General features: G+C 31.8%; 1 protein-coding gene and 6 long non-coding RNA genes across 13 annotated transcripts in view; 2 read left to right on the top strand and 5 right to left on the bottom strand.

Annotated features, from left to right (window-relative positions):
• Positions 1–6,308: 6,308 nt before the first annotated feature.
• Positions 6,309–52,617, bottom strand: LOC143067520 (uncharacterized). Of its 2 annotated transcripts, none has more exons than XR_012975967.1 (3): positions 52,597–52,617; positions 7,831–8,066; positions 6,309–6,418 (listed from the first exon to the last, which is right to left on the bottom strand). It is a non-coding gene; the product is annotated as an uncharacterized LOC143067520 (long non-coding RNA). The 2 variants fall into 2 exon arrangements; XR_012975968.1 differs by lacking the exon at positions 52,597–52,617 and adding an exon at positions 8,725–8,895.
• LOC143066371 (uncharacterized) lies at positions 37,950–39,821 on the top strand. The gene is made up of 3 exons (XR_012975580.1): positions 37,950–38,157; positions 39,077–39,168; positions 39,637–39,821. It is a non-coding gene; the product is annotated as an uncharacterized LOC143066371 (long non-coding RNA).
• Positions 52,618–56,821: 4,204 nt separating the features above from the next.
• Positions 56,822–62,258, top strand: LOC143067515 (uncharacterized). Its single transcript, XR_012975961.1, has 3 exons — positions 56,822–57,092; positions 58,713–59,095; positions 60,009–62,258. It is a non-coding gene; the product is annotated as an uncharacterized LOC143067515 (long non-coding RNA).
• LOC143067516 (uncharacterized) lies at positions 62,170–64,688 on the bottom strand. Its single transcript, XR_012975962.1, has 3 exons — positions 64,598–64,688; positions 63,088–63,329; positions 62,170–62,315 (listed from the first exon to the last, which is right to left on the bottom strand). It is a non-coding gene; the product is annotated as an uncharacterized LOC143067516 (long non-coding RNA).
• A 12,741-nt stretch (positions 64,689–77,429) lies between these two features.
• LOC143067518 (uncharacterized) lies at positions 77,430–81,502 on the bottom strand. 3 transcript variants are annotated; one of them, XR_012975965.1, is made up of 3 exons: positions 81,483–81,502; positions 78,049–78,325; positions 77,430–77,613 (listed from the first exon to the last, which is right to left on the bottom strand). It is a non-coding gene; the product is annotated as an uncharacterized LOC143067518 (long non-coding RNA). The 3 variants fall into 3 exon arrangements; XR_012975963.1 differs by having other exon boundaries at positions 81,417–81,495; XR_012975964.1 differs by lacking the exon at positions 81,483–81,502 and adding an exon at positions 80,445–80,465.
• An 11,247-nt stretch (positions 81,503–92,749) lies between these two features.
• LOC143067519 (uncharacterized) lies at positions 92,750–95,633 on the bottom strand. The gene is made up of 3 exons (XR_012975966.1): positions 95,528–95,633; positions 94,913–95,237; positions 92,750–93,401 (listed from the first exon to the last, which is right to left on the bottom strand). It is a non-coding gene; the product is annotated as an uncharacterized LOC143067519 (long non-coding RNA).
• Positions 95,634–106,529: 10,896 nt separating this feature from the next.
• Positions 106,530–144,179, bottom strand: part of LOC143067521 (uncharacterized) — a 39,889-nt gene continuing 2,239 nt past the window's right edge. For 2 of the 4 annotated variants that reach the window (XM_076240838.1, XM_076240837.1), the window contains exons 2-4: positions 135,822–137,719; positions 110,588–114,040; positions 106,530–107,809 (exon numbers count right to left, since the gene is read on the bottom strand). In XM_076240838.1, coding sequence (XP_076096953.1) covers positions 107,448–107,809; positions 110,588–114,023 — 3,798 coding nt within the window. In that variant the 5' untranslated portion in view covers positions 114,024–114,040; positions 135,822–137,719 and the 3' untranslated portion in view covers positions 106,530–107,447. Of the gene's footprint in view, positions 107,810–110,587; positions 114,041–117,352; positions 117,453–117,481; positions 117,735–135,821; positions 137,720–144,179 lie in introns of those variants that run through there. The other 2 variants (XM_076240840.1, XM_076240839.1) reach the window with 2 other exon arrangements.

Consider the following 144,179-nt stretch of genomic DNA (forward strand, 5'->3'; position numbering starts at 1 on the left):
CATCTTATTCCAACCTTATAACAACCAACGACAATAACTATTATACACCATACATAAAGCTGTCCACACCACATCTTATTCCAACCTTATAACAACCAACGACAATAACTATTATACACCATACATAAAGCTGTCCACACAACATCTTATTCCAACCTTATAACAACCAACAGCAATAACTATTATACACCATACATAAAGCTGTCCACACCACATCTTATTCCAACCTTATAACAACCAACGACAATAACTATTATGCACCATACATAAAGCTGTCCACACCACATCTTATTCCAACCTTATAATAAGACTACCAACGACAATAACTATTATACACCATACATAAAGCTGTCCACACCACATCTTATTCCAACCTGATAACAACCAACGACAAAAACTATTATACACCATACATAAAGCTGTCCACACCACATCTTATTCCAACCTTATAACAACCAACGACAATAACTATTATACACCATACATAAAGCTGTCCACACCACATCTTATTCCAACCTTATAATAAGACAACCAACAACAATAACTATTATACACCATACATAAAGCTGTCCACACCACATCTTATTCCAACCTTATAATAAAACAACCAACGACAATAACTATTATACATCATACATAAAGCTGTCCACACCACATCTTATTCCAACCTTATAACAACCAACGACAATAACTATTATACACCATACATAAAGCTGTCCACACCACATCTTATTCCAACCTTATAATAAGACAACCAACGACAATAACTATTATACACCATACATAAAGCTGTCCACACCACATCTTATTCCAACCTTATAACAACCAACGACAATAACTATTATACACCATACATAAAGCTGTCCACACCACATCTTATTCCAACCTTATAACAACCAACGGCAATAACTATTATACACCATACATAAAGCTGTTCACACCACATCTTATTCCAACCTTATAATAAAACAACCAACGACAATAACTATTATACACCATACATAAAGCTGTCCACACCACATCTTATTCCAACCTTATAACAACCAACGACAATAACTATTATACACCATACATAAAGCTGTCCACACCACATCTTATTCCAACCTTATAACAACCAACGACAATAACTATTATACACCATACATAAAGCTGTCCACACCACATCTTATTCCAACCTGATAACAACCAACGACAATAACTATTATATACCATACATAAGACTGTCCACACCACATCTTATTCCAACCTTATAACAACCAACGACAATAACTATTATACACCATACATAAAGCTGTCCACACCACATCTTATTCCAACCTTATAATAAGACAACCAACGACAATAACTATTATACACCATACATAAAGCTGTCCACACCACATCTTATTCCAACCTTATAATAAGACAACCAACGATAATAACTATTATACACCATACATAAAGCTGTTCACACCACATCTTATTCCAACCTTATAATAAGACAACCAACGACAATAACTATTATACACTATACATAAAGCTGTCCACACCACATCTTATTCCAACCTTATAACAACCAACGGCAATAACTATTATACACCATACATAAAGCTGTCCACACCACATCTTATTCCAACCTTATAACAACCAACGGCAATAACTATTATACACCATACATAAAGCTGTCCACACCACATCTTATTCCAACCTTATAATAAGACAACCAACGACAATAACTATTATACACCATACATAAAGCTGTCCACACCACATCTTATTCCAACCTTATAATAAGACAACCAACGACAATAACTATTATACACCATACATAAAGCTGTCCACACCACATCTTATTCCAACCTTATAATAAGACAACCAACGACAATAACTATTATACACCATACATAAAGCTGTCCACACCACATCTTATTCCAACCTTATGATAAGACAACCAACGACAATAACTATTATACACCATACATAAAGCTGTCCACACCACATCTTATTCCAACCTTATAACAACCAACGACAATAACTATTATACACCATACATAAAGCTGTCCACACCACATCTTATTCCAACCTTATAACAACCAACGACAATAACTATTATACACCATACATAAAGCTGTCCACACCACATCTTATTCCAACCTTATAACAACCAACGACAATAACTATTATACACCATACATAAAGCTGTCCACACCACATCTTATTCCAACCTTATAACAACCAACGACAATAACTATTATACACCATACATAAAGCTGTCCACACCACATCTTATTCCAACCTGATAACAACCAACGACAATAACTATTATATACCATACATAAGACTGTCCACACCACATCTTATTCCAACCTTATAACAACCAACGACAATAACTATTATCGCCATACATAAAGCTGTCCATACCACATCTTATTCCAACCTTATAATAAGACAACCAACGACAATAACTATTATACACCATACATAAAGCTGTCCACACCACATCTTATTCCAACCTTATAATAAGACAACCAACGATAATAACTATTATACATAAAATTGAGAATGGAAATGGGGAATGTGTCAAAGAGACAACAACCCGACCAAATAAAAAACAACAGCAGAGGGTCACCAACAGGTCTTCAATGTAGCGAGAAACTCCCGCACCCGGAGGCGTCCCTCAGCTGGCCCCTAAACAAATATATACTAGTCCAGTGATAATGAACGCCATACTAATTTCCAAATTGTACACAAGAAACTAAAATTAAAATAATACAAGACTAACAAAGGCCAGAGGCTCCTGACTTGGGACAGGCGCAAAAATGCGGCGGGGTTAAACATGTTTGTGAGATCTCAACCCTCCCCCTATACCTCTAACCAATGTAGTAAAGTAAACGCATAACAATACGCCATACATAAAGCTGTCCACACCACATCTTATTCCAACCTTATAATAAGACAACCAACGACAATAACTATTATACACCATACATAAAGCTGTCCACACCACATCTTATTCCAACCTTATAACAACCAACGACAATAACTATTATACACCATACATAAAGCTGTCCACACCACATCTTATTCCAACCTTATAACAACCAACGGCAATAACTATTATACACCATACATAAAGCTGTCCACACCACATCTTATTCCAACCTTATAATAAGACAACCAACGACAATAACTGGGATCATTCCATATTTGTGTCATTTTAGTAGAGTTGTCTATATAAATTGGATTTTGAATTAAACAGCATATTCACTAGAAGAAAAATGATTAAACTAACCTACTCATAACCTTCCAATTGTAAAACAAGACATATGATAAACTAACCTACTCATAACCTTCCAATTGTAAAACAAACATATGATAAAACTAACCCACTCATAACCTTAGAATTGTAATACAAGACAAAGAGTATTTATCAAAAACAGTGTAAACAGCTAGAGCTTTTAACAATACAATTGTTTTTACTGTGTCACTACGTATTAACATGTTGCATGATCCAGGAATATGGTACACAAATGACAATATACTAACTAGTATTCTGGGAGAAGGTGATCGTTGTTATTGTCTTTGAAGTAGCTTTTCGCAAGGTCATGTTTTCCCTGACTGTTTATGACGGTCTTTACACTAAATCCATAGGATGTTGTCTGATTGATTTTTTAAGTCTTGGTGGATAGTTTTGTTTATTAGTTATTTTTGTCATTGAAGCGCACTTACTCTAAGATCTGTACAGTGTGTTATTGCAGTTGGGATGTATAAGTACTCTGCCACGTCCACTCTGTGTTTTTGTTAGATGGATTTCTGCTTTGTACAAATTTGATGAGTTAACCTCTTTTCAACTAATTTTTATAGTGTGTTCTTATGTTGTACGGTTACACCACTGTGCCAGGTTATGGAAGAAATGGAAGAGTTGACATAAATCCGTAACTTAATTTTCCTGTAATAACGTTGTTCTGGGTTTTGTCTGAATGGTTGAGTGTCTTGGTTTCTTTTATTTCCTTGGTCTGTATTTATGCAAAATGTTTGTATATGTTGTTAACTTTTTAGTTTCATCTTCCGTCCAGTGATTAAGTGCTTATATGCAAAACGTAAGTTTGGATATAAATGCGAATTTTATAACTGGAAGGACAATCGGAATGGTTTTTGTTTTTGCCAAACTAACCCCCTTTCTAAATCCAAACTGTGTTGATAAGGAATTATATTATATACCTGTATTTTAATGGATGAATATGTGGGGAACACATCAGAGACCGCAAGCCAACCCAATTTTTAGATAAATAACTAAAAGACATCTAGACTGAATTCTAGCTTCGATGCACATAGTCACACTCATTAATGTAATCACGTTTTCGTAGAGGCGACACAGACTAACATATATTATGCTAATTTACATCACGTTATTAAGCTGGGTGTTATCCAGTTTCGATAACCTGCAGTCGGGCCTGTTTGTCGTTAACTACAGTATTACAATGTTTAAAATGGCATATATATATATATATAATTCTAATATGACGTGCGTCTTTCGCTTTGTACACAACACCGTGTGAAAATTCTCGATATATCAACACTTAGCGCAGACTCCGAAATATACATAATCATTGATGTTACAATATACCTCCCACGTAAATCCAAATGTATTTGAACCTATTTGCAAACGCTTTGCCGATTTCATTGTATTAGAAATTGTAATAAAACAAAAGACAAAAGAACTTTCATTCTTATTCGGATGTATTATTAAAAGAATTAATATACTGCAACTAATTTTATTATACTTCATGTCAAAATGCCAGATTTTGATTGACTAATACGAGGGTGTCAATTTACTCTATTACCCTTCATGGAGACGCTTGATCAAGTGTGCGCTTTATTAAATACGACTCTGTCCTATGACAAATACTCTATCACCCTTCACAGAGACGCTTCATCAAGTGTGCGCTTTATTTAATACGACTCTATCCTATGGCAAATACTCTATTACCCTTCACGGAGACGTTTGATCAAGTGTGTCGCCTCAGTTGACAATGTTTTCTCGCGGTAACAATCTGCTCTATCACCCTCTCAGCTATGTGTTATTTATACCTGTAGTGTTTATTTCCTAAATATAGTAACACAGCTATATTTTGTTTAATGTCAGTTTCATCATGGAACACATCTCCACAATCAGGGGTTCATTATGGATGAAAATAAGCTTGATATCTATGTACGATTTTTTACGAGAAAACATGTAAATTAAAAATCGCAAATGGGTTTTAGAATTAAACACATTTTTTCTAGCGGTTATTAACGAAATAATCAATGCAAGCTAAAGATTTATGAGAATATTTGAGCTTTATTTAATTAAAAGGAAAAAAAGAACAGCTACACACACGGCATACCCACCCTCGCTTCAGTGTTTGAATGAACTTATTTGTCCTATTAGAATCGAAATAGTTTATGGAAGCCATAGATTTGTTGTAAATTTACACATGGCCTGGGCCGTGATATTCGTTAAATTTATCCCTCGCTAACGCTCAAGATAAAATTAGAATATCACAGCCCAGGCCATGTGTAAATTTCCAACAAATCTATGGCTTTCCTTAATTTAAAATCGAAACTTCTTCCAATCTTCGATTTTGGGGGCCGCGAATTGTTACATTTCGATCGATCATTTTTGTTTTGTGTTTTTTATCAATTGCATCAATTATTAAATATATATAACCTGACTCTAATCAAATCCCATCTTATAAATCTGAGAAATGTCAATTGCATATTTTCATTTCACTACGATGAAAGAAAAGTAACTCAATAATTAATGGAAGTAAATGTTCATAAATAGTGCAGTTTACGGTCAAATGAAACATGCATTCGACGAGGCCTAGTGATTATAAAGAAGAGGGAGATCAAAGACATATACGTTAATGAGAGAGCAACTAAATTAATAATACTAATGGACCAAACGTTAAGTCATATGGTCTAGATAGTTGGAGGCAGATGTTTGTGTGTCGTTAAAAGTGGATTAACCCAAGACATTGTGTACCTGTACAATTATACAATAAAAGTTCCGGAAAACCTACAATGTTTCATTTAATTATGACACAAAATTGAGAAAAGAAATTCGTCAGAGACAGAAACCCGACAAAAAAAGCAGACACCAGCCGAATGCCACAATGGGTCTAGAGCAGTACTGAACCATTTGATACAGTCGTACTTATCCGCAGTGAGTTCAGTAAAATGTGAGATTATTAATCGCTGTAATAAGATATGCCGTACAAGTTTATTCCAATTATGCAGGTTTCAGGGCCAAATAGATTTAAAACAGGATTAACATAAGTATCAAATCAATGTTTGAAATTTTTAATTCACTGAAATCTGAACACATTCTATGAAATATCTCAAAAGTTCCACCGTCTTACAGTCTTCATGGCAAATCGTTGATTACATGATGTTTCTGAAATGATAAAATTGCATGCTACACAAGAACCAGTGACACTTTTCAGATACATACGGACTTCGTGTTGAAATATTTTTGACATGGCCTTTAATTTATACACAACAGATTAAATAATACTGTTGAAACTCACAGTCCATTCTGTGTAGTACTAGTATTTGTATCCATCTGATGAGTTAAGCCTTTTTCAACTGATTTTGATAGTACGTTCTTATTTTGTACTGTTACACCACTGTCCAAGGTTAGGGGAGGGTTGGGATTCCGCGAACATGTTTAACCCCGCCACATTCTGTATATATTACCTGTTCCAAGTCAGGAGTCTGTAATTCAGTGGTTGTCGTTTGTTTACGTGTTACATTTTTTTTCGTTCATTTTTTGTATACAAGTTAGGCCGTTAGATTTCTCGTTAGAATTGTTTACATTGTCATTTCGGGGCCTGTTATAGCTGACTATGCGGTATGGGCTTTGTTCATTGTTGAAGACTATACTGTGACCAATAGTTTTTACTTTCTGTGTCATTTGGTCTCTTGTGGAGAGTTGTCTCATTGGAAATCATACCACATCTTATATGTACCACCAAATTTCTCTGAATATATGTGTTTAATCTGTTAATCCTACCACAGAATTTTATGAGTAATAGGCTCAATTGTTTTGGTTCGTTTTCAGTAACCTGTAGAACAGTGTGGGGTTTTGTAAAAAAAAACAAAAAAAACCCACACACGATATAATGGTTTCCTTCTTCGTTCCTTTTACTCTTTTTACTTTTAGAATATTACATAGGTACTTACTTTATGCATCAGTTAATGAGCTATAGCAAGAGTATGTCTAAATAAGATTAAGTTCTCAAAAGAGGATTCAAACTATAAATATGACTTGGATCTGTACGGTTTCTAAGTCTTATATATGTATCGTATTCCGTCGTATATTAATAATTCAATATATGAAAAAAATCATAGTTATTCGGGTTTTTTTCCCGTTTTCTAGTCGCATTTATACACCATACCTAATGTATAAAATGTAAAAATGTTCGACTTCTTCAGCAGAAACTCTGGTCTTGGTTAGAAAGAGAAAATTTCTACAGAGTTCGGTTGATTTCAGCGACTGTTTTGATAGTCAAATTTAAAAGAAGAAAAAGAAAAAGAAAAGAGTTGATTTAATTTGTAATGGTTTTCTGTTTGTCCTCTTAGCTTGTAACCCATACATACTTTATGTTTTCTGTTCGTTTTTTTTTTTTTTACCATTGTTAGTTTTATCTGCATGTATAGTTCGTATATTGAAAGTTATTTTGTTTTTTATTTTAATATTTTTACTGTATCTCTGTACCAATTATTATACAGAATGAAGATATAAATATCTATTAGATTTGGACCCTGGAGGAGTTTTGTTTATATATATATATATAAGTTACATACTTTTAAATTTCATCCGTAGAAATTCCCTCTGTGCATTGGAGGTGGACCAGAAAGAAAATTAGGATAGTAAAAAGTAGCAGGTTGCTGAAAACCTCCTCCGCCTCCGCCTAAGAAGTTACCACCACCTAGTACCCGACTTAAAAGTAATGCACCTAAGAGTTGTGCATCAATAACCTGTGCACAGAACAATGCTAAAACCAACGCAGTGCATACTAACTTCATCATCTTGTAATTGTCTGTAAAAGAAAGAAAAATGAAAAAGCAATCCAGCGGAATCAGACAGGTTTAGATTTCAAATCTTTAATTGTCACATCTTTTTTTTTGTTTCACTTTTACCACAAAATAGTTATTAAATCTGAAACATCAATGGCCACAGCCACACTGTTTTGAATTTCATTCTATTACGGTAGTACGTATTTATGGATTATAAAAGGTAAAGTATGGGCGGTAAATATTACGGTAGTACGTATTTATGGATTATAAAAGGTAAAGTATGGGTGGTAAATATTACGGTAGTACGTATTTATGGATTATAAAAGGTAAAGTATGGGTGGTAAATATTACGGTAGTACGTATTTATGGATTATAAAAGGTAAAGTATGGGCGGTAAATATTACGGTAGTACGTATTTATGGATTATAAAAGGTAAAGTATGGGTGGTAAATATAACGGTAGTACGTATTTATGGATTATAAAAGGTAAAGTATGGGTGGTAAATATTACGGTAGTACGTATTTATGGATTATAAAAGGTAAAGTATGGGTGGTAAATATTACGGTAGTACGTATTTATAATTATAAGCATGAATTATGAAGACATATGAATTATTTGAAGTCAGTTTTTTTGGTATATATATATATATATATATATATATATATATATATATATATATACATGTAGGACTCCGAGGTGCGATGGGGACGCTGAAGTTTGATGTTCTACGCCAAATTGCTATGGTCCGTACGCTGATGTGCGATGGTCTATGTGACGCATGCTCGCTAGAACAAAATTTACAGACGTGCAATTATCATGAGAAGTATATTTTTAATCATTTATATAAAAATAATATGAAATAACATTCATTATTGTGTATGATTGTCCCTCATTAGAGTGCCATACTAAATGAGGGATCGTCCTCTTTGATCTCTACATGCGGACATACATTTTCTTTTTGTAATTCTGCATCAGCATTTCATCTTTACTTTCTTTCTCTCATTCATTCCTCGTTTATCGTAATATCATTATGAAGAGAGTCTGTCTGCTGACCTGTATGTTTTTAGCGAATGTTACGCTCCATCGAACGTAAAACAAAAACTTTTGCCTGAGATAAGTTTCGAAAAATAAATCCCTGCAGAAGGTCAATTTTCTCCTATCCACCAATTCTCCCCGTTTCCTCTAGTATCAAAATATAATAAAATTGAGAGTGGAAATTTGGAATATGTCGAAGAGACAACAACTCGACCAAAGAGCAAACTACAGCCGAAGGCCACCAGTGGATCTTTTAAGCCCCTAATCAACTTTAAAATATTAAAAACTTCTTTAGCATACACATACGTCGTGTATTTAATTCGAATTATTTTCCAATCGAATGTGAATCGAATTCGCTAATCGCGTTCACAAACCCTTTTTTTTTTAATTCGAATCAAGCTAATCGAATTGATTCGAATTGGCTATTCGAATTATCCAATTCGCATTAGAAATACGCTTTTGTTAATACGAATAAAAAATTAACGTCGTTTTGGGCAGTTTCACTACATGCTTAAACGACTGTGGGTAACTTACCCACAGCCAGTTACCCACAGCCCAAGTTGGAGCCGCCTTGCGTCGGTTAGATACTTTTCTTCTATAGAATAACAATACCATGAATGCATCAATTAAACAACTGAATTTAAAAGTTGTATTAATCGTTTAGGGAAACCCCTAAACTGGACAGGTGGTTAAATTCTACCAAATAAACGATCACAGCACGATTTTAAAAAACACTTAGGCTGTCCGTAACTTCAAAAGAACTTGTCCGTAACTTTTTATCATACCAATAGAGATGTCCGTAACTTTCAAAGAATCGACATACGTGGATGTAATGTTTAAACTGATGAGAGATTGTATCGAATACATATTCACAAAACGAAGTAGATGTCTAGTATAATATAATTACTTGTATCGATGGAAGACAAAATTGGGAAAAATATGAAAAAAATCAAGATAAATCCCCAAAACTCGGGTCTCATTTTGTATAAGTTAAACGTCGGGGTACCCGAATCGCCTAGTTCGGAGGGTGGTTTCCGATCATAGCAGATAAACTGTTGAAACATCATTGTTCGTTTTTATTTTTGAACAAGTAGACTACACAAGCATTTTTTTCACATACATGTAGCGTGTATACACTTACTGATTTTCTGCCAGCAACGACAAGGGTAGCGTGAATCCGGGATTTTGGAGGGGAACCCAAATTACCCAGGCATGCAGTGGATAGACTATACGAGACTTAAGTGCACAAACTTCTTTTCGTCTTTTTGAAAAAGCCAAACAAACTTTTCTCTCATCCCAAAAAAAAAATCCCATCAGCATTGACAGTAAAAGAAAAGGGATGTAAATCTGGGCACACTGGGACGTTGCGCACGATGATATTGCGACACGCTGGCCAAGATTTGCAGTAAATGGGAAAACTTGAAGAAAGGACATTTTGTATAAATGAATAAACCTAGCTTTACAGCTAGCTGCATATTTCATTTGTATGCAAGTTGCATTAAATCTCATTAGACTGAATAAAGCTAAAAGACACAATAGGTAAAAGTCAGTGACAAATAAAAGGAATAGAGAAGTCAACATGGTGTAACAATTAGACATAGTATATAAAAATATAAATAACTACGTAGGACAACAGAGTAATTTAATAGTCTAACAACCCCTGATAACATACAAAGAGAGAATAAAAAAACATACTAGGAAACATATTCAAAAAATCATAACACTATAACTAACTGGTGGGATGTATAAATACCGAGCCGCGTCAAATAGTGTTCATCAAAATACACATAAAAAGAAACAGAGGTGAAGGTAAACCGCAAACAGATAATTAAACTCAAAACATTAAAAGAGTATGAAAAAGCCTTGGTCTGAAGCGAAAAACGTCGATAAGAAACACGTTAGTTAATAAAAGTTCAAACAATAACCAGGATTGAGTACCACAAACCTCACATAAAACTTCCGTTTTGTAAGTATGATGCGTTAATAAAATCCCATTTGGTGGTGAATGAGCAGTATAAACGGCCGTGTAGGTTACAAATAAGGGGTTTTATGGTGTATATTGTCTTTTAATTGTTGAAATTATAAATGTTAAAATTTTGAATCAAAAGTTACCCACATCTGCAAATAAAGTTACGAACGTCTACTTAGTTTCGATCAAAAAGTTACGGACGTCTTATGCTTTTTATAAAAGTTGGCCTTGCGCTTTAGTGAACTATTAATTAATAAACTTATGGTAATTGTTAGTGATTTCTTTATTCAAGAATCCTATAAATATTTACATTCTGTATGAAAAACGTTGCAAAAGGTAGATTTTGTATGCATTAATTAAATATCAACGAGTTCAGAGTCCGCTAACTTGGGCTGTGGGTAACTTAAGGTAGCAATAAACAGTTAGGAAAAAATATTAAAATTTGCCCTTATAGATTTTACCATCCCCTTTTCATTACTTTCTTGCAATATCAAGCTTACTGTTTGTGTCATATGTGTGCATATGTATGTAATCAGAATCTTCCATAGATTTTATATCCAGTATATAAAATGGTAAAATATAATTTCTTTTGGGTGTATCCATGGCAACAATCTGCATTTATTTTTTATAAAATATTGCAAAAAGGGGGGAAAAGATGTCACATATTTCCCCAAAATTTGGCTAAAAGTAGAATTTCAATCGCTTGAAGTAATACCTTTTCTGAAACTGTGTACATACATCATTCAGCAAATCCAATGAAAAGCATATGTCTTTCGTCTCATTTTTTTGTAAAATTGCGTCAAAAAGTTCGTGTAGAAAAAAAGTGTTTGTAAACATTACATTAATTTCTGGACCGATAGCCGGTCTAGCCATGAAAATACGGATTGTTAAACAGAAAATAGCCCATAAAACATGTAAAAAATAATCTTGATGCTCTTATAAACCATCTTTGAAGGCTAAGTTAGCACTGAGCTTTCTAAAAATGAATTTTATTACACAATAACTTTCCTATTTGAAAAATCCACCGGGGCCAAAATGCGAAACTAAACTCCTAACTGTGTATTGCTACCTTAATAGTAAATATTTTTTTCAAATTCTCCCTTTTAACTTATTTTCTGTGTTCTGCTAGCTAAATTGAGTAAAATGGCCTTTTATTTTTGAAAATTGGTTGAGTAATGAATATTTTATGAAGGTTAGCAGTTGACACTGAAACGCGACAAAAACTGATTTAAAGAAAGGTGCCAAGTCAAAGTGTAAAATCTTGTCTCTACCTCAATTTTTGGCAAAATCTTAAAAACTATACCTCTTTTGTCAGTTTTTTTATGCAGAAAATCTTAATAAGATCTCTGATGATGCAAAATTGTACAAAATTTAGCAATTTCAAGCATCAAAATGTTAATCTTTATGCCTATTGCATAGCAAAGACTTGATTAAAAGACTTGGTGATAGGGAATCAATTTCTTACATCTGATTTAACTTTACATTTAATATATGCCAAAATGTAACATGAAATCTTGATAAAAACAATAATTTGATATATTCGCAAGAAAAAAACCAACGCGTTCAATACTTAGGCTACTACATGCAGCCCAGTTAATCAGAGTAAGGGTTAAGCCGATAGAGTACAAATATAAGCCTTGTGTCAAAATGTCTAATTTTGGTTGCTAAGGACTGTAAACAATAAAATTGACATGTATTGTCATTCTTAAACACTTTATTTCCTCAGAAGTTGATTTAGAATCTAAATATCAATAGATTTGTGGCATGAAAAGTCTTAAATTATACAATTCTGAGCTTGGTAAGTATGCCATAAGGTAGCAATAAACAGTTAGGAAAAAATATTAAAATTTGCCCTTATAGATTTTACCATCCCCTTTTCATTACTTTCTTGCAATATCAAGCTTACTGTTTGTGTCATATGTGTGCATATGTATGTAATCAGAATCTTCCATAGATTTTATATCCAGTATATAAAATGGTAAAATATAATTTCTTTTGGGTGTATCCATGGCAACAATCTGCATTTATTTTTTATAAAATATTGCAAAAAGGGGGGAAAAGATGTCACATATTTCCCCAAAATTTGGCTAAAAGTAGAATTTCAATCGCTTGAAGTAATACCTTTTCTGAAACTGTGTACATACATCATTCAGCAAATCCAATGAAAAGCATATGTCTTTCGTCTCATTTTTTTGTAAAATTGCGTCAAAAAGTTCGTGTAGAAAAAAAGTGTTTGTAAACATTACATTAATTTCTGGACCGATAGCCGGTCTAGCCATGAAAATACGGATTGTTAAACAGAAAATAGCCCATAAAACATGTAAAAAATAATCTTGATGCTCTTATAAACCATCTTTGAAGGCTAAGTTAGCACTGAGCTTTCTAAAAATGAATTTTATTACACAATAACTTTCCTATTTGAAAAATCCACCGGGGCCAAAATGCGAAACTAAACTCCTAACTGTGTATTGCTACCTTAATAGTAAATATTTTTTTCAAATTCTCCCTTTTAACTTATTTTCTGTGTTCTGCTAGCTAAATTGAGTAAAATGGCCTTTTATTTTTGAAAATTGGTTGAGTAATGAATATTTTATGAAGGTTAGCAGTTGACACTGAAACGCGACAAAAACTGATTTAAAGAAAGGTGCCAAGTCAAAGTGTAAAATCTTGTCTCTACCTCAATTTTTGGCAAAATCTTAAAAACTATACCTCTTTTGTCAGTTTTTTTATGCAGAAAATCTTAATAAGATCTCTGATGATGCAAAATTGTACAAAATTTAGCAATTTCAAGCATCAAAATGTTAATCTTTATGCCTATTGCATAGCAAAGACTTGATTAAAAGACTTGGTGATAGGGAATCAATTTCTTACATCTGATTTAACTTTACATTTAATATATGCCAAAATGTAACATGAAATCTTGATAAAAACAATAATTTGATATATTCGCAAGAAAAAAACCAACGCGTTCAATACTTAGGCTACTACATGCAGCCCAGTTAATCAGAGTAAGGGTTAAGCCGATAGAGTACAAATATAAGCCTTGTGTCAAAATGTCTAATTTTGGTTGCTAAGGACTGTAAACAATAAAATTGACATGTATTGTCATTCTTAAACACTTTATTTCCTCAGAAGTTGATTTAGAATCTAAATATCAATAGATTTGTGGCATGAAAAGTCTTAAATTATACAATTCTGAGCTTGGTAAGTATGCCATAATAGTAAATATTTTTTTCAAATTCTCCCTTTTAACTTATTTTCTGTGTTCTGCTAGCTAAATTGAGTAAAATGGCCTTTTATTTTTGAAAATTGGTTGAGTAATGAATATTTTATGAAGGTTAGCAGTTGACACTGAAACGCGACAAAAACTGATTTAAAGAAAGGTGCCAAGTCAAAGTGTAAAATCTTGTCTCTACCTCAATTTTTGGCAAAATCTTAAAAACTATACCTCTTTTGTCAGTTTTTTTATGCAGAAAATCTTAATAAGATCTCTGATGATGCAAAATTGTACAAAATTTAGCAATTTCAAGCATCAAAATGTTAATCTTTATGCCTATTGCATAGCAAAGACTTGATTAAAAGACTTGGTGATAGGGAATCAATTTCTTACATCTGATTTAACTTTACATTTAATATATGCCAAAATGTAACATGAAATCTTGATAAAAACAATAATTTGATATATTCGCAAGAAAAAAACCAACGCGTTCAATACTTAGGCTACTACATGCAGCCCAGTTAATCAGAGTAAGGGTTAAGCCGATAGAGTACAAATATAAGCCTTGTGTCAAAATGTCTAATTTTGGTTGCTAAGGACTGTAAACAATAAAATTGACATGTATTGTCATTCTTAAACACTTTATTTCCTCAGAAGTTGATTTAGAATCTAAATATCAATAGATTTGTGGCATGAAAAGTCTTAAATTATACAATTCTGAGCTTGGTAAGTATGCCATAAGGTAGCAATAAACAGTTAGGAAAAAATATTAAAATTTGCCCTTATAGATTTTACCATCCCCTTTTCATTACTTTCTTGCAATATCAAGCTTACTGTTTGTGTCATATGTGTGCATATGTATGTAATCAGAATCTTCCATAGATTTTATATCCAGTATATAAAATGGTAAAATATAATTTCTTTTGGGTGTATCCATGGCAACAATCTGCATTTATTTTTTATAAAATATTGCAAAAAGGGGGGAAAAGATGTCACATATTTCCCCAAAATTTGGCTAAAAGTAGAATTTCAATCGCTTGAAGTAATACCTTTTCTGAAACTGTGTACATACATCATTCAGCAAATCCAATGAAAAGCATATGTCTTTCGTCTCATTTTTTTGTAAAATTGCGTCAAAAAGTTCGTGTAGAAAAAAAGTGTTTGTAAACATTACATTAATTTCTGGACCGATAGCCGGTCTAGCCATGAAAATACGGATTGTTAAACAGAAAATAGCCCATAAAACATGTAAAAAATAATCTTGATGCTCTTATAAACCATCTTTGAAGGCTAAGTTAGCACTGAGCTTTCTAAAAATGAATTTTATTACACAATAACTTTCCTATTTGAAAAATCCACCGGGGCCAAAATGCGAAACTAAACTCCTAACTGTGTATTGCTACCTTAATAGTAAATATTTTTTTCAAATTCTCCCTTTTAACTTATTTTCTGTGTTCTGCTAGCTAAATTGAGTAAAATGGCCTTTTATTTTTGAAAATTGGTTGAGTAATGAATATTTTATGAAGGTTAGCAGTTGACACTGAAACGCGACAAAAACTGATTTAAAGAAAGGTGCCAAGTCAAAGTGTAAAATCTTGTCTCTACCTCAATTTTTGGCAAAATCTTAAAAACTATACCTCTTTTGTCAGTTTTTTTATGCAGAAAATCTTAATAAGATCTCTGATGATGCAAAATTGTACAAAATTTAGCAATTTCAAGCATCAAAATGTTAATCTTTATGCCTATTGCATAGCAAAGACTTGATTAAAAGACTTGGTGATAGGGAATCAATTTCTTACATCTGATTTAACTTTACATTTAATATATGCCAAAATGTAACATGAAATCTTGATAAAAACAATAATTTGATATATTCGCAAGAAAAAAACCAACGCGTTCAATACTTAGGCTACTACATGCAGCCCAGTTAATCAGAGTAAGGGTTAAGCCGATAGAGTACAAATATAAGCCTTGTGTCAAAATGTCTAATTTTGGTTGCTAAGGACTGTAAACAATAAAATTGACATGTATTGTCATTCTTAAACACTTTATTTCCTCAGAAGTTGATTTAGAATCTAAATATCAATAGATTTGTGGCATGAAAAGTCTTAAATTATACAATTCTGAGCTTGGTAAGTATGCCATAAGGTAGCAATAAACAGTTAGGAAAAAATATTAAAATTTGCCCTTATAGATTTTACCATCCCCTTTTCATTACTTTCTTGCAATATCAAGCTTACTGTTTGTGTCATATGTGTGCATATGTATGTAATCAGAATCTTCCATAGATTTTATATCCAGTATATAAAATGGTAAAATATAATTTCTTTTGGGTGTATCCATGGCAACAATCTGCATTTATTTTTTATAAAATATTGCAAAAAGGGGGGAAAAGATGTCACATATTTCCCCAAAATTTGGCTAAAAGTAGAATTTCAATCGCTTGAAGTAATACCTTTTCTGAAACTGTGTACATACATCATTCAGCAAATCCAATGAAAAGCATATGTCTTTCGTCTCATTTTTTTGTAAAATTGCGTCAAAAAGTTCGTGTAGAAAAAAAGTGTTTGTAAACATTACATTAATTTCTGGACCGATAGCCGGTCTAGCCATGAAAATACGGATTGTTAAACAGAAAATAGCCCATAAAACATGTAAAAAATAATCTTGATGCTCTTATAAACCATCTTTGAAGGCTAAGTTAGCACTGAGCTTTCTAAAAATGAATTTTATTACACAATAACTTTCCTATTTGAAAAATCCACCGGGGCCAAAATGCGAAACTAAACTCCTAACTGTGTATTGCTACCTTAATAGTAAATATTTTTTTCAAATTCTCCCTTTTAACTTATTTTCTGTGTTCTGCTAGCTAAATTGAGTAAAATGGCCTTTTATTTTTGAAAATTGGTTGAGTAATGAATATTTTATGAAGGTTAGCAGTTGACACTGAAACGCGACAAAAACTGATTTAAAGAAAGGTGCCAAGTCAAAGTGTAAAATCTTGTCTCTACCTCAATTTTTGGCAAAATCTTAAAAACTATACCTCTTTTGTCAGTTTTTTTATGCAGAAAATCTTAATAAGATCTCTGATGATGCAAAATTGTACAAAATTTAGCAATTTCAAGCATCAAAATGTTAATCTTTATGCCTATTGCATAGCAAAGACTTGATTAAAAGACTTGGTGATAGGGAATCAATTTCTTACATCTGATTTAACTTTACATTTAATATATGCCAAAATGTAACATGAAATCTTGATAAAAACAATAATTTGATATATTCGCAAGAAAAAAACCAACGCGTTCAATACTTAGGCTACTACATGCAGCCCAGTTAATCAGAGTAAGGGTTAAGCCGATAGAGTACAAATATAAGCCTTGTGTCAAAATGTCTAATTTTGGTTGCTAAGGACTGTAAACAATAAAATTGACATGTATTGTCATTCTTAAACACTTTATTTCCTCAGAAGTTGATTTAGAATCTAAATATCAATAGATTTGTGGCATGAAAAGTCTTAAATTATACAATTCTGAGCTTGGTAAGTATGCCATAATTATGGTAGCAATAAACAGTTAGGAAAAAATATTAAAATTTGCCCTTATAGATTTTACCATCCCCTTTTCATTACTTTCTTGCAATATCAAGCTTACTGTTTGTGTCATATGTGTGCATATGTATGTAATCAGAATCTTCCATAGATTTTATATCCAGTATATAAAATGGTAAAATATAATTTCTTTTGGGTGTATCCATGGCAACAATCTGCATTTATTTTTTATAAAATATTGCAAAAAGGGGGGAAAAGATGTCACATATTTCCCCAAAATTTGGCTAAAAGTAGAATTTCAATCGCTTGAAGTAATACCTTTTCTGAAACTGTGTACATACATCATTCAGCAAATCCAATGAAAAGCATATGTCTTTCGTCTCATTTTTTTGTAAAATTGCGTCAAAAAGTTCGTGTAGAAAAAAAGTGTTTGTAAACATTACATTAATTTCTGGACCGATAGCCGGTCTAGCCATGAAAATACGGATTGTTAAACAGAAAATAGCCCATAAAACATGTAAAAAATAATCTTGATGCTCTTATAAACCATCTTTGAAGGCTAAGTTAGCACTGAGCTTTCTAAAAATGAATTTTATTACACAATAACTTTCCTATTTGAAAAATCCACCGGGGCCAAAATGCGAAACTAAACTCCTAACTGTGTATTGCTACCTTAATAGTAAATATTTTTTTCAAATTCTCCCTTTTAACTTATTTTCTGTGTTCTGCTAGCTAAATTGAGTAAAATGGCCTTTTATTTTTGAAAATTGGTTGAGTAATGAATATTTTATGAAGGTTAGCAGTTGACACTGAAACGCGACAAAAACTGATTTAAAGAAAGGTGCCAAGTCAAAGTGTAAAATCTTGTCTCTACCTCAATTTTTGGCAAAATCTTAAAAACTATACCTCTTTTGTCAGTTTTTTTATGCAGAAAATCTTAATAAGATCTCTGATGATGCAAAATTGTACAAAATTTAGCAATTTCAAGCATCAAAATGTTAATCTTTATGCCTATTGCATAGCAAAGACTTGATTAAAAGACTTGGTGATAGGGAATCAATTTCTTACATCTGATTTAACTTTACATTTAATATATGCCAAAATGTAACATGAAATCTTGATAAAAACAATAATTTGATATATTCGCAAGAAAAAAACCAACGCGTTCAATACTTAGGCTACTACATGCAGCCCAGTTAATCAGAGTAAGGGTTAAGCCGATAGAGTACAAATATAAGCCTTGTGTCAAAATGTCTAATTTTGGTTGCTAAGGACTGTAAACAATAAAATTGACATGTATTGTCATTCTTAAACACTTTATTTCCTCAGAAGTTGATTTAGAATCTAAATATCAATAGATTTGTGGCATGAAAAGTCTTAAATTATACAATTCTGAGCTTGGTAAGTATGCCTTAATAGTAAATATTTTTTTCAAATTCTCCCTTTTAACTTATTTTCTGTGTTCTGCTAGCTAAATTGAGTAAAATGGCCTTTTATTTTTGAAAATTGGTTGAGTAATGAATATTTTATGAAGGTTAGCAGTTGACACTGAAACGCGACAAAAACTGATTTAAAGAAAGGTGCCAAGTCAAAGTGTAAAATCTTGTCTCTACCTCAATTTTTGGCAAAATCTTAAAAACTATACCTCTTTTGTCAGTTTTTTTATGCAGAAAATCTTAATAAGATCTCTGATGATGCAAAATTGTACAAAATTTAGCAATTTCAAGCATCAAAATGTTAATCTTTATGCCTATTGCATAGCAAAGACTTGATTAAAAGACTTGGTGATAGGGAATCAATTTCTTACATCTGATTTAACTTTACATTTAATATATGCCAAAATGTAACATGAAATCTTGATAAAAACAATAATTTGATATATTCGCAAGAAAAAAACCAACGCGTTCAATACTTAGGCTACTACATGCAGCCCATTTAATCAGAGTAAGGGTTAAGCCGATAGAGTACAAATATAAGCCTTGTGTCAAAATGTCTAATTTTGGTTGCTAAGGACTGTAAACAATAAAATTGACATGTATTGTCATTCTTAAACACTTTATTTCCTCAGAAGTTGATTTAGAATCTAAATATCAATAGATTTGTGGCATGAAAAGTCTTAAATTATACAATTCTGAGCTTGGTAAGTATGCCATAAGGTAGCAATAAACAGTTAGGAAAAAATATTAAAATTTGCCCTTATAGATTTTACCATCCCCTTTTCATTACTTTCTTGCAATATCAAGCTTACTGTTTGTGTCATATGTGTGCATATGTATGTAATCAGAATCTTCCATAGATTTTATATCCAGTATATAAAATGGTAAAATATAATTTCTTTTGGGTGTATCCATGGCAACAATCTGCATTTATTTTTTATAAAATATTGCAAAAAGGGGGGAAAAGATGTCACATATTTCCCCAAAATTTGGCTAAAAGTAGAATTTCAATCGCTTGAAGTAATACCTTTTCTGAAACTGTGTACATACATCATTCAGCAAATCCAATGAAAAGCATATGTCTTTCGTCTCATTTTTTTGTAAAATTGCGTCAAAAAGTTCGTGTAGAAAAAAAGTGTTTGTAAACATTACATTAATTTCTGGACCGATAGCCGGTCTAGCCATGAAAATACGGATTGTTAAACAGAAAATAGCCCATAAAACATGTAAAAAATAATCTTGATGCTCTTATAAACCATCTTTGAAGGCTAAGTTAGCACTGAGCTTTCTAAAAATGAATTTTATTACACAATAACTTTCCTATTTGAAAAATCCACCGGGGCCAAAATGCGAAACTAAACTCCTAACTGTGTATTGCTACCTTAATAGTAAATATTTTTTTCAAATTCTCCCTTTTAACTTATTTTCTGTGTTCTGCTAGCTAAATTGAGTAAAATGGCCTTTTATTTTTGAAAATTGGTTGAGTAATGAATATTTTATGAAGGTTAGCAGTTGACACTGAAACGCGACAAAAACTGATTTAAAGAAAGGTGCCAAGTCAAAGTGTAAAATCTTGTCTCTACCTCAATTTTTGGCAAAATCTTAAAAACTATACCTCTTTTGTCAGTTTTTTTATGCAGAAAATCTTAATAAGATCTCTGATGATGCAAAATTGTACAAAATTTAGCAATTTCAAGCATCAAAATGTTAATCTTTATGCCTATTGCATAGCAAAGACTTGATTAAAAGACTTGGTGATAGGGAATCAATTTCTTACATCTGATTTAACTTTACATTTAATATATGCCAAAATGTAACATGAAATCTTGATAAAAACAATAATTTGATATATTCGCAAGAAAAAAACCAACGCGTTCAATACTTAGGCTACTACATGCAGCCCATTTAATCAGAGTAAGGGTTAAGCCGATAGAGTACAAATATAAGCCTTGTGTCAAAATGTCTAATTTTGGTTGCTAAGGACTGTAAACAATAAAATTGACATGTATTGTCATTCTTAAACACTTTATTTCCTCAGAAGTTGATTTAGAATCTAAATATCAATAGATTTGTGGCATGAAAAGTCTTAAATTATACAATTCTGAGCTTGGTAAGTATGCCATAAGGTAGCAATAAACAGTTAGGAAAAAATATTAAAATTTGCCCTTATAGATTTTACCATCCCCTTTTCATTACTTTCTTGCAATATCAAGCTTACTGTTTGTGTCATATGTGTGCATATGTATGTAATCAGAATCTTCCATAGATTTTATATCCAGTATATAAAATGGTAAAATATAATTTCTTTTGGGTGTATCCATGGCAACAATCTGCATTTATTTTTTATAAAATATTGCAAAAAGGGGGGAAAAGATGTCACATATTTCCCCAAAATTTGGCTAAAAGTAGAATTTCAATCGCTTGAAGTAATACCTTTTCTGAAACTGTGTACATACATCATTCAGCAAATCCAATGAAAAGCATATGTCTTTCGTCTCATTTTTTTGTAAAATTGCGTCAAAAAGTTCGTGTAGAAAAAAAGTGTTTGTAAACATTACATTAATTTCTGGACCGATAGCCGGTCTAGCCATGAAAATACGGATTGTTAAACAGAAAATAGCCCATAAAACATGTAAAAAATAATCTTGATGCTCTTATAAACCATCTTTGAAGGCTAAGTTAGCACTGAGCTTTCTAAAAATGAATTTTATTACACAATAACTTTCCTATTTGAAAAATCCACCGGGGCCAAAATGCGAAACTAAACTCCTAACTGTGTATTGCTACCTTAATAGTAAATATTTTTTTCAAATTCTCCCTTTTAACTTATTTTCTGTGTTCTGCTAGCTAAATTGAGTAAAATGGCCTTTTATTTTTGAAAATTGGTTGAGTAATGAATATTTTATGAAGGTTAGCAGTTGACACTGAAACGCGACAAAAACTGATTTAAAGAAAGGTGCCAAGTCAAAGTGTAAAATCTTGTCTCTACCTCAATTTTTGGCAAAATCTTAAAAACTATACCTCTTTTGTCAGTTTTTTTATGCAGAAAATCTTAATAAGATCTCTGATGATGCAAAATTGTACAAAATTTAGCAATTTCAAGCATCAAAATGTTAATCTTTATGCCTATTGCATAGCAAAGACTTGATTAAAAGACTTGGTGATAGGGAATCAATTTCTTACATCTGATTTAACTTTACATTTAATATATGCCAAAATGTAACATGAAATCTTGATAAAAACAATAATTTGATATATTCGCAAGAAAAAAACCAACGCGTTCAATACTTAGGCTACTACATGCAGCCCATTTAATCAGAGTAAGGGTTAAGCCGATAGAGTACAAATATAAGCCTTGTGTCAAAATGTCTAATTTTGGTTGCTAAGGACTGTAAACAATAAAATTGACATGTATTGTCATTCTTAAACACTTTATTTCCTCAGAAGTTGATTTAGAATCTAAATATCAATAGATTTGTGGCATGAAAAGTCTTAAATTATACAATTCTGAGCTTGGTAAGTATGCCATAAGGTAGCAATAAACAGTTAGGAAAAAATATTAAAATTTGCCCTTATAGATTTTACCATCCCCTTTTCATTACTTTCTTGCAATATCAAGCTTACTGTTTGTGTCATATGTGTGCATATGTATGTAATCAGAATCTTCCATAGATTTTATATCCAGTATATAAAATGGTAAAATATAATTTCTTTTGGGTGTATCCATGGCAACAATCTGCATTTATTTTTTATAAAATATTGCAAAAAGGGGGGAAAAGATGTCACATATTTCCCCAAAATTTGGCTAAAAGTAGAATTTCAATCGCTTGAAGTAATACCTTTTCTGAAACTGTGTACATACATCATTCAGCAAATCCAATGAAAAGCATATGTCTTTCGTCTCATTTTTTTGTAAAATTGCGTCAAAAAGTTCGTGTAGAAAAAAAGTGTTTGTAAACATTACATTAATTTCTGGACCGATAGCCGGTCTAGCCATGAAAATACGGATTGTTAAACAGAAAATAGCCCATAAAACATGTAAAAAATAATCTTGATGCTCTTATAAACCATCTTTGAAGGCTAAGTTAGCACTGAGCTTTCTAAAAATGAATTTTATTACACAATAACTTTCCTATTTGAAAAATCCACCGGGGCCAAAATGCGAAACTAAACTCCTAACTGTGTATTGCTACCTTAATAGTAAATATTTTTTTCAAATTCTCCCTTTTAACTTATTTTCTGTGTTCTGCTAGCTAAATTGAGTAAAATGGCCTTTTATTTTTGAAAATTGGTTGAGTAATGAATATTTTATGAAGGTTAGCAGTTGACACTGAAACGCGACAAAAACTGATTTAAAGAAAGGTGCCAAGTCAAAGTGTAAAATCTTGTCTCTACCTCAATTTTTGGCAAAATCTTAAAAACTATACCTCTTTTGTCAGTTTTTTTATGCAGAAAATCTTAATAAGATCTCTGATGATGCAAAATTGTACAAAATTTAGCAATTTCAAGCATCAAAATGTTAATCTTTATGCCTATTGCATAGCAAAGACTTGATTAAAAGACTTGGTGATAGGGAATCAATTTCTTACATCTGATTTAACTTTACATTTAATATATGCCAAAATGTAACATGAAATCTTGATAAAAACAATAATTTGATATATTCGCAAGAAAAAAACCAACGCGTTCAATACTTAGGCTACTACATGCAGCCCATTTAATCAGAGTAAGGGTTAAGCCGATAGAGTACAAATATAAGCCTTGTGTCAAAATGTCTAATTTTGGTTGCTAAGGACTGTAAACAATAAAATTGACATGTATTGTCATTCTTAAACACTTTATTTCCTCAGAAGTTGATTTAGAATCTAAATATCAATAGATTTGTGGCATGAAAAGTCTTAAATTATACAATTCTGAGCTTGGTAAGTATGCCATAAGGTAGCAATAAACAGTTAGGAAAAAATATTAAAATTTGCCCTTATAGATTTTACCATCCCCTTTTCATTACTTTCTTGCAATATCAAGCTTACTGTTTGTGTCATATGTGTGCATATGTATGTAATCAGAATCTTCCATAGATTTTATATCCAGTATATAAAATGGTAAAATATAATTTCTTTTGGGTGTATCCATGGCAACAATCTGCATTTATTTTTTATAAAATATTGCAAAAAGGGGGGAAAAGATGTCACATATTTCCCCAAAATTTGGCTAAAAGTAGAATTTCAATCGCTTGAAGTAATACCTTTTCTGAAACTGTGTACATACATCATTCAGCAAATCCAATGAAAAGCATATGTCTTTCGTCTCATTTTTTTGTAAAATTGCGTCAAAAAGTTCGTGTAGAAAAAAAGTGTTTGTAAACATTACATTAATTTCTGGACCGATAGCCGGTCTAGCCATGAAAATACGGATTGTTAAACAGAAAATAGCCCATAAAACATGTAAAAAATAATCTTGATGCTCTTATAAACCATCTTTGAAGGCTAAGTTAGCACTGAGCTTTCTAAAAATGAATTTTATTACACAATAACTTTCCTATTTGAAAAATCCACCGGGGCCAAAATGCGAAACTAAACTCCTAACTGTGTATTGCTACCTTAATAGTAAATATTTTTTTCAAATTCTCCCTTTTAACTTATTTTCTGTGTTCTGCTAGCTAAATTGAGTAAAATGGCCTTTTATTTTTGAAAATTGGTTGAGTAATGAATATTTTATGAAGGTTAGCAGTTGACACTGAAACGCGACAAAAACTGATTTAAAGAAAGGTGCCAAGTCAAAGTGTAAAATCTTGTCTCTACCTCAATTTTTGGCAAAATCTTAAAAACTATACCTCTTTTGTCAGTTTTTTTATGCAGAAAATCTTAATAAGATCTCTGATGATGCAAAATTGTACAAAATTTAGCAATTTCAAGCATCAAAATGTTAATCTTTATGCCTATTGCATAGCAAAGACTTGATTAAAAGACTTGGTGATAGGGAATCAATTTCTTACATCTGATTTAACTTTACATTTAATATATGCCAAAATGTAACATGAAATCTTGATAAAAACAATAATTTGATATATTCGCAAGAAAAAAACCAACGCGTTCAATACTTAGGCTACTACATGCAGCCCATTTAATCAGAGTAAGGGTTAAGCCGATAGAGTACAAATATAAGCCTTGTGTCAAAATGTCTAATTTTGGTTGCTAAGGACTGTAAACAATAAAATTGACATGTATTGTCATTCTTAAACACTTTATTTCCTCAGAAGTTGATTTAGAATCTAAATATCAATAGATTTGTGGCATGAAAAGTCTTAAATTATACAATTCTGAGCTTGGTAAGTATGCCATAAGGTAGCAATAAACAGTTAGGAAAAAATATTAAAATTTGCCCTTATAGATTTTACCATCCCCTTTTCATTACTTTCTTGCAATATCAAGCTTACTGTTTGTGTCATATGTGTGCATATGTATGTAATCAGAATCTTCCATAGATTTTATATCCAGTATATAAAATGGTAAAATATAATTTCTTTTGGGTGTATCCATGGCAACAATCTGCATTTATTTTTTATAAAATATTGCAAAAAGGGGGGAAAAGATGTCACATATTTCCCCAAAATTTGGCTAAAAGTAGAATTTCAATCGCTTGAAGTAATACCTTTTCTGAAACTGTGTACATACATCATTCAGCAAATCCAATGAAAAGCATATGTCTTTCGTCTCATTTTTTTGTAAAATTGCGTCAAAAAGTTCGTGTAGAAAAAAAGTGTTTGTAAACATTACATTAATTTCTGGACCGATAGCCGGTCTAGCCATGAAAATACGGATTGTTAAACAGAAAATAGCCCATAAAACATGTAAAAAATAATCTTGATGCTCTTATAAACCATCTTTGAAGGCTAAGTTAGCACTGAGCTTTCTAAAAATGAATTTTATTACACAATAACTTTCCTATTTGAAAAATCCACCGGGGCCAAAATGCGAAACTAAACTCCTAACTGTGTATTGCTACCTTAATAGTAAATATTTTTTTCAAATTCTCCCTTTTAACTTATTTTCTGTGTTCTGCTAGCTAAATTGAGTAAAATGGCCTTTTATTTTTGAAAATTGGTTGAGTAATGAATATTTTATGAAGGTTAGCAGTTGACACTGAAACGCGACAAAAACTGATTTAAAGAAAGGTGCCAAGTCAAAGTGTAAAATCTTGTCTCTACCTCAATTTTTGGCAAAATCTTAAAAACTATACCTCTTTTGTCAGTTTTTTTATGCAGAAAATCTTAATAAGATCTCTGATGATGCAAAATTGTACAAAATTTAGCAATTTCAAGCATCAAAATGTTAATCTTTATGCCTATTGCATAGCAAAGACTTGATTAAAAGACTTGGTGATAGGGAATCAATTTCTTACATCTGATTTAACTTTACATTTAATATATGCCAAAATGTAACATGAAATCTTGATAAAAACAATAATTTGATATATTCGCAAGAAAAAAACCAACGCGTTCAATACTTAGGCTACTACATGCAGCCCATTTAATCAGAGTAAGGGTTAAGCCGATAGAGTACAAATATAAGCCTTGTGTCAAAATGTCTAATTTTGGTTGCTAAGGACTGTAAACAATAAAATTGACATGTATTGTCATTCTTAAACACTTTATTTCCTCAGAAGTTGATTTAGAATCTAAATATCAATAGATTTGTGGCATGAAAAGTCTTAAATTATACAATTCTGAGCTTGGTAAGTATGCCATAAGGTAGCAATAAACAGTTAGGAAAAAATATTAAAATTTGCCCTTATAGATTTTACCATCCCCTTTTCATTACTTTCTTGCAATATCAAGCTTACTGTTTGTGTCATATGTGTGCATATGTATGTAATCAGAATCTTCCATAGATTTTATATCCAGTATATAAAATGGTAAAATATAATTTCTTTTGGGTGTATCCATGGCAACAATCTGCATTTATTTTTTATAAAATATTGCAAAAAGGGGGGAAAAGATGTCACATATTTCCCCAAAATTTGGCTAAAAGTAGAATTTCAATCGCTTGAAGTAATACCTTTTCTGAAACTGTGTACATACATCATTCAGCAAATCCAATGAAAAGCATATGTCTTTCGTCTCATTTTTTTGTAAAATTGCGTCAAAAAGTTCGTGTAGAAAAAAAGTGTTTGTAAACATTACATTAATTTCTGGACCGATAGCCGGTCTAGCCATGAAAATACGGATTGTTAAACAGAAAATAGCCCATAAAACATGTAAAAAATAATCTTGATGCTCTTATAAACCATCTTTGAAGGCTAAGTTAGCACTGAGCTTTCTAAAAATGAATTTTATTACACAATAACTTTCCTATTTGAAAAATCCACCGGGGCCAAAATGCGAAACTAAACTCCTAACTGTGTATTGCTACCTTAATAGTAAATATTTTTTTCAAATTCTCCCTTTTAACTTATTTTCTGTGTTCTGCTAGCTAAATTGAGTAAAATGGCCTTTTATTTTTGAAAATTGGTTGAGTAATGAATATTTTATGAAGGTTAGCAGTTGACACTGAAACGCGACAAAAACTGATTTAAAGAAAGGTGCCAAGTCAAAGTGTAAAATCTTGTCTCTACCTCAATTTTTGGCAAAATCTTAAAAACTATACCTCTTTTGTCAGTTTTTTTATGCAGAAAATCTTAATAAGATCTCTGATGATGCAAAATTGTACAAAATTTAGCAATTTCAAGCATCAAAATGTTAATCTTTATGCCTATTGCATAGCAAAGACTTGATTAAAAGACTTGGTGATAGGGAATCAATTTCTTACATCTGATTTAACTTTACATTTAATATATGCCAAAATGTAACATGAAATCTTGATAAAAACAATAATTTGATATATTCGCAAGAAAAAAACCAACGCGTTCAATACTTAGGCTACTACATGCAGCCCATTTAATCAGAGTAAGGGTTAAGCCGATAGAGTACAAATATAAGCCTTGTGTCAAAATGTCTAATTTTGGTTGCTAAGGACTGTAAACAATAAAATTGACATGTATTGTCATTCTTAAACACTTTATTTCCTCAGAAGTTGATTTAGAATCTAAATATCAATAGATTTGTGGCATGAAAAGTCTTAAATTATACAATTCTGAGCTTGGTAAGTATGCCATAAGGTAGCAATAAACAGTTAGGAAAAAATATTAAAATTTGCCCTTATAGATTTTACCATCCCCTTTTCATTACTTTCTTGCAATATCAAGCTTACTGTTTGTGTCATATGTGTGCATATGTATGTAATCAGAATCTTCCATAGATTTTATATCCAGTATATAAAATGGTAAAATATAATTTCTTTTGGGTGTATCCATGGCAACAATCTGCATTTATTTTTTATAAAATATTGCAAAAAGGGGGGAAAAGATGTCACATATTTCCCCAAAATTTGGCTAAAAGTAGAATTTCAATCGCTTGAAGTAATACCTTTTCTGAAACTGTGTACATACATCATTCAGCAAATCCAATGAAAAGCATATGTCTTTCGTCTCATTTTTTTGTAAAATTGCGTCAAAAAGTTCGTGTAGAAAAAAAGTGTTTGTAAACATTACATTAATTTCTGGACCGATAGCCGGTCTAGCCATGAAAATACGGATTGTTAAACAGAAAATAGCCCATAAAACATGTAAAAAATAATCTTGATGCTCTTATAAACCATCTTTGAAGGCTAAGTTAGCACTGAGCTTTCTAAAAATGAATTTTATTACACAATAACTTTCCTATTTGAAAAATCCACCGGGGCCAAAATGCGAAACTAAACTCCTAACTGTGTATTGCTACCTTAATAGTAAATATTTTTTTCAAATTCTCCCTTTTAACTTATTTTCTGTGTTCTGCTAGCTAAATTGAGTAAAATGGCCTTTTATTTTTGAAAATTGGTTGAGTAATGAATATTTTATGAAGGTTAGCAGTTGACACTGAAACGCGACAAAAACTGATTTAAAGAAAGGTGCCAAGTCAAAGTGTAAAATCTTGTCTCTACCTCAATTTTTGGCAAAATCTTAAAAACTATACCTCTTTTGTCAGTTTTTTTATGCAGAAAATCTTAATAAGATCTCTGATGATGCAAAATTGTACAAAATTTAGCAATTTCAAGCATCAAAATGTTAATCTTTATGCCTATTGCATAGCAAAGACTTGATTAAAAGACTTGGTGATAGGGAATCAATTTCTTACATCTGATTTAACTTTACATTTAATATATGCCAAAATGTAACATGAAATCTTGATAAAAACAATAATTTGATATATTCGCAAGAAAAAAACCAACGCGTTCAATACTTAGGCTACTACATGCAGCCCATTTAATCAGAGTAAGGGTTAAGCCGATAGAGTACAAATATAAGCCTTGTGTCAAAATGTCTAATTTTGGTTGCTAAGGACTGTAAACAATAAAATTGACATGTATTGTCATTCTTAAACACTTTATTTCCTCAGAAGTTGATTTAGAATCTAAATATCAATAGATTTGTGGCATGAAAAGTCTTAAATTATACAATTCTGAGCTTGGTAAGTATGCCATAAGGTAGCAATAAACAGTTAGGAAAAAATATTAAAATTTGCCCTTATAGATTTTACCATCCCCTTTTCATTACTTTCTTGCAATATCAAGCTTACTGTTTGTGTCATATGTGTGCATATGTATGTAATCAGAATCTTCCATAGATTTTATATCCAGTATATAAAATGGTAAAATATAATTTCTTTTGGGTGTATCCATGGCAACAATCTGCATTTATTTTTTATAAAATATTGCAAAAAGGGGGGAAAAGATGTCACATATTTCCCCAAAATTTGGCTAAAAGTAGAATTTCAATCGCTTGAAGTAATACCTTTTCTGAAACTGTGTACATACATCATTCAGCAAATCCAATGAAAAGCATATGTCTTTCGTCTCATTTTTTTGTAAAATTGCGTCAAAAAGTTCGTGTAGAAAAAAAGTGTTTGTAAACATTACATTAATTTCTGGACCGATAGCCGGTCTAGCCATGAAAATACGGATTGTTAAACAGAAAATAGCCCATAAAACATGTAAAAAATAATCTTGATGCTCTTATAAACCATCTTTGAAGGCTAAGTTAGCACTGAGCTTTCTAAAAATGAATTTTATTACACAATAACTTTCCTATTTGAAAAATCCACCGGGGCCAAAATGCGAAACTAAACTCCTAACTGTGTATTGCTACCTTAATAGTAAATATTTTTTTCAAATTCTCCCTTTTAACTTATTTTCTGTGTTCTGCTAGCTAAATTGAGTAAAATGGCCTTTTATTTTTGAAAATTGGTTGAGTAATGAATATTTTATGAAGGTTAGCAGTTGACACTGAAACGCGACAAAAACTGATTTAAAGAAAGGTGCCAAGTCAAAGTGTAAAATCTTGTCTCTACCTCAATTTTTGGCAAAATCTTAAAAACTATACCTCTTTTGTCAGTTTTTTTATGCAGAAAATCTTAATAAGATCTCTGATGATGCAAAATTGTACAAAATTTAGCAATTTCAAGCATCAAAATGTTAATCTTTATGCCTATTGCATAGCAAAGACTTGATTAAAAGACTTGGTGATAGGGAATCAATTTCTTACATCTGATTTAACTTTACATTTAATATATGCCAAAATGTAACATGAAATCTTGATAAAAACAATAATTTGATATATTCGCAAGAAAAAAACCAACGCGTTCAATACTTAGGCTACTACATGCAGCCCATTTAATCAGAGTAAGGGTTAAGCCGATAGAGTACAAATATAAGCCTTGTGTCAAAATGTCTAATTTTGGTTGCTAAGGACTGTAAACAATAAAATTGACATGTATTGTCATTCTTAAACACTTTATTTCCTCAGAAGTTGATTTAGAATCTAAATATCAATAGATTTGTGGCATGAAAAGTCTTAAATTATACAATTCTGAGCTTGGTAAGTATGCCATAAGGTAGCAATAAACAGTTAGGAAAAAATATTAAAATTTGCCCTTATAGATTTTACCATCCCCTTTTCATTACTTTCTTGCAATATCAAGCTTACTGTTTGTGTCATATGTGTGCATATGTATGTAATCAGAATCTTCCATAGATTTTATATCCAGTATATAAAATGGTAAAATATAATTTCTTTTGGGTGTATCCATGGCAACAATCTGCATTTATTTTTTATAAAATATTGCAAAAAGGGGGGAAAAGATGTCACATATTTCCCCAAAATTTGGCTAAAAGTAGAATTTCAATCGCTTGAAGTAATACCTTTTCTGAAACTGTGTACATACATCATTCAGCAAATCCAATGAAAAGCATATGTCTTTCGTCTCATTTTTTTGTAAAATTGCGTCAAAAAGTTCGTGTAGAAAAAAAGTGTTTGTAAACATTACATTAATTTCTGGACCGATAGCCGGTCTAGCCATGAAAATACGGATTGTTAAACAGAAAATAGCCCATAAAACATGTAAAAAATAATCTTGATGCTCTTATAAACCATCTTTGAAGGCTAAGTTAGCACTGAGCTTTCTAAAAATGAATTTTATTACACAATAACTTTCCTATTTGAAAAATCCACCGGGGCCAAAATGCGAAACTAAACTCCTAACTGTGTATTGCTACCTTAATAGTAAATATTTTTTTCAAATTCTCCCTTTTAACTTATTTTCTGTGTTCTGCTAGCTAAATTGAGTAAAATGGCCTTTTATTTTTGAAAATTGGTTGAGTAATGAATATTTTATGAAGGTTAGCAGTTGACACTGAAACGCGACAAAAACTGATTTAAAGAAAGGTGCCAAGTCAAAGTGTAAAATCTTGTCTCTACCTCAATTTTTGGCAAAATCTTAAAAACTATACCTCTTTTGTCAGTTTTTTTATGCAGAAAATCTTAATAAGATCTCTGATGATGCAAAATTGTACAAAATTTAGCAATTTCAAGCATCAAAATGTTAATCTTTATGCCTATTGCATAGCAAAGACTTGATTAAAAGACTTGGTGATAGGGAATCAATTTCTTACATCTGATTTAACTTTACATTTAATATATGCCAAAATGTAACATGAAATCTTGATAAAAACAATAATTTGATATATTCGCAAGAAAAAAACCAACGCGTTCAATACTTAGGCTACTACATGCAGCCCATTTAATCAGAGTAAGGGTTAAGCCGATAGAGTACAAATATAAGCCTTGTGTCAAAATGTCTAATTTTGGTTGCTAAGGACTGTAAACAATAAAATTGACATGTATTGTCATTCTTAAACACTTTATTTCCTCAGAAGTTGATTTAGAATCTAAATATCAATAGATTTGTGGCATGAAAAGTCTTAAATTATACAATTCTGAGCTTGGTAAGTATGCCATAAGGTAGCAATAAACAGTTAGGAAAAAATATTAAAATTTGCCCTTATAGATTTTACCATCCCCTTTTCATTACTTTCTTGCAATATCAAGCTTACTGTTTGTGTCATATGTGTGCATATGTATGTAATCAGAATCTTCCATAGATTTTATATCCAGTATATAAAATGGTAAAATATAATTTCTTTTGGGTGTATCCATGGCAACAATCTGCATTTATTTTTTATAAAATATTGCAAAAAGGGGGGAAAAGATGTCACATATTTCCCCAAAATTTGGCTAAAAGTAGAATTTCAATCGCTTGAAGTAATACCTTTTCTGAAACTGTGTACATACATCATTCAGCAAATCCAATGAAAAGCATATGTCTTTCGTCTCATTTTTTTGTAAAATTGCGTCAAAAAGTTCGTGTAGAAAAAAAGTGTTTGTAAACATTACATTAATTTCTGGACCGATAGCCGGTCTAGCCATGAAAATACGGATTGTTAAACAGAAAATAGCCCATAAAACATGTAAAAAATAATCTTGATGCTCTTATAAACCATCTTTGAAGGCTAAGTTAGCACTGAGCTTTCTAAAAATGAATTTTATTACACAATAACTTTCCTATTTGAAAAATCCACCGGGGCCAAAATGCGAAACTAAACTCCTAACTGTGTATTGCTACCTTAATAGTAAATATTTTTTTCAAATTCTCCCTTTTAACTTATTTTCTGTGTTCTGCTAGCTAAATTGAGTAAAATGGCCTTTTATTTTTGAAAATTGGTTGAGTAATGAATATTTTATGAAGGTTAGCAGTTGACACTGAAACGCGACAAAAACTGATTTAAAGAAAGGTGCCAAGTCAAAGTGTAAAATCTTGTCTCTACCTCAATTTTTGGCAAAATCTTAAAAACTATACCTCTTTTGTCAGTTTTTTTATGCAGAAAATCTTAATAAGATCTCTGATGATGCAAAATTGTACAAAATTTAGCAATTTCAAGCATCAAAATGTTAATCTTTATGCCTATTGCATAGCAAAGACTTGATTAAAAGACTTGGTGATAGGGAATCAATTTCTTACATCTGATTTAACTTTACATTTAATATATGCCAAAATGTAACATGAAATCTTGATAAAAACAATAATTTGATATATTCGCAAGAAAAAAACCAACGCGTTCAATACTTAGGCTACTACATGCAGCCCATTTAATCAGAGTAAGGGTTAAGCCGATAGAGTACAAATATAAGCCTTGTGTCAAAATGTCTAATTTTGGTTGCTAAGGACTGTAAACAATAAAATTGACATGTATTGTCATTCTTAAACACTTTATTTCCTCAGAAGTTGATTTAGAATCTAAATATCAATAGATTTGTGGCATGAAAAGTCTTAAATTATACAATTCTGAGCTTGGTAAGTATGCCATAAGGTAGCAATAAACAGTTAGGAAAAAATATTAAAATTTGCCCTTATAGATTTTACCATCCCCTTTTCATTACTTTCTTGCAATATCAAGCTTACTGTTTGTGTCATATGTGTGCATATGTATGTAATCAGAATCTTCCATAGATTTTATATCCAGTATATAAAATGGTAAAATATAATTTCTTTTGGGTGTATCCATGGCAACAATCTGCATTTATTTTTTATAAAATATTGCAAAAAGGGGGGAAAAGATGTCACATATTTCCCCAAAATTTGGCTAAAAGTAGAATTTCAATCGCTTGAAGTAATACCTTTTCTGAAACTGTGTACATACATCATTCAGCAAATCCAATGAAAAGCATATGTCTTTCGTCTCATTTTTTTGTAAAATTGCGTCAAAAAGTTCGTGTAGAAAAAAAGTGTTTGTAAACATTACATTAATTTCTGGACCGATAGCCGGTCTAGCCATGAAAATACGGATTGTTAAACAGAAAATAGCCCATAAAACATGTAAAAAATAATCTTGATGCTCTTATAAACCATCTTTGAAGGCTAAGTTAGCACTGAGCTTTCTAAAAATGAATTTTATTACACAATAACTTTCCTATTTGAAAAATCCACCGGGGCCAAAATGCGAAACTAAACTCCTAACTGTGTATTGCTACCTTAATAGTAAATATTTTTTTCAAATTCTCCCTTTTAACTTATTTTCTGTGTTCTGCTAGCTAAATTGAGTAAAATGGCCTTTTATTTTTGAAAATTGGTTGAGTAATGAATATTTTATGAAGGTTAGCAGTTGACACTGAAACGCGACAAAAACTGATTTAAAGAAAGGTGCCAAGTCAAAGTGTAAAATCTTGTCTCTACCTCAATTTTTGGCAAAATCTTAAAAACTATACCTCTTTTGTCAGTTTTTTTATGCAGAAAATCTTAATAAGATCTCTGATGATGCAAAATTGTACAAAATTTAGCAATTTCAAGCATCAAAATGTTAATCTTTATGCCTATTGCATAGCAAAGACTTGATTAAAAGACTTGGTGATAGGGAATCAATTTCTTACATCTGATTTAACTTTACATTTAATATATGCCAAAATGTAACATGAAATCTTGATAAAAACAATAATTTGATATATTCGCAAGAAAAAAACCAACGCGTTCAATACTTAGGCTACTACATGCAGCCCATTTAATCAGAGTAAGGGTTAAGCCGATAGAGTACAAATATAAGCCTTGTGTCAAAATGTCTAATTTTGGTTGCTAAGGACTGTAAACAATAAAATTGACATGTATTGTCATTCTTAAACACTTTATTTCCTCAGAAGTTGATTTAGAATCTAAATATCAATAGATTTGTGGCATGAAAAGTCTTAAATTATACAATTCTGAGCTTGGTAAGTATGCCATAAGGTAGCAATAAACAGTTAGGAAAAAATATTAAAATTTGCCCTTATAGATTTTACCATCCCCTTTTCATTACTTTCTTGCAATATCAAGCTTACTGTTTGTGTCATATGTGTGCATATGTATGTAATCAGAATCTTCCATAGATTTTATATCCAGTATATAAAATGGTAAAATATAATTTCTTTTGGGTGTATCCATGGCAACAATCTGCATTTATTTTTTATAAAATATTGCAAAAAGGGGGGAAAAGATGTCACATATTTCCCCAAAATTTGGCTAAAAGTAGAATTTCAATCGCTTGAAGTAATACCTTTTCTGAAACTGTGTACATACATCATTCAGCAAATCCAATGAAAAGCATATGTCTTTCGTCTCATTTTTTTGTAAAATTGCGTCAAAAAGTTCGTGTAGAAAAAAAGTGTTTGTAAACATTACATTAATTTCTGGACCGATAGCCGGTCTAGCCATGAAAATACGGATTGTTAAACAGAAAATAGCCCATAAAACATGTAAAAAATAATCTTGATGCTCTTATAAACCATCTTTGAAGGCTAAGTTAGCACTGAGCTTTCTAAAAATGAATTTTATTACACAATAACTTTCCTATTTGAAAAATCCACCGGGGCCAAAATGCGAAACTAAACTCCTAACTGTGTATTGCTACCTTAATAGTAAATATTTTTTTCAAATTCTCCCTTTTAACTTATTTTCTGTGTTCTGCTAGCTAAATTGAGTAAAATGGCCTTTTATTTTTGAAAATTGGTTGAGTAATGAATATTTTATGAAGGTTAGCAGTTGACACTGAAACGCGACAAAAACTGATTTAAAGAAAGGTGCCAAGTCAAAGTGTAAAATCTTGTCTCTACCTCAATTTTTGGCAAAATCTTAAAAACTATACCTCTTTTGTCAGTTTTTTTATGCAGAAAATCTTAATAAGATCTCTGATGATGCAAAATTGTACAAAATTTAGCAATTTCAAGCATCAAAATGTTAATCTTTATGCCTATTGCATAGCAAAGACTTGATTAAAAGACTTGGTGATAGGGAATCAATTTCTTACATCTGATTTAACTTTACATTTAATATATGCCAAAATGTAACATGAAATCTTGATAAAAACAATAATTTGATATATTCGCAAGAAAAAAACCAACGCGTTCAATACTTAGGCTACTACATGCAGCCCATTTAATCAGAGTAAGGGTTAAGCCGATAGAGTACAAATATAAGCCTTGTGTCAAAATGTCTAATTTTGGTTGCTAAGGACTGTAAACAATAAAATTGACATGTATTGTCATTCTTAAACACTTTATTTCCTCAGAAGTTGATTTAGAATCTAAATATCAATAGATTTGTGGCATGAAAAGTCTTAAATTATACAATTCTGAGCTTGGTAAGTATGCCATAAGGTAGCAATAAACAGTTAGGAAAAAATATTAAAATTTGCCCTTATAGATTTTACCATCCCCTTTTCATTACTTTCTTGCAATATCAAGCTTACTGTTTGTGTCATATGTGTGCATATGTATGTAATCAGAATCTTCCATAGATTTTATATCCAGTATATAAAATGGTAAAATATAATTTCTTTTGGGTGTATCCATGGCAACAATCTGCATTTATTTTTTATAAAATATTGCAAAAAGGGGGGAAAAGATGTCACATATTTCCCCAAAATTTGGCTAAAAGTAGAATTTCAATCGCTTGAAGTAATACCTTTTCTGAAACTGTGTACATACATCATTCAGCAAATCCAATGAAAAGCATATGTCTTTCGTCTCATTTTTTTGTAAAATTGCGTCAAAAAGTTCGTGTAGAAAAAAAGTGTTTGTAAACATTACATTAATTTCTGGACCGATAGCCGGTCTAGCCATGAAAATACGGATTGTTAAACAGAAAATAGCCCATAAAACATGTAAAAAATAATCTTGATGCTCTTATAAACCATCTTTGAAGGCTAAGTTAGCACTGAGCTTTCTAAAAATGAATTTTATTACACAATAACTTTCCTATTTGAAAAATCCACCGGGGCCAAAATGCGAAACTAAACTCCTAACCCAGCAGGCACTCAACGTTTAATAAACGTTTAAATGAGGTTGAAATGTGATCAACGTATATTCAACGTTGAAACAACGTAACATTTTCAACGTTGAGGAATAAACCAACATTAAACGTTGAATTAACGTTGATCATTTCAACGTTGTAATTGGAACGTTGATTCAACATTGAATCAACGTTAACTTATTTACTCATAGTAGGCCTATATAAAAAAAATCATTATCAGAAGGCAATATATGCATAACTGTAGAAATATATATTTATAAAGAAAAGAATAAAAAAGAGTTTTGGATTTCACAAAACAGTATAGTACTAACTATTGGTCACTATTTCAACTTCAGTTTTGCGTCACCGTGACGGTATGAGAAAAGGGGGGGGGGAGGTAAGTCGTTTGATACTAAATTTCTAGGAAATAAGAAATATAATTAATTAATTTCATTTCACATTTAATTTAATTTAATTTGAACATAAAGATAACATGTAATGAAATTTAAAATAGTTGATTATCAACAATGATCACGATTTCTTTCATTCATATTTTCGCGGGATTTGAACAGGAAGTTAGATTGCCCATGCGCATTATTCAAACACGCACCTTTCCTGTATTTGAAAAAGAACAACAAAGGACAAAGACGAAAGAGAACTTCCCGTTTATCACGTATATTTATGGTATGTAGATGTTTGCATGTGGCTATCACGGTTTGTTATATTTATGAATTGTGTTTAGAAACTCTGAATTGGTATCATATTGCACAATTAGAGAAAATTATAACATCAACATTGTATTCCAGAAAACAGATCAGAACACATGGAAGGGCCATCATATATAATTTCCTCCAATTATACTATTTCTAAGAGCATTTAATGGGGTATTTAGTTTCATTTTAAAGTTTAGGTAAAGATTGTTACAACTATTATGCTTAAAGATTCATATAAGAAAAAGGGGGGATAAGCATGATAAGCAAGTGTTTACATTATTTTGCTCAGGTATATTTCCCAACATTACTTTATACTATATATATGCGATTCTTTAAGTTCAACTTTAAGGCTTGGTAAACCACATACTTTTTATGCCCCACCTACGATAGTAGAGGGGCATTATGTTTTCTGGTCTGTGCGTCCGTCCGTCTGTCCCTCTTCAGGTTAAAGTTTTGGTCAAGGTAGTTTTTGATGAAGTTGAAGTCCAATCCACTTCAAACTTAGTATGCATGTTCCCTATGATATGATCTTTTTAATTTTAATGCCAAATTAGAGGGTTAACCCCAATTTCACGGTCCACTGAACATAGAAAATGATAGTGCGAGTAGGGCATTCGTGTACTGGGGACACATTCTTGTTGACGATCATATTAAACAATGAATTTCAACTGGACAACAGTATTGAATTTGAACGATCATGGAAAATTGATACTTTTATTGTTTTATTTTTACAAAAACAAGTCAGTCTGAGCCTTTACTGATCTTCAGGTGATCTCTAACTCTGTGTAATATGAGAAATGCATGTTTACATTAATGTGTACGTAACCTGGTTTTGAATGTTATAGCAGTCCATTATCTGATATCATGAACATTTATTATTTATTTTACAGAAGCTTGTCAAACAGATCACTGGCTAAAAGGCATCAAGTGGAGCAAAATTAAAATTCAGTTTTGGGAATTCAAGTCTTTAAAATCATCAAAGGTAGGTTTTTTGTCTGTATAGCTATATACCATTTGTGTTCAAAGATTAATCTTTTGTTTATTCTAATTTTGTTTACTTTACCTACCATATTATGTTTGTCTTTATATCTAAGCTATTCTAGTAAAGCTCTTAATTTTATGTTAATGGAATTGTGCAGTCATCAATAAGAAAAAACCGTCATACTTAGGTAATGTGTTTTCATTGTTATCAATAACATAGTGGAACCCGCAGTCTTACAAAACTCAGGTTGAAGCTTCTTCATTAACAAAAAACTACTAATAGTAAACATTAATGTACATGTATATATTTTTATTAATGATTATCGTATTACAATATGTGCTTCGTCATTATGGTTTTATTTATTTTCAATGCTTCTAGAAACAAATTGAAAGTGGCTCAAATTTAAAATATCTTTTTCAGGACATACAAATTATATTTATTATATATATATAATCTGATTTTTTTCAGAGTTTAAATATACTGCAAGAGTTAAAAGATGTCACTTGGAAATACATATCTGATAAAAACCTCTCCTGCTTAAAATTTACCGCTGAAAGATCCCGAGGTGGTGGACGAATGATGACATGCAATAAGGACAAAAAGAGACAAATATAACAAATGAATTTATAAAATAAATCTTGTATCAAAAGAAATATCATTGTATTATTAATTATTACTATTTTTGATATTATTGTTCCTGAGTAAATAAGTATTAATGTAATGGTTTATGAGGGTAATATATACATTTATATAACATATATGTATATATAATCAGGGACCTTTGTTTTTTGTGGATAGTTGTCTGGTTAGCAGTCATGCAGCATCTTTTTATTTTCGTTAATATTGCGATCATTCTGAACACACATTGGATCTAATAATGTCTTCACTCTTCCTAGATATATATACTACTTTCAAGAAGGGTTTAACATTGGTTGGTCGTTAAATAAAAACTACTTTGAACTTGTGAGAATTGTTTAGAACTATTCAACATCTTCTTTCCTTTCTGTGGTCTCAGGGAGTTTTTATGCAAACTGTGCAAATTCATTGAATGATTTGTCTTTTTATAGCTATTCACAACAAGAAAAACTACAAGTAAGAATATATCAAAAATGATAGGTGTCCACTTATAAATTAAATAGATAATTATGTCTATAGTTATTGTTAAATACAAGTGGACACACACAATCATTTCAGCTATTCCTTTTGCCAACAGGATTTTAAGATGTGACATTTATGGTCTAGATTTTTGACTTTGTACAAGCACCAAATGTTGTTTAAAGTAACAGTTGATGTATTTATTTAGATGTCTTCCATTTAACGTATCTATTTTGTACATATGTGTATTGGCGAGAGGGAAAAACATAAAAAAAACATGTACACCCACACTGCCTGTTTACCATCTAACAACAGCAAAAATTTGGAAGCAGGTAAAAATGTGGTGTTGTAGCTTTATAATAAATTTCATTATTATACTTTCAACTACTATTCAACCTTGAGTCAACGTTGAATGGATGTTGAAACGTCAACGTTGAAATGACAACGTTAATTCAAATTTTCAAAATCAAACATAAATTTGACATTGTTTCAACGTTGAGAAACAACCTTGTTTCAACGTTGAATCAACGTTGAGTGCCTGCTGGGAACTGTGTATTGCTACCTTAATAGTAAATATTTTTTTCAAATTCTCCCTTTTAACTTATTTTCTGTGTTCTGCTAGCTAAATTGAGTAAAATGGCCTTTTATTTTTGAAAATTGGTTGAGTAATGAATATGTTATGAAGGTTAGCAGTTGACACTGAAACGCGACAAAAACTGATTTAAAGAAAGGTGCCAAGTCAAAGTGTAAAATCTTGTCTCTACCTCAATTTTTGGCAAAATCTTAAAAACTATACCTCTTTTGTCAGTTTTTTTATGCAGAAAATCTTAATAAGATCTCTGATGATGCAAAATTGTACAAAATTTAGCAATTTCAAGCATCAAAATGTTAATCTTTATGCCTATTGCATAGCAAAGACTTGATTAAAAGACTTGGTGATAGGGAATCAATTTCTTACATCTGATTTAACTTTACATTTAATATATGCCAAAATGTAACATGAAATCTTGATAAAAACAATAATTTGATATATTCGCAAGAAAAAAACCAACGCGTTCAATACTTAGGCTACTACATGCAGCCCAGTTAATCAGAGTAAGGGTTAAGCCGATAGAGTACAAATATAAGCCTTGTGTCAAAATGTCTAATTTTGGTTGCTAAGGACTGTAAACAATAAAATTGACATGTATTGTCATTCTTAAACACTTTATTTCCTCAGAAGTTGATTTAGAATCTAAATATCAATAGATTTGTGGCATGAAAAGTCTTAAATTATACAATTCTGAGCTTGGTAAGTATGCCATAAGGTAGCAATAAACAGTTAGGAAAAAATATTAAAATTTGCCCTTATAGATTTTACCATCCCCTTTTCATTACTTTCTTGCAATATCAAGCTTACTGTTTGTGTCATATGTGTGCATATGTATGTAATCAGAATCTTCCATAGATTTTATATCCAGTATATAAAATGGTAAAATATAATTTCTTTTGGGTGTATCCATGGCAACAATCTGCATTTATTTTTTATAAAATATTGCAAAAAGGGGGGAAAAGATGTCACATATTTCCCCAAAATTTGGCTAAAAGTAGAATTTCAATCGCTTGAAGTAATACCTTTTCTGAAACTGTGTACATACATCATTCAGCAAATCCAATGAAAAGCATATGTCTTTCGTCTCATTTTTTTGTAAAATTGCGTCAAAAAGTTCGTGTAGAAAAAAAGTGTTTGTAAACATTACATTAATTTCTGGGCTTTGATTTTATTAGAAAATTGACTGGCGGAGGTTGTTTTTTTCATGCACGGTCTGTTTTTGCTATTGTTGAAGAATGATGAAGTCATACAAAAAAAAACCCAGTTACATTCATTGGGACTTTTTTACTAGAAATTATAAGTATCTTTGAATGTTATTTATGAACAGGTATACAATGTGTTAAGCATTGTGAAAGTTTCTTGTGCGTGTCTAGGTTGTTTTTTTGTCAAGGAGAAACCCACTGGCAAAACAACAATCAATTATGGAAATGTAAAAAGTATATGCATATTTTTATTTCATATTTTATAACGCTATGCGGTGCATTTGTTATTGTATCATCCAAAAAATAGTCATCAGGACATTAGGAAAGCATAAAATAGATAAAAGATGTGGTGTGATTGCCAATGAGACAACTCTCCTTAAGACACCAAAAATAACAAAGAAATTAACAGTTATAGGTCACCGTACGTCCTTCAACAATAAGCAAAGCCCATACCGCATAGTCATCTAAAAAAGGCCCCAAAATGACAATGTAAAACATTTCAAACGAGAAAACTAACGACCTGATTTATGTAAAAATTGAACAAAGAAAAATATGCAACGACAACTCCTGAATTACAGGCCGACATGGGACAGGCACATACATACATTTGGCGGGTTTAAGCATGATAGCGGGATCCCCCCTTTTTAACCTGGGACAGTGTCAAACATAACAACATATGAACGAACTATAAAAATCAGCTGAAAAAGGCTTAACTCATCAGATGGACTAAAATTCATCAGATGGACGGGTACTATTATTATATTTATTAGTATTATTTGAGCCTGGAAGCAATTTTTAAGCAAGAACAACTTAAGCTGAGATTGCTGTTCGGGGTGAGCCAAGGCTCCGTCTTGAAGGCCGAACTTTGACCTATAATTATTAACATTAAATGCATTTAATAAAGTGACCGCTGATTTTTTTCTCAATAAAATCAGTGGCTAAAAATTACCCGTTTTCCTTCGATTTCCTTACTTAAAGAAATATCAGTATTGCTGGATCCTGGAAGCAATTTTTATGCAAACAATTATTATCTGTATTTAATTTTTTGTTTGTTAGAAATCAAACTGGTAAGTTAAAAAATACATATCGTAAAGCAAGATCATAGAACGCAAGATTTTTTTTTTATCGAGGACCTTGAATATCAATATTATTGAAAGCTGAACAGACATGTACATTTTGTATATAACTACAACCAGGGACTTTCTATAATAGTATATACTTAGTATAGAAAGTTCTTGCTACAACGAATGGGAGTGTTTATCTACTAATGTATTGAACATAATACTCTCGTAAGATCGGGAGACAATAACAAAAATGATCCAACAGCTGATTCAGCCGGTAACAAATTTCCGATATCGTAAAAGATTCCCCAAAAAAAGGGAACTTCCTCTGCTTAATTGAGCCCCTAAATAAATTTAAATATTGTTATATGTGTTCTCGTACAAAAACTGAATAACACTGAGACGGACGGCTACACGAAAAAAAATTAAAGAAAAATACTGAAACGGTTCACTATCGATCAAAAATTCGGAAAATTACAGATATATCACGTATCATGATACAGCTGTTAAGGAAGCTGGCTTGTCAGGTTTTGGATTTTTGTCAGATTTTCAGAATCCTCTGGTTTTATCCATTTGAATGCCTTGAAAAAATTTGCCCGGTGACCCCCATTTTTCTTTTTGAAATTCTTTAACATGTATAATGATAAACCGATAATCTGTAAATTAAAGTCTTATAAATTTTAATTACTTTTTAACAGTTTTTGAGAACTTTAACTTGTCAATGATAAAGCTATGAAAAGTCAAGAGAAAATATTTTCCCGCTAAAATTTCAATGGCTCATATCTCGAAAACAAGCACGATGACCTATATATATATTTATTGCTCTTTGGATTCCTTTATTAAGGTCAAGTAACAGTAAATGAACGCCGTCTAGCGGATTCCGCGAAATATTGCGACGTTTTGTACGAATTACGTCCCTTTGACCAGATTTTGCAATGTTAAAATTTCAACCGGCGACTTTTCAATGGGACAACGGTAAATCTGACGGAAAGTGTGTATCTTCTAGGAGAATGAACTTGTTTGCTAAAATTGAAGAAATGCTACAGGATTTTGAAAATGAATATGAAAACAGTCATGAAGACGACCTTCAAAACGAAAATCAGGTGTCTGAGTTTGGAAATCTGCCGACCAGTTAAAACAAGTGTGAAAACTGTTGATCACTGTTGCTCACCACTATTTCTACATAATTGTGATGAGGAAAAACAGTGCGGTCTCGACAGTATATTGAACTCTGACACAAAATAGTACTTTTTATGTCATTGTTTACTTAAACTAACCAACAAATATGCAGAAATGAAACTTCTGGTGAAAGGGAAATATATTTAGACCATTTTGAGTCAAAATTCACTTGTCTATGAGTTTGCGTTAAAAATTCAGGATTAATGCGCTTCATAGTACACTAATTTAAGATTTCCAGAAAACAGGGAGTTATTTTGGTAGTACCTGTGTTTTCAAGATCAGAAATTTCATATAAGACTTTAAACATTGGTTGAAAATTGGCATGTAGAAAGGTGATACATGTACAATTCAGGATATACCTGGTTTCCTTGAAGTTAAACTTAAGGTAAAATATTTAGATAGCTGTGAAAATTGCAAGATTCGGTTGAACAGATAGGGATTTTTAATTGGTGGTTTGACACCTTTATTTTCGTTTTCATCCCAAAATAACACAAACTGAATAATCATAAGAAAAGATGACAAATGCGACTATACCTATATAGAACACAGAGGCATGATGATTAATTCATTGTAGAAGGAAGAGAAGCGACACACAAAATTAGGTCTTCTCGTTTATTAGTATAGATACTCTAACTTTTCTTTTACAGTACTTTGTATATCCCCATCCCTGTTTCACTTGAATTATTGTCAGCTTATTCGAATATGAGCATGTTTTCTGGAACGTTTGAAATAAATGCAATTCATCTAATGTTTGAATGTAAATTTACACAATCATGTAATTATAAACATTTAGCATGTTTTAAAAACAAGAAGAAAGGTTTATAAGTGCAACACACGGTATTTTTGGACAAGAAATCAATTTTTCTTACACTTTTAAAATTCAAATGAAGTAAAACAAGAAATCAATCTGGTTGACGCAACAATGACAATCTGTTACACAGAATAATAGTGGTGCATTTCTTTCCAGTGGGTCTCAATCAACACTGATTTACAGAAATCTTGGTAAGAATTTAGTCTTAGATGCTTGATTTTTTTATTATTTGTTATTGGCTTTGAACAAGCTGTCAGTAACTGCGTGTAGTGGCGGATACAGAGGGGGGCATGAGGGCGTACGCCCCCCTTTTTGCTTGGACTTAGACTAGACTTCGTAAACTTTGCCATTTCCCGTGTATTTAATTTTTATGAGACATTTCTTTTCATATACAGATTTTTTTTTCGCCAGTATTTACTGATTATTTCAAAAGTAAAACTACAAAATACTGAACTCCGAGGAAAGTTCAAAACGGAAAGTCCCTAATCAAATGATAAAACACATCAAACGAATGGACAACAACTGTCATATTCCTGACTTGGTACAGGCATTTTCAAATGTAGAAAATGATGGATTGAACCTGGTTTTATAGTGCTAAACCTCTAACTTATATGGCAGTCGCATCACAGTAGAGTGATTCGGTATGGTTTAGTTGACCAGTTCGTCGAAAAAACGTCACTCAGTCATTTTGAAATTCAAATTACAGGAACACATTTGCAATTCTGAGCATGAAAAATCGTGACACCTTCAAAGCGACAAAGGAGTGAGCAAGAACGTATTGACTTCTATTTCACAATTCAACCAAAAAAAGTTATACTCTATTATAATCTCATGAAAAAAGTTCCACATTAATATTATTTACCTACGAAATTATGTTTAACCCCAAACGCCCGCGCCTATCTTAAAATAACATAGCTGAATAATTATCCCCAGTCAGTTTAAGCTCTGGATAGATTTAAAGTGCAAGGTTCGAGCCATTGTTTGAGGAGGCAGTCTGAGATCTGGGAGTCTGGCCGTATTTAGATTGAAAACAATAATCTTGGCCACTTTTTGGCTAATAGAAACGAAAATTTCCAACAGAATAATATAGCATTAAATGAACATAATAAATAAAAAACGGGCGTACTTTTTTCGGGACGGGGGTTTGCATGAACTGATATATCGAATACTTTTATCAAGATCAGACTGCAACCTGCCTGCTGGTGTGGCCTTAATGTCTCCATTTGTCGACCGTCATTCACAAATTCGTTGTCGTTTCAGACTCATTAATAGGCTTTGGTTAATTTTCAATTGTGTTGGGTAAAACATATCAACCAAACATTTGTATTAAAATTGCTTGTTTGTCTTTTTTAACTCGTGTCGCTCGTAATGTAAAATTCATCGAATAGCGCGGCGTGTATCTTGTTTACAACAAGAAATCTGTGAGTTTATATATGCTAACTTAACATACAACAAGCGAGAATTGTCCATGTCAATTTTTTACTGACAAGTCCCACATCAAATATATCAGTTCATAGCTTTTGACCCATACTATAATTTTATGATAGACAATTTATGTATGGGGAGAATACAACATCAAAAATGTCCAACTCTTACACTTAACAGCAACTATTAAATATACATGCCCCACGTCAAGAACCGTTTAAAAAGTGCATTTTACACTTATTTTATGTTTTTTAGCCAAAAAAAGGTCCCAAAATTTGTTCGCCTCGCTCCGCTCGGCGAATTTAAAAAACTTCGCCCCACTTTGCAAAATCCTGGATCCGCCCCTGTATTCTATATGTAGTATGTCAAAACTGTCCATACAAAAACCCTATATTCACTGGGAAAAGACATCGTGTAGCAGGAAATAAGCAAAATGGGGGGCAAGTACTAAACTTAGTCTTGTACGGTAAGACTAGATATCCCCTATTTTAAAATTATCACACCATTCGGAACAATTAAAAATATTTTCAAAGTATCGAAAAGGAAAGGAACCACATAAATTAATACTGGTCATAAATTATCCGCTGCTGTCAGTCAGTCATATAGATGACACTAAACTATAATACATTTAAATTTTTAACCTTAATATTCATACAACAGTTTTTAGACTATAACAAATGAAAAATAAACAAAAATGATGTTTCACGATCATTAATCCATCGCTACATTTTGTATTCTGACGTGTTTGTTTTTTTCTAATGGTGTTTTCTTTCACGTCCGCAATTTTGTTGAAAGTTTCGATGTTAAAAATAGAACACAAATCTTTTTAATAGATACATTTATAAATAGTTTATGGTTTAAAGAGTTATACATGGAATATTATCCTAATAAAAGAACATTCAGTGGATCCTTAAAAGAATTGTCTTACTAGTATTGATTCGTATGGTTGTCTCCTCAAAGGAAATTGTTCTATATAAAAATTATATATATATATGGGTAAAAATTAACCGAATAAAAAAAAAATGTACCCTGAAAGTAGCATCTCAAATATAGAATAGAACTGTTCTCAATTCTATTTCACCCATAAAACTTGAAGGTCGAGAACGAGATTATATCGATCATCTCTATATCATACTACTACTATATACCTACTAAAAAAATAGGAGGGGTCCTGATTTCGAAATCCCGGACTTTACAAAATGAAATCCAGAGGTCCCGAATTTAAAGTAATTTAAAATAAATCCCGCAATTTGTACATCTGTTTTTAAGTTATATCTCAATCTCCGTAAAAAAAGTGCACTCTTCATGTATGAACAAAACTTTTGACGGTCTCCACCTGTATATAAAGATTTACTTACTATAAAAATCCTTGACCGAGACAAAATGCGTAATTATCATTTTTTAAAAGAATTAATATATGGCGAAGATGTATGAGATTTTGAGACAAATATAATGAGGAAATAGTTCTCAATACAACAAAGGATACATCTCGAATTCCATAAAAGATTGTCGATATTCTTTATGATATAGTATTGATTTTAATTTATTGCTCATGTTTAACGCCACGTTTCTCTATCTTTGACATTTTTCTTCTAGTTTAGTATATTTACCACATGTATCTGCTAGCATCCGTATAATTCGAAAATGCTCAAATTATAATATAAAAACGATTGCCCAAAAGTTTGCACTTGTAATCGGGAGGGGGGGGGGGCAATGAAATGTTTTCAAAATATTTCAGCAATTCTGTATACAATGAACACACTATTTTTTACGTGGAGATGCATACTCAAGAGACAACCTACCGTGCGCTGCCTATACAATAAAAAATTGTAATATTTTGACACAGAGAAAATAATTTCGCTCGGGCTCATTTCTTAAAAAGTCTTAAGAAACCTCAAATTAAAAAAAATAATGCATATGCTTTTTTTTTTATAACTGAATGGATAGATTTCATTATGTGCATATACTTTTTTCTTAAGAAAATTCTTTAATTTGTTCATATTTAAAAGAAGTTTACTTTATTTTCATTGCTTCCTTCCAGGAAGCAATTCCCCGACATATTTTCCGTATGCAAAGTGACCTCAGTGTGACCCATCTCGTAAAAATCCGGTGATCGCAATACGCATGAATGTCCTTAAAATAAACTATTATCTGATTGTACATGTTAAATACATGCTCAATATTCATGCTTTTTGTTGATTGTTGACAAACAGGTGACAATCGTTTATATTTAAACTTCGGCTTCAAAACACGAACTTTAATTACCTGCCATATTTTCACAACAACACTGACCGATTGAAAAAAAAAATGACGATTAAACGAAATTTATGCGAAAAAAATGATAAAATCGTGCACAGAAGACTAGTAAGTTTATGACGTTTGTATGCATTAGTTCAAGAGTTGGAATAACATTATTTTTCACTCGTTTATTATGACTTTAAGATCCCAAATTCTAACTTTCAACAAGATCTTGACTTCGAGGAGAGTATATTTATCTGAAGCTGAAATGGAGTGAAGGATTTTTTGTTTGTATTTGAAAGATAGTTGAATTTATTTTCTTTCATCAAGGTGGGAACTTGAAAAATCAAAGAAATTCTAATGTTTCCTTCCATCCACTTGAATACTTAAAAATAAAAATCTCGTCACCTAAAAAAAATAAAATTAAAAATGAATTAATTAAACATATTTAGGATTGGAAAATTTAGGATTCTTACAATTTTCTTAATTTGAAAATGAAATTTGATAAGTAAATTTATAGACATAAACAATCCCATAATGGCAAAGTGAATTAAGATAGTTTTCAAACCTACATATATTAGAAAAATCCAAGCAGGTATTGAGTACGGGGTTGAAGCATACATTTTATACCTAAAAAAAAACGCGAACCTGATAGAGGGCATGACAACTGTGTAATTAGTAAATTACATTGAAACTATGGATTGATACCAATACATTCATGTACTTATAAATGATTGTTTTCTCAATTTTTGGACTGTTATTTGTTTTAAAATAATCGTAATATATATTCAAAAATGTCTATCAATAAAGAACATCGTCCTCCGCTGTAGTGTATAACCGCAGTACATGCATTGATAGATGGAAAAAAGGAGGTGGGGGAAGGGGTCATAACTAGGATTGTAATTTAATATCTAAGTGACTTGACATATCTATGTATTTATTGTTATCTTCATAAAGTCCGTGTAAAACATGAGTGATAAATGTTGTAGAACTAGCAAATAAGCTTTTATAATTTTCTTTTTTTGCTGAATATTTAGTACACAGTTAGTACAAGCACCGTGACACGACGTACCGATCCCTCTCTCTCCCTATCCGGGCTCCGTATATATATAGTGCTGTGCTAGCGTACTCACTTCTATGTTTTTATGGTCAAATATTTGGACTATTGAAAGTTAAATTAAAGGAAAAAAAGTCAAATGTACTGGAAAATACGATTATTTCAGGAATTTAAATTTTCAGTTACTTATGTCATGATTGGGACAATATAACTAAACATAAATACATGTATTCTAATGACCCAATAACACTTATTCTTCTTTAAGATAATGTAATGTTGTTGATTTTTACAAATTGTCGACAGGTTAAATCACTACGATTTGACTTACGACTGCCTGTTAATACTCGTAAGTTTACGTTCAAACTTGCGATAAAATTCTACTTACGATTGTTTATGAAACGGTCAAAAACTTACGATTTGACTTACGACCGACGTACGATCTAAGATTGTCGTACGATTCTTTGTGAAACGATGGCCTGCAGAGTCTTACACATATTATCATTTATATGAATTCATATTGAAATTTTGAACCTTTTTTCCATTATTAATATCAATTTTACGATTTAGCCAAATGTGTTTCTAAATCATAAACTCGCTATATAAATCTGACCTCAAGCGTACCTGCAGATAGTCCTAGTGTGAACGGGGTCTAATACTAGCATCAAAGTCGCCATTCAAACAACATTCACATCATTTTCGAAGCGCCAAAGCTTAGATTTTTTTCTACTGTTTTTGTATATACAAGCATTTATTCTAATTGAAATAGACTATCATTTCAACTTGGAAATCTTTTCTTAATTATGGAATTTCAAAATTTCTTGTGCTTTACATTTCATGATTATTCTATATTTAAATTTCTATGCGGCGCACAACACTTCCTTTTACAAAGAAGAAAGCACATTTTCAATAGAATGTACTGTGCCGCGCACAACACTATCTATACAAAATACATTGTATGGAAAGTGTTACCAGTCGGAAACCCGGTTGAAATAGAACAAAAGAATCGAAACTCTTTGTTAGAGAAGGCGTTAAATGCTTACTGTAATGTTTACTATAGTGGCAAAAAATTTAAAAGTTAATAGAAATAGAAACAAACAAAATTACAATTTTCGTCTCAATTACGAAGTGTTTTATTTTAAAAACACCATTTGCACAAGTTTTCAATTTATCTAGTACATAGTTATTTTAAAGCAGAATAATTAGATATCAAGTCGGCGACATGGGTATCTTTCAAGTTGGATGTAGAAAATGCATAACATCCGATTTTTACAAAAAAAATACCACGGACGGAAAACATATAAATCTATTAGTTCAGTAATTTTCGTGTCTGCCCTTCCATTATGTGACTCAAGAAAAAATTCCAAATAATGGGTAACAATTGTATCGAAAAGAGAAAATCGAGTGCACCTTTTTATGTTAGGGCGTGTTTGAGTTGAATATTTTGTCTTGATATCGTACAAAGCAAGAATATTTCATACATTGTCTCGCTTCAGATTCTATCATTTTACATATCAAAGCTACAGGTTGACTTTATGACATAAAAAATCACAGTACTACAAAATTAGATATATGGGTCAAGTGAAATACCTATCTAATGAATCACAAAAACAGAGTAGGTGTGTTCGAATAGCTATTTTTTAAACTGAAAGTACATGACGACGTCTTTCAAGTTGGATGATGAAAATAAATATTTTCGAAAAATTAAAAAAAATTTGTGTGTGATAAATAGAGAATATCGAGCAGAGCTCTTGTGATTATATTGGTGTCTCGGGTTGATACAGATGCGATATTGAAAAAGCCATATCATATATACTTTATTATATACATATACCTCAAGTAGATGTTTTTTATGTAACATAACGTCCTACAGATAAGGAGGTTTGAAATGACGTCGTACAGATTATAGGTTTGACATGACGTCATACAGATTAGGGATTTGATAAAGCCTTTGCAACCGTGCTGATATCGATATCATCACGGGTGGCTGATACAGCACACTTGCCATTTATTGTATTACACATACAATTTATCTGACCTTCTGCGGTTGTCTGCTCTATGGTCGGGTTGTTGTCTCTTTGGCACATTCCCCATTTCCATTCTCAATTTTATTACTACTAAGTATACAATAACTAGGGTTTATTGTCTTCAACCACTTAAAAAATCTAGTCTGCCCCTTCAAGAAATATTTAATTAGAATTTGTTTAAAAGGTTTATGAATTTTCGAAAATTCCACCTGACAACCGACCAGACAATAGTTTGAAGTTGAATCAATGCAGACAAGATCACTAACTGATGCTCATTAGTTAGTTGATACATTTAAAATTGAGAATGGAAATGGGGAATGTGTCAAAGAGACAACAACCCGACCACATAAAAAACAACAGCAGAAGGTCACCAACAGGTCTTCAATGTAGCGAGAAATTCATTTGTCTTTTAAAATACAACTGACATACAACAATCGTAATGGTGCAATGTGGATAAATTTATCGGTTTTAAAGAGCAAAATTGGCAGCGCGTTATCCCTATGTACAATGGCTTCCATTTCTACGAATGTAAAAATTAACTGGCGTAATGGGGAGATAATTTTGACGAAGTAGAACCCTGACTGTTACATTATAATAACAGAATAAACTTGAAATTTATTAAATTTATTAAAATTTCAAGCACAAGACATTATTCAAATTCCATGATTAAAAATAATTCCAAATTGAAATAAAAGCCTGTTTTGTATTGTTTTCAACCATGAAAAGAAACATTGAAGTACTTACCGTCACCGAGACTGTGTAAAATTATTAACATATACAAGAAACATTTATTTTATAACTTACAAATCATAAAAAAGTAAACAAATATCGTTGACCATTAGCGAAAATAATTGCCTTTGTGTCATTATTGATTGGTTTTATTTCCACAATCGTCCGGCCACTTTGATTTATAATGGACATCTTGTCACTGGTCACTCTAAAATTAATGTATTAACTATGTAAATGATTGTATACTTTTATTTTCTGAACACTCCCTAGATTATAGTTTATTAAATATTCCTTTCAAAACTAAAAGAAGCGAAAAATTTAAGTAAATATGGGTGGTCCCATATATACCAACCATGATTTGACGGATATTCCTAATACTTTGAATTCATTTGAATTCGTTTGCTTACGCTGAAACTTTACATTTATAAAAGATGACCACAGCCACAAATTCATTTTGTAAATCAGGGATGATATGCATAAAAATACTTAAGTTAAGATTTGTTCCGAACGGTTGGGCTTTTCTATATGTCCTACGATCAATTCGTACTACGAAAGGATATCTTAAGTGGTTTTATGCATATCAGTCCTGTCTCTTACCGTTGCCGATGTAGAATGACAAAGAAGTCAGAAAAGTGAAAAAATATAAAAGAATTTTCATTGTGAAAGTTACTTAATTTTTTATCCATTTAAAAAAAATATACCTGTATTTAATGTTTTCCATAATATAATAATAATAAAAAAGAAAATAGTAACTACATGTAAGCATACATAATAATGGGTATTACATCTATGTTGTAAGCATCTCTGAAGTGAAGGAATTTTTGAGAGATACGAAGAATTTATAATTGCTTTTTTAGCTTCATTATGACGTTAATTTCATCATAAAACATCGTGCAAACACATGACTCTGCTTTTTTGGAAGGAATATCATATTTATGTATCGTTATTCTTGTACATGCTCTGTCACAGGAACAAATGTCAAACTTCTGATAGGCTTGTCTAATAATACATGTGACAGTTGTATCTATTTTATAGGCAAGCATGAAAAGTAATGATTAATTTCTTGAAGGATTTTCCTTTTTTACACCAACATTCTTGAATAAAATGTAGTCTTACGTTGTCACATATAAGAGTGTAGGACAACATTATTACATTTCAGCAGGCTAAGTTTTCTAGGCTTGCTTTCAGTAAATGAGAGCGTTCTAGAAATGTGTTACTGTAATATGAATATAGAAGTACTTTTGCAAAAAACAGATGTTAAGTAGCTCCTTTAAGAATAGAAACAGAAAGGTGTGAAAGTAACTAGTATGTTTTATGTGTAATGATTAGATTGGAGATGAGAAACATGTTTCATTAGCAAGCCCATTATATGCAGATTTTCGTAGTTGTTTATTTATTGAAGCATTAAAATGTACTGAAGACATTTATAATTTATAGAATGATGACAATTTTTTATATTTATTTAAAAAGTAACGAGTGTTATGACCTGCCTGATTTAATATTTCAAGAAGATGTCTTTAGTTTGCAGTTAGGTGAATTTTTGCTCCGTGTTGAAGGCTTCACTGTGACTGAGATGAAGAACAGCAGTAGGAGTGCTTTTCCTTTGCTTTTTGTGTGTTTTTTTGTTGTGCATGTGCTGTGCATTTGGCATTGATGGATACCCCACATATTTGTTTTTCCCCTGAAATATGATTTTTTTATGTTCTTCGATTGAATTTATTTTACATAATGATATGTAATATATATATTAATTTTAAGAATAATTATTTTTACAGTTTTTCATAATTCTTTTGAGAATGACACTTGTACGTTATTGGTTATTATATAACAAAATATTTAGACAATATACGTATAGTGTCTTGAAATATGACATTTATTTGTATGAGGCTTAGAAACGGGGAAAATGCGAGGTTCTACCGATCATTTTCCCGTTTCGTGCCGAATACAAATAAATGTCATATTTCAAGACACTATACGTATATTGTTTTTATACTGAAATCGATAAAAAATTAAAAAAAATAAAAAATATGTAACAAATATTGTTAAAAAAAAGTGTTTTGGAATTTCCCTCTTGGGGGTACCATTTTGGGTTATTTCCCTATGAGCGTAGTCCAGGCGGTAAGACATTGAAATTTTAAGAAATAAGAAAGGGAAAATGAACTTAATTAATAACATTTGATACACATGGTATAAAATTAACAATTTGAAGATATAACAAGTTTAAATACATAAAAGTTTGACCATTGTTACTACACGTTGTCATGGTTGTGACGTGACGTTGTTGATGAAATACAGTAGTTCCGGTTAGTAGGCGGGGCCTATAGGTTAGTTGAGGTCATTGACGTATAAAGCTAACGTTTATACGTATAGCTTTATCTGTATAGTAAAATAGCTGATTGCAGTATAATGAATCTTAATCCGTAGGTTTATCATTACTGTTTGTATTTATATTTTTGTTATATTATTATACTCTTATATGGAATTAAGTGCTTTTTATGAACTGATTACTACTGGTTGTTTTGTTTTGTTTTTTTTATTTTATTTGTAGACCACAGACTGCAGTGGGTTGGAATTGAGATATGTAGACAATACTAGTTTAATCGAGAAACATGTTCAAGCGGCTGTTCTTTGTCAACCTCGTCTGGAGTGACATAGTGTACATAGACTCGATTGTATACAAACGGTATGTTGACCTCTGGGTATCTCTTGTGTCGTTTTGTTGCTGTCTAAAATCTGCGTCTGTTATTATTCCTACTGAAATTGTATCAAGGTTCTACTTGAATAACTTGTACCTCAATTGGTATATGAACTGATAATATCTGTAAATATAAACATACTTAATAACTTAATAAAATCAGCCCTAAATCTCCGAAAGATTGCATCAACTGTTTCACTGCAATTGATGCATAAAAGGAGAGACAAATTAATTTATTATCTTTTCCAGTTTGTGTAATATTTCGGTTTACAGGGGAATCTTTTTTTTTTTTTTTGTAATTAGGTCTTTCCACTTTTCTGTGGAAAGACCTATTGTTTTTCTTCTGATTATTTTTTTTTTTCTTCCGCCAAATTTTGTTCTTGCGATAAACATTTGTTTCTCAGTATGTCGCTTAGATATTTGGTATATGATATGGAACAGTTTATGCGCTTTTGAAATTAACCCCGCGTAACCAAATACTTTTCTTTATAGGAGTTATCTCCCCAAACACTGTTTTCCTTGTGTCCACAACTCCTTCGCAACCGTAAAAGATGACGACAAATTCATTTTACAAAATTGCTCATTATATCCTTCTCATGATTTGTCCTTTTTTGACCGAAGCGATATGAACGCTCCATATGAGAGTTATTTCCCCTTATGCATTTGATATAAGTGATATGCATTTCTATCTTGTAAACCATAAGTGATAGAGACCTAGGATCTTTTGATTTGAGGTCCTTGGTCCAAAAAAATGAAAATAAGGTCAAGGTCAAAGGCCAAGGTCATATTCTAATTTTAGAATTTGGCTTATTTTCACTCATTTTCAGAAATCCTATAAGATATCTTCAAAATATTTTCACAAAATTGTTAGTTACATGTCGTAACACATAAATCTTAGTCAAAAGGGTACGTAGACATTTGGCGAGAGTTTTTCCCCTTTTTATATCTAATATCATACGTATGGCAATATAGCTCATTAACAATATAAAGTAGAGGACTAGAGTCTTTTTATTTGAGGTCCTTGGTTTATGACCTTGAAATTGAGCTCAAGGTCATATGCTTATTTAACGCTCTAGATTTTGACCTTTGCTTTTACCTCATACGTACACATGATAAAGCCATGGGACTTTTTGCATTAGGTTGTAAGCAATGTGACCTTTAAAAAAACAACCGGAAGTGACATTTTGTCAATCGGAAGTAGCTATTTTTTGTACTAAATCAATGTAAAAGTATATAGAACCATATATTTTTGGAATCAGTGTCAAGTAAACTATCAAACAATACCGGAAGTAAACTTTTAAAACCGGAAGTAAAAGATTATCTCCCTTTTTTATAGATTTTTCTATATAGAAACCATATATTTTTGGAATCAGAGTAGAATAAACTGTCATTTGATGCTGAAACTGACATTTAAAATCAAATTTTAATATTTTCATTTTTAAATAGATTCTTACTGTTGGAAAGACCTTCAATTGTTCTCTGAACAATTGGTTTTTAATTTTATCTATATTATTTTAAAAGTACACACTTCCTTCCGTATTATGTACAGTAGGAAATTTAATCATATTGAGGAGGATAAAATACATTATATTGTACTGAAAATCAAAACGGATATCGAAATTTATATGTGAATAGTTTGTTTTAGAACTCAAATGAACTTTGTAATATAAAGATATGATAGGAGACATTTTGTTCCAGTACTGCCCTTGTATAAATGGTTAAAATGACGAGATGGATGTTATTATTCTTTATATGTCACTATTCAGTTTCCGGTGAAAATGATCCAGTTTGTGCAGCTGATAGCTTCTGCTCACAGGTAATTTTTGTTACCTTATACACCATTTATTGAAATAAATATATACAACGCAACAGTGAACTAGTGGAATTAGTTGCATGTTTGATGTAGATCATCACAAACAGACAGACAGATACAAATAGTCTACAATGGAGGCGCATTTTCATTTACATCACAATGTCGTTAAATAAAATTAGACACCCTGCATAAATATCATGCTTTTCACTAACATATGATCATATCATTGAGAGACTCTCCACCTAGATTATTGATAACTGTTATTCTGCATTGACAATAAAATATTGTTGTAAATAAGATACATTCATTCATTTATCTACAAAAACGTCCAGATTTTTGCAATTAAACCATGACACATGAGATATTACAGCGATCTATATTGTAACACAATAGCAGTTATAAGGTATCAAATGACAGAAAAGTAGTCGCAATTAAGATTTCATTCCAAATTCATAACAACAAAACATTGTTACTGCATCTGGAATATATTGATTGCTAATGAGACTACTCGCCACAAGAGTTCAAATGAAATAGAAGATTACAACTATAGGTCACCGTACGGTCTTCATTAGCAAATCCATACTGCATAGTCAGCTATTAAAGTCCCCGAAATGACAAAATGTAAAACTAATTTAGCGAGAAAACTAACAACCTGGTTTATGTACATAACAATGTGCAAAACCAAACATGATATACAACAACAAACGGCAACCAATGAAACCCTCCCCTTATCTGGGACCGTGATTTAACAGTACAACATAAGAACAAACTATAAATATCGGTTGCAATGATCTTTAATCATCAGATCGATACAAAGCATTAAAATATTTAACAACAAACAGACATAACGTGGCAGGACATTTATAAATCTACACAACAAAAAAGACACTAAGTGCAGATCTGAGAGTACCAAAAGTTAAAGACTGCTAATAATGCATCTATGACTAAACTATATCATTCAGTACACATCCAACCTCCATGGATTTAGCGTAAAGATTTCCTTAACAGTTAGAAAAAAAACACAACCTTGTGCACTACCAAAATAAAGGTTTCAACAATTGTAGAGCCATGATGGTGCATTCTGTATATAATAATAATAATATTAAGTATAATATATAAAATTCAAATTGAGAATGGAAATGGGGAATGTGACAAAGAGACAACAACCCGACCATAGAAGAACAGACAACAGCAGAAGGTCACCAACAGGTTTTCAATGCAGTGTCATTTAGTGACAGACTGTCCCATTCGGAGGACAAGCTGTACCAGCCACATTTCTTTAGTGACATATCATCCCTTTAGGAGGAAAGGCTGTTATATTGTATAATACTTGTATATATTAGAGTTAATGGTTACTTTATATCGTCAAAGAGTCAGTGTGTATATTTTAGTTCATTACATGCATAACATAGATACTTGTAGTTTTAAGTATTGCCGTATGTGTATGGACAGCTTGAATCCAAGTATTAACTTGAGCGTACGTTTTTCATATGTTACAAAAAAATGCATAGCCTTTGCTGTATTGAAAGTTAACAATTGATTGATTAAGAAATTTGTTTTTAATGACCTCTTTCTGTACGACTGACTGTAATTATTACACATATATTCTTTGGCCTATTTCAGATTAAGCTATCATCGCCATCATTTTATTTGGAAGGATACGTGACAACGGTTGGAAAGCTAGGGTCTATGATATGTCCACCTCAAGATGAAGAATTCAAATTTAAGCTTTTTGAATGTGACGTGAACAAATGCAAATGCAATAAGTCGTTATTGATATATAACAATTGCTTTTTACGTGAAGAAGACTTTTATGATAAGTTCGTTAAATGCACAGACTGTAAAAACTTCTTCAAACAATGTGCGTGTGAGTTGCATAAACACTATCCTAAATTTCCAAAATGTCATGTGCATTCACCAAGAGTTTCGATGACGACTTCAAAACCAAATGTTGGCCTTGCTGTTTTCATTACTAGTTCAATATGTCTCATTGTGGCAACTATAAGGTAAGTTAACAGATGAAATGTATATATACAACTTGTCACATATTTGAAAGGAAAACGTCGGGTTTTACATATGTAATAACCTCAAAGTTGTCATACTCATATTGCTGCCCGGGGCAAAAAAGTGGTTATTGGTTCTTGTGTCCTGATTCCAGATTACGTGACTGCGATCTTAACGGCAATACCGGAGAATATTGACGGTGTTTGTATTGAGATTTTTGCTACAATGGCTACTAGTGACAATGTGCAACTAACTATTACCCATTCAGTTTTAGTTATGCAAAATTATTGATTTTGTGTATTACCATATATTGCAATGCAGAAAATGAACAAAAGTATGGAAAATGCGTTAAATCTTTTTAGATCTTTTTTAATCCGATAGTTATAATTGAACGTTTTTTTCTCTTTTTTGTAGAACTTAAATATGTGTTTAAAAGATTATAACATGTCTTTTCCATATTAACCCTCAGATAAAGCCTCTGGATGATACCAGGGCCAATATGGTAAATGTCATATTCTATAAATACAACTATTTGAGACATTCTCCATCGGATAATACACACGTAGTTTCACATAGCTAACACCATAATATATACAAAATGCGTTTTACATTTATTCCGCATGTTAGAATTTGAATTTTGCTTTAAGCTCATGTTTTTTTTCCTTCTATTGTTCTTTTGAGAATTTCGTTTAAATTTAATTTTCTGTTTTCCTGGTTCCTGGAATTTTCCATTTCTGATTTTCGTTTTAACGCAGTTGCTTCGATAAAACACGTAGTCTTTAACCAATCATAAGATACATTAATATAGCTTGAAACAATACTGACTACACAAACGTATTTTTTTGTCTTTTGTGTAAAAACTAATTCAAAAATCCCTGGGATGTATGTTAATGAATTATACATATTATATTGTAGTGTTTACGTTTATAAACAGAGGAGAAGAAAGATGCGTCAACTTTAAACATAAACACAAAGAAAAGGTTTCACGGAGAAGCTAACAACATATTCGTGTAACAAAACAAGATACGATTGATAAATTATGACACATACTTGACATACTTCATTGTTTTTGCTTTGTTTTGGTCTCCTCCGTACCTGACGTAGATATTTTCGAAAACATGTGTCGCACTATGGAAGTATTATCTATAAGTTTTCTGTCCTTGGTCGAACACAGCCAACCCCACCATTCGGGATCGGGTCGGGCGGTAAATTTAAAAAGGGAAAGTCTAGAATTACTGACAAAATAAGACGTTAGACTTAATTAACCAACAGAGCGAATTGCACTTTTTTTTCCAAAAAAATATACCATTGATTAATAATAACGGGACAATTTTGTGTTAGATTATTTTTTTATGGATTTTAAACTGACGAAACTCCATGAAATTTTGAAAAAAACCAGTAAGTCTATGAACTTTCTTGCCTGTAGTATTAAAATGATTTAACACTCCAATTTTAGTTTTCAACTATTTTTTATCACCATTTATATATCTTTTCATGTTTACAAGTACTAATATATCCATGGATTTCAAATGTTTGACCCCCAAGGTCGAATAGAAGTATGGTCAGTTGATCTTCTTTCAACCAGCAGTAAAAAGTTGCCCAAGTGGGGCGTCCGTTATCCTGGTTCCCGGTACCACGTTCCAGGTATTAGCTAATAGCCATATCTCTCAAAACGATGTGATTGGTTTAAAACGTTCTTAACAATGGAAATTTGACCAATGACGTAACGTTCTTTTCATTTTGGTGTACGAACAATGAGATAACCCATAGTTCTTTAGATTCTAAAAAGGCTAATTGCAGCCACGTCCGGTCAGAATGGAGACGTTATATCCGATGCCTCGTATAAAGAGAGTACCACGCTCTTTGAACGTTAAAAAACCTTGCAACAACTCTTTGAGGGGTTCGTAGGTGGCCTGTGTCAAGGCAAAATTTCTGTCCCTTTCCAATATACCCTCATTTTCCAGTGGCAGTCCAAATTTCCCCGACCATCATTCCGGATGTCCCCTTTAACAAGACCTAACTATTGTATTAATTGTAATCTTGTTCTCGTCCTGAACATGCTTGAAATATTCGCTACTGGACGTTTAGCAACCAGCAAATTGGCAATCAATCAATCAAATGTTTGGCCTGGAGCGTTCCAGATGAAGGTAATTCCAGAAATACGTTTCAGACGAAACGTATCTATATTGTGGTATTTTCATTAACTTACACTGAGTCGATATCTCTGCTAGTGAACTGCAAGTCCCAGCCTCGGAGGGTTTAAGCAACTCAGTAGTCACGTAATCGGTACTGACATGAATTTAAGCATATCATTTTTTTTTTTAATTTCCTGGTAATGAACTTCCTGGTAATGGGCTTTGCTCATTGTTGAAGGCCGTACAGTGACCTATAGTTTGTTAATGTCTGTGTCATTTTGGTCTTTTGTGGATAGTTATCTCATTGGCAATCATACCACATCTTCTTTTTTTATATATTCGAAAGTACTAGCTTAAAAAAACATCTGTTAGGCATAGTTTACCTACACGAATTCTGCTATTTTTTCTCGAAATCCTGTGGTCATATAGCTCCCAATCACGTTTTCCAATACTTGTCCATCTTCTTAGTTTTTTGAATTCTTTAAACTCAGCTTCCTGGTGAAGATAAAATCAGGCAAGCGATTCGGACGCAAATAAATTTTTAAGAGAAATTTTCATATACTTGCAATGGTGTCCATACTTCTGCTGGTGGACTCTTATTAGTCACTGAGAGTAGTATCCGCTCAGTAGTCTTGCTTCGGTACTTCACAGTACAAGCAATGTTTACTTTTGATGGAATCGGCTTTTGTTTTAAGGTCTGTGTTAGTCATATAAGATTTATACATCCACGTCTTTCAATATTGATGGCTTTGAGCATTCCTAATTGAAGTAAATCCAGAAAAACACTTTTAAAGCAACTGATCTATAACGTGTTATTTTCATTTTGAAAAGTACAGAGCGCAAAAAATATATGTATATATACCAACAATGGCAATATATGGCATCACACATTTTCTTTTTTATTCTACTATAACTTACTTTTATTTATTTATTAATCGCCACACGATTAGATGATTTATTCTAATGAAACATACATTTGTATATATAAATTCAGAATTTAACAATAAAGAAAAGAAGTGAATGGATGTCATTTTTTTCTCTTCTGTTTTCTCATTAACAAATCGATTCTTCTAAATGTCAGATATACCTGAAAAGAGGAAATATTAATATGCAAATATTTTCATTATCTAAATACAATAGTTGTTTGTTTGTTTGTTTATTTGTTTGTATGTTTAAAATTATTATTATCATGGTACCTTCGTCATCATTTTGACACATATTCAATTTATTTATGAAATGAACCTCGCTAAGAAGCAGATGTTAATATATATGTTACTATCTTTTGTATGCTAAACAATACTAGATATCGCTAATATGGCACACTTTTGTTTCTTTATACGAAAGAAAGCAGGATTTTATTTCAACCACTACATTTTTTTCTTTATTTATAATGAACAGTTAAGTTGAAAATGGAAATGGGGAATGTGCACAAGAGACAACAAACCGACCAAAGAGGTATAGATTGATGGAGTGAGTTCTCCCATATTCCATAAATTCAACAACCGATTGTCTATACATGATTTTTTTAATACAAAGAAAAATGTAATTATAAAACAATAAAAATCCCTCATGCAATCGTTTCTTTTGGTGTTTTGGTACACCAGTACGAACTGAGAGAGAAACTATGTAAACTTTACAAAAAATGATTTATTTTCTATCTGCCATACATGTCGGGTCTACGGCACATATATTGTAAGGATCTTCTTCATTTGCATGAGATATATAATCCTAAATTCTGGGTCTTGTTCAGCATCATTTTAAGAAAATTAGATGCAAATCGTTGGGACATTTCTAAATTATACGAAAGACATATATCACTGAGAAAAAAATGGCAAAAGTAAATAATGACTGATACTTACAGCACCGATATACAGTCTAAATTTATTTATTTATCCAAATCGACCAAATCCAGGTTGAAACTGTGGGTAGTAGAAAGGTGGTGAGTATATTGGTGGTGGCGGAAATGACTGAAATCGGTTGAACAAACCACCTAAAAATAGTCCTCCTAAAAACGGTGCAAAATTCTGTGATTCAACATGATGGCTTGCTGAAATTAGGAGCAAAAGAACGAATATGCATCGAAAATTCATCTTTTATAAACCTGAAAAGAAATTTAAAGGAATAGTTAATTGATAAATAAAATAACCGTAGAAGAAAAACATATATCATTATCACTGGACTAGTATATATTTGTTTAGGGGCCAGCTGAAGGACGCCTCCGGGTGCGGGCATTTCTCGCTACATTGAAGACCTGTTGGTGACCCTCTGCTGTTGTTTTTTATTTGGTCGGGTTGTTGTCTCTTTGACACATTCCCCATTTCCATTCTCAATTTTATATAGTAAGAATTAGGCTACCTATCATAAGGGTACATTATCTGCGTAAAAAAGAGGGGGGGGATCTTAAAATTATCTTAATGCTGATTTATATAACCATGCTCAATTTCTGTGTCGTAATGAGGTTTAATGAGAAAAAGGATGTAACCTGAATGAAGGTTTCGAAATTTTTGTTAAGCTAATTTTAATATTTTGTTATCGGAACATTGTTTTGTTATTTTGATATCATCCCGTATTTTCCAGTTTGATTCTTATTTCAACCCGGATTTAGGTCCGGATCATACTTTTTTGTTAGTCTCGATTAAACTTTTTACAGTGTTTTAGGAAAACGGTACTATTTATTCTTCCATATAGGCGACAATAATTCCTAAATTTACCACTTTTTATAATAAAAACCTGGATAAAACAGTTATGTGTGGTGTCAGAACTTTATTATTCTATTTTAAAAATTAAAGCCAAATAGTATCATGACCAATTTCCAACGGAGCTTGTTTATGTTATCCATGCCCACCGTCATTTTACACCAATTTTTGGAAATTTTGTAAGCCTTTTCGAATAATTCTCTAGAAAATATTTCAATAGGTTTTAAAATTTATATTGTAAATTTACACACTGCAGTTATTCATAGATAATTAAAAAAATATATTGTACCCTTACATCCAATCACAGCGCTCCTAATTTGACTTCCTTCACCTAGCTTGGGTACAAAAAAGGCCAACCTAATGCTTGGAAAATGTAATACTACGTAACCGTTTTCCCTTTAAGTTGTATAAACAAAGATTTCTATAGACGGATGTGAAACAAATCGCAATAGATCAGTGCATATTTCATCTACATTTATGTATTTTATAATTAAGAATCACATAGTGCTATAATTTTAATGTGTATTGTATATATATATATATATATTTGAAATAAGTTTCCCAATTAAAGATCCTTTTTATAGTCTAAAAAGCATGAAATGATAAGCAATTGCTTTTGATATTTCATCTTAAACATTGATGCTAATTCAAATATTTCAGTCTTGATACTTACAGAAGTATATAAATACAGCTTGGTTTCGTCTCTGTGGGATCTGCTTACTGAAATAGTACTTTATAGTAGTTGTACTGCTATGTTTATTGCCCACCTACGTCCCATGTTTGTTGTTCTACCTTGTCAATTGTTATGTAAAAATATTATTGTCCGTGTTTATCTTGTTATTGCCTAGTATACGTAATCGTATTTATAACAACCCATTGATTAGACGTGAGAAATAAGAGTTTTACATTCACTTGTCGGTAGGTATGTAAAGACGCAAAAAAAAACCAAGTCAGGAGTATGATAGTTGTTGTCCAATCGTTTGATGTGTTTGAGCTTTTGATTTTGCCAATTAATAAAGGACTTTTCGTTTTAATTTTTTCTTGGGGTCGGTAATTTTGTTGTTATGCGTTTTATGACATTGCTTATTTTATATTTATATTTATTCTACTAAAACAAAAAATGTTGTATACCTTCATAAAAAAGCAGGTCTTTGTGCATTCTTCTTCCGATTACGGGAGTAATCTGCTAGAGAAGATTTTTTTGAAACAAATGACGGAAAAAGTGAATGTCAATATAATAATTAGGAGATACAGTATGATTGCCAATTAGACAACTATCCATCAATGTTCAAATGAGGTGGATGTTAGGAATTTTAGGAAACCGTGTTATATGGCAAGCCGTTTTGCTATTTATTCTTGCTTCAATATATCTCATAAACTTTATAAGATATCTTATATAGTTTATAATATATCTTATATAGTTCATAAGATATATATAGGTGATAAGATATCTTATATAATTTATAAGATATCTCATATACTTTATAAGATATCTTATAAACTTTAGACGATATCTTATAAACTTTAGAAGATATCTTATAAACTTCAAAAGATATCTTATAAAGTATATATAAGATATCTTAGAAACTTTATGAGATATCTTATATAATATATAAGATATCTTATAAACATTAGAAGATATCTTAAAAACTTTATAAGATATCTTATAAAGTATATAATATATATTAAAAACTTTATAAGATATCTTATATAATATATAAGATATCTCATATAATATATAAGATATCTTATAAAAATGAAGTCATATAAAATATCTTATATTCTAAAGGAGATATCTTAGATATCTTATATATAATATGAGATATCTTGAAATTCGAATAAAAAGTAAAACGGCTTGCCATAATATTACCTTGAACAATTAGAAAACCCCATTACATATAATCAGGGATATAAAAAGGCATGGAAAATGTCAATATTTTATAATGAAAACTAACCGGCTAATTCATAGCATAATAATTTAGGAATAACAAATATGTAAGACATGAAACGAGGTGAACCATTTTTTGAGACACCACACCTCCCCTAAACCTGGGACAATGTTTGTAACACAAGATACAAACTACTTAAACAATAAACAAAAGTAAAATATGAAAAACAGCAATAAACGACAACTTAATTACAAGCTCCTGACTTGAGACAGGCACACATTATATGCCGTGGTGTTTAATATGTTGCTGGAGCCTGGTGTAATGCACCATAAGAACACACTATAAAAATCATTTTAAAGGGATTTACTCATTATAACAAAAACAAAAACACACTTCGAACGTGTCAGGAAATTTAAACATTTTTCACAACAAAAACACTTAGAAAAGACCTGACAGTACTTGCAGCTATTGACAGCTAGTTCTAGGCCAATAACAGCTTATGTGAAATATGTATCTTAAGACTAAAATTTCAATCAGAACACATCCAGCATCAAATGGATTTAACAGTCAGAGAAATATCACATTGAGTGCTGTCAAAATATTGGTTTCGACAGATTGTAGAACATTACAGAACCGTGAATGTGAGTATATGTATGTATGTATTATTTTATTTTTAATCTAAGTTCATTTATATGTTTTGGACTTTAGTACATGACGTCCATTTTCACCGACGAAGTAAATTTTTACCTAGGGGCCAGTGAGGCCCACCTCCCGGTGCGAGATTTTCTCGCTGCATTGAAGACCCATTGGTGGCCTTCGGTCGGGTTGTTGTTTCTTTAACATATTCCCGATTCCCATTCTCCATTTGAACAATAATACTTAGATCACTGATAACAGAATCAATATTAATACCAATAAAACACTCTATTTTGTATAGATAGTGATGTGCGCTGCACAGTACATTCTATTAGAAATGTGCACAGACGTTACGCACGTTATTGCGTCAATACCGTGTATTCAACAAGTCCACACTAATAAACAGCTTTTCTATAAAATCATAACAGTTAAGATATATAAAACTTATATCCATAGACTAGACAGGTAAATACTATTTCGAAAAAAAGTACAAATTGTTTTATCATATTTTACTATAGTCTAAAATAAGGACAACATATTGACAAAACGTCAAAAATATGCGTAACAGACGTAACAGACTATACGCATAATAACTTTAGCAGGGGTGTTTGTGTTCTTCAAAACAGTGTTATATCCACGAAAATTCGAATGACAATATTTATACTGAATATGCGTTCCTGTAACGACCAACGCTATTTTTTGGTAAAAACAAATAGTGGTCATTATGGTCAGATTTTGGAAAATGTTAAGTTATCAACTTGATGGTCAGATACTATCAACAATACCACAAAGTATAAAAAAAAATCCGATGACTGGGGTTGTTCGTTTAGATGAGGTTCTTAAGTTGTGAAAAAGTTAGTATCATGAGAGGATAAAAAATCCTCTTTTTTCAAATTTTCACATTTGGGAATCGTAAAACTTCGATTTTTTTTATTTCTCTGCAATAAGATTCATATGTATAGAACTTGAAAGTGAAAATGAAATTGGGCCTAAAGCGTGCCATTGGCTATACACCTCTCCACATCATACAAAGCTTGTAAACATATGAGATGAATTATAATTAACCTTTTTTCTGACAATCGTTTCTTTTTTTAATCTAATTGTACCGCTATTAAGCTGGGGTCACACATTCACGATTTTTACTGCCGTCCTTGACAGGACCATTCCCGAATAAAATTAATTAAAAGTCTGATCATGATCCTATGAATCGTGGCTGAAAATTCAAACTTTAATTAAAATTTGTAAAAAAAAAAAAATTAATCACGACAACAATCAGATATTGTTCAGGAAGCGTCGATATTCAACCGTTTCCAAGCGAATTTATCCCGATAATCCCGTTCTAAATCCGCTTCTTATCCGATTTGTATTTTTCGCCAGGTAAAATTCGACCAAGTCTGTCACGACTGCGTCCCGATTCTACCGAATGTAATCCGACAGAGATCAGATAGTGACAAGACAGTGAACCGACGCTGACGGAAGTTATCCGTTCGAAAACTGTCGGCATACTCGGGATGATCAGGTACTGTCGGGGCGTAATCCTATCACGGTCCGCTCTATCGCATTGCAAACGGCTTTGTCTGGTCTCAGTCGTATTGTATTCTGTAATTGTCGGGACTTTGACGCGGGTATCATTGACGAATTTAAAATTAATTACGGGACTGTTTCGGAACGGTTTCGGCAAAAACGGTTCGCAATCGACAAGATCTGGATGCAATCTGGACTCAATCGGCAGAAAAACAGCAATGAAAAATTTCTCCAGATCTTTCCCGTTCCACAGGACACCGTCCCGAATACACAGAACATTGTTAGGAATTCGATCCGATACAGCAGAATCTGTCACGACATAGGCACGATTGTAATCCGACTAGACAAAATCGGCTGAGTTTCCCCGAATGTTACGGGTCGCACCTAACTGTCGGGGTGCTTTGCCGAACTATTCGGACCCTTCCCGACCAGTAGGAATCTGTTACGAACTAAAACGACTGCGTTCAGACAATAATAGGACATTCCAGATAATTGAGGATACTAATCCGACTTTTTCACTTTTCGTGTCGTATCGCTGTCTGATCTCAAACGGAAGCAATAATCGGCAATGTGTGAACCCCGCATTAGTAAATTGAATTGTATAAGCAAGACCCGTTTACTTGTAATTCCCGACAAACTTTTTATATTAAAGCAAAATATATCTTCCTCCTTTTCGGATCTAAATGGGGAAAACATTGCATTTTTTTACGTTTTATGTCAATTGGTCTCTGGTAGAGAGTTGTCTTATTGGCACTCATCATACCGTATATATCTTCTCATTTCATATAGATTTATGCATTACTCAAATACGATATATTTTGTTGTTTGTTGCTTACGTTACTTTCAGTGGAAAATATTTCATGCATATTCAGTACCATCGATCATTAAGAAGTATCCATATTGATATGCAAAACAAAAATTGCAAGCGAAATAAAAAAACTTATCCTAAATAATCATTAATCGCCGTAAATCGTAAAAAATTGACGTTACCATTTGAGACGCAATATCGTCCTTAACGTCACAGAACATTAAAAAAACAGAATAAACATGGAATTTATTAAAAATTTCTTTCACAAGAAATTATGCAAATTGATAATTAAATAATTTTCCAAGTTGAAATAAAGGCCTGTTTATTGTGGTTTATTATATTTATGTTCTGAATGTATGACACCGACATTTTTAAGCGGGTTTTCCATTCTCCATAACCGTCGCACTTTTAAATCTTATTCTTCCGTGACCTACATTACATATTTTTTTAATATTTTTTTTACAGAATTTAACTATCGTTACGTTTTCAATTATTTCATCAAATGATTTTTAAATGTTTAGACATAATTTGGCATGATAGTTTTTTTTTCTGTATGTACATGAATATAGATTCCTCTTTTGAAACCTAGAAATAAATCAAAATGCAATCAAATGTCAAAGAATCTTAACTATGCATTGTCATTGTGCGCCTATTTTTTTACCTGAATTAATTTAAGGGTTTACCATCCAAAATCATTACTTTGACGTTGATATTTCTAATTAGGTTCCCAGTTTGTATCCACAACCATCTGAACACCCGTTAATATAATTTATTTAAACCTATTCAATATCTGATGGGGTATAGAACACGGGTGTCATTCGGTTTATGGAGAGAAATGATCGTGAAAGAATATCTAACGGCGGTCAAGTATTGAGAGACGATCGTGAAAGTTCTGGTAACGGATCGTGAAAGACATTTAATGTACATTCTAGTTCAGAATCTTTGAAAAAATCGCTTAATTTTCAAAACGCGGAACAAATCCGAACAAAAAAATATGTCTGTCAAAATGGTTTAACTTCCTCAACATAACTGTGAAAGAAGATAAAGAAAATATGAAGTACTTTTTGAAAAAACACAAAAGGCGCAATGCGTGTCTATGAAATCAATTACACATAACACGCTTTTTGTACCTATAATGGTCATATTTCAGAATATCATGATATATTTGAAATTTAATCTTTGGTGTATCTGATAGTACAGTAAAATTAAAGTATGTTCTTCCATTAAAAGCGTTAATTTGTTTATGAAAACCTTGAATTTGTTGAATTTCCATCAAACTTGATCGTGAAAGATCAGGCAACGTATTATTTCGATCGTGAAAGAAAATGCGTGACCAGACTTAATACTAGTAATCAGAAATCAGTATTTCTTTTACCATTTGATAAATCTGCAAGTGGTTGAAGCCTGTAACTATTTTGATAAGGATGAACATTAAAGCTATTATCTTTTTTTCTATTCAACACTTTATCTCGAAAGTTAAAAAAAACCAAATTAATAACGTGTCTAAATAAGTGTGAAAGATTCAGCTCTGTGAATCGGTCTAGTGCACTTCAGGCAGACAGACACTAGTTAGCCAATACTATGGATATGCAACGTTTAAACCAAAATTTTATCCATCAAACAAAAATTCATAGCAAAAACAGCACATTTCATGTGTAATTTTGGATTGAACGATAACCAACATTTTGTGCAACAGAACTTTTTAAGTTCTTTATAAACAACGCAGATAAGTATTGATTTAACTATATAGTACATACTATAGAATACCAAAGCGCAAATGCTGTAATGTCTTGTTTGCTTTACTTATGATAGTCTATTTGTTGAACGTCTATAATATCAAGGGTTTTACTAGAAGTGTCAAATGCGCTTAAGATTGTCACTGTTTCTTAAAATAGGTCAAGGTCAGATGAACCATGCCATACAGATCTCTACAAATAAATGTGTTCCGATCCTTACAGTGCCTTAGAAACTGACAAATGTAAAAGTTATGCTTGGCCAATTAATTCGGAACATAAGGTCAAAAGTATATAAATCCTGACCGACAGCCAGACATAGACATCTTACTATCATTTAATAAATCAAACACAATTGACGTCATCATGGTCATATAAGAAACATGCAGACAGACATGTACACCATACACGAAACACTTTGTCGCTATAGCATACAGGTATATATTCAAAAGGCCAAACAACATAAAACGAACATTGCCGAATGATGCATGATAATGAGTTCAATGTTAGTTGAAACCTTGCACAAGTCGAAAATATACACCTTACAATCATAACAACAGACAGTTATCCTAAAGCTTAACGAATCCTCGATACGGACTTGACCACTAAAATGAATCTTCATTCATGAAATGAGGCAAATTCAGGGTCAAGTGAATCCTGTCTGACGGACATTCAGTTTATAGGATCCAATATACAAAATATGGGTATCCTATAACTCATGATAAGTGAGTACTTCACATGACAATAAAAAAACTTCATCCTACAATCATCCAACTATTTTACAAACAACATGTTCACAAATGCCCAAATAATAATTTTAATGTATTTGCGCGTCTGGCGAACTAAATTATAATCCTAGTACCTTTGATAACTATTCACACCACTGGGTCGATGCCATTGCTGGTGGACGATTCGTCCCCAAGGGTATCACCAGCCCAGTATTCAACACTTCGGTGTTGACATGAATATCAATAATGTGGTCATTTGATACAAATTTCTTGTTCACAAAATTTTGAATTTTTCGAAAAACTAAGGATTACCATAGTCGTATTTGGTACAACTTTTTGGAATTTTGGATCCTCCATGCTCTTCAACATTTTACTTATTTGACTTAAACCTATTGAGGATGTTGACCTATCTAGCCTTTATCAATACCAATAACAAATATCAATCATCGTATATAAAAGAATAATGTGAACGTCTACGTAGCATCAGATCTTTCACGATCCTTTTCACGATCTTCAAAAATGCGGTACGTGATCTTTCACGATCCAAAAAAATCAATTTTGTGTAAATAGTTCTTTATTTACCAAGTTTCAGATTATATTTATACAAAATAAATATGAGAACCGTTTAATTAATTCAAATACAATGCCCTTTTTCTGATAAACGTAGTTTATCTAGTCGGATTTGTGAAAAAAATCGTGTTTGTTTACATTTTTTATGTCATTGAAATGTCGAGAAGCAATCTGCCTTTTGTCGTTTTGTAATAACTATTTACTTTTGAAACTGGATATTCTGACATACTGATCATAATGTTGAACCATTTTGACAGACAGTTTTATTTTGTCGTAAATGTGTCTGTGTAATTAATAAAATTAGAATATTTACTGACCTTTCATATGTCTTCTCGATTAAATGTCTTTCACGATCCGTTACCAGAACTTTCACGATCGTCTCTCAATACTTGACCGCCGTTAGATATTCTTTCGCGATCATTTCTCTCGATAAACCGAATGACACCCGTGTAGAATACCTGAGACACTCTTAAATTCAGCTAAACGATTTACAATCCAAGTTAAAGAGAAATAAGGCTTTTGAATGATCAAATTTAATGTTTGACGAACTGCTATATATATCCAACCACATTATTCCTGTAAATTATGTGGCTCACAATTTCAGGTCCTACTCAGACTTTATGAAACGTCATCAATGATTGAGAAGAAAGTTGATGAACCAGGGCAGGGGTATGTCAAAGAACATCTCGTCCTTTCTCTAAAAAAAACTTATCGGAAGGTACCAAGACTTTGTTGATAAATAGTATGTATAAACTTCACAAATAATACACGATGGTCTTAAAAGTATAGATCCTGGTTACTGACGTTGTTTATCATATTAATAATGTGTTATACTCTTTTATTTGTCTTTATGAATATTGCTTTTACTATACTCATGGAAAAAGTATTGCAACACTGAGTTGAAATTTAAATTAAAAAAAAAACACTCTTTATTTTTTTTGTGATATAATTGAATTTGTTGATATAGAACTTGTTAAACATTATTGAAATCTCACCTGAGTTTAATCAATAAATATCGATCGACTCGATAATTTCTTATCAACACATGCAGCTGTACCCGTAAACAATAAAACAGATGTTGTTATCCTCATTGTTTTCAACATATTAAATAACCAAGTTTATATACAATATTAGGTCAATGTCTGGAAAATATAAACTTTTTTGTATGAGGCTGAGAAACTGGGGAAGGGCGATATTCTACCGAGCCCTTCCCCAGTTTTGCGCCGAGTACAAAAAAGTTTATATTTTTATGACATTGACCTAACATTGTTTTTATACTGCAACTTAAATTAATACATTGATAGCTTAGACGTTAAGCACGTTATTGCGTCAATACTGTGTATTCAACAAGTCCACCCTTATGAACAGCTTTTCTATAAATTCAGAACAGTTAAGATATATAAAACTTATATCCATAGACTAGACAGGTAAATACTATTTCGAAAAAAAGTGCAAATTGTTTTATCATACTTTACTGTAGTCTAAAATAAGGAGAACATATTGACAAAACGTCAAAAATATGCGTGTCAGACGTAACAGACTATACGCATAATAATTTAATTTTGGATGTAACGCGTCTTCTGATTGGCTGATGTTATTTTGTTATGAGCCCATAGACATAATTTAGTCATTTGACCGTGACGTCATCAGCGTTTTTTCATGGTTTTCTACGGTTTAAAATGGAATTTAGAATTAAATTATAAGAAATGACTGTAATATTTTATCTGTCTATTCGAAATAACATAAAAATGTGGTGCACACTGTTAAATAACCCACTACGCGCGTTATTCAGTGTGCACCAAATTTTTTATGTTATTTCTTCATAGACAGAAAAAATATTACAGTCATTCCTTAAATAACTTTTGCAGGGCTGTTTGTGTTCTTCAAAACAGTGTTATATCCACGAAAATTCGAATAAATGATATGCTTTATATATAAAGTATTACAATATTACTGAATATGCGTTCCTGTAACGATCAACGCTATTTTTTGGTAAAAACAAATAGTGGTCATTATGGTCAGATTTTGGAAAATGTTAAGTTATCAAAATTTATAGGTTTTAAAATATAAGATTATATGATATTTCGTTTGTGTAAATTATGCTCACAAAAATACATACATAGACCATATCAGAATCGATTTTTTGCAGCACTCACACTTCATATAAAAATGCAACGGCTTCTGACAAATGTCTTGCAAGATGTCCAATGTCGGATTTTGCCGCTTTTTACAAATAAATTGGCATTTGCGACGCTATTCATTGAAAAATTAGATTAGTTGCATGCTACATAGTGCTTTTCCGTAATTGTGCTTTAACTTTGCAAAACAGCTACATAGTTTTGAATAATTTGCGTAGTCAAAACGACTTCGTTTTCAAAGAAATGAAATGTCTTGCAAGTTTGTCCATGCACTGGACGATTTTCATACGTTTTCAACGTTGTCTATTCGGGGTACGCTATTTATGGTGGATCATCTGTATATTTCCTCAGACAGAGTTTTCTTGATGGTCAGATACTATCAATAAGACCACAAAGTATTAAAAAAAAATCCGATGACAGGGGTTGTTCGTTTAGATGAGGTTCTTAAGTTGAGAAAAAGTTAGTATCACGAGAGGATAAAAGAATCCTCTTTTTCAAATTTTCAAATTTGGGAAGCGTAAAACTTCGATTTTTTATTTTATTTCTCTGCAATAAGATTCATAAGTATAGAACTTGAAAGTAAAAATGAAATTGGCCTAAAGCGTGCCATTGGCTATATACACTTCTGCACATCATACAAAGCTTGTAAATATATGAGATGAATTATAATTAACCTTTTATTTCTGACAATCGTTTCATTTTTTAATCTAGTTGTACCGCTATTAGTAAATTGAATTTTATAAGCAAGACCCGTTTAACTTGTAATTCTCGACAAACTTTTTATAGTTAATCAAAATATATATCTTTCTCCTTTTCGGATCTAAATGGGGAAACATTGCATTTTATTACGTTTTATGTCAATTGGTCTCTGGTAGAGAGTTGCCTCATTGGCACTCATCATACCGTATATATCTTCTCATTTCATATAGATTTATGAATTACCCAAATACGATATATTTTGTTGTTTGCTGCTTACGTTACTTTCAGTGGGAAATATTTCATGCATATTCAGTACAACAAGTCATTAAGAAGTATCCATATTGAAATGCAAAACAAAAATTACAAGCGAAATAAAAAAAACTTATCCCAAATAATCATTAATCGCCGTAAAACGTAAAAATTTGACGTTACCATTTGAGACGCAATATCGTGCTTAACGTCTTTATAAATCGTAACACAAATGTCAAAATTATTTTCATCCCTTAATGAACCCCTGACTGGAGAAAGTGTTTCATTAAGAAATTGATATTATACAAAATATAGCTATGTTACTAAACACAACTAGTTGCAGTATAAATAAAGTTATGTTATTGACACCTTGTAATTGGTACTCCACAACTCTTAACTGCAGCAAGATGGCAGATTATCAGCATGAAAGAAGCAGGATTGTCTCTGTGACAATTGCACGTATTGTTGGTCATCAACATTCCACTATTAGTCGTTTTGAGATTAAAAATCAGACAACAAACGATATTAAAGACCTTCCGAGATCAAGAAGACCCCCTATAACATCTACTAGGGAAAATCAAGCATAATGAAGGTTATTCAAAAGGAAAACCATTTAAACAATACAATCTTGAAAAGAGAGTGGTTGCCATACAGGAGACTTTAAACAAAAACTGTTCGAGATCGACTCATCGCCACTGGTTATCGTGCGATAAGACCATTCCGGGGACCTTTGTTTACGAACAGACATACAGTGGCCCGTATCCAATGTAGTGCAGAGTTCGCCAAAGTTGGAAATTAGCATCGTGGAGGAAGATCCATTGTTCAAATGGAATTCGGTTATCTTCCTGTGGCCGATCGTAGCCCGGATTTGAACCAAATCGAGCATATATGAGACACTATTGGACGTATATTACGCGAAAGGACACCCCTAGTTTAAACATGTCATGAAATAAACAATGCCATCAGGAATGGTTTCGGTTACCTCAGCAACAAATTAGTCGACTGATGGCAGGAAACAGGAGATGTTAAGAGGCGATTATCCGTTTGAAGGGAGACTGCACCAAGTACTAATTCTTTGGCGTATACCTATCAACCATGTTGACAACAATCATCTTAAGATTAATTTTGAAATGTCTGACATTGAAAAGTTTGACTACAGTAAAAGTTGTAAAATGCATTTTTTGTGTACAAAAAATACTTCATTTTGTTATCAAAATTGTGATAAAACTTTTTTTTCATACATTTTTTATTCGTTTTTATGCCAATGTTATCACTAGCTATGTTTCAAAATTACTTTACAAATACTTTATCACATTCTATCCAAAATAAGAGGATGATTTTACAAGGTTTAAAAAATCAAGGTATTGCAGTACTTTTTTCCATGTGTATATTTAGTCTGTTTTTAATGATATCCATTTGGCGTGACTCTGTTGTTATACATCCCTCATAGCGTTATTGTTCAATGATACTTTTTGTATTCGTGTCTTCCATTTTTTCTAATGTGCTTTTACTATATGCCATTTTTGTTTCTTTTAAACATATGACGTAGCTCTGTTCTTTTACATTCCGTCTTTGTATTATTCTGTTATTGTAAATTTTGAATTCTTATCTTTCAGTTTAACTACTGTGCTTTATCTATATGCCTTACATTTTTTCTAATGTGCTTTTACTATATGCCATTTTTGTTTCTTTTAAACATATGACGTAGCTCTGTTCTTTTACATTCCGTCTTTGTATTATTCTGTTATTGTAAATTTTGAATTCTTATCTTTCAGTTTAACTACTGTGCTTTATCTATATGCCTTATTATGCTTCTTTGCTACATATTTGTTTGTTTTTTTATAGTGATTAAGATTATGACAAAATGCTGACTGCTATATCACTATTTGTGACATTCTTACCTATTATGTCTGCTTGTTTTGTTCATATATATCGTTGTCAATATGATGGAATTTGATGCAATTGCCATACTAGTGAGAGGTTTATCTAGCTATACAACCAGGTTTAATCTATATGTATTTGGCACAACTTTTTGGAATTTTGGATCCTCAATGCTCTTCAACTTTGTACTTGTTTGGCTTTATAGATATTTTGATATGAGCGTCACTGATGAGTCTTATGTAGAAGAAACGCGCGTCTGGCGTACTAAATTATAATCCTGGTACCTTTGATAACTATTTAATCTACCATTTTCTGAATAAGTGCATACCTGTACCAAGTCAGCCTGAATATGACAGTTGTTATCCATTCGTTTCATGTGTTTGAGCTTTTGATTTTGACATTTGATTAGAGACTTTCCGCTTAGAATTTTCCTCGGATCTCAGTATTTTTGTGAATTTACTTATTTCATATTTTTGACAACAGGTCATAGTAAGTATTTAGTCAAACTTTTATGTTAACTAACGAGTCAATTTAATTTAGTGAAAATGTTGGGTACCCTCCTTAACCATATAATGCCATGGTTCACTTTTTATTTTAATATTGATCCGAAATACTTAAAGCTTTTTCCTATAATTAAATCAAAGACTAAATGCCATTGCTTCATCTTTTTATTATGCAAAACATATCAACTTGCTTTACAACGCTGTGACAGTCTAGAAATGATCCTTGGGGAAACAAAGGTGTAATCATCTTTTCCACAAATTCAGAGTTCAAACCGTCGGGACTATTATATACTGGGATCGTTTTAACGCACATCTTCAGATAACATTATTCCTGTTTAAAATTAAAAAAAAAAAAAGAAATTGAAAAATACACACAAAATAATAATTGACATGCAAAGACATTTTGAAAACTTATGATTACTTGTCAATAATACAAAACAAAATGAAATAATGAATCCTACTAGAACGGACTAGAATTATCACAACTACTGAAAACAAATTAGAGGAATTAAAAACGTTTTTTTTAAATATCGCAAAAATTAAAATCGCATTTGAGTCCAAAATGACAAAAATGTAATAATAAATCAATGGAAAAATAGCCACACTGATTTTAAGCACTCTAAAAAAGGTGAGGCATTTGAAACATTTGAGAATAAATAACGAGTAAACTGACATTGTTGTATAATTATGCATATGTGCAAGGATTGTGTCATAATGATATTAAATACAGATAGAGTCAACAATGAACTTCTGTGTAAAAACTTACAAAAAAATGGCGAAAATCCTCTGGAATTACGGAAACCTGAATTGAAAGCAGGAAACGGTTGTCGGAATCCACCTCCCAGAAGTCCTCCACCGAGTCCACCTCCAAAAAGTCCTCCGCCAAATCCACGTCCTCTGTTATTTCCAACTGCTCTGTTAATGAGAAAACCACCAAGACCGCCAAGAACAAGTCCTCGGACAAAGTTACCCTGAGCAGATATAAACTGTGCGCTTGCTATGAGGAGAATAATGGTGAACAGCCCCAAATTTTTCATCTTGTTCTGTAAAATGTTTAACAAATATGAAATAATAGATTAATATAACAATGTATTTAGATATTTATTGTCCATTTGGTTATATCAACATTATATAACATTTTATCATGATATACATACAATCTATTTAAAATATAGATCTCGTTTTCATTATACTACGTAATACTAAATATGTGTAGTATACCGTAGTATAACGAACACAATGTGTCTTTCGAAATTCCTCATATTATATGTATTAAATAAAGGCAACAAAAGTATACCGCTGTTCAAAACTCATAAATCTATGGACAAAAAACAAAATCGTGGTAACAAACTAAAACTGAGGGAAACGCATTACATATTAGAGGAGAACAACGACACAACATTAAAATGTAACACACACAGCAACGGACAAAGCATAGAAAAAATCCAATGAGAATAACCAATATAACATCAAAACCAAATACATGAATTTGGGATAAAAAAGTACCGTGACACGTCTTATTGTAATGTGAATTCACACTCAAAAATAGGAGAAAACAAACGACACAACGGAAACACAACGTAAAGATGTTACACACACAGAAACAAACTATGATATAACAATGGTCATTTTCCTGACTTGGTACAGGACATTTTTAAAGAAAAAAATGGTGGGTTGAACCTGGTTTTGTGGCATGTCAAACCTCGCACTTTGATGGCATTGTTTAATATAACATTAAAATGACAACATAATAATACAGGACTACAATACAAATAAAGAGCAGAACGTATTTGGCAAAGAAACACATGAATAATAGATAACAAAAGGCATCAGGTTTAAAATTCATTACGTCAAAAACGCGCCTCGTCCAAACAAGAATTACCAGCGACGCCCAGATATAAAAGTTCGAAAGTCAAAAAAGGGTACAAAGTAGTACAGCTCTGAGGATCAAAAGTTGAAAAAGGTTGTGCCAAATACGGCTAGGGTTTTTGCTTGTGATAAGAACATCCTTATTATATAGAACAATTTATGCTATTGCAAACAGGAAATTTTATCAAATGAATATAAAAGATTTACATGATAAAACTGACGTCTTAACTAATTACAGAAAACAAAACCCGAATACATAATACATTGAAGACCAACACAGAAAATAGACACACCCGACTCAGTGACAAACTAGGCCTGAACGCAAAAAGTCATAACCATGACGTCACATACGAAGCGGTGAAATGGCACAATACTACGTCATGCAGACATGTGAATTTCTGAAACAGCACTTTAAACCTCTATGTCATCACGTAAGCCGGTGAAAACTTTCAATTTCTTTGTGCATAAATTGCCTACTTTTGAAAAAAAATAATCTTCAACAGATCCTCCTACATCGTTGATTTGTTTATAGACTGTTTATATCAATACATCCCGCCCTTAAACATCAACCCTCACAAACTTATAACATTCTCTAATGTAAGAGTACATGTATAAAAAATACAGTTCCAAATCGGACCAGAGGTAACTGCATACGTATTTATTTAACATTTGTTGTTCACGCGGAACTGGGACTATTGTCCTAGCGCGAAAGCTCAATATACACTCGTCATTGAAGATAACAAAAACCGACAATGCAATACATGTGAATAGTAGATCGATGTTTTTGTGTCGCTTTTCCGTCTTCCTGATAAAAATAAGCAATATTAATATTAACCCCCATGAATTAGGCAAACTGATTTATCCTACTATTAATGATTAGTCATTTCGGGTTATTTTTAGAATAATTGTGAAAACGAAAATAATATATGCCTATGGATGTCTTTTCTGACATAACCCTCAGTTTGAGTCCGTTTCGAATTGTATTCTAATTACTGTTTCAACACTAACTTGCTTTTGTCGAGTTGGCAGATAGTTTGTGACGATGGACGGACATATTGCTTTGTATATAACCCCACTTGGTGAATGTGTCTTACATTTTACAAGGAAATGTAATTTATGTACATATATACCTGCATTGAACAATGAAATGTATCTTATGTACAGATATATCCTTTATAATATCTTGCCAGACCCGCATTAGAAAATTTAGGAACAACAAGTGGGATACATGAACTAGAGTCATAGTAAGGTAATCAACTTGCTAAAAAAATCTGACAACCGTTATTTACTCACGGTAAACGAAGTAAAAACAAGATCAGGTTCAGCCATAAAGCTATTTAAAGCATAGAAAGTTTTTTCACTGCGCTACTTTTTCAGATGACAATACAGTCCGGCGTAATAGACGTACACTAATTTTAATTTACTGACGGACCTGCAATTATAAGGAGGATATGTTTCTAGTACAAAAATCAAAGAGATATAGTTTAAGGCGTGTTAGATGTATTTTTACAATGATTTATTTTACGGAATATTTTATTTTGTCAAAAGTTTAGACCAACCAATTCCTGCAAAGGAGTAGGTTCAGTAAGACCCCTTTTTGGCCCAAAATATATCGGTTTTTCAAAATTGTAATAATGTAAACTTCAAGCTATTTATTGGAAAGTAAAATACTTCAGCTACATACATATGGGTTATTTTTGACACTAAAATGCACATATATCGGATACTACCATCAATAAGTCATGCGAAATTATTAAAATCTTCACAATTTTAGCATTTGAGTTAAATTCTAGACGGTTTTCGTCTTAAAGTGGCCGCATTCGTGTTCAATCTTAATATTTAAATGTAAGTTGTATTTCATGATAATATATAACATATATAAAGGTTGAGGGTCAACACGGATGCGGCCACTTCCATTGTTGACAAAAACTATCTGAAAAAAGGCATATTATGGCATATTTTATAGATTTTTCATATTTAAGCTTGAATATGAGCGTCTGAATTGACTAAATCAGTATTTATCTTTCTCACAAACTTATTGAATCGACTGAAGTAGCAACTTCGGTGTTTGAATAGTGTACAAAATCTTTCATCAGATTTAATGCCAAAATGGGTCCTTACTGGACCTACTCCTTTTTAAATGAGAACCAATGAAATGAAAAGCCTTTATTTTTATATCTCCAATTATAATTGAATGAAAAAATGCTTTCTTTTTACAGTAGTTTGCCTTCATTTATAATTAGTTTGTAAACGACAATAACTTACCTTTCTGGTGCTGACGAAATATTAAGAAAATGATTTTATTATATTATCATATTGTTTTATACGAACATGTTTTGGTCAACAGTACTAAATCCATCATAAGTTCTGTCTTAAATGACCACCGGCATGTCCATTTTTACCACATTGTCAGGTGTTACACACCTATTGTCTGTTTTGTGCTGACTAATTTTAGGGTTTATTGCATTATATGTATTTTAACTCAACCATTTCTATTTTAGTACTTGTTTTTTGTTATATTAAATATATATCATTATTTTGTTCTAATCATTTTGCATTTCTGCCTTCCAATAGACTGTTATCATTGAAGACACATGTTTAAGTAATAACTAGATTTTAGAAAATCACAGATGCGATGTTAGAATACACTCAGAATACAAAACAAGCATATTTTTTAAATACAAATGTTCATATTCACTGATATCGTTAATAGATTAGAGTATACAAGGAATGTCATTTCTAAAATCTGTCTAATGCAATGGACCAAACACTGGAGCTCCGTCTTTGGTGATAGATTAATCAGAAAAGTGTAGTTGGTCAAATAGAAATAAAAATAACGCTTTGATTTGTTGCATTCAAAGCGTTTTTCTCAATTTACCTTCAACATAAACCGCTCATACCAACAAAACAAACTAAAATACAAAACGGATAGTCCCTTATCAAATGGCAAAATCAAAAGCGCAAACACATCAAAGTAATGGAAAACAGCTGTCATATTCCTGACTTGGTAACAGAGGCATGGTCTTGTGTATAAAATGATGTAAAAAAACTGGTTTAATAGCAAGACCTCTCACTTACATGAATGACAGTCGCAATTATGTTGACACCAATGTGAGAACAAAACAAACAGACATGATAAGTTAGAAAAAAAGTCATAACTACAGCAGTCAACATTGTGTTATATAATATCCAAAAGACAAGGGTGTACAACTACCTAAACACACAAAGATCTACATGATCTGAAGGGGCATAAAGATTAACCAAATCAATTTGAGGCCTACTTTGCATGGGGCTGTTGGATCCTTGTTTTGTAAAAATCGAATTTAAGAAGGATGATAGCATTAAGAAAATCATAATTTTAACCTCGTTTTACCGTCCTTTATATAAATAGGCAGCATCACAATTAACAATGCTGTCAGAAAATTATAGGTTCTCTTCTTTTACGCCTAACTGATAATGTTTACATCAAATTTCAGAATATATACATGGACAACTGGGATTCAAAATTAATATATATATAAAAGAAAATGTGGTATGAGTGCCAATGAGACAACTCTCCATCCAAGTTACAATCTGTAAAAGTAAACCATTGTAGGTTAAAGTACGGTCTTCAACACAGAGCCTTAGCTCCCACCGAACAACAGTCTATACATAAAGGGTACCAACAATGACTAATGTAAAACCCTTCAAACGGGAAACCAACGGTCTAATCTATATAAAAACGAGAAACGAGAAGCACTTATGAACCACATCAACAAACGACAACCACTGAACATCAGGTTCCTGACAGGTGCGCAACGGGTTCAAACGTTTTAATAGGAACCAATCTTATCTTACACACTATAAAATATTAATTGAAATGGCGTAACTAAATCAAAAGACACTATGTTAATACAAAATCAATAAAAAGGGAGTAAAATGTTAAGCAATTTCAGAAAGAAGGTATACAATAATGGAAAACGGAAATATTTTTTACAAAATAATTAATTTTGTTGTTCATAGTAAGAGAAGAAGTAAAAATTTATAGTAAAACCAAGCACTTATCAGTACTAACGTTGTTTATCATCCTAATATTGTATTATGATATTCTTTTATTTGTCTTTATGAATATTACATTTACTGTTTGGTCTTTTTCGGTGATATTCATTTGACATGACACTTTACTTGTATATTCCGTCATTGAGTTATTGTGTTATTGTTCTATGATAATTTTGCTAATGTGCTTCGTGTATATGTCTTTTTGTGTTTCTTTGGTACTTATAACGTGGCTCTGTACTTAGACATCCCATCATTATGTTATTGTTCTATGATATTTTTTTCATTCTTGTCTTTCAGTTTTGCTAATGTGCTTTGTTTATATGCCTTTTTGTGTGTGTGTGTTTTTTTTTTATACATTTGACGTGGTTCTGTACGTATACATCACGTAATTATGTAATTGTTCTATGATAATACTTGTATTCTTTTCTTTAAGTTTTGCTAATGTGATTTATCTATATGGCTTTGTGTTTCTTTGGTACATATGACGTGACTCTGTACTTATACATCCCATCATTATGTTATTGTTCTATGATAGTTCTTGTGTTTTTGTCTTTCAGTTTTGATATCAGGCTTTGTCTATATGCCTTTTTGTGTTTTTTTTTTATACATATGACGTGGATCTGTACTTATACATCACGTAACTGTGTTATTGTTCTATGATAATTTTTGTATTCTTCAATTTCAGTTCTGCTTATGTGCTTCTTTGATACATATTTGTGTTTTATAGTGATTGGGATGTAACACAATGTTGACTGCTGTACACCTATTTTTGACATTTTTACCTATTAAGTCTGTTTGTTTTGTTCACACACCGTTGTTAATATAATGCGACTGTGATACAAGTGAGACGCTGAGCTAGCTATAAAACTAGGTTTAATACACTATTTTCTACATAAGAAAATGCATGTAACAAGTCAGGAATATGACAGCTGTTAACTATAAGTTTGATGTGTTTGAGCTTTAAATGTTGTCATTTGATTCTTTTGTGTTGCATGTTTATATACCGACTCTAAATAAAGCTTTATGTCTTATGTCTTCTGTTTTATATTTTCCCCGGGTTTTAGTATTTTGTAATTTTACTTTTTATCAAATCTGGTATTATATTAAAAATGGAGAGACGAGATATAAGATATGATTATAAATATTGAATAACAAAAAAGCATTACAAATTGTATCAACAGGTCAAATTAACACGAAAGTAAGATTTGAGAGTACTAGAAAGTTATTGAAAGCTAGTTGAAAGCAAAAAACAATTATTAATAAAAATAAAAAAAAACAAAAACAAAAAAAAAACAACAGACTAAAATCAACTGAAATACATCCAAGGGATTTACTATTTAACGTCATTGGCAGTCAAATGAAGACATGACTTGTGCAATGCCAAAAAAATAAAATTAAGCAAACGTAGCGACAAGCCAACGTAAACTATAATATTAAAAGATCTTATTACAAAAATAGTTAGATAACCTTTAGACATATACCTCGCGGAATTAGACACACACGGTCATCTCAGTACAAGAATCTATGACAAACGAGGCAATTTTAATTTTGAAATTATCAATTTCCCACACCAATATGTAGCAATATACCAACTTCACCTGCATATGGGAAATACATTTCGCAAAGTCATTCAGTATTCAGAAGAATACAGCAACAACTCAGACTTTGTAAAACGTCAACAGTGTCTGACCGCAAGTTGGTGAATCTGGTGTATGTCAAAGAACGGTCTGTAGTAGCATGGGTTCGAATCCTGGCGAGGGAAGAACAAAAAATTTGCTACAGCAAATTTACAGATCTAACATTGTTGGGTTGATGTTTAGACGAGTTGTATATACATAATGTACACAGCCATGTATCACCATCATTGCTGGTGATCCGATGGATAAATCTGTTGTAGAATTGTCACTGACTCAGACGTACTTATTAATATAATTATTTTCTGTGACTGTATCTTGCATTAATTTGTAGGATCCTTTACTATAGATAAATGAGCTGATCTGTAACAATAACATCTCCATGCCTTATATATCATGTACTGTAGTACGCCGCTAGATTAAAACAGGCGAGGAAAGGTAACACACGGCCACCAAAAGCTTTATTTTGAAGCCCAGGTGGTCGTGTGGTCTAGCGGGACGGTTACAGTGCAGGCGATTTGTTGTCACGATATTTCAGAAGAATGGGTTCGAATCCCGGCAAGAAGAACAAAAAATTTGAGAAAGCAAATTTACAGATCTAACATTGTTGGGTTGATGTTTAGACGAGTTGTATATACATATGTATATATATAGAGAGAGATGTTTGTTTTTATAGTGAACACAATGTTGACTGCTGTACCCCTTCTTCACATTTTAACATATGTCTGTTTGTTTTGTTCACTCATCGTTGTCAATGTTATTGAATAATGCGACTGTCATACAAGTGAGGAGTTTAGCCAGCTAATTAACCAGTTTAATACACCATTTTCTATACATAAGAAAATGCCTGCACCAAGGCAGGAATATGCCAGTTGTTGTCCATTCTTGTGATATGTTTGAGCTTTTGATTTTGCCATTTGATAACGGACTTTACATTTTGAATTTTCCTCGATCAAACCTTTTCTGTGATTTTTTTTTTTTTGTGGACGGTCGTCTTTGCTAAGGGTGTTTTAAGTTTTCCCTCGACATACGTTGTTTTTTCATTGGTGTCTTTTTACTTTTTTTAAACGTTGAAAGTAAAAAGCCGTCGAAGGATACCAACAAGAATCTACAAAGCCGACTAAGAAATCTGAGCTATTTAACTTATCTCAAAGGTATCCTGGTACATTTGATAACTATTTACTAAGATCCTTGCTAAAGTCACTGGTGTTTTGAATGAGAACTAAAACATCCCGAAAATATAGTCTTAAGTACATAAATTTTAAACTAGTATACGATATGGGTTGTTCCAACTGTTAAAAGCTGTGCGGAGTTCTGTATTTGCTTACACACACGTCATTGTGTCATCTGAAAGAAATTGACCTCATTGACCATCTTGCAATACCTCCTGAGGTTTACAAACAATGTCATGAATTTATGGTAGTTGTATTAACATTGCATGACATCACCGTACAACAAACTATTTTCAACAGACAATGTGATAGGATACCAATGATACCAGTCTCACCTTCATATACTGCACAAAATTTGCATTGGTTAAGTTAAGTAATAACGTTTTTTTTCTAAAGTATAGCAGATAAAGCAAATTTCATTTACCAAAAAAAAAAAAACAACACAGATACAACCAGGTATATTTACACTTGCAGAAACTTTTAGGATTTGTAACCGACTTACAAAGCAGGGGGACTGTAAAATATCTTTGACGCATGCGCGCCAATGCCTTGTAAATCAGTACCAAATCCTAAATATTTCTGTAAAAAAATAACTTAAGAAATATAAATTATTTCATAAATATATTCAATAACGACGACAGAAGAACTGTTTCATTGGGAACAATACGTTCCTCGTTTGTTTATAGAAACAATAAAATTGAGAATGGGGATTGGGAATTTGTCAAAGAGACAACAACCAGACCAACGAGTAGAAAGCATTGTTAACACACATTCACTTGAAGGATCATTGAAGTAACCCATTCGAGAAATCGAATCCCTATCAGAAAAATTATTAAATCACTGAATTTGACGTTCTCAGAATGCAGAATTATGTGTTTCTACAATGATGCACATTATATGACATTAACTATACATAAGACTACAACACATTATCTGCAAGGTCTTAATAAATCATGTGAATAAAGCAAGTCGAATGTTGGGTTTTTAATTATTTTTTTAATTAAAAAATAGACAAGGTAACATAACAATAAACTGACAGCACGAATTTAAGCACATTTCCCATGTAACAACTTAACAGGAATTCCAAATTACCTGAAAGAATAAAAATAAAAGTTTATCATAGAATAAATTTAAGATAATAAGGACAAACATGTATGAAATAAAAACAAAATGTATGATACCTATGATTTTAGTGAAACTTTGGTATAATTATTGATAACCTACCGTGTACAATTTATGCACGACTTTGTAAACTCCGTTGCATGTGAGGGTTTCGGATAAAAAAGTTTAAAGGTCAAAATAAAGTACCATGTTGAAAAGCATTCAGAACACTAAATTTCAAAAACTTGAGGTTTTGTCAATTACAGCTGAGGTAATCTATTCTTGGTGTAGACAATTGTCAGTATTTAGAAAAAAATGAAAGTTTTGTAAGTAGTTAATTTATGAGAATGACCATATCAATGATAATTCCTGTCAATGCATAAGTGCTGACTACTGGGCTGGTAATACCAAGTTGGAGAAAAACTTCACCAGCAGTGGCATCCATCCATTGGTTTTAATAAACTCATCATAGATACCAGGATTGTTAGGATTAAAATATTGTACGCCAAACGCGTGTTTCGTCTACAAAAGACTCACCAGTGACGCTCGAATAAAAAATAATAAAAGGCCAAATAAATTACGATGGTGAAGAGCATTGAGGACCCAAAATTCCAGTTGCTAACATATGATATAATCTCACAAACAATTTTCGTTAAAATGTGCGCTCGGTAGTTTTAAAATAAAAAAAAAGAGACTTGTTTCATATTTTTCATGTTGGATCCTTTTAATGCCGACACACGGTATGGGTTTTTCGCATTGGTCGTCTATAATTGCTTACATCTACTTCATTTGCACTTCGGTAGATAATTGTCTCATTGGCAATCATACCACATCTCCATATTTTTATATTTAGATTTATCAATGATATGGAGCTTTTTTATGGTCCCGCAACGAAGTTGTCGGTGCCATATAGTTTTACCCTTGTCCGTCATTCCGTAATTCCGTCATTCTGTCATTCCGCAACAAACCATTATACAGAGTTTTTATCTTGACGCCTTCAGATATTGAGCTGATTTTTGGTATGTCAGTTAACCATGATGAGTTACAGATCAAGTTTAAGTTTTGTTTCGCTCGGCTAATTTTTGCCGAAATTACGGGCTATGGACTTTGATAAATTGTTGAAAATCACAGTTATACGGACTATTTTCTAAACGCTTTCAGATATTGGACTGATTTTTAGAATGCGAGTTACTCATGATGAGTTAAAGAATAAGATTAAGTTTCTTTTGCTCAGCTAATTTTTGCTCTAATTTCGGGCTTTGGAATCGAATATAAAATGTTCAGTGGCCCCCTTTAATGATTTTTTTTTTGATCCGCCAGTGGTGCATGTATTGTGTAAAGCTGCTTAAAAAGTAATGGACTAGCGTAAAAAGTTTCATCGGCGATTATAGGGCTTGGCTTAGGTGTCGAAGGTTGTCTGAAGTACCAAAAACCAGGATTTTGGCGGGCTGCCTAGGTAGTTCAGTATTGTGCAATAATGAAATTTTGGATTGAATGGCTTTATATACTATAACATGGGCTTAACTTTGAAGCACATACAATTTTAAAAAGTAATAAAGACAGTCATAATTACTTTCATAAAATTTTAATATGAAAATATTACTGATTGTTGGGTTTCTTCTGTTCAAATGATGAAACATTTATTTATTATTTAAAATATACTAAAAAAAATTTAAAATAAAATGTGACAAGTTTACTTATCGCCTATTTCATATATATTTTTTTTTAAATAATATAAAAACATACAGGAACAAATTTACTGTCAAATTTTAGAAAGACACCTTATTATTACTAAACAAACAACCCAATAATTAACAAAAATAAAAAAGTTGGCTAAATGAGAATACCTTATTTTAAAAAGTTGGATAAATGGGAAGACACCTTTATATTGTGATATATTTTTAAATGATCACTGTCCTGAATAAAGTAATTTTATAGGATCTTTGTTATGTGATATATTTAAAAAAAAAATTATGATCATCTTTTTTTTTTAAAAAGCGCATTAAATAAAAATGTCTTTTTCATGTAGAACTACCACATTAAAACTCTTATGTTATATTGTTATATACATGGTATTTTTATTTTTTTTAATTATAAAGCTGATTATTTCTTACTGAAATCATGCTCCAATAAAGTTTTACGTATACGATTGATAACTTATGGCAATACTTATTTGTTTTCACAAGGAATGCTTGTTATCGACTTATTTTTGACCATGAAACAACTACCTTGAAAACACGGCCTACATGACTTGAAAATAAATATACAATATTGTTAAAAAATGAATAAACACATACCAAAATCTTGGTGGATATGGTCCAACAAATGGACGAGGGTATGGTGGGATATTGAGTGGCTGAAAGTTTACTGGTGGTCCCCTTCTTCCTCCTCCTCCAAAGAAATTACCACCTCCATTTGCAAGAAGGAATGGTAATCCAAATGCCCCTAAAGTTAAAAGACCACCAGCTGTCGATGAGGCTAAAGTAGGGAACAGATTAAAACTCTGTGCTGACGTCATACCAAGAAGAACCACAGAGGCCAACAGAACTACCAATAAGGAATTCATTTTCTCTGAAAAAGATAATATTTGAAATACATTTTCAAGAAAAATTACATTTCATAATAAGTCTTTATAATTTAATTTTGGATGTAACGCGTCTTCTGATTGGCTGACGTTATTTTGTTATGAACCCATAGACATAATTTAGTCATGTGACCGTAACGTCATCAACGTTTTTTCATGGTTTTCTACGGTTTAAAATGGAATTTAGAATTAAATTATAAGAAATGACTGTAATTTTTTTTCTATCTATTCGAAATAACATAAAAAATGTGGTGCACACTGTGAAATAACCCGCTACGCGCGTTATTCAGTGTGCACCAAATTTTTTATGTTATTTCGAATAGACAGAAAAAATATTACAGTCATTCCTTAAATGTTTCCAACCGCACCACAATGTCGATAAAATGCTGTAATGTAATCACAATTTTCACATACGGGTTCAATAAACGTCCGTCGTCGTTCTTCGTCTTACAGAAAGTTCCTGGGGTAATGTTAAGCATATACCTTGGAAAACTAAATGTGTTTAAATTGTTAACTTTAAACTGTTCAAATCAAAGATTATACTGTATTAGAATGAATATGAAAATCTTCCTAATCAAAAGATAGCATTTCTTAGGGATAAAAAAGTTAAACTTTTGGATAAAGATCCGCAAAAGCAAACTTGGGTTATTATTTACATGGTCGGAATAGTTTACTTTTGAATGTTGTCATCATATCTGAAATTCGAAAAACTGAAAAGGAGCATTTTATGTATTATACTTCCAACTGGGTAGATTTTATATATTGCTTCTACTAAATTTAAAGATTATTGCTGATTTTATGCTGAATATATAATTTTGAAATAACATTAGTATGCATACGGGACGAAAGCCAAAATAATGATAAAATGTCAGTGTATTTATCCCAATAAATGTTTAGTAATAATGCTTACCGTTTGTCCTTTATGCTGGCTACTTGGTATAAAGTCTAGTGGCAGATTGTAAAAGAAAAGCAAGATTTTTATATGGAATGTAAATGAGGCTAAATGGAAAGGTTTCTAAGAGCAATAATTGTCAATCACAACTGGACACTACTTTGCTACAAACACATTAAACTTGACCAGTGATCAATAATATACATATTATTTTGTCAATAAACCATCATTTTAATTGTCTAAGCATTGGTTATAAAAAAAAAATCCCGTTAACACATCATTAAATAAAAATGCTATTGGAAATAAAAAGAAGGTGATACATTGTAGAGATAACTTCGTTAACTTTTTCAGAATGTTTCTATAGAAAAGTATGTTGGTTACATAAAAGGGTTTTGAAGAATACCAGTCGACTGTAACTACTATCATACTTATGGTATAGGGTTATAGCAGACTTGTAAACTTTTATCAAAACCCTTTTACTACAGAACACAAAATTTCGAAAATAATTCTATGATTATGCAATATGATTTATCATCATACAAATTTAGGACATGAGTAACTTGTTACGGTAAGCAACCTTTATAGCCTTGGAAAAAAACAGAACACAACATATCCTAAACAAAAAGTTATTTTTTTACTTTTCATTTTTTATTAGTTCTTGTTTAGTTTAGCTTTGAAAAATGTCTTAAAATTTAAAAAAAATCTTATTTTTCTTTTATCATCATATAACAAGACGTGACATGTACCCAAAATAACTTACTTTAAATAAATATAATAGAAACAGTTATAATTCTCCTTTTCTTGAATTAGATTTTGCTGTTTCACATGGGAAACTTTATACAAAAAAATATGACAAATTGGACAATGTATCGTTCCTTGATACCACAAAGCAATCGAAACCTTTATTCGATTCTCATAGACAAGTTCAGATTTGGTTTGGAAATTTCACTGTGCTATTAGAAAATATGTAATAAAAAAAATATACCTTCGTGTGCTACTTTTTGAGTAAAATGAGGTCCAAATTTTATATATTTGCTCAAAATTCGGATTTGTGGGCATATTTTTCTTTTCCTCAGAAATACATAACTTTTTTGTTTTAAAAGATAAACACAAACTGTTTCTTGTTAAATTATTTGTTAATTCTGTTTTATATAAATGTAGTTTAAATATGTGCAATTTGTATTTTTAAAATAACTCATATTTAACAAATGTTCACGAATGTAGAAAAAACATCACTTTTTGCTGTCTATTTATTTAATTTTAAAAAATTGCACTATTGACGTTTTCATAAAAATTTGCACTCATTTGCACACATTATCGTGTTACGTAATCAGACCAAATGGCATTTTAAAAAAGAGGGGTCCATGAACTCGTTTAAAGTTAAATAAGTTTGAATGATAAAAATCAGTCGAAAACTGAATGTTTTCCCGATAAGTCATAGTTTGACGTCGCGAAAATAACAATTTACGTTAGCAACGTCATTACCTCCCCTGTTACTGTATCGTGATTCGTATGCCCTTAAAACACAGTTGACTGCGTGTGTGTTGCGGTTCAGTTATCCTGGCTACACTAGGTATATATCTATATTAAGGCATTGCAAAATGTCATATTGATGTCTTTACACTAAATTCATTTGATGGGTACCGATTGATACATGATTTATCTATTAGTTGTAATAAGCTTTGCGCTAGCTTTCGTTAACTGTGAGTTCTCTTTATGTCAAACACGTGTGTGTATTTACTCATTGAAGTCTTTTAGTCTACGATAGTAGAGGGGCATTATGTTTTATGATCTGTATCCGTTCGTCCGTCCGTCTGTCTTGCTTCAGGTTAAAGTTGTTGATTAAAGGTAGTTTTTGATTAAGTTGGAGTCCAATCAACTTGAAACTTCGTAAACATGTTCCCTATGAAATGATCAAAATTTCAATGACACATTATAGTTTTTACCCCAATTGAACATATAAAATGATAGTGCGAGTGGGGCATCCTTGTAGTATGGACACATTCTTGTTTGGTAATGCTTTCTGTCTATCTGAAAAATTAAGTCCATTCAACTGATGAACACTTTACTCTGTCATAAAAACACAAACAGTCGAAATGAACGTTTAGTTCTCTTCTGAAATTTGTCTCGGGGTGTCTTTTGACAGTATTTAAAAAAATTATTTGACAAACAATCGATAACTTTTTTGAAAACTATTTTTATTACAAAACAAATAAAACATATCAGTTAAATACAGTACTAGACGTCACATATTTTATACAACGCTTAAATACTATAGTATATGATATATGAACATGTGAAGTTGAGAAATCATGAGATGTATACAATTATGTTAAATTAAATTAATGATAATGACAAGAAATCATGCATTGCCAAAGCTGATATTTCAGTGGTAAGAGTTATCGGTTCCTGAAAACCCTGCGTTCGATACTGGTGGGCTGAAAGCAGCTACCGATGGCGCAACAAAACCTGTGTTTGTTCCCGGAGCGATAGATAAGCTATTAGGAATTTCATTATTTTTCTGATAATATTGATTTTTAATGTTTGTGTATGAAGGAAAACCGCCAATCGATGATGTTGGACCTGTAAGCATAGATGTTAGAGGAACAGCACCACCCGCAGCTGTGAAGGGAACTGCCGATAAGGTATTGTCGCCTTGATGGCTGTTCTGGTAGTTAAAATGGTTCTCAGCGTGTGACGGAAATTGTTGAAGTCCAATGGAACGTGGATATCCGTTGTTATAAGACCTGCCATCGTTGTATGATTGATATATTTCATGATAATTGATACGATTACCATATCCTTTAATCACTTTGCAGTGTTTGCCAACTGAAAAAAGAAATGTGTATAATGTAAAACATTTGATGTATTTTCAATAAAAGGTCATCTATGGCGTCCTTTTGCGTTGTTTTGGTGGTGCTTTTTTTTGCCTTCAGAATTGCATATGCCGGAAGGGGGCTTCATCTGGCCCCTAAATAAAAATGAATACTATTTCAGCAAAAATGGGCATCACACTTAACTGACTTAGACATTTTAAAAGGAAATGTTTTTCATTTTCTAATTCATTAAATGCTTGCAGAGTCCATGATCTTTAAAAAAAATATTTAATTTCTGGCTTTTACTTTTAATACTAGTAGTCTGTTCACTCGTACTTATTTTTGTATTACTTTAGCTGTTTCAACGGTATCTTAGACTACTAGTTTAAAGATAAACAACTGCTAAATGTAACGTGACCTTGATGTGGTAAAGTGTAAATAAATTGTTCACGCAAAACTGTGTAAGGGACCGTCTCGGGGTGTGGTGTGGTGTGTTACATGTAAGCTTTTGTTCAACGCTATGGCTATGGGATTAATAACAATATTTCAGGCGCTGTCTTCTTGCTTTATGGTTTTGTGATTGAGTAGAGGAAGGTGAATTTACCCTTTACAATATATAATTGTTCAGTTGTTTTAAAAACTCGATAAGTCAATATTTAGTGGAATAACAGACCTCCATTTTGACTTTCAATAAGTAGCAAGTGATATGGTAATCTTTGGATGTCTCCCGTCTTGAAATTTAACTGGGGCTTCCGTTTGAATGTGTGGGATTTATAAATACACGTCCGGTGAGAATAGGGACAACACGTTAAAGAACATTTGCAACAACACTCGAATGGTCAATATGAGACCTGTTACATTCTAAAATCCCCAGTAAAAAGGTCCTGTTCTTCATTACAGTCGACCTTTTACAATGTACGACCTACCTATTGCATTATATGTTAATTATGTATGTGCCTGTCCCAAGTCAGAAGCCTGTAATTCAGTGGTTGTCGTTTGTCTATGTGTAACATATTTGTTTTTCGTTCATTTTTTTTTTTTTTTTTTTTTTTTTTTTTTTTTTTACATAAATAAGGCCGTTAGTTTTCCTCGTTTGAATTGTTTTACATTGTCTTATCGGGGCCTTTTATAGCTGACTATGCGGTATGGGCTTTGCTCATTGTTGAAGGCCGTACGGTGACCTATAGTTGTTAATGTCTGTGTCATTTTGGTCTTTTGTGGATAGTTGTCTCATTGGCAATCATACCACATCTTCTTTTTTTTATAATTTGTTCTCGTCTGAACATGTATGCATGGAATATTTGCCACACGACGTTAAGTAAACAACAAGCAATCAATCAATCAATTGAAATGTATGATTAAGCCTAGTCGATTGAACCCGCTTACGCAGCAATCTTAGTTCTACTTCCGCTTACGACAAGACACAACATAATCAGAATTAACAAATCATCAAATTAAACTTTTTATACATAAAAGATAATGCAATCTGCCATTACCATGTTGTTTTGTTTGAAATAAACTTACGTTGTCCAATATATCCATAATTCCCTTCAGTAAAATCATAAATGTCCTTTTGTGGATACTGAATATGTGTTGCAGGGAATGCTTGATGGTCGAATGTTTGATGGTCGAGTGGTTGAGTGTCGAATGCTTGAGCACTAACTAACGGCCCTGTTCCAGCTTCCCATGTTGGGGTATGATATCCCCATCCATCTCCACGATCTTCGTCCCAGTTATCTACAGGGGCATTAAAATCATCAACGTCGTCTTCAAAGAAGCCTATATCACCTCTTTGAGCATATACTATACAAATCAATCCCAATACGCATAGAAGCAATTTCATTTTAGTCTGAAAAAGGAAAGGAAAGGTTTCTCAAAATATAATTGTTAAAATTGTATGCATACTATGAATACTATTGGCATGTTAAATGTTTTTGTGTTATCAATATTTAACATGACGATTGAACTATTTTTCTAATGTACTGTAGAATAAGTTTTGATTGTAACAATCTGAATGCAACAACCAACACTTGCTTGTATTCTGAATCATTATTTTGATAGCTGATATAAAATAATAATATTCTTAAATGTTGAATGCAAATCAAAGGAATCTGTAGAATAAATAAATATTATACTCACATTTTGATGTATTGAACTTTCAGGTAGTTATCAGATATACTATTCAGCTTTATAATACTGTTAATATTTTGAAAATTAATTAATTTCGTACACATTTTATTGGCCAATAGCAATATACTTCTCTTTTTTTCGGTGCAATATTGCACAATTTAAGGAAGTACAATTATTTCTGAAATGTACATATAGACGTTAATCATCGTAAAGGATTTGATTTTGACACCTTTCAAGAATCGATATGATGTATAAAAAAAACTGGAATATGGACATTTTCTATAATGTGATGTCTGTGAGCAAATCCAAAAGGTTGCAGTTAATCAAATTATTTATTTTATCATATTTTTCATTAAAATATATATCACATTAGGGCCTCCTAATACATATCAAACACATTTGTTTTATTAGTTTCCTATGTAATGTTAATATAAATGGATCTTAAAATATCCTTTTTATTGATACAGCTGTATACTTTCAGTTGTATAAAAGAATTTACACTTTTTTTAATAGCTCGTGTGTATTCGAAGTAGCACCAATTAACATTGCGTACTGAAGAATCGTAATTTAGTACTAAATTATCGTAGGACATGTAGTTGAAAAATCTCAACTTGAGTAGTTGTACGTATATCAGCCCTGGTATATATTATACTTTGAAAGAGAGAAACAAAATACTATGAATACTTGTAATAGTCACGAAAAAAGTAGTCTTAAATCATCAAGCGAGGACATTTTCCAACTACAAACCCTTTTTATATCCCTCTTTATCTTGCCTAGATGCTAAATATGATATAGAATTTTTTTCTATCCTTATACAACTTTCATGATATTTGAAACCTAGTATATAGTAACAATATTGGGTTTTCAAAAACTCCAGATTTTATTTTATACTCTAAGAATTAACACATTTGTTGGAGGATTTATTGCCGAATTTTTAGTTTTCTTCTTTTTTAATGGACAATTCAGAAAAACTTAATATGGTAGTTGGACACTTACTGAAATCTTATATTTAGCGGAATTTATTTTTTAAATGTTCTCCATGAATAATTAAAATAAACCATCACTTCGCTGACCCAGTTCATTTACGATATACTGACCAGCTTATGATGCTCAATAGATAAATAGGAGCAATAAATGTTGAAAGTATAATATATAAACATATTTTATTGAACAAATGGTCAACACTAATGACATTTTTACATGTATTAAGTCTTAAAAATGTGCGAACTGTCAAACACAAACATGATCTGATAAATATTTACCCTGCAGACCTACATACTTGTTCCCGGTCATATTAAGCTTAGTGTGGGTTATTTTTCTTCCAAAGTATAACAGGAAGAGTTATACTTCGCATGAATTTTCTGCTTTTTCAAGTTATTGATTGTTTTCTAAACGGATCTTTAGTATTTTTCTCCAATCCGATAACGCGATTTTGTATTTGAAACTGAAATACATGTAGTGAAAAAATATACAAAGTCATTTGTTTGTTCGAATCTTTCTTTACCATTTTTAATCGTTTTTATCTTTATTTAAATATACTCCCATATCTGCTGTAAATCTATACTTTACACAATATTCATTAGATTTTCTGGTTATTTTTTATTTTTTTATTAAAACATGATTAAATTAAGCTTATCACATATCTTTGAACAAACTATTCAGATAAGTTGAAATGATGGTTTGACGCATCAGATCGGTAAGCATGAACATCCACTAACAAAACGGAAAAGACACAACGTTCTTATCCAAGAGTTGTAGACTTAATTAAATGACAAGTCGACTTATTTAGCTAATTAAGAAGACTTAACTAAGTGACAAGTAGGTTGCAGATATGTGCCACCATACAAGAGTACTCGCAGATAATTCAAATATTCTTAAACTTATGTGTGGTGATAATCATCATAGATTCCAGGATGAACATAGTCTACGCCAGGTGCGCGGTTCGTGTAGACAATAAGTGACGCTCGAATAAACAAAGGCAAAATGAGTACGAAGTTGTGGATCATTGAGGACCAAAAAAAAAATGAAAGTTTTCGTCAAAATGGCTACGGTAATATATTCCTCGGGTAGAAAATCCTTGATATTCTGAAGTTATGATTATCGTTTGTTGGTCTCTCGCTAGATATTTTCTACCTTCAATGTTGCAGACAATAAACATAATTTCATTCCCAAGAACTTCTGCGTCGCGTGCAGTGTTAACCTCACAACAATACATTTATGTTGGTTTTTGTTTTGTCTGTCGGTTTTCGAAAACAAACACTTATGTGTTATATAGTAATTACTAAAAGTTTAATCCTAAAAACGGACATATAATATTTCCTTATAATAATTTCTTAATTATTTTTATCTATTGAGGTAACTACTATTATTTTTATGAGATAGGCTTTAAAATTCGAATCGAGTGGTTTTTATCAGATTTCTCCATTTTACACCATATAGGACGAAAAAGTCATACAAGTTCTTTCAATAAATTACATTGTGCCTCAAATTTCTAGGAGATAAGAAAGGTAACCCATGTTTTCTTTTATGATTTTGCAAAAATTTCATCCACACTAAATCTTACATTGAAATCATTTGAATGTGAAATTGTCTCGGCTTCCATTAGCGTTTCGGGGCTCCGATATTACAAGTCAAACTGAAAAAGACGTTACGTGAGCAACGTTCCTATGGTAACCATTGTTCTTAGTCAATATTGTTTGATGACTGTACAGAAAGTCGAAGGTACATCAAAAGAAGAAATTGTAAAGGTACTGTCAAATTTTGTTGTCATATTCTAATTTGAATTCAGCATGAAACAAACGTCCACTCACCTCATTCATCGTCAGCATCACTGAGTTGGCGTTTTCCTTTCCTTTATATGGATATACCCGGTTTAATGAAATTTATTAAAAGTCTGAAATCAGATTAAAAAAATAAATTTCATTTTATGGGGGATACAAAGCTTAGAATAAAATTATGTAAATAATTTCTACAAATTTTTTACACTAGTCCTTTTTTTCCCTATGAATCGGAGAAATAATTGTAGATGTTTCAACTAAACAATTTTATAAAAACTTGAGCATACTTATGATGTATAAAGGAGAAAAGGTATATTCTTAAGTGAGAAAGCGACTCAAAGATATGAAAAATCACAAGCACCTTGGATAACATTCGTCTCATAAGTTACATTAGTGTCTACACACTTTGTAAAGCTATAAAGCTGTAAAGCTGTAAGTTGGCCTTGACAAGAAAAGTGAGAAAAAAAACCAAAATAAAACTAACATAGATCTGTATCAAACAACCAATTATTTGAGACGCATATATATCTAATACACTGAAGATAGAAACAAAATGAAAAATAATGAATGTGGTGCACTTCATTACACAAAACCCATACGCACTTTCGAAAATCAAAAGGCAAAGGAACTGCGTTTTAATGTTGTATATCATCTCTATATCTTTGTGTGTTGTTTTCAAAATCTTAAGATTAAGAATAAAACTTTTTTAGTTATGAAAATTAAATGCAAATGAAATTATTTTTTTTAACTTTCCAGGACCTCAAGAGACGTATTGCATCAATAAACTGTAAACAAAGATCTGTTCCTAAAACAAAGAATATAAATGTGCTGGCCTATGTATTGAAATGCAGATTGTTCCTGTACTGAAAGAAACAACAACACCTGGCAACAAAGTAATAGTAAAACAAACTTGGCCAAGTTCTCGACAAGTTCCAATGATTTCTGTTGACTCAGAACAAGACTATCAGATTATAGGAACAACTAAAGTGACTTTGCGCAAATAATTTCTGTTTTCGTAATTTAAATTAACGATTTGGTTTTGTATTCTGTCTGTTATATCCATTTTGAATGATTATATAGTTGAAGATTTTCATCAAAAGAAGTTGTGAAAAGCCAAACAACAGCTTTTGTTTAGATTCATACAAATTGTTGTAATAAACAACCGAATGCATTAGAAAACTATATGTTGTTTCTTTATTTTTTCAAAACAATTTTAATGCTTTCAAGTTACAATAAAATGCTTCTCTGAGCGCAGCCTGATACGATAGAAGAGGTTGAACCTTGAACAGTTGTGGCAAATTTGGACACAATATTCAAGCTTGATTCTGTCTGATTTTGGATTGTGATCAAATTTTTGACATAGTATAAGTTTGACACAAAATAAATGTCAAAATCTTACAAATCTATTGCACAAAACTGTGCGATTAAAGATTCTTTTTGAAAATTTTAAAAAATTTGTAATTTGTAAAATTTTGAACCCCTTAAAACAATTATTACCCCCAAACTTTTTGAACCCCCTCTTGGAGCAATTACCCCCACACTCAAACCCAGCCTTTTCCTTTGTAGTATGGAACCTTGTAGTACGATTTCAGAGAGATCCATATTCTTAAACACGAGTGTCTGGAAACTAGAAAAAGTCGTAAACGTTCCTCGGAACCAAGTGTCTCTCCTACTTTTGCTGTTAATCGCAGACTCAACAAAAATGAGGAAAAACATCAAAAAAATTTCCCTCTCGATACTGTCTTTTGATTGAAAAGGGCTTCCAAGTTACGTAAAAATCCAGGATAGTTTATGAATCTAATTAATGTTTAATTTGTAAACTTTAACTGCAGACTGTAAGTAATGTTAACTGGAAGAAAAACTAAGTCCATTTATAAGTAAAATACGGAAAAGTGGATTTTTTTTTACAAAATTTACTTATGAATAATATCTTATGATCAGAAGCTTTTGTCCAAGTTTGGTAGAAATCCAGGATAGTTTAAGAACATTATAAAAATTTTAAAAACTTAAACCACAGAGTGAATGTTTTGTTTCTGACAAAAAAACTAAGTCCATTTATTAGTAAAATACGGAAAAGTGGAAATTTATTTTTACAAAATTTTCTTCTTGATACTATCTTATGATCATAAACAAGCTTCTGTTCAAGTTTGGTACAAATCAAGGATAGTCTATGAAAGTTATTAAAATTTTAAAAACTTTAACCATAAAAGTCCATAAATAAGTAAAATCGGAAAAAAATGGAATTTTAATTTTTACAAAATTTACTTCTGGATACTTTCTTATGATCATAAACAAGCTTCTGTCCAAGTTTGGTAGAAATTCAGTATAGTTTTAGAAAGTTATTAAAATTTCAAAAACTTTAACCACAGAGTGAATATTTGTGGACGCCGCCGACGACGACGACGACGACGATGCCGAAGGCGGAATGTAGTCTCGCTTAGTCTCGCTTTTTCGACTAAAGTCGAAGGCTCGACAAAAATGCTTGTTTTTTTGCCCTTTTTTGCCCCTAATTCCCGCATGAATTGGGTAATTGACCCAAAACTCAATCCCAGCCTTCCTTTTGTGATATCGAACCGTGTGGTACAATATAAGAGAGATCCATACACTTACACACAAGTTATTGTCAAGAAACTACAAACATGCTAGTTCTTGACCCCTTTTTAGTCCTTAATACCTAAACTGTTGGCACTATAACCCCCAAAATGAATCCAAACCTACTACTTGTGGTATTAAACATTGTGGTACAATTTCAGAGCAATTGAAATACTTATACACAACTTAATATCCTTAAAGTAGAAAAATGCTTGTTTTGGGCCCCTAATTCCAAAACGGTTGGGACCATCATCCCAAAAATCAATCCCAACCTTCCTTTTGTGGTATTGAACCTTCCTATTTAATTTCATAGAGATCTATTCACTTTAACTAGTTATTTCCGGACACAAAATATATCTTTGTACGACGAAGACGACGACACCCACATCATACCATTATACGATCCCATTTTTTTTAGCTGTCGTATAAAAATGCATCAGTTTAGGGTTTTACCTTAAAGTAAAAATTTCAATACACTATGTCTTGTACTTGAATTAGAAAAGGCGAAATTTTGTACTGTCATCCCATGCTGTCAGAACTGCACACTGATAGATGGTCCCCAATATACCCAAAATGATTTCTAATAAAAAGTCAACTATAACTAAAATTGTATTATACATTTTCCAGAACCTTTTTTTAAAAAAAAAAACCCACCATATGGACTCTCCTTAAAAAATGTGGGCTTTACTTTCCTGACACTGGCTAAAGCCCTTCTATGTGGTATAGGACACAAGTCTAATTATATTGCAGGAAGCTATTTAAAATATGTTCGATTTCCTGAAATTTCAACCTACATCTGTCATGTTGTAAAGTGCACACCAGTCTTGATAAACAGATAATCCTTTTTGAAGAATATTTGAACAGTTGGTTTACGTATCTACATTTTTAATTTCTATGCCTTTTACTATACTGCATGTGTTTTTGTCATTGTTGAAGACCGAACGTTGACCTATAGTTGTTAATTTCTACGTAATTTGGTCTCTGGTGAAGGAATGTTTCATTGACAATCATACAACATCACTCTACTACAATTATATTACCCATTAAGCCTGTACTTAAGCCTATAATGATATACATTGTGACTTGGATGGAGAGCTATCTCATTGGCACTCAAACCACATCTTCCTATTTTGATATACTGTATTTAGTACAACAACCTTTACCTTTGATTCTCATAATCTATAGACTTTTCCTCCTTCCAATTAAATAAGTTTCATTATAATCAAATATTCAAGTTAATTTCTCAAACCTATTTATTACAAACCTGCAGATGAACTGACCATGAGACCACTATATGTTCCTAGAATTTGTTTTCCCCCGAGAATAAAACTTAAGGCTCTAAAGAGCTAAGTGTGTCGCTCACCTTGGTCTATGTGCATATTAAACAAATAACACAGATGGATTCATGACAAAATTGTGTTTTGGTGATGGTGATGTGTTTGTAGATCTTACTTTACTGAACATTCTTGCTGCTTATAATTATCTTTATCTATAATGAACCTGGCCCAGTAGTTAGAGTGGAAAATATTTTATGAAAATGGTTAAAAATTGACTATAAAGGGAAATAACTCCTTAAGGGGTCAACTAACCATTTTGGTCATGTGGACTTAATGATAGGTCTTACTTTGCTGTACATAATTGCTGTTTACAGTTTATCTCTATCTATAATAAATTCAAGATAACCAATAGCTGCGAAATTTTCTAAAAATTACCTATTCAGGGGCGGCAACCCAACAATAGGTTGCCTGAATGGTCTTAAAATTTCAGTGCAGATAGATCTTGACCTAATGAACAATTTTTATTCTCGTCAGATTTGCTCTAAATGCTTTGGTTTCAGAGATATGATGCCAAAAACTGCATTTTACCAGTATGTACTATTTTTAGCAATCTTGGGTGGTTGGCCGTGTCACCAGACACAATTTTTTAAACTAGATACCCAATGATGATTGTGGCCAACTTTGGTTAAATTTGGCCCAGTAGTTTCAGGAGAAGATTTTTGTAAAAGTTAATGACGACACACGCCGACTGACGCCTAGTGATGACTGAAAAGCTCACTTGGTCCTTTGGGCCAGGTGAGCTAAATACCTGGAAAATGTAATATAAACTTATTTTAGCTGTTGTGACCTTCACCTTAAACTTATTGGACTTCAATAAAGTTTTATTTCTCTAATAGGAAATTCATTGTGCAAAATTATTAACAGTTTGAACCCAAATGAAGTATCCTATAAAGGTATACCTCATCTACATGATAAACTTTTATGAAATGATCAAAACTCAAATAATTCAACGCCCTCTATCTACTTCCGTTGTGATCATATATAACACTAGATTATTCAGGTTATAATTGATCAGTACAAAACATATATCAAGAAAGATAACTCAGTCCAGTTATATTTTTTTATTTTCAACTTAATTCAAAACTCCTAACATCCAGTAATTGCAGTAACTATCCTTGTAATAAAAAATGAAGGGACTAGATATTGTAATAAAACAGATCTTGTGATGATTATATAAGATATGAGTATTGTTAGTACAATATAACTTCTCGTCATGTACTTGACAAATATGAAAATATTTCACAAATGTATAAATAATAACATATATATGTATAAATACAATTGATATTATAATATGAATATTACATGGTACCATATAAGCAAAGGATTTTACTAACAAGAAATGAATTTGTAAATGTTGATAAAGCTCTATTATGGTGTAAGTAATTAACTTGATGTATAAAAGCAATGCACTGTTTTTTCAACTTCTGATTATGTTTTTAGAGACTTGCTTAGTTAGAAACCTCAAAGGATAATAAAAAAAAAACTTTTTTACTTACCATTATTTACAGAATAAAAATAAATGGTGCGCTATTTGTCTGTGTGAGTAAAAACTTTTTCTTTGGCCATATATCTAAAATATCTATTCTTTCTACTCTTGATTAAAGCAGAGTTAATACTCAACAGACACACATAGCAAATGCAAACTTTAAAAAAGAAAATGGTGCAATAATGTTTCTGTTTTAAGTGTGTGGCCTCTCATAAAAGGGGGGTACAAAAATGATCTAAGTGTTACACTATAGCTAAGAGGATCTAAGTGTTACACTGTAGCTAAGATGATCTAAGTGTTACACTATAGCTCAGATGATCTAAGTGTTACACTATAGCTCAGATGATCTAAGTGTTACACTATAGCTCAGATGATCTAAGTGTTACACTATAGCTCAGATGATCTAAGTGTTACACTTTAGCTCAGATGATCTAAGTGTTACACTATAGCTCAGATGATCTTGTGTTACACTATAGCTCAGATGATCTAAGTGTTACACTATAGCTCAGATGATCTAAGTGTTACACTTTAGCTCAGATGATCTAAGTGTTACACTATAGCTCAGATGATCTTGTGTTACACTATAGCTCAGATGATCTAAGTGTTACACTATAGCTCAGATGATCTAAGTGTTACACTATAGCTAAGATGATCTTAGTTGAAAGAAGTTTCAATGTAAACAGACGTCCATTTCTTAGGCAAATAGTCTTTTGAAGTCTTTTTGTGAAAGATTCTTGTAAAAAATCTATTTTTACTTTTTAAAGTTTGATACTCTTCTGTCCAAGTATATTACTTTCATTATTGTCTATTGGTAGGTATGGGATGTACTAGTATATAGATAGGAGTTTAAGTCAATACATCAAACATTGCCAGCATGTTGGAGACAGCTTACTGTAACACTTGTTGAGGATACAGAAAAACAGTCTAATTTGGGATAATAACTCAAGACACATTCCAGGGTCTACCATGTGTATTTTAGTTATTATCCTGAGAGTATATGTAGCTCTCTGTATGTAAAAAAACAAACCCTAACAATAACTCTTACTCACAATGCTTATGTATATAGTGCCAATTATAGATCTAATAAATTGTCAGTCACTTCCTGTTTAATGGGGGAAATTACCTCCAAAGAGAGTACTGGGAGAGTACCATGCAATCTCCATATATAATAACATGAGCAGCAGCTCTTTGGTAAAGGATCATTTATAACATGTTGAAAGAATTAAATAGTATAAATTCTAGATTTCAGTCTGAAAAATTGATACTCATTTTACATTAGTGCAATCAAAAATAAACCAACTGAAATGTGAGGAATATGTAATGAAATAGCAACACACTAACACAAATATACAAAAGATATCTTGTGGTAAACATATATATTCTTCACTAGCAGACAAGCATCTATACAATATATCTAAATCAGAAGGAGTCAGATGACTAACTTATAAAGTTAATAATATATTTCTATGAAATGGAATATACTGAGTATGATTGAAATCTTGAATAGTCTCACAAATGTTTATTGATTTGGTAATGAATAACTTATACATGTAGTACTTTGGCTGATGTAAATTATTTTCTAAATGCACTCTTATCAGCAAGATGTAGTATAAAAACGATAACACAGAAAAATAGAAAACATACAAAACATACAAAACATAATAAAAGTAATGAAAACAAAAAAGACAAATATCACAGCATCTATACACACTAACAAAATACCCAATTATAAAAAAAACATGTAAATTGAACGGCTCTTTACCTCAGAAGTGCCCCTGTAACAATTAATAAACACCATACACTTTACCTCAGAAGTGTCCCTGTAACAATTAATAAACACCATAAACAGTAAATTGTCACTGAAATGTAGTATAACTGATATGTCACTTACATTATCAGTAAATACATTAAAGGCTATAAAGAGGAAAAATAGGTTCAATATGAAATAAATAACTCTCTCTGGGGTACTTTATAAATACTAAGGAGACTAATTAGGTAAAATACAATATTATATATCTCACCAACATAAAGAAGTCAGATCTAGGTATATTTATATTACTTCTCCATAAAGTTCTTGTTTATGAAATCTTTGTTTTACATCTGAAATCCTAATTAATATAATCCCATCCCCCCTTAACAAAATATTCAGCACATCTTCATAAGGAGACAATTATTACCCTAAATTCATGGAAAACTCAAAGTCAGCAGTCTATTATGTTTAAATGAATTATAATTTAGACACATGTGTCTGGAAAAATGATAAAAAAAAAGGATGAAGTTATCTCCCCTTATAGAATTAAATAAATGATTAAATATAACTGAAGAACATTGCACTTGTCATAAACAATTTATAGCACCAAATACAAAGAAAAAATCAAAACTCACTCAGACAGCTCCAAAAAAATGGCAAAAACTATTCAAACAATTGAATATAAGGATTTTTATTAATGAAAAGAAACTTTGGAGTCATTGACTTCAGCAATGGCCTGCAGACAATAAAAATTTGTTCAAACCAGTTAAATCTGAATGATAATATCATGAAAATAAGCAGATTTTAAGAGATCCTAGTAATTTCATAGGATTTGTTTCAACCACAATTCTAACAGTATACTGCTCTGCCAGAAAAAATATATTTCTATGTATATACAAACTGCATTATGGGCAACAGTTTTACTCTTTTGATTAGATACTTTAAAAATGCAAAGAATTCATAGGACTGAAAAAATTAATATAAATAAGTCATGAATATATTATGAATTGTAAATAATTCATAACTTGTCAAGTTTTAAAAACCTATATAATATATATAATATATATATATATATATATATTTTCAGAATTTACTGTAATCACCAAAATTTCACAACACACATGTATTGAAAGACAGGAAAATACATATAAGAATGGATCTTTAAGTTATATTTAACAATTCATAAGTAAATTTCATACAATACATGTATAAATATTTTAAAGATAAATCAAAGAACCTGATAGCTCTGCGGGAAAAGATGGCATTTGTTTACTTTGCATTCTACAGAATTTCCAGCGGTTTGTATAGCAAAACTAAATTTTTCTAACGGTTGTATTGCTTCAATATTTTAATATGTTTGACATGGGAAAAAAACCTGTTAAAACAAAGCTATCTGATATCAAGAGAATTAATTACACACTGAAATTATCAGAGAAACAGTAAAGGAAGCCTGTTGTCTAAAAAATAATCAAATAGCACAAACTTTTGTTGATATAATTGCAGAATTTATAATTTACTGTGGAACAGAATAGAACAGCAACTATCTTCACTTCTTGCAAAAGATATGTATTTTAAATCATGTTTGTCAACAAGTCTTTAATTTTGGGTTTTACATCATTATTGGACCATTTTGCTTATGTAATGTTTGTTTGGTGGAAATAAAGTCCCATAAATAAATCTTGACATTATTTTGTTGTTTAAGTGTTAAATCCAGAACCAGATCTAGAGGAACTTTGGAACACTCAGACATTGAAAAAGTAGTATGGTCACAGACTACTTTACAACCATCGTTAACTGAAAGAATAGATAATTTAAAATCAAATAAAAAGTTAAATGATATTTTCAAATTAATTTTCAACTCATCCTTACTTAATATTATAGGATAGTACCCTAATGAATAGTAATTGCCTCTATACTCATATAGTTAATGATGGGATTCACTCTGAACCTTAACACAACATGACAACAACTTCTTTCTGTTGACTCAATCATCATCCTCACTACTAGACTGGTCTTTCTCAGGGATTTCTGTTTCTCCTTTCTCTACCAGTAGTTGTGAAGGATTTGTGGATATACTGTAATCCATGTCACTCTCTGTAGGACTTACTACATCATTTACATGGTCAATGTGATTTATTGCCGCTGTGTATTCATATTTGGCCACATATCTGACCCATTTATCTGGAGGATTTGGATTTTCTACGGAGACAGACCTAATTTGAGTCTGTGATGCTGTACATGATGGCATAGTAAAGCGAACTTCAGCAGTTTGTTCAAATGTCTCTGGAATAACATCATGAGGACTAAGCTCTAAGGAAAGTTTGAACAAATGATTTTTGTAAGCACCTGAAAGAAAAATTATATATTTCTTATTAGTGCAAAGTTAAGGTACTATAATAATTCCAGTATAACAATTTTTCAATTGCTTCTTATTATTGAAATGTAAAGTAAACTTAAAAGAACACAAACTAGACTTTTTATTCAAAGTCAGAGCTCGGAAGTGAATAAGTCTTCCTGTTTTATTTCTGTAAATCTAGATGTGTATATATGATGAAATAAATGTTTGACTTGTTTGTGTTGGTTTCTGTTTTCATCAATGAGGTGTTTGTTTTTCTCTGTTTTCAACTTTATATAAATACTTCATTTATGATCACACTTTTTCAGATTTCACACATGATTATCAGAAAGCTTAAAAATAGCCACGGGCTTGGTTGATGAGCAGCAAACATCAATTTTAACGTCTTTCTTTACACACAGGAGAGTATCGAGACTAATAACCTCTTGAAGTCAACAAGGTTTATAAAGGTCAGTCCTGGGACTCGCAATTTTAAGCTATGACTAGTCATGAACAGTTGGAAAAAAAGAATTACATTTAAATCTTTATTCATTATTTAAGTCTCTATCATAAATAAAGCAAGAAAAGAAGATTGTGATATGAAATGATTGATAATTGGGTGTGTTGATAAAGCATAGTATAATATTAATGCATCTCTGAATTCATCAGCTCAGAAAATGATAAGTTCAAGTATAGAAGTACTGGTCTCAGAGGCGAATTTAGGAAGGAGGGGGGGAGAGATCCCCCCTTTTGTGGAAAACATTTGATTGATTATATAGGGAATCACTGAAGCATGACTGGAGCGGCCCCCTCTTAGGCAGTCAGTGGGCCCCCACTTTTAAGATTTTCTGGATCCGCCACTGGGTCTTATTGTGAACCAAATCAAGACCATTCTTTTTAAAGCAAAGCAAGTATACACTGTCAATAATCTGAAAACTCACTGCACAGATTTCAATGATTAGAAATTACTTTTCACATGGAAATAGGCATTTTATTTAAATTGCACAATAGTTATACATGTACTAAAGAAGGCCCAACTTACTTAGGATGTAAATTTGTAAGCTGCTACATTAGTTATAAGCCTATTTAAACAGTTGAGCTAGCAAGAACTTATATAAATGAAGATAAATTCAAATTGATTCTAGAATTCACGTCAGAACAAACATATTTTTTTCCAACTGACCAGGAACTGGGCTGATTACTGAAAAATTCAATAACTGGTATATTGCAGTACTACAATGTACGAAGCTGTGTTAACTTATCAGACATAGTTGCTAGGGAGAATATCTAATCTAGAAAGTCTAATGTGGTCACTTGAGAACAACAATGAGACAAAAGATACACGATATGTCAGACAGTCATATATCTTTACACAATAATTTTAGGAATGCATCAGACTTTAATCCTGAAAACCAAACCTGACAATTTGAGTATGACAATAAAAAATAAGTCCATTACAGACAGATATACGGTCTTTTCACAAACAATCCAAATACAAATATTTGTTGACCAATAGTATATATCAAAACTTAATGATGGACATCTAAGCCTGATCACTGCAGAGGAAAAATGAGGGCAAGGTGATATCATTAATGTTGTGATCTAAATGTTCTGACTGGCAGTTCTGACATTGCAAACAAATTCTTTCAAACTAAAACAAGTTAATCTTCTTCATCCTATATATATATATATATATACTGAAAATCTCTAACCTCTGAAAATCAAGAACAGGTGACTGAAGCCATAATAACATATACATTTATCACAAAAAATGTGTGAAACATGAATTACTGAGGTATCAAATTAAGAAAACCAATGGAAAATGGGAGTATATTGGATAATGAAGAACAGGCCATATCAGAACTCTCAAATAAATTGTAGGAAAAGTTTTTTACATAGAGCAGCCAGGGTACTTACTATCCATGTAAAGGACTTCTGAGACAAAACTGAGAATTTATACTTATTTCAAAACCACACTTTAGGGACTTTGTTCTATTTTTAAGTATGGAAAATTGGCTGAAACAATTCAAATAATTGTTGTTCTATTTTTAAGTATGGAAAAATGGCTGAAACTATTCAAATAATTGTTGTTGAATGCATATTTAAAGGTTTGTATGTTAAGTGAGTCCTACAATTGTGATTCCAATGTCATTGACCAAAGGACAAATTCGAGCATCATTTAATATATATGCCATATGATAATGTGCTAATTGAAAGGTCTTGATTTGCAATATATGTAAATCAGTTGTTATTAATATTGAAAAAATTCAACTATTAAAAAAATATACAAGCAGCAAGCTAGTTATGTTTGCCTTTAAGTTTGTGTTTATCTGTTAAAAACGATGTAATGGTATGACCATCAGTTAAATAGAAAAGACTATTACCACTATTAGTTTTAATTGAAATAGAATATATACCTATACCGTACATGTTAAGGGTATAACATGAATGGCAATAGAAAGCACTTGGTAAAGTAAAATTAAGTGGTTGCAGATTCCTTCATTTATTGATTTTTCTCTAGAATGATGCTTTAATGAATAAAGAGAAAAGATCCCAAGGCAGTAAAATAATAATTACTTAACCAAGTAAGCAATTCTCTTATTGACTCTAAAAATCTGTATATATATTGTATATTAGATGGGCTATAGTGTTCAAGGAACAAATGTATGAGAGTTCAGGGGTTGGACCCAACAACCTATAATTTTTATAATCATTTCTAACAGATTTTTTTGTGCTTTGAAAAAAGTTGTTAAAAGCATCAATGATATTATGATATTAAGCTTAATTACCTTCACTTTTTTCTGGAAGTCTGGGTATTCTCCAAACAACAGCATGATATACATTCTCATACTTGGCAACACCAACATCAGTTTCCATAAGAGTTGGAGTCATTAATCCTTGAGCTATCATTGTCAATCTTTCCAGGCCTTTGATTTTCCCAGGTTTTCTCCATGCTGATTTTAAAGAGCCATACCCAAACCGTCTTTCATATCGAAATAAATATATCCATTGTTCTGGTATTGCAAATCTGACTTCAATATTTTCACATGGAAACTGACCATGCTTTTTACTGAACGAATGATACCCAGTTACAAGGAGGTCACACCTAATTTCAAACTTTTTCTTTTTAACTTCTTGCGTTATTGTCAACTGAAGAGGCAACTCTTTATTTTCACGCAGTCTGACACGATATCTCATTAATTCAAATCGACATGCATCTAAAGGATGAAATCTTATTGTTCCATCTTTTTCAAATAGTTCTTTGTTTACTGTACAATGAAATTCCAGATCTTCTGGTCTGATCCATTCTTCTGTTTTGATAGGTAGAATGTCATGACGACCTACAACTTCATTTCCATCCTTTCTTTTATCATTGATACCTAATTCTGTGGCAGGCATTCCAGTGACAAAAGCTAAGAAAAATATCCTACACCTTACTTTCTGAGATAAAATTTTACCCTGCTTGTCAAGCACTGTCTTATATTCATCCCAAACCTCGGCAGATACTTCATCTTTGACATAAGTCAATGTTTTTTCACGGCGAGCATCCATGTTCATCATTGTATCTTCTATGAGACGAACAAAAGTATTTATCTCCTCCTTTTTTAAAGACCCAAATTTCATCATTTCTGATACCTGTGGTGCATGGTCAAGTATCATAGTAGCTTTTGGTTTTTTGACAAATGAAGGTTTAATTCTATCAGGTCTTATCCCCACTCTTTCTTTGTAGAAGATATACTGTATTTTTACTGTGTGTATTTTACCGTATTGGTCATAATGTTGTAATGTAGGTTCTGATATTGAATAGCAAGGTTGCAGTATAAGTTCTTGAAGAATTTCAGCACTTTTGTCATCACGAAATATTTGAAGAGTTGGACCTTCTTTTTGTTGAACTAGTTTAACATAAACTTCCTTCCAAAAACGATTTCCTGCTAAGGCCAACTTTTTCTTTATTGGCTGCCTCAACATTAAATGCCATCCTTCTTTTTCGAGATCAGCCTTTGCATAAAATGGTGAAAGTGGTTCTAAATTTTCCTCTTCTGAAGAATTGATATCAGTAGATATATCACTACTTTTAAAAGAATCTATTACTTTCGGTGCATTTGTTTCTTCATGGAGATCTTTGAATTCTGCAAAATTTTCTTCAGCCGGAGATTCCCTATCAAATGGATTTTCCCTAGGAGGTTGAGGTGACCTGCTAGGTCGAGGAGGTGGTACAAGAGCTGGAACAGGCACTGTATTCAATATTTTTGATTCACTCATGATTGGTTTTATTTTCAATCTAAATGTGTCATCATCCTCGTTGTCATCATCGTCATCATCATCATCATTAAAATTTGTTGAATCAGCAACAAAATCAACATCATGTACATGTACATCTCCATTTTCCACCTTATCGCTGATTCCTGAGTCACGCTTATCAACAGCAGTACCAAACGGATCAAAATTTTCTAAATATGTGGAAATTTTGGTAGTGTCAGAAACAACTGAATCCAAATCAGTAAAATTAGATAGATAATTGTCACAGTCTGATAGAAATTTATGTTTTGCTGAAGCCGGTTTTTCAAGATCCATAAAGGGATTTATCGTAGATTCATCACTTATAGGATCAAAATCAGATTCATCCATCATGAGAAAAGGATTATTTAAAGACATTTTTCTACCTTGTGTAGGAATATCTGATTGAGTTATCTGATCAGCTGCAAAAAAATCCTCTTCAAATGGATTGATGCTTCCCTCCATTGGTGCATTGTCCATATTTTCTGTAATATCACCCCAGATATTTCCATGAGAAGGTATATCAGATGTGTTGAGCATATCTGAGAAAAAGTTATTGTCACTAAAAACATCTGCTGTTTGTTGATGAGATATTTCCTCTCCTGTATCAGACAAGAAAGGATTTTTCAGTGCAGTCCCTTGAGATTCCTGATCAGGAGGGACATCAAGAGAGAGCATTCTGAAGCCTAAATTATCATATTCTCTTGAAGCAAATGCTGAAGAATCAGGTTGTAATTCAGCATCATCTTTACTATTCATATCTTCTACGTCTTTGTCCTCCAATACAGAAGCAAAAGGATCTACATTTGTCTGAATGTTAGATGTAGGGAATGTTATTTTGGTTGTCGCTGAAGGAATAGGGGGAGGAGTCAATGGATCGAACAAATCAGGCGTAAATGAAGGTTTATCTTTCCCAAATGAGCCAAGAGAAACATCTGTACCCTTCATTGTATCAAGCTGTAGAAATTCATCCACCAATGAACTTACAAAATCAGAGGGAATGTGTGTGACCTTGTCTTGACCTTCCCAGAATGCTGATTCAAAGCCCAATGGTGTGGATCGACAAGATGACATTTCACTATGAGATTGGACATTACTACTGTATATCATATCTGACCCATCAAAACTACTGCATAAACTACTTCCTTGTTGAGATAGATCTGTTCCAAAGTCTTCTAATCCAAGTAAATCTTCGTTCATGTAAGATGGCGGCACTTGATTATCCACATTAGTAGTTTGTTCATCTGTAGAGAGTCCAAGGAGATCAATATATCCAGTGTCAACTGAAACAGACGTTTGATCTAAACCAAGTAAATTTTCACTACTTGCTCTTAAACTGTTTGCTGGTGGTTTAGGTGTACCTCTTGGAGATATATCTGGTGTTACTTTAAGATTTGAAACTCCTTGAGAGAAATTCAACAACTCATCTTCTGTTGTATTGTCATCTGCCATTTTATATTCTGTTACAGTTAGATCAAGGTCTTCACCAGTTTCACGTTTAATGAGAGACATATTATCATTTGTTTCATCAACATTTAATTTGGATTTTTCTACTTGTTCAATGTCATCATCAAAACTAGCTGAGAGTTTATGAAGTGTATTTTGAGTTTGGTAGAGATTCTGCTTGATGCGGTCTTGCATTTGTTGGAAGATTTTCCATTCTTCAGACTTTTTTTCACTTATCTTCTTTTCAATATCTTTATATTCTTCTGTTAATATTTCTTTTGAAGGTGACTTTGATGGTGATTTAGGAGGCTTAGATGATTTGAATGGTGAGCTAAATGGTGATTTTGATCGCTTCTTTTTCATAAAACCAAATCCCTTTGAAGGACTTTTGTCTCTAACACGTAGCTTTCCTTTATCTTCTTTATGTTTGCTGCGTTTTTCATCACCATTAGGGGAGGTAACAACCAAATTAGATGATTCGTCAAATGATTCTGATGACATAGCTAAGTTAAACTTCCCTGAAATTAGAAAAATATTAAATTAAAATCTTAATTTAAAAGGTATATGTCATCTAGTTTTCATAAAGTATATTTTGAGGTATAATCTATTTTCCTTTTTTGAGGTAACAAATGGCAATGCCAACAAACAGTGAAATTATTGCAATGCGCTCAGTGTATCAAACTTTTTACAAAATTTAATGATATCACTGCAATGACTGATAAGTTTGGTTACATGTAGTAAGTGAACTGAACTGAACATGAAGTGACCTGCCTGCAGTTGCTAATATCTACACTATCATTTAGATTCTGGGGTGTATTGGTCTCATTGGCAATAATACAATATCTTCTTATTCTATATGTTAATCTTTCAGTATATTTAAAATTAGTACCATAATATTTTCTATAGAACTTTTGACTTATTAAAAGCAAGGAGAGCAATTAAATGCACAATATCTGTTTTTAAATTGTTGACTCCACAATAACATCAAACAAGTTGTGCCATCATGCAATTAATCCTGGCTTCCTGTGTTGACTTTCATTTAACCTTTGATTATAATACATCCTTGTTTTCTAATTCGCTGGCTTTGATACTGCACAACAGTGAGCAATAAATCTCCAATATATTGACAACAATGTTTAACACAAGAAAACCAACAAATATGTTTAACAAAACAGATAGAGACAAATCAATAAATGGAACAGAATCTCTTTGTCTCCCAAAGTGTGAGATTTACAATAATAGGATGACCAAAGAAAGGATGGGATACATGACATGCCACTTGGAATATTCAAAGGGATATATCTTTTTTTAGGTTTATAACTTCTAGGTTAAAATAAAGATTAATCAAATTAACAACACTTTATAGGATGAAAAGACTCTTTGCAATAATTAAATTTTCTACACTGAAGGAAAATCTACTGTCTTATTGATTTAAAAACATTTTCTTGGTGATAAATTTGAGTAAAGAAACCAGTTCTTTCAATTAACCTGGAAAACAAAGCACAAATAATGCTGCTTAATTGATGTTAAAACTAATTCACATACAAAGATAGAATGGATAGTTGTTAATCCACTAAACTTTAAATCATATTGTTGACATGTATCTATTGCTGAGACAAATGTCAACATATGCATGCTCCTAATAAATAAGGTAAGAATATTCAGGAAGTCATGTCACCTCATTGAATAAATCATAATAACTCTGATGAGGAAAAATAGTTTTGAGTCAGTGTTTTAATTCTGTGGAGGAAATTACATCTTCATATCTTCAGAACAATATATCAACAGAAAAAATCTAAATCTAAAAAGATACTGAAGAAATTTTTAAAGACTTAAGATATGATTTACATACAAAAAACACCAAGTTAAATCAGAAATCAAGATTCTTTCAATTTCTTGAATAAAAACTGTCAAAAAATAAATTTGGATTGTTAAGATTAATGCCGATGAAAATGGCCCATAAAAGTACACTACTCATTGTAGATTCGTAGACCCTTTCCACTAGTTTTTTCATTAGCTGATTGTATATATGTTATACTTGAAGGACATGCATAACCAACATGGTACTAATTTTGTATGTTTCGCATTGGAGGACATGATTAACCAACATTGAACTTGTTTAAAAATGTTTTGCATGGATAGACATGCCTAATTAACTTGAAACTAATTTTGAATGTTTTGCATGGGAAAGACGTGCTCAACCAACATGGAACTGAATTTGTCTGAAAGATAAATCATTGGTTTAAGTTTAATAGAAAATCTTCTTAAATTGCATTGTTGGATCCTCCTTGGGATTTTTTAAAATGTGGTAATAAAAAATGTATGTCATTGTAGACTTGACAACTATTGATTTGTCAAGGTATAACATTACAAGGAAGTAAAACCAATTAAATTCCATCAATATTATTGACATAGACAACTATTTATGCTGTTACTTTGACTGAAATATACTTTTTTTTTTATAAAAATAGGTGATATAGGTACATATGTTGTAATAACCTCAATGTTCACATCTGAAAATGAATTATTGTGGATTTGGTAAAGATTGGAGGACATTTACTGATTTAGATAATTTTTACAAGCGATCGGTACAGTCTATTGTCACAGATGACCATCCACAATTTTCATTCATAGTAAAACAGCCTAACTTAGGGTTTAATAGTTAGAAATATTTAACGAATTAAAAAACCTTCTATATGAAGAAAATTCCTTCTCGGATACGTTTTATTCAAGTTTTGATTACAGAGTCTGAGTTTATATAATATTGGTTCCATTTGTAAAAACAGTGGCCATAACCCTTGATAAATGAAGCATTTAAAAGATACCACTTTTAAGATGTTTAAGTCAAGGTCAAGTGACACTGTGCTGATGACATTTTGAAAAATCTTTTTTACATTGAAGAAGTCATGTGATATTAGCTAGGACCAGTTGCAATATAAATTAGACTTTGAACATTTCATTTACATGTTTCATGAAATGAATCTAATTAGGTACATGAATTATAAGGGACTAGCCACCTTCTATAGTGCAGGCGTTCTGCTGACTCTAGCTTCCTAAAAAAACTGACCACTTTTATACTTCACTGATATATTCTGCCCTCAATTTCATATAATAGGTAGGGTTAAGTTTTCATATCTAGGAAACACATATGGAACAACAAGTATTATGGTTTTCTATCTACCAACAACTCTTCCAATGATTGACACTGAATGGCTTTTTCAGCAGTCTTTGTTATATCCTGGTGGACATTAATTATTATGGGAGCAAGCCAGAGTACCCATATAGAGGTGGGGAGTATGCATTTATTGGAGAGCAAAGTTATGACACATAAAAAACCACATCTAGCCTTCAACAATAGACCACTTGTGTATGTATATAGCATATAAATGGGAAAGTTTTATGATATTATCTATTCAAATGATCACTTATATATATTAATGTTCAGATGGTTGCCAAATATATATGTTTTAAATGTCAGATCCTACAGTCTAGAATTATAAAAAAATACATGAATATTGATCTGCTCAAAGTCATTCATAAAACAAATAAATTTTCATCACACCAAGGAAAGGTGTGAAATGACGTGCCCTAAATATGAATCTTGTGGAAATGTCTTTGACAAAAGACAATTATAAGCTCCATTTACAGTGAGAATTTTTCAGGCTGGAACTTGATCAATAATATTATGTCCCAACTAATTCTATTATGTCAGATACAGGCTTTTTCAAAAGTAGCTAACAGCAGAAGCTCAGCACATGCACTAATTCAGTACCTTCAAAGCAACTAACTGAAAACATCATTAATTGAAAAAAATAGATAAGAAACATTACCTCAGCCATGTTTGTTGTCTTGCCAACCTGCAGGGGCAGTTCATTCTTTGAATCGGACAGAAAGAAAATGGCTTCCATTAATAGAAATGGAAAATTGGTTAGAAAATCAATGAAATTATATTTACTTACATTATAACAGGGCCTTGGTAAGGAGCCTAATATTACAAATGATTCTGTCTATTGGAAAAATCCATTAATTGATTCAGCAACTTTTCTCCAATTGTAACCAAGGCAATTGGTTGAACAGAACAATATTCCAATATAAAAAAATTGATTTCCAAAATCTTCTTGCAGGAATCAGATCAATGCCAGATTTTTGGAACCAGTCATAAACAAATTCCATCATTAGGGAGGAGCTTAATCAGTTTGTCTCTTTATTATAATTATTCTGGGTTACATGGAAGCTTAAGTTCATTATTTATGGTACTATTAAAGCTATAATGACTTATTTATAAATTGATTGATAATATTATAGTAATCTGTGTCAATTCATTATTGCATATGACTGAAGTGTTATGAACTTCCAGGAACCATATATTAAATAACAGAATGAAACCATTTGTTTCCTTTTTCACTTTCATATTATTATTTGCAAAGGTAGATTGATGACCTCCAAACTTTTGACTTATTTGGTACTGAAACATTTTAATTAAAATAAACGCAACCAAAATATTTTTCTCATATAATATATAAAGCAAAATGAACTAAAATAATAAAAGGCATATACTGTATCAACAATTTGTAAACAAAATTATAAATGCGTTTAAAATTGTTGATTTCATGATTTTAAAACAAATTTGAGAACTTCCCCTCCCCCAATATAATATGCTTATGAAAGTCACTTTCTATCAGCACTTCTATTTGACATGAATTATCATTGATAAAGTAAAATATTGTCATTAAAGCAGTTACAGCTTTAAATCATATTTTCTGGGTGTTTTAATTCTTAAATTACATATACATATACTGTAAGCCAGTCATACTTGTGTATAATACTTTTATACTATATACATTTAGTACCAAAAACTTCAAAACAATACTTTTTTCCATTACTTTGAGATTATCAAGCATGATCATAACAAGAGTGCACATGCTGAAATGTCAACCCTGCTTTACTGACCATTGATTTTTTTTGTTGATTGTCCTAAATATAAAGCTTTATAACAAGAACCACATTAACTTAATATGATCCAAGAAATAAGGTCAAAGTCATATAAACCTAAAGGGAAATACATGTACACCTACCTAACAATCATTCCAAATATAGTAACCTAATACTTTTAGTTTCTTAGAAACAAACTTAACCAGAAAAACTAAACATTGACCAATGAGCCAGGAAAATGAGGCCAAAGTCGGATGAACCATGTCAGACAGACATGTACACATTTCAATCGATCTATGTATTACATAGTGTTGAAAAATTGCTTTTAGTATATATAAGAAACAAAACCATGAAAACTAAACATTGACCAATGAACCATGAAAATTAGGTCAAGGTCAGATGAACCATGCCAGGCAGACATGTACACCTTTCAATCAATCTATGCCTTAAATAGTCTTGAAAAATTGCTTATAGTATAACTAAGAAACAAACTTAAGCAATGAAAACTAAACATTGACCAATGAACCATGAAAAAGAGGTCAAGGTCAGATGATACCTGCAAGACAGAGCTTGATATATACACCTTACAATCATTTCATATACCAAATAAAGTTGACCTATTTCTTCCAGTTAACGAAAAACAGATTTAAAAAAAAATAAAAACTTAACACTGAGCAATGAACTGTGAGAAGGAGGTCAAGGTCAAATAAATTGTATAGTATTAGAAAAAATGACCAAAACACAAAAACTTAAATTAATTCACTGAACTATGAAAATGAGGTTAAGGTCAGCCAGTTGGAGTACACACCTTACATCATTCATTCTAATGCAACAACGTTTGTAACGTTCATTTTGATTGGATAACGTCACTTTCTTACATGGCATCAATTGACAATTGATGCTTTGGGACGTACGCGCAAGCGCAGATGGCACATGACAGATTTTAAATACATGTTTTAACGTTGTTTTCTGTCAGTTTCATTAGAATGGAGATAACAATATTGTATTTTAAGCTCCGACGGCATCAATTGGGGATTTGATGGTCGCAAATACCCGTTTACTGTCTCCGCTAACGCGTCGCCAGTAAACTTAATTTGCGACCATCAAATCCCCAATTGATGCCGTTGGAGCTTAAAATACAATACAGTTATCTCCTAAATACACCAAATATAGTAGACCTATTGCCTATAGTATCTGAGATCAGGTGGAGCAAAATCAAGGCAACTTGAAACTAATTTTGAATGTTTTGCATGGATAGAAATGCCTAATCAACTTGAAACTAATTTTGAATGTTTTGCATGGATAGAAATGCCTAATCAACTTGAAACTAATTTTGAATGTTTTGCATTGAAGGACATGCCTAATCAACTTGAAACTAATTTTAAATGTTTTGCATGGATAGAAATGCCTAATCAACTTGAAACTAATTTTGAATGTTTTGCATGGATAGAAATGCCTAATCAACTTGAAACTAATTTTGAATGTTTTGCATTGAAGGACATGCCTAATCAACTTGAAACTAATTTTAAATGTTTTGCATGGATAGAAATGCCTAATCAACTTGAAACTAATTTTGAATGTTTTGCATTGAAGGACATGGATAGAAATGCATAATCAACTTGAAACTAATTTTGAATGTTTTGCATTGAAGGACATGCCTAATCAACTTGAAACTAATTTTAAATGTTTTGCATGGATAGAAATGCCTAATCAACTTGAAACTAATTTTGAATGTTTTGCATTGAAGGACATGCCTAATCAACTTGAAACTAATTTTAAATGTTTTGCATGGATAGAAATGCCTAATCAACTTGAAACTAATTTTGAATGTTTTGCATTGAAAGACATGCCTAATCAACTTGAAACTAATTTTAAATGTTTTGCATGGATAGAAATGCCTAATCAACTTGAAACTAATTTTGAATGTTTTGCATGGATAGAAATGCCTAATCAACTTGAAACTAATTTTGAATGTTTTGCATGGATAGAAATGCCTAATCAACTTGAAACTAATTTTGAATGTTTTGCATTGAAGGACATGCCTAATCAACTTGAAACTAATTTTAAATGTTTTGCATGGATAGAAATGCCTAATCAACTTGAAACTAATTTTGAATGTTTTGCATTGAAGGACATGGATAGAAATGCATAATCAACTTGAAACTAATTTTGAATGTTTTGCATTGAAGGACATGCCTAATCAACTTGAAACTAATTTTAAATGTTTTGCATGGATAGAAATGCCTAATCAACTTGAAACTAATTTTGAATGTTTTGCATTGAAGGACATGCCTAATCAACTTGAAACTAATTTTAAATGTTTTGCATGGATAGAAATGCCTAATCAACTTGAAACTAATTTTGAATGTTTTGCATTGAAGGACATGCCTAATCAACTTGAAACTAATTTTAAATGTTTTGCATTGAAGGACATGCCTAATTAACTTGAAACTAATTTTAAATGTTTTGCATGGATAGACATGCTCAACCAACATGGAACTGAATTTGTCTGAAAGATAAATCATTGGTTTAAGTTTAATAGAAAATCTACTTAAATTGCACTGTTGGATCCTCCTTGGGATTTTTTAAAATGTGGTAATAAAAAATGTATGTCATTGTAGACTTGACAACTATTGATTTGTCAAGGTATAACATTACAAGGAAGTAAAACCAATTAAATTCCATCAATATTATTGACATAGACAACTATTTATGCTGTTACTTTGACTGAAATATACTTTTTTTTTTTTTATAAAAATAGGTGATATAGGTACATTAATGTTGTAATAACCTCAATGTTCACATCTGAAGATGAATTATTGTGGATTTGGTAAAGATTGGAGGACATTTACTGATTTAGATAAACAGATTTAAAAAAAAATAAAAACTTAACACTGAGCAATGAACTGTGAGAAGGAGGTCAAGGCCAAATAAATTGTATAGTATTAGAAAAAATGACCAAAACACAAAAACTTAAATTAATTCACTGAACTATGAAAATGAGGTTAAGGTCAGCCAGTTGGAGTACACACCTTACATCATTCAATACACCAAATATAGTAGACCTATTGCCTATAGTATCTGAGATCAGGTGGAGCAAAATCAAGGCAACAATAACGAAGCTCTTTGTGAAATATTATTTGACTTTTTAAGATAATTCAAAGGAAATAAAATCTTTAATTGGGTGATGTAATATTGTTTACCTACAGAAACATATTTTCTGAATAACTGAACTGAAAAAAACCAACAATTTATGTGAAGATCACCATGACAACTACATCCCTGTCTACAAAACAAGACTATATAAAGAAGAAGCAAATAGTAACTAATTGGCACTTTCTCTCAAGACTTGAGATTTATGAAGTTAACATAACATATTATATACACTCAATACACCACTTTACTGCGGCTTTAGGAACTATGGAAACCATTAATTCCAATTTATAAGCAATTTACAAAAAACCATTGAGTTAGTAATTAAAGAGTAATAAAGAACAGGGTTTAAATAAATAGATGGTATGGTAGACAAATCAATAGGTACCACTGATAAAAGACTTATACAATATTGGAATTGTAAATGAACATTCTATCTATAGTATAGAGCTGATTCAAACTCGGTGTAGGCAGATTGGATGGATAGTTTGGTAACTATATTCTATAGTTTATTGTGTTTTTCATTTTACAATATAAATGTTTTTCCATACATACACAATTCAGCGGTAAAACTCCTTTGTTGCTGTAAATCATATTTATTCTTTTTATTTGTTGTTTTGTAATTAAATCAGAACATTAGTATTCTCATTTGTAAACTTTTTGTCATTTAAGTGCCTCTTTTCAAAGGTTTTAACAACAATACAGTAAAATCAGTACAAAATGAATTGGACAAACAGGTCAAGTTCAAAGACATATAGCTCCTACAAAAATCCAACTGATTCAAATTTCTTGTGGATATGCACATCAACAAAGTACATGTATGTCCTTATCATCTATAAACTTTCATGAAATTATGTTGTGTAGTTTCAGAGGATTTGTAAAGACAAACTGTTTCAGTAGTTTATTTAAGCCAAAATATTAAGTTCAAAGGGGCATTACTGTTAGAGAAATATTGAACTATAGCTAGTTTCCTGTTGATATCCTGCACATCTACATAGTATATCATTATTATCTACAAAGTTTCATGAAATCTGAATGTGTTGATTCAGACAGGTGGCTATGACAAACTGTTTCAGTAGTATATTAAGACTTAACAGTGTATTTCCCAGGGGTATAACTTCTAGAAAAAAAAATAATCATTTCCTGTCGATATGTACTAATTATCTTAAAAGTTTCATAAAATTCTGTTGTGTGGTTTCAGAGGAGTCATGATAAAAAGAACAGGACTGAGATGGACAGATGGCCAGGTGAAAAAAAAACAACATTATACACTATGAACTTCAGATCAATGTTTTACTACAAGTAACAAATAAACTTAACCTTATCATTGATCCATGAAAATGAAGTCAAAGTCAGATGACATATACACCTTGCAATCATTCCATTCACCAAATGAAGATGACCTGTTACTTAAAGTATCTGTAAAACTGAATGATTGCTTAATTGTTGGTTGCTTAACGTTCAGTGACAAATATTTCATGCATGTTCAGGACCAAAATCAATTAACAACAATTACAAAAGGAAGGTCCTGTAGTAGAGGCTGTTTGGGATGAAATCTTGGAAATATGGGCTGCCCTGGGAAAATGAGGGTGTATTAGATAGGGACAGAAATTTAGCCTTACAAAAGGCCACCTATTGAAAGTTGTTGCAAGAGTTCTTAACATGCAAAGAGGTTGGCACTCTCATTACAGGAGGTATCAGCGACATTTCAAACAGATGTGGCTTCAAACTTGTACATCCTGCATAGTCAACAAACACCTACTTTAGCTTAGGTTTTACGACTGGTCGAGGAAGACCACAGGTGATTATATTTCTATTCCCAGGTCACCTTTGTGGGTTCTGTAAAAATGACCTTTCCTGAGTTACCACGAAAACTTAATGTTGAATAATTTGAATAATGAAAGCATCTCACTTGCCTGACCTTTAAAAGTTGCACTTTACACTGTTTATTGTATAAAGCAAAGATAGGTCCATCTAACTAAATATATGTTGAGAAAGAGTGAGTATATCTAGATAATACCCTGAGATTATTAAGTTAAACATAGAAGATTGTGCCATTAATGGAAATTTATTACTCAATTTTTACAAAGTGCTTTAGTTATATGCTTATTAATTATAAAGCTTAAATAAATTATAATTGCCCTTTTTTCAATGTCATGTACACGTTAAATTGCCCTTTTTCTGACTCGCACCCTGCCCTTTTCAAATCCTGGCTAGAACACTGTTTTTGAACCATGAAAATAATGTCAAGATCAGATGTAAACTGTCAGACTTGTAGACATTTTCAAATCACAATTGTATTACACGTTCTATATAACATATACAAAGGTAACCTACAAATGTATTAGTATCTCAGTACAGGTACAAGACCTAACCCTGAAAAATTAACTCTTACCAATAAACGATGATTTAATAACAACAGTTAAATTATAACCTTTATCAGCAGAGGGTTGGGTTGGGGTGGGCTGGCAGCCCAGAGAGGGCCCCCTCTTATGAAAATTTCTAAATCAGCCACTGATCAGAAGAATGTCAAAAAGAAAGCTTTGAATGCCAATGCAATCATTCTACTTTTTATTTATTCATAATATCACGAAGAAAAAGTGTAATGTTGCTCTTTTATGTTTATCACCTTATTCTTCTGTTAAAGGTTACAAATTATCTAATGTTCACATCACCGTCTCTAAAACATTAGATGAATTAAACATTTATACTGTAATAATCACTAGATAGTAATGCTTTGTTTTAATGTACATGATGAACACATGAATGAATGAATGAATATGACATTAATTACAAAACCAATTTTAAATTCTACATGCTGGAAATTATCTATTTACTTTATTAGATTTTTTCATTTCTGATGTTCTAATGCTAATATTGACAGAAGTTTCCTTTTATTTCCATTCTGAAAAATAACAGAATAAAATAGTTCCAATGTTCATGTTTATAAAACCTAATGAAACTATATTCCACAATCAATATGTACACAAAAGTTTTTATTGTTAGATGCTACGATTAGTAAACTATTGTTGGTTTTTCTGGTCTATATATTGATTGACTATTTCTGGACATTATATATATGGACTTTATCAAATTTTCATAAGTTCCACTTGACTGACAAATCAATGTAAGGTGAATAAAACATTTATAGAGTAATCATCCCATATTCTATTTATTAATTGGTCTATTGATTACAACTTAGAAAACATCAATAAGTTCTTACAATGAATCTTTACTGCCAAGAGATAAAACTTCATGCGTGCTGTGAACTGCTGATCATGTTAAACCGCCATTATAAAGCATACATGATAATAACAGGTTATCAAGTCTAACTTGGGTCATTTTATTAAGAAAATATGCCCTTTTTTCCATGTCCCTTTAGGGGGCTCGTATGGTATAAATCATTTTTTTTTCTAATATAGGATTTCACTATATTTTTTTATAAGTGAACTTTATCATATATATAGAAAAATGAAATAAATCAAAGCGCTATAAGCGCTAAAGGCAGTTAACCAAAAACCAGGCAAAAGTAATTATGTGCAGTGGCGGATCCAGAAATTTTCATAAATGGGGGCCCACTGACTGCCTAAGAAGGGCCTGCTTCAGTTATGCTTCATTGATTCCCTACATAATATACCAAATGTTTTCCTCAAAAGGGGGGCGGGCCCCCTGAAAAACCCTCTAAATCCGCCTCTGATGTGGCATTAAACATTCATATATTGTACATTTATGTTTATCTAATGAATTAATTATTAAGGCAAATAATTTGTATGTTATCAAGGTTACGATAGCAATGCGTATATCAATGTATATTTTTTATGGTGAGTCTGCAGTGGTACAAGTTTGCAATGATTGCAGTTGTTCTAGCTGGTAGTTAACGTTGGTTTTAGTTGACTGTTAGTAGTAGCTGTTGACTTAGTTCGAACATGTATTAGTATGAATGAACTGGTTTCCCTGTAAAGAAAACTGAATTTGTGTTCTATAGTACAAAAGTTATGAGACACAAATCAGATAAAAATGTTCACTACTACAAGGATCAAAGGTGAGATCTGACCGATCTGCCCATAGTTAATGTAAATGATTTGTTAGATTGTCCCATACATGAATATAGGTTTAGGGGTGGGGATCTTGAGGGTTTTCAAGTTCTCAAACAGGAAGGGGTAGGGTGACCCCAGGGACTTCCCCTATATTTCATTTGATTTGTTATATATATATATATATGGAAGTGTTTAATGACCTTGACTGGCTTTTCAGCCCTCGCACGGTCGGCTCGGTGTTCGAAGGCATTTGTTGAGCGTTTGAATAATTTTTGCCATCGGTCAGGAACGAGTGGTGGTTGCCATTTTGGAGGTCGCCATCTTGGTTTTGTGAGTTGTGTTGATATGGAATGTTGACTAATTTGATGTTATTTCTTCACAACAGCTGCTTTCAGGGCCAGTTTGGTCAACTTGGCAGCCCCTCATCGAAGATAGTGGGTAAAGGAGAGCTGGCCCAACACGTCCGTTCAGCTGTAATGACTGATACGTGACGATGATTGTGATGGATTGGATTCGATTGATGAATATTGTTATATTGTCCCATACATGAATATATATATAGTTTAGGGATGGGGATCTCAAGGGTTTTCAAGTTCTCAAACAGGAAGGGGTAGGGTAACCCCAAAAGACTTCCCCTATATTTCATTTGATTTGTTATATTGTCCCATACATGAATATATATGGTTTAGGGGTAGGGATCTCATCAATTTCCAAGTTCTTAAACAGGAGGGGGTAGGGTGACCCCATGGACTCCCCCTATATTTCATTTAATTAGTTATATTGAACAATACATGAATATATATTGTTTAGGGATGGGGATCTCGACTGTTTCCAAGTTCTCAAACAGGAGGGGATGGGGTGACCACAGGGACTCCCCTATATTTCATTTGATTTGTTATATTGTCCCATACATGAGTATATATGGTTTAGGGGTGAGGATCTTGACCATTTCCAAGTTCTCAAACAGAAGGGTGTACAGTGACCCCAGGGACTCCCCCTATATTTCATTTGATTAGTTATATAGTCCAATAGATGATACATGAATGTATATGAATGAGAGGTGGGGATCTCATTCGTTTCAAAGTTATCAAGCAGGAGGGGGTAGAGTGGCCCAAAGGACGCCACCTATATATCATATGATTTGCCTACATTCAGATATTTAATCATATAGTTGCATTATTTGTGAAAATAAAGTAAGAATCTTCCAGCTTCTTTAACTGACCCTTCAAAATTGAGAAATAAAAAAATACCCCTTCAAAATTGCAGTAATATGTTTACACTTTAAAAGCATCTTACATGCATTATCAACATTTATCACTGATAAAGAAAACTTATACTGTGACCAGGAACATAATATTGTTAGATATACTGTTCCCAGCTGTCACATTGCTGCATTGTATTGGATTTTGGCATTAAAATTTGTCAAAAAGTAATTTTGAGTTTCTGTTTAAAATATTTTCTGCTTTTTCTTTCTTTTACATATATCTTTTAGTTTTCATTTAGTGTTTGTATTTATTTTCCATGCATAGATCGTATTTTGTCATCTGCCCAGATTTTTGTAGTTGAATTACCCTTATCCACTTCCAGAATCGGATCCAACATTGTAATTGTCTTCTTCTCGGCAGCCATTGTCATTATGTTTCAATGTTGTTTTTGTCAGTCAGATACGATTTTACTCGAATAAACACATTTTTTGTCGGCGATTTTCTGTATATAGCTAGCAATTGAACAAAGTGGACATTGCTGCCATGAATAATAATGAATAAAATAAGTTTTGAGATCATTTATTTGGAGACTTTGGCAAAAAGGTTTACAAAGTTATTTTTTATTTTCTTTCAAGTGGAACAGAGACTACTATAACTGTGGTATACTTGTCTCAGAGTGGAAATTGCCGCCAACAGCATGAACAGTTGAACTTATTATATAATAGACTACTGATGCAGTTGTACTACGTATTGATGACAAACAATATTCCTACAACTTTTGTTTGCCATTTGGGAAATCTAAACTACTTGTCTTTAAAGATTTTAGGCGATTAAATATTTCATACAACATGTACAATTGTTTTTTTTACATCTTAGCCAAAAGCACAGGCGGTAATTAACTACATAAGAATTCCTAATGAGTACACGCTGCACTTCTTCCTATGTGCAACTTCAAAACTTTTGGATAAATCGACGATCATTTAAGGTTTTTCTAGTCACACTTTTTGTAATCCAGAATTAAAAGTATTAAAAAAGTGTTCAATTAGTTATATATAACATAGTAGCCAGCTAGATAATAACAATGGCAAGTATTTCAGCATTTTTTGGGTAGACCACAAATCTAGGGTGCTCGCATAATGCAGCTTAACTGCAAAATAAATGGGGTCACCGTTCATTTAAGCTCACAATCCTACGAAAGAAGCATACACTTTTGTTAATGACTAATGTCCTTTTTTTCTGTTGAATTAATAGAAGAAATAGAGATAATATCAAAATAAAAAAAGAACTAAATTACAGAAATCGCTTAAATTTTACAATTATTTAGTTTATGTACAGCTTATTTGAAAACAATAATAAAAAATATAGGTCACCGATGAGTTAAAAAAGATATTTCAATTTTAATGCCAAAATATGGCATTTTGAGGCAAAGGGAGATAATTTGGACCTTTTTCAATGATATAACCATTTTAAAAGTCATCTGGGTCCAAACTGAATCGATTTTTTCGGGTGATTTTTGTACCATATCATAAAGTAATAACTAATTGTGTAATAAATAAAATTTGTATTGAAAAAACAAATGTTTGATTCTTTGCTGAAATTTTTGTACCTGCGAGCCTCTTCTCATGTTGAAAGCATTACATATTTTCTGGTATATTAAAATAAGGAGATGTTGTATGATTGCTATGACACTGAGGAAACTATCCACCAAAATTTAAATGAAGTGAATGGATGCAATTATAGGCAATGATACAACCTTCATCAATGAGAAAACCTATAAATGGCAAGAAAAGGTACTGACATGAAAAAATGTGACAATTCTGAGAATGTTATTTAATTATCATTGCACACCAAACATATATGTATAACAAGGAACAACAGAATGTTAAGGGTCTGGTAAAGCCTCTAATAAGATAAATCCAAGACCAAGTATAATTCTTCTTTTCTTAAATTTTTCTTTGATGTTTATGTGTGATAATTTTCCATCTCTAGATAATGAACCTAGAATGGCTTTAATGAGAGCAAGATGACATCTTAAGCCAATGCCATTAATGCCCAGGAAAAGATTGATAAACAGATTAATTATGGTCTTTCAACTATAATTTCTTGGTTTAATCTCATCTCAGAACTATCAACCTTGGATAAAACTGTAGCTGATGGTGCCGCCAAACAACGACAACATTATACTATTATACATCCCATAAAATTTTACATATAAAAATACAAGATTAACTGATGAAGAGCTCTGGAGAGAAGATCCATATATTACCAGTTGTTTGTGTAAGTTTTACATCTTCAATCCATAAGACAAAACTATAATAATTCATTATTCATTACACACCTTACGGCACATCAAATATGGTTAGGAACAATGACTCACAACTATAAACATCTACATTTAGAAAAACTTTGGGAGACTAGGGTCCACAATACTAAGTTTCCATTACTGGTACAAAATTTGACTTGTATATAAAATTAAGGGGGCTCCTGAGTATAAATCAAATTTTTTTTCTAATATAGGATTTCGCTATATTTTTTTATAAATGAACTTTATCCTATACTTAATAGAAAAAGGAAATAAAAAAATGGAGTCACCGTTCATTTAACTCACAATCATCCCTGGAAGAAGCATACATTTTTGTTAATGTCCTTTTTTTCTGTTGAACTAATAGGCGAAATTGAGGTAATATCGAAATCAAAGAGCTGAAAGCTCTGAAGAAAAATGACGCCACTGTCTCTAATATTGGGATAGTTTTTATGCAAGTCTTGATTTTCACATACCGTAATTAGTTTAACAATGCAACATGTCTCGTAAGCATATAATTGATATTCGTATATGTGTGTGTGTGAAGTGAAGGTGCCAACTGGCTGGGTGTTTTTTTTAAGACAAATGAATAGGTCAAGACTACCTGAATTGTACAAATAAATACCGTAGAAAGGCTTCTATATTTCTCACTGGTACATAGGCTGAATCCGGGTCCGTTCGCGCCCATTCACGTTTGCACCAACTCATGTTCGCCCCCTTTCACTTTCACACCCTACATGTTCGCAACTAATCTTAATTGGTTTTGTGTTTAATAACTCTGTAAGCAAGTGTTTTCTTATAAGTATAATTGTTGTCATTGTCTCAAAATAAAGTGAGACAGCATTTTTTTGTGTTGAATAAATCTTAATCATGTTTTGGATAGCGTATTGTTAAAGATAATAATAATCCTTTCTAAATAAAGTGGTATTTTGTCAACATTTTATTTAGCGTTGAATAACTCTTAATCATGTTTTGGTTAGTGTATTGCTATACTTTGTTTCATTGACCTCTTTCATAATGAAGTGAGATTCTGACTATTTTTTTTCTGTGTGTTGAATAAATTTTATCATGTTTTGGTTATAATAGTGGATTGCTATATTTTGGTTCCTATATTTTATTGTTTCGTTGTTTCAGATCAAAGGGCTTAAAAACAATTATCTTTTGTGTTTTTCCTTTAAAATCTTCAATGTTTTACTCATACCAAGCTAAAAATACATTCAGTATTTACACCAAAGCAATTTAAAACAACAATCATGATTTTCCAATTATTCAACTTGAATTTGAATTAAAATTGGGCGTGAATGAGTAGAGTGCGAATGGACCTTGGGTGTGAACGTGCGAGGTGCGAAAGTGTATTGGGCGCAAACAGACCTGATACCACATAGTCTGAACCCCCTTCTCCCACAAAATATGATGTAAATTAAAAACAAATTGTTCAGAGAATAATTGAAGTCTTTCCACTAGAAAAGATCTATTTTTATATTGAAATATGAAAAATCAGTTTAAAATGTTAGTTCCTATGGCTTTATGACGTCCTATTAACCTATGACCTTGACCTCAATTTCAAGGTCACAAACCATGGACCTTGAATCAAAATATCCTAGGTCTTTAATATGTTTGGTTAATGAGAACTACCACTTGACGCGTAATTTTAAATGTAAGATGGACAAAAACTCCCTTTTATTGTATGCGCAGCCTTTCAACCAAAATATACAAGTAAGGACATGTCGCAACTAATAATTTATGAAAAATTATTTGTCAAAATGTCATACAGTATTTGAAAAGAAGTGAAAATAAGCCAAAATCAAAATTTATAATATGACCTTGACCTTTGACATTGACCTCATTTTCATTTTTAGTACCAATGACCTCATGAAGACCCTAGGTCTCTATCAGTTATGGTTTACCAGTTGAAAATGCATATCGCTTGAATCAAATGAAAAAGGGGGAATAACTCTCATATGGAGTCCCCATAGAGCTATGGTTCAAACGAATATTCTTATCCTAAATATGTAACGAGCAATTTGGTAAAATAAAATCTTTTACGGTTACGAAGGAGAGGTGGCCACAAGAAAAACAGTGTTTGGGGAGATAACTCTTACAACGTAATGTATTTTGTTATAATTACATTTGATATATGTTTCATTATAATACTTTATTCTGATTGGCTAACTGCACATCACATGTTATTCCTCAAGCAATTGCATCACTCAATAAAACTTTTCATTCATGATAACACGTGGTCCCACAATAAAGTGCACAGATGAATTGAATAAAAAAGTTATAAAATTCGTGTTTTCATGATCCTAGCTAAAAAAAGTAATTATAAGTATTGAATGTTTCTTTTTGTAACCTCATAGGGTTGCAAAAGCGTTGACCGTGTGCACATTTTTAGAATGAAGCGCTTATGCGCTTCATACAAAAAGTACTTCGGTCAACGCTTTTACACCTCAATGAATTTACAAAAAAAAGCATTCAATACTTATATGCAGTTGTAAATTTTTAAAGCAAAAAGAGTTAATACTAACTTTCACTTTTTTGGATGTTCATGTACATTTTGAATGTATTTATTTTTCTCAACTACATGAATTTTTTGGTGTATTTTTAATGATATATATGAGTAGTCCAAATAATTATTAAGTCTGGCAAGGCTTTTTAAATTTTATTCTGGGACACCTTCCTATGACCACAAGGCTATGTTAATTTTTTTCTGGGACGCCTTCCTACGAACGTCTTAGGAAGGCGTCCCAGAAAAAAATAAAATAGCCTTATTGGATATTTTTATGCATTATTTAACCAGTTGAGTCTTTTACAGGATTGTTTGTTTAATGCTGTTTAAACATTACTGGAAAAAAAACCACCTTAAATTTGCTAATTATTTGGCATGAAAGTTTGATTTATTGAAAGGGACTCATAGTTTTCCATTTAATTTTAATAATTGTCTAATGGTTAAAACAATAGCTTCGTTGTTTACTTTTATACACAACAACATATTCACTTTGGTCTCGTTGTTTACCTAATATTCACTATGTACTTGGTAACAGTTATTAATTAATTGAATAGAAAATATTATAATAAATATTATTGGAAGCCGAATTGACGTCAAATAGGTGCCGATTTGACTAGATGCCAATTTAACCAGGTGCCGACTTGACTTGTACGTTTCAATTCCTCTGCGATCGTTTGCGGTATTTTCTTGAGAAAACCTATTTTCCATCATCAAAGAGAAGAAGAAACTGCTTGAAATGATTCCCGAACGCTTCGTGATTGTTAAAATAAGTTTAATTCACTCAAAAAACAATTTTAAAACTTGCGATGTTTAAACAGGAAGTTTCAAAAGCACGTGTAAAAGAAGAAATTAACCGGTGAGAGTGGAAATCCGTACATAACATATATCACTATAGTACGACTTTTAACGCAAAACAGTTTCATCCTTTTGTAAAACAGTCTTTAATATACCTATCACATTAATGTTTGAAGGGTCTTAAGCTTATTCAAACCATATAAGTCGGTATGAAACACCAAAACGGAATGATAATAACCGATTACGTTTTGTAGTTTACAAAATTCTGGACTGGTTCCTGTCAAACTACAACACTTTCTTCGACTGTAGTGGAATACAAACAGAAACCAGTTAGTTTGTAAACTGGTTCCTGGCTGATTACTACACAATGCTCATGCATAATGATAACACAAGCACATTCTCCAGTTTGTATTGAAATTAGTAAATACGAAACCAAGCGCGGTAGGCAGAGAAATCAGGTCGGCAGTTATGGAACAATGACTGCGTCATTTTCCAATAAAAAAATAACCTAATTACAGAAATCGCTAAAATTTTACAATTATTTAGTTTATGTATAGCTTATTTGAAAACAATAATAAAAAATATAGGTCACCGATGAGTTAAAAAAGATATTTAAAATTTAATGCCAAAAAATGGCATTTTTTGCACCAAAGGGAGATAATTTGGAGCTTTTTTAATGATATAAACATTTTAAAAGTCTTCTGGGCCGAACTGAATCGATTTTTTTGGTTGATTTTTGTACCAAATCATAAAGTAATAACTAATAGTGTAATAAATAAAATTTGTAATAAAAAAAAAAGGTTTGATTTTTTCCTGAAATTTTTGTACCCACGAGCCTCCTTAAGATGCCATATCCTTATTGCTGATCATGATCTATACATACATGACATAATATTGAATGAACAGTACTACGTGTATATCATGTATAAATGCACAAAATAAATTACCTGCAACAGGAAATGAATGAAAAGCTCTGGTAAACAAGAATGTGTCCTCAGTACACGAATGCCCCACTCGCACTATCATTTTCTATGTTCAGTGGACCGTGAAATTGGGGTCAAATTTCTAATTTGGCATTAAAATTAGAAAGATCATATCATAGGGAACATGTGTACCAAGTTTGAAGTCGATTGGACTTCAACTTCATCAAAAACTACCTTGACCAAAAACTTTAACCTGAAGCGGGACAGACGGACGAACGGACGGACGCACGGACGGACGAACGGACGCACAGACCAGAAAACATAATGCCCCTCTACTATCGTAGGTGGGGCATAAAAAAGGTGCATAAAACCTGAAGGATAGAAGAATTAACAGATTCTTAACTCAAGAACATCCAGGATTTTTATGAGTAATGTCAAAAGAGTAATGAGAGGTAAAGGGGTACTGGTGACAAGGTCAACATGACAAATCTTACATTGATGGAATACTAAAAACACAAAATAAAATTCTGAAATCTTAGTACAAGTCTACACATGGTCATGATGGTGAAAAGGCTAAATACGAGTAAATGACTTCAAACAAAAAATTGGGACATAAGTTCTCATACATCATGAACATGCAAGAATATTTGTCAGAGGCTACATGAACAATAAACAAATAGTTGGATAGACAAAGTCATAAAAATTTTTGCTAAATTCATTAAGATACAAGACAAAATTCTTTTTTTAGATAACAAACAGGCCATCATTTACAAATAAAAAATGCAAATTTTGATTGTCAAAATTAAAGTGAATTTTAATTTGTTGTCAACTTGCAAGTGTGTACAGCATTAGAATCTTTGAACCCTTTTTAAAAAAATCAGTACTTTAATTATCAACTGGAAACAGAAATAAAAGATATTTCAATTAACAACAAACATCTTTAGTTTATAAGCTCATTTATCCCAGAAAACACCATCCCCTATACATAATGATGGCTCCTCATCTTTCCCCCCTTAATTACACTCATTTGAATGATTTTAGATTGAAAGAACTACAAGTTAAATTACAATTTCACTCCTACACAAAACTTGAGTGAAGCCATTAAATTGTCACGTCCTGTAATTCTATGATATCTAGGAGTGCTCCCAATAACCATGATAACCAGCTTCCATCCATCTCAAAAAGATGGAAGTACTAACAACTGAATATAAATCTGATAAAATGGGCTATTCATACTTCAAGACACATATATAAATAAAATAAATGAAAATGTTTATTTTGAAACCTACTTATGAAGCCAATAATGAATATCACTTGTAAAATGTACAAATATGTTTTTGAATTTCATATATAATTATTCTTTAATACATGTATGAACAACAATTAATGATATCATCATATGACTTTAAAATGTAGCTGCATAAAGGTCATTATGTTGCGATACTCGACCTTGAAACGGAAATTTTGACAGAGGTATACCCATGCATTGAAATAAATTATTCACCAGAGATCAATGTAAATGACTATAAATATAAGCAACTAAAGGTCATGCCCAATCTCCCCAAACATTAACAATTCAGGATTTACCTAAAATCATGATTAAAAAAAAAAAACTAAGGCTACCAGGGATTTGATTCATCAATTTATTTATGACACTATCTGAAGATGTTAGATTTTTTTAATGAAATTTGATCAATGTCAATGCTTTGTTTTAACAACAGAAGTTTCCTCATGTTTTTTTAAGTGTATTATACAAAATTGTAGGCAGCTCACTCTCATTTTTAAGGTAGACGGTGGTATAATTCAATAAATTTCAAATAAATAGGACCAGATGAATCACCAAGTTCAACTTGTCCTAGGTATGAATAATTGCCACCTATCAGAGTGGGGTTTACATACAATGTACTTCAGACTTATGGAATTTATAAAGTGTTTTATGTACAAATGTTCCCACTTAGACAAAATGTTATAATTTTCTACATATTGTAATTTTCTAGATATATCATATTATTCTTTTATGTGTATTTTTGCCAAATTGGGACATATTGAATTTCTGAAACGGTTGCATAATCTTCATTCTTTTGACATTGGCTTTCTGTAAACATCATGTAAAGATTCATTTTTCTTGAACATTACATTTAGCTTAGATTTTACTTGACACACTCAAGCTTGTGCAAACAGAAACTTGAATATCCTTGCCTCTTCATAAAATGCACATGCTCATATTCATCACACAGGACGTTTCACATTCTGCTAATTGATAATTATTAATTTGGTATTTATGAAAATCTATTTGAAGCATTTGTAATTCCCTCAGGTAATTCCAAACTAATAATATGTTTCATATTGTTATTAAGAAGTGTAATTGCTTATTTTTAATAAAAAATATGAGTAAATAGAAAATAATAAAGAATCTATATGTCCCGTTAATAAATGTACTTACGATTATGAGTTATGAAATAAACAGATGAGTACTCTGAGTATTATTCTCTTCTTTGGCACAAACTTCACCATTCTTTGCTACTTCTTCATTTTCTCTTCTCTCATTCTGAAAGACCTGTGGTAGACTTGATTCAGCATCAAATATTTCATTGACAATTGAAATAATTTCTTTATGAAAATCTGATGTTTGAGAATTGTCTAATGTGATTTTGTCAAACTGTTCTGTATGTAAATGTTCGTTGTCTCCTTGACCTGTCATGGGAATATTGATTTGCTTGTCTAATTGTAAACTGTCACCCGCTGAATTACCTTCCAATGAAATATCACAAGTCTTAGAATTATCTCTTTCTATAACACTTATGGTAAGAACATCTTCGTTTAAAGGTGGAATTTCATCCTGTTTAGTATAATTGCCGTCTGTATGGAAGTTTTCCTGACTAGATGAAGACACATTAGGAAATGCAACCCAATTATCGGGAGATGTTGAGAAAAGTATTTCAGAGTGTTTTGGACATGTTTCTGATAATTCATTTTTCCTACGAGAAACACATGGTGAACAAGATGGGCTAAGAGTGGGAGGTATCAATACACGTTTCGGAGATTGTCCAGGTATACTTGCCGTTTCAACAACTAAAGATTTTGTTCTTGTGAAAAGTTGATCCTCATTCATAAAGTTAAATATTTCACCATGAAGCTTCAAAGGGCTTTTATGTCTTTTTCGAAATTCTTCAGGTGGCAATTTTATTGACAGTTTTTCACTATTTAAAGATGGAGATATTTCTGGTTTGTATTCTTCAAAATTGACCACATTTATGGGAGTTGTGCTTCGAGGTCTCTCCACTGGTTTGTTTGTTACCTGCAGTCTTTGAATCCTCTTTTCAATTGCTTTTCGTTTTGACTTTTCAGTAACCGTTTCAAGTTCTTGTAAAAGTGATGGAAGAGAAAATCTAGATAAATTTGGTGAAGAAAATGGTGTAGATTCACAAGAACTATTGTTATCTCCAATGTTTTTTAAAAATGCCCTCTGGGGTAAAGGTGAATCCAAAATGTCACTAGGAAATGAAGAACCTGAAAACTTATTAGAAGAGTTGGAAGAAACAGTGACATAACCACTTTGTAAATACCCACTCTCAGAATCAGAACTATCTGAAGAATCTGAACTGCTACTAGTCTTTTTCTCTTTTAAATTGTGGTATCCAAAACTATTCCTTTTATTTAATTTTGCATGTTGAGGACTTGAGAATGTCTTTAAATCTACTTTTGACCAAACGTCCTCTTGTTTGGTAGAATCTGTGGTTACATCCTGCATAAAGGGGTCATTACTATCCTCTGTGAAGGTTGAGTACTCAAAAGGTATACTGGCTTCTGAATTAGTGCTTTCAACTTCACTTTTTAACTCAAACGAATCGTCTTGTAAAGTTTTTAGTGAGCTCCTTTCCTCTCCAAAATCAAATGTATCAAAAGTTGCCAAAGGAGCTCTTAAATCACCAGATATTGCAGTTGGTGATTCTGATATACTCATTCTAATGATTTATATTTTTTTAAATATCTTACTATTTCACGTCCTTCACATCCTGAATTCCAGTTTTGTAAAAATCTATATATAAACTTCTCCGTATCATTAAATCCATACTCACTTCGCGCATCAGTAAATTATCCAAATAACCAAGTTCAATGCCACAAAAACTAAATGTAATTGGTGACAAATCAATATCAGATATTTATAGTTGAGTTAACTATGTATACTGATAATTGATAAACTCGCTCATTTCTTCCAGCCATGCAGACCTTCTATGCCGTGCTGGAGTTACAGATTGGTTAACACATGGCATTGGCAGTTCTAATCAATATCACTTAGTCTTTACAATGTCTATACCACTTCCATACTCCTGTTCACGTCTGTAAATAAAAATCAAAGTTCCTTTCTTAAAATTTATTATCTAACTAAAGTCTCTTTATGTTCAAGTCCCTATAACAGAGAATAGAAAATCAATGTGATTGTGGAGACATTATACAACATAATGAATAAAATTACGAAAAATTTACCAGAAATATTGTGTAAGTAAATCAGATTTCTGCTTCTTTCGCTTATAAAATTACATCTAATGGTTTAACATTTATACAATGACAACCAATTTGTAATATCTTAATTTCTAGTATCACTAATACTGACATTTCTCACGATGCTCAGAAAAATGGGAATTGATGATACAACAGAAATGTAAATATATAAGGATTCCCAAGGGACATCTCTCAAGACACGATACAAATATTTCCATTAGAAGTATATATCTCACTCTAGAATTGTAAACATCATGTGTTTTATTGTGACAGTGATGATATAACTTAGTATAAAGACAATCAATGATCATGTAAGAATCCTTTGAAAAGGGATGATTAGATTAGATTTAGTAAGGATGGGGTATAGAAATCAGAATGAATATGGCTGTCTCATCAAGGGATGAGTTAGGTCTAATACAAAAGCATGTCAGACTACATCATTATCTTCAAAACAGTTCGCGTTTTTAAATATTTTTTTTTTTTCATTTTCTTATATTTTCAGCTCATGAGTTAGTTTGGTTGGTACACATGTAGGTGACAGTTAAAAATTAATAAATTCATAATGCTTCTTTTTCATTTCTAATCAGATTTCATTTATCTTATATCCTCTAATAGCTTACATTTAAATTTGGAAAATATTTTGTTTATTAAATTAATTAGTTGTGATTAAAACTAAAGTTTATTTTTGTTTTAAGAAGTCAGATTTCTAAATCACTTATTTAAGATAAATAATTTGAATAAGCTGGGATAAAAATGAAAATCATTTCAAAAAATAAAAAATAGTGCTCTTTTTTTGTATCATTTACAATCAAATAAATTTAAATAAATGTAAAATTTCAATAGGTAAATTAAAACAATTTAATATTTTCAAGATATTAAATAAGGCCTTTTGTAATTTTCAGAGAAAACACAGAGATTTGTACATTCTGCATTCTGAGAATAAAGAAATTCAACCAACATTGACACAATGCATAAAAAAAAGTGTAAAATATTCACCGTCTAATCCAAAACAGTTAGAAATGACAAATGCTCTTATAATGTTCATAGCTGGGGATCTTTTACCACTCTCTATTGTCGAAAGTGAAGAATTTAAAAACTTGATGGAAAAAGCTGACACTAAGTATCAAGTGCCTAGCAGAAAGCATTTATCTTCGAAACTTCTACATGAAAAATCGGTTGAAATAAAAAATAACCTTGTAAATACTCTTAAAAGAGCTGAAAGTGTGTGTTTAACCATTGATCTCTGGTCTAGTAGACAAATGAGAGGATTTTTGGGAATCACAGGCCACTTTATTTTGGACTGGGCTATGAAGTCTGTCATGATATGCTGTAAACGATTCAAAGGTAGACACACAGCAGAATCCATCAGGAGTGAATATGAAGAAGTTGTTACTTCATTTGAAATAGGTTTTAAAATTGCTGCAATAGTCAGTGACAATGCTAGTAATATGGTCAAAGCATTTTCAATTCCTGGCTTTGATGACTTTAAGGTAGATCATGAGAGTTCTGATGAGGAAATTGATGATGTAGACAAAGAAATTGAAGATGACCAGTCTGATGATTTACATTTATCCGACTGCTTACCCAAACATTCAAGATGCTTTGCACACACCTTACAATTGGTTGTTAAGGATGGCCTGAAAGATTGTTCACCCCACCTTAAAACTGTTATTACAAAGGCATCAAATATTGTCAGTTTTGTTAGGAAATCTATTATTGCTTCAGAAATCCTTGAAGATTATAAAAGATTGCAAGCTGCTAATGCTACAAGATGGAATTCACAACTGCATATGATTTGCTCAGTTTTGAATGTGCCAGAATTAGAATTGGACAAAATAGACTGTAAAACTAAGCTTTCATCCTATGAGAGAAAACTGCTTTCTGAATTATGTACTATACTTGAACCTTTTGACAAAGCTACAGTCCTTGTCCAAGGTGAAAAAACTGTAACTGCTAGCTTGCCAATTCCTGTAACACTTGGATTAAAACACCAGTTAAAACTTATATCAGTTGACTATAATTGTAAAATGATAAAATCATTGAAATCTTCTGTTGAAGAAAGATTGTTTCAGTTTGTAGAGGATGAAGCATATATTCTTGCTAGCTTTTCAGACCCAAGATTTAAGACCAGATGGTGTGAAACTGAACAGATTGATCAGTGTTTAGCTGTTGTTAAGGACAAACTTAGTCAAGTCCCTACATCATCTGAGCCCCCTTGTGATCAAAATTCTCCCCCATGTAAGCGAGCAAAAAATGATGATCTTTTCAGTTTCATGCCAGCCCCATCAGTGGAAAGAAAAAGAAACCCTTCAGGGATTTCTGTAAGTTCAGAAATGGATGATTACTTGTCAGATAATTGTATTGATATGTCAAAAGACCCTCTTTTGTATTGGCATAGTAACTGTCAACGTTTACCACGTCTAGCTAAGTTAGCAGTGCAATATTTAGCTATTCCAGCCACATCTGCACCAGTTGAACGCTTATTTAGCACTGCTGGAAAAACATTTAGGCCGGAAAGGTGCAGACTGGCTGATGGAACATTTGAAAAGCTGATGATGGTCAAATGTAATGGGAAAATGCTTAAATAAGTTATATGACACAATACAAAAATGTATATACTAGTTGAACACTGTCTAATTGTTATAACTATAGAGCAATGTATAATACTTATGTACATATCATAGAATAAATGCATGTTTTCAATGTTTTATCTTAAATTTCCTTTCAAATGTAATTGAAGTAATTAATTACATTTGCCAAGTAATTGGAATGTAATTAATTACATTGGTAAAAAAAGTCAAATGTAATGTGTAATTTAATTGAAGATTTTGTAATTGTAATTGAATGTAATTAATTACTTTCAAATGTAATTGACCCCATGTCTGAGGTGACTGACATTAAAACTAGAGGCTCACAGGAGCCAGAAGCTCTCACCTTGTACAAAAAACACTTGAAAAACAAGGACATTTCAAAAACAATTAACAACCTCAGCATGCTCACATACCTCACACCCCCACATTGTCACTGGATAAACAAATTCTTTCCAGATTCCTAATTTCAAATTACTTATAACTCTTAAAAGTCAACTGATTTAAATTTCTTAAAGATATACACATCTACATTTTATATCTTCATTAACTACAAAGTTTCATGAAATTCTATAGTGTGGTTTCAGACAAGTATTGATGACAAACTGTGCAGCAATATATTTAGGCCAAAATTCTATGTACATGTACAAAGGGACATAACTTGTAGAAAAAAATTGAATCATAATTTCTTTTAAATATTCACATCTAAATAGTATGTTTTTATTATCTACAAACAGTCGGAAACCCGGTTGAAATAGAACAAAAGAATGGAAGCTCTTTGTTAGAGAAGGCGATAAATGCTATAAACTGTAATGTTTACTATAGTGACAAAAATTTTAAAAGTTAATAGAAACAAACAAAATTACAATTTTCTTCTCAATTACGAAGTGTTTTATTTTAAAAACACCATTTGCATAAGTTTTCAATTTATTTAGTACATAGTTAAGCCGAACAATTAGATATCAAGTCGACGACATGGGTATCTTTCAAGTTGGATGTAGAATATGCATAACCTCCGATTTTTAAAAAAAAAATTACCACGGACGGAAAACATATCAATCTATTAGTTTTTTTCATGTCTGCCCTTCCATTATGTGACTCTAGAAAAAATCCAAAAAAATTGGTAACAATTGTATCGAAAAGAGAAAATCCAGTGCACCTTTTTATGTTAGGGTGTGTTTGAGTTGAATATTTTGTCTTGATATCGTACAAAGCAAGAATATTTCATACATCGTCTCGCTTCAGATTCTATCATTTTTATATATCAAAGGTACAGGTTGACTTTATAACATAAAAAAATCACAGTACTAAAAGATGAACTATATGGGTCAAGTGAAATACCTATCTAATGAATCACAAAAACAGAGTAGGTTTGTTTCGAATAGCTATTTTTTTACTGAAAGTACTTGACGACAGTCTTTAAAGTTGGATGATGAAAATGCATATCTTTGAAAAATAATAATTTTTTGTGTGTGAAAACTAGGGTTTATAGTCTTCAACCACTAAAAAAATCTAGTCTGCCCTTCCACGAAATATTTAAGTAGAATTTTTTTAAATGTTTATGAAATTTCGAAAATTCCACCTGACAACCCATCAGACAATAGTTTTAAGTTGAATCAATGTAGACAAGATCATTAACTGATGCTCATTAGCTAGTTGATACATTTGTCTTTTAAAATACAACTGACATATAAGGATCGTAATGGTGCAATATGGATAAATTTATCGGTTTCCGAGAGCAAAATTGGCAGCGCGTCATCCCTACAATGGCTTCCATTTCTACGATTGTGAAAATGAACTGGTGTAATGGGGAGATAATTTTGATGAAGTAGAATCCTGACTGTAAATTTCCTGTAACTCTGTTGTGGGCTTTCAGAGGAGTTTTAATGACAGAACCAGACAGACAGAAAGACTGATGGACGGGTAAAAACATTATACCCTACCCAACCTGTTGCTTGGGTTATATAATAATGTGACTACAAACATTGTCCTTTATTTATAGGTGTTTAACCCTTTCTATTCTCCTCAATGCCCTGTTCATTACTAATCCTTTAAAAATGTGTTTCAGAGGCAATCTCTATCAAAGGGGGCGGAAGATACTAGAAGAACATTCAAACCAATAAATCCAAAATAAATTGACAATGCCATGGCTAACAAGTGAAACTGCTAGATACTGCTCACTGATGAAACCCCAGCCAAAATATTATGATAAACAGGAAGTTGATGAATCTGAAACGCATGACACGGTATAGCTGACTTATATAAACCCTGAAACCAATTTTCAGAAATTCTTGTATTGTAGTTCCTGAGAAAGATGTGACGAAAATATTCATGTGACAGACACATGGACAGACGAACAGACAGAGGTAAAACAGTATACCCCCACTTTTTTAAAGCAGGGGTAAAAAAAGTGGGAGTATAAAAATGGAAAAGGAAACATAGAAACAAAAGTTCACAATACACAACATAGAAAATTAAATTAAAAAAAAACTAAGCAACACAAACCCAGGCAAAAACTGGGGGTGATCTCAGGTGCTCCAGAAAGGTAGGCAGATCCGGCTCCAAATGTGGTACCCATCGTGTTGCTCATGTTAATACAAACCCTGGTAAAAAGTATAATTTGGCAGGTCACATTTGTGAAAGCGAACAGGACTGTTGTTAAGACATACAAATGTAAGGAACATATCCACTATCATCTGTGAAACCGATATTCCATAACAATCAACCAACTCATGATGGTGTCCCTAAAATTTACAAGGAGATGACTTCAACTTTACCATTTGGAACTCTTGGTTAAAAAGCTTCCTTGTAAGCAGCAACCCCCTATCAAGGGAATCATGATAGGAAAGACAAGCCCAGGAATATCATATCAATTTGGAGATATATACTCTGTATGCAGGTACTGCTGGATTGTTGCTACAAAGAAATTGGGAAGCTGAAATTCTCTCTTGTGGTAAAGTTGTTTTCAACCAATCCTCATTTTCAATTTCCAGATTTTGGTCAAGATATGACATGTATGAGGTAGACTTAACTGTATCTGTTGTATCCTTTATCTCTAGTTTGATGGGATAGATTCGTTCAACTCAGTCACTAAAGTTGTGATTAGACTATTTCAGCCAATTCAATGCTTGCATATAGTTGTTTTTTTTCCATTAGGTCTTAACAGTCTTTTATAACATTTAAACAGGAAAGCAAATTACCTATTTCATTATTAAGGACAACTACATGTAATTCTCTAAGGAAATGTCGGATAATTTCAAAAATGGCAACTTTTGCTCTACCTTATTCTCTCTTATTTTTTTTATAGCAGTGAATAACATAATTGATTAATTACTACAATAAATGTACTTTTACAGTTGTGCAGTTATAGTCACACCTATACATGTATCTAGTTGATTGGTTTTTATAAGTGATTGAAATGGTGTCAAGTTGTCAACAGTATATGTGGCAGTAATAAATTATATCAGTATGTCATGTTCATTGAAGTAAGTCATACATGTACATATGAGACATAATTACAAATACTAAAAGCTAAATAAAGTTGTGTTAACGTTCATAATCTTTTTAAATTGGTAAGGGACGACATCAAAAGATTGATGTAGGATAAAAAACTTAAATCAAGTAGTTTGGGAGTGGGTGGGGGGTCAACATTGCTGCAAGTTTTGTTAATCCAAAATCGATTTTACATATATCCATAAAGGTAAATTGAT

Source organism: Mytilus galloprovincialis, chromosome 3 (assembly GCF_965363235.1).
Source record: "Mytilus galloprovincialis chromosome 3, xbMytGall1.hap1.1, whole genome shotgun sequence".
NCBI classification, from domain to species: Eukaryota; Metazoa; Mollusca; class Bivalvia; order Mytilida; family Mytilidae; genus Mytilus; species Mytilus galloprovincialis.